The 143,010-nt window shown below is 46.2% G+C and overlaps 4 protein-coding genes and 3 pseudogenes across 7 annotated transcripts; 3 read left to right on the top strand and 4 right to left on the bottom strand.

The window, feature by feature from the left end:
• Positions 1 to 15,035: 15,035 nt before the first annotated feature.
• Positions 15,036 to 21,036, top strand: LOC139362945 (nuclear protein 2-like). Its single transcript, XM_071095308.1, has 2 exons — positions 15,036 to 15,370; positions 18,120 to 21,036. The coding sequence occupies exons 1-2, from the start codon at positions 15,048 to 15,050 to the stop codon at positions 18,139 to 18,141; spliced, it is 345 nt and encodes a 114-aa protein (XP_070951409.1). The 5' UTR covers positions 15,036 to 15,047; the 3' UTR covers positions 18,142 to 21,036.
• A 2,305-nt stretch (positions 21,037 to 23,341) lies between these two features.
• LOC139362944 (guanine nucleotide-binding protein subunit alpha-11 pseudogene) lies at positions 23,342 to 24,375 on the bottom strand (annotated as a pseudogene).
• Positions 24,376 to 27,056: 2,681 nt separating this feature from the next.
• On the top strand, positions 27,057 to 44,759 carry LOC105466402 (general transcription factor II-I repeat domain-containing protein 1). Of its 2 annotated transcripts, none has more exons than XM_071095307.1 (6): positions 27,057 to 30,765; positions 31,696 to 31,761; positions 32,884 to 33,067; positions 42,147 to 42,196; positions 42,413 to 42,469; positions 44,524 to 44,759. In XM_071095307.1, exons 1-6 carry the CDS (start codon positions 30,759 to 30,761, stop codon positions 44,589 to 44,591), a joined length of 432 nt encoding a protein of 143 aa, XP_070951408.1. In that variant the 5' UTR covers positions 27,057 to 30,758; the 3' UTR covers positions 44,592 to 44,759. The 2 variants fall into 2 exon arrangements, with proteins under 2 accessions (XP_070951408.1, XP_070951407.1); XM_071095306.1 differs by having other exon boundaries at positions 42,368 to 42,469; positions 44,524 to 44,758.
• Positions 44,760 to 46,826: 2,067 nt separating this feature from the next.
• Positions 46,827 to 129,120, bottom strand: LOC105466392 (RAB guanine nucleotide exchange factor 1). Of its 3 annotated transcripts, none has more exons than XM_071095303.1 (9): positions 129,005 to 129,120; positions 97,446 to 97,631; positions 94,166 to 94,332; positions 83,825 to 83,994; positions 64,375 to 64,456; positions 61,735 to 61,867; positions 59,805 to 59,896; positions 53,203 to 53,459; positions 46,827 to 49,703 (listed from the first exon to the last, which is right to left on the bottom strand). In XM_071095303.1, the coding sequence occupies exons 2-9, from the start codon at positions 97,622 to 97,624 to the stop codon at positions 49,305 to 49,307; spliced, it is 1,479 nt and encodes a 492-aa protein (XP_070951404.1). In that variant the 5' UTR covers positions 97,625 to 97,631; positions 129,005 to 129,120; the 3' UTR covers positions 46,827 to 49,304. The 3 variants fall into 3 exon arrangements, with proteins under 3 accessions (XP_070951404.1, XP_070951405.1, XP_070951403.1); XM_071095304.1 differs by having other exon boundaries at positions 97,446 to 97,634; positions 129,005 to 129,108; XM_071095302.1 differs by lacking the exon at positions 129,005 to 129,120 and having other exon boundaries at positions 83,825 to 83,991; positions 97,446 to 97,634.
• On the bottom strand, positions 64,474 to 76,086 carry LOC139362500 (adenylate kinase 4, mitochondrial pseudogene; annotated as a pseudogene).
• Positions 71,837 to 83,816, bottom strand: LOC139362946 (GrpE like 1, mitochondrial). The gene is given in 5 exon segments (XM_071095309.1): positions 71,837 to 76,825; positions 76,969 to 77,017; positions 77,019 to 77,353; positions 77,355 to 77,411; positions 77,413 to 83,816. Coding segments are annotated over 5 exon segments (639 nt in total). The 5' UTR covers positions 77,485 to 83,816; the 3' UTR covers positions 71,837 to 76,699.
• LOC112423970 (small nucleolar RNA U13) lies at positions 76,836 to 76,946 on the top strand (annotated as a pseudogene).
• Positions 129,121 to 143,010: the final 13,890 nt, after the last annotated feature.

The raw sequence follows: 143,010 nt of genomic DNA, 5'->3' as shown, positions 1-143,010 counted from the left end.
AATAGAGGAAAAGCATTTTAGGGATTTTCTTGAGTGCAGTTTGTGATGTGATCCATGTTATTTATTATCTGTTAATGATTTTCAAAATTTCAATTTAAAACATTCAGAAGTTTAGCTTTATCAAAGTTAGTTGTTCACATGTACAACGAGTTTGGTTACCTTAATCTGTATGAACACATAGCTAGTGAATTGACCTAACTATTAAACTGGAGAATCAACAGAAACATGCCAAGAACTGGCCCTTACCTTCCACAGTGACCTCAATGTCAGGAAGCCTTTCATTACTCTCAGGACTTCATGGTCTTTTTGGGGACTGCGAAGCTGTAAAATAAGCACAGAATTACTTTAGTCTGTAAAATAAGCACAGAATTACTTTAGTCTATTGGAGGAAAAAAATACAGAAGGAGACGCTTTATAAGAGCAGAGTATTAAAATTCATTCAGTTTGGCTCTTTTCCAAGAAACCTGTGGCTGGGCGTGGTGGCTCATGCCTGTAATCCCAGCACTTTGGGAGGCCGAGGCGGGTGGATCATAAGGTCAGGAGTTTTGATTTGAGACCAGCCTGGCCAACATGGTGAAACCTCGTCTCTACTAAAAAAAAAAAAAAAAAAAAAAAAAAAGATTTACTGGGCATGGTGGCACACACCTGTAGTCCCAGCTACTCAGGAGACTGATGCCGCAGAATTGCTTGAACCCGGGAGGCGGAGGTTGCAGTGAGCCAAGATTGCGATTGCGCCACTGCACTCCAGCCTGGTCGACAGAGCGAGACTCTGTCTCAAGAAAAAAAAAAAAGAAGGAAACCTGCAGAATTAAACTTATAGTGTTATCCTCCACAAGGGGCTCAACAAAGCCATGGAAACATGAAGTGATATTGCAAATGTGACACTTCCAATAAAATGTTTTTTTTTAAAGAAAAAGAGGTCCATTAAATAATATACCTTAAAAAGCCAGGAAACTAACTGCAAGTCCTACAAAGATAGTGGCCAATGATTCTGTGATTTAAGGAATGCTGATAAAGAATGTCTTAATGCAGCAAAATATAATATGAAGTACAGGTAATCTTCTACTTTTAGTGTTTATTTTATTAGCCATTACAGGAGGCAAGTAGAAAATAACTATTTCTGGTCTAGAAAACCAAGAAATGGTACAGTAGCCAGTACAATGGTAGCCTCACAGCTAGTAAAACGGTTGTGATATGACCAGGGTTTTTTCCTAAAGGTGTTCACAGAGTCATCCTGTAATGTCACAATAATTCCTATCACTGTGGATGAAAATCCTGACTTTTCCTTCCCATGACTGGCAAGTAAGTGTATGAAGAGTAAATTACTTCTATCATGAAAAAGAAAGTTAACACTAGTGTACTTTCTTCAGCCACTAAAATTCTGCAGAAACACAGATATAATAAAAAAATCATCAGGCCGGGCACAGTGACTCACACCTGTAGTCCCAACAGTTTGGGAGGCTAAGGCGGGTGGGTCGTCTGAGATCAGAAGTTTGAGACCAGCCTGACCAACTTGGTGAAACCCCATCTCTACGAAAAATACAAAAATTAGCCAGGCATGGTGGCACATGCCTGTAATCCCAGCTACTCGGGAGGCTGAGGCAGGAGAATCACTTGAACCTGGGAGGCGGAGGTTGCAGTGAGTCAAGATCGCGCCATTGCACTCCAGCCTGGGCAACAAGAGTGAAACTTTGTCTCAAAAAGAAAAAAAAGGAAAGAAACTCAATTGTCAATATTTAGTCCCTAACAAGACTGACCCAGGAATAACAGAGCAGATAAAACCCAGCAGATTAAACTTCATTCAAGTACTAAGGCATACTGTGAGCCACCACAGTGCCTCTGAACACCGTGGAGGCAGTGGTCACTATTCTTGTACTGATGAAGACGACTGGGTATGGGATGCAGGGTCCATGGAGAGTGCCAGGACCGCAGCTCAGAGCCAGGCTTTCCATCAAGGACTTACAGCCACACTTGTCACCTCTAGCTGGAAAAACATTTTAGTAGAAATGTCATTTTATTGTTTTAATCCCAGAAATGACCACAGTGGCAAATAGAACTTACTTTTTTATTGTTGTTGTTGTTGAGGCAGAGTCTCACTCTGTCACCCAGGCTGGAGTGCAGTGGTGTGATCTTGGCTCACTGCATCCTCTGCCTCCCAGGTTCAAGTGATTCACCTGCTTCAGCCTCCCAAGTAGCCAGGTTTACAAGCACCCGCCACCACGCCTGGCTAATTCTTTGTATTTTTAGCAGATACGGGATTTCGCCATGTTTGCCAGGCTGGTGTCAAACTTCTGACCTCAGGTGATCTGCCCGCCTCGGCCTCCCAAAGTGCTGGGATTACAGATGTGAGCCACCATGTCCCGCCTAGAACTTACTTTTTAACAACAAACTTGATTTTATTACTCTCACGAAGGATCCTTTCCAGTCATGGAATTCCAAACGAGAAGGGGTTCGAAAGGGGATCCCCTCTGGCAAGGCTTCTACATACAGGAACTCGGGATTTGATTCAAACAGGATATGGTACTTTTACTGCCTCAGTGAGTCCAAGAGCTTGAGCTGAAAGTTCAAGAGAACATAATTTGTGGAAAATAAAATTTGATATAGACCTTCTTTTATTTGTATCTGCATTCTCAGTACATTACGGACAAGTTCCCTACAATCGAGCAATATTCACTTCATATTGAAGGCATTTTGCTTAGGATATTGGGCAAATCTGAAGAACAAGCCTAAAAAATAAGTACTTTTAGGAGGAACATTTGGGGAATGTTCCTGCGAGCACTCCCCATTCGTTACTTCCTTCTCCATGACAGATACACCCAATCAACTTAAACACACTTTCTTGCTAAGCTTGCTCAGAATTGTTCAAGACAGCACTCCAGGAAACCACTGTCAACAAATCTAAGTATTTGCCTCACGTGTGTCAGCCAGATTCGAAGTACAGATAGCGGAATGACATTTAGCCCAATGCCTCTCTTCCTCTCCCATCCTGACACATGAGAAAGCTGAATCCAAGAGAAATGAAGTTGTCTGCTTGGTTTCAATAGCAAGTATAGTAGCAGAAATAAACCAAAGCCCGGTTTCTGGGACCTTCCTCTTTTAGTTCCTGAACTTCCATAATTCATTCAGACATGATCCTTCATTGATATGTTATTAAACACCAACAGTAGGGGAAGGACTATGAGTCCCTTCATGTCCATATGAAAGGGTGAGACTCTTGTCTCCAAAAAATAAAAAATACCAAAATGTTTCAATTAAAAAAAAAAGGGGTGATGGTCTTTGGTAATGTTTAAATAGAAAATAAGAGTATCACTTTCAAATAAGCTGACACTTTCTGAACGTGTAATAACCAGGGTCACAGAATCACAGAGGCCAGTGAGAAGATTAAAAAGCACCCCTGTGAGCCCCAGTGACACAAACACCGCCAGGAACATTTCCTGTTCCTGTCCCTCCAACTCATCCACAGCAATATAATGTCGGCAAGTGGCACGATCTGCCTCCCCTACCTCCAGGCAGCCACAGGGAAAGTAGAGAGCAAAGGGACCATTCCCTGTGTCACTGATTAGTGAGGCTCAATGGGAAACACGAAGCATGAGGGGCACCCAAAGGTAGGTGACAAGTTCAGTGTCTCCCCTTTGTCTTCCTGCTTCACGTATTATCTGCATCTTCTGCTCTTCTCATGATAAGGAAAGCAGCAGCAATAGCGTGTCTACTGTGGAAATGTGAGACTACTCATCGGGCATCATGGAACTTAATGTAGAAGTTTATACAGCCCTGGGAGCTTTCAGAACCTAGTGTCCTAACACGTACATCCAAGTTTTCTAAGGCTCTTGACCAGGCAGTAGACTGTGAGCCCCCAGGAGTTTACACAGGTTTTCTAGGGTCTTCATACAGCTAACCACAGTCATGGCAACTCCTTAATCTCCTTTTTAAACAAGTGTTTTCCCAATTGTTCCCTTAAAATTGGGCAGTTTAGGTTGGGCACAGTGGCTCATGCCTGTAATCTCAGCACTTTGGGAGGCAGAGGTGGGCAGATTACTTGAGGTCAGGAGTTTGAGACCAGTCTGGCCAACATGGTAAAACCTTGTCTCTACTAAAAAAATACAAAAATTAGGTGGGCATGGTGGTGGATACCTGTAATCCCAGCTGCTTGGGAGGCTGAGGCATGAGAATCCCTTTAACCCAGAAGGCAGATGTTGCAGTGAGCCAAGACTGTGCCACTGTACTCCAGCCTGGGCGACAGAACAAGACTCCATCTCAGAAAAAAAAAAAAAAAAAAAATTGGGCAGTTTAGAGCCTCTGATATAGGAAGTGAGTGTGCACAATGATTGGCGGCGATGAGCTAATAAGCATCATTAACTAGGCCATGGTGGTTTTTTAAAATTGTGATTTGCCTGGCGAAGTGGCTCACGCCTGTAATCTTAGCACTTTGGGAGGCCAAGGCGGGCAGATCACCTGAGGTCAGGAGTTTGAGAACAGCCTGACCAACATGGAGAAAGCCTGTCTCTAGTAAAAATACAAAATTAGTCAGGTGTGGTGGTGCATGCCTGTAATTCCAGTTACTCGGAAGGCTGAGGCAGGAGAATCGTTTGAACCCAGGAGGAGGTTGCAGTGAGCCAAGATTACACCTCAGCCCGGGCAACAAGAGTGAAACTCCATCTCAAAAGAAAAAAAAAATCGATACCCATCAGATGGTGAGGCATCCATAATGTGACAAGGTGCCAAGGAATATCCCTAAGGGTGGAACTACAGCAAAGTCTCCTGGATTTCCTTCCTTGGGTCCCTTCCCTGGGCCCACTCCCCACCCATATAACCACATCCTCACTCTTCTCCCCTAAACACAAATTGAGGGACACTCAAAGCAAGCATGGTACTCACTTCTTAACCGATCCATCCCCTCCTCCGTCCCCAACACATGGGGAGAACTTATGTTAGCCTTGAAAATAAGAAACACTTACCAGCCTACAGTTATTTTTCCAGGCTGCCTTTTTTTACCCTCTCACCTGGCAGAAATTTATTCTCCTGGCCAGTAGCTATTTGTAAAACTGGTGTGCCTCCCTATTTTCACACCAAGATACTAATTATTTAGTAGAAAAGGGAGTATTCTAAATCAGACAATTAGCAAATCGCCTAGAATTTCCACCCCCTCCACAGAGGCACACAAACAAGAGAATTAACCCAATTTGTTGTCTGTAATAAACAGGATGTTCTACCCACCACTGAGCCCCAGAGCTTGTTACTAGATGACTAATCCCCAGCAGTAATGGCTACAATGGCCCAGTTCCCTATTTTATTACTGTGTGCAGAAATTTGAAAGGCACCCCTCTCCCACCCCCATCTTCTCTTACATACTTTTGTACATCAATCCATTAAGAATCTGAAGTGTAATATATCTTACTCACTATTACCCTGTTAAATTGCTCTACAGCTGCCATGGGAGTAATTGCAGTGATCAGTGATTCAGACATCTTGAGCAAAGGGCTTTAAGTAGGTTTCATTATTAAACCTTCCAAAGGTCTTATTATTGAAATGAATCTGAGAGAGAGCAGTATGCCTCCTTGAGGCAGTCATACTAATGATTCTTAAGTTATGAAAAGATGTCAGACTCATCATCAATGTTGCGCTTGTGAGTACGAGTAACTGGGAATTTATCAACCAATAAAACCAACTGGCATTCTAAGAATGAAGAACAATAATCTCATTTTAAGTAGCATATGCAGTGCTGTGCAACCCTTTAAAAAGCTGCCTTTGGCCAGGCGTGGTGGCTCACACCTATAATCCCAATACTTTGGGAGGACAAGGCAGGCAGATCACCTGAGGTGAGGAGATCAAGATCATCCTGGCTAACATGGTGAAACCCCGTCTCTACTAAAAATACAAAAACTTAGCTGGGTGTGATGACACATGACTGTAATCCCAGCTACTCAGAAGGCCGAGGCAGGAGAATCACTTGAACCCAGGAGGCAGAGGTTGCGGTGAGCCGAGATTGCACCACTGCACTCCAGCCTGGGCAACAAGAGCCAAATTTTGTCTCAAAAGTAAATGAATAAATAAATAAATAAGCTGCCTTTGACCGGGCACAATGGCTTAGGCCTATAATCCCCACCATTTTGGGAGGCCAAGAGGGTGGATCACCTGAGGTCAGAAGTTCGAGACCATCCTGATCAACACGGCAAAATCTTATCTCTACCAAAAATACAAAAATTAGCCGGGCATGCTGGTGCATGGCTGTAATCCCAGCTACTCAGGAGGCTGAAGCAGGAGAATCGCTTGAACCCGGGAGGTGAAGGTTGCAGTGAGCTGAGATCTCACCACTGCACTCTGGCATGGGTGACAAAGCAAGACTCCATCTCAAAAAAAAAAAAAGAGCTGCCTTTGCTCACTGAAGTATTGCTTATAAGAGCAAATACTGGAAACAACTCAAGTGCACACGTATAAGGAACTGATTCAATAAAGTAGGAGGCAGCCATCCACCCAATGGAATACTATGCAGCTCTGATTTAAGAATGAGAAAGCTTTCTCTGTACTAACAAGGAAAGATCCCCAAGACACACTGTTAAGGGCAAAACAGTACAGAACAGGTTACTATGAGCTACCTTTCATGTAAAAGAGTATGAGGGGGGTAAGAACAAATGTTCATATTTGCTTTTATTTATGTAAACACTCGATGGATATATAAGGAGCTATTAAGAGTGACATATAAGGTGGAGGAGTTCTACAGGGTGCACCAGACAGGGCTGGAAATAATATTAAAGATCTCAACATATGCCTTTCAAAATAACTTTTCATATTTTTAACTTACCTTTACTACCTATTTGTTTGGGTCAGGGCTCCATTTCCTCCACTTTGGGACCAGGTAATCAGGCTTCAGACTACGTACCTCTGCCTGTCAGAAGTCACTAACCTCATGAAAGGAGTAATTTAGGTTAAAGGAGGAGCAAAGCTATTACTCAACTGTTTCCTTAGAAAAGGAAAAACTGGGCTGGGCGTGGTGGTTCACGCCTGTAATCCCAGCATTTGGGAGGACAAGGCGGGCAGATCACAAGGTCAAGAGATCGAGACCAGCCTGGCCAACATAATGAAACCTCATCTGTACTAGAAATACAAAATTAGGGCCAGGCATGGTGGCTAACGCCTGTAATCCCAGCACTTTGGGAGGTTGGGGGGGGGCGCCGATCACGAGTTCAGGAGATCGAGACCATCCTAGCTAACACAGTGAAACTCTGTCTCTACTAAAAATACAAAAAATATTAGCTAGGCGTGGTGATGGGGACCTGTAGTCCCAGCTACTCGGGAGGCTGAGGCAGGAGAATGGCGTGAACCCAGGAGGTGGAGCTTGCAGTGAGCCGAGGTAGTGCCACTGCACTCCAGCCTGGGCAACAGAGCGAGACTCCATCAAAAAGAAAAGAGAGGAGAAGAGAAGAGAGGAAGACAAAAATTAGCTGGGCATGGTGGCACGGGACTGTAATCCCAGCTACCCAGTAGTCTGAGGCAGGAGAATGGCTGGAATCCACGTGGCAGAGGTTGCAGAGAGCTGAGATCGTGTCACTGCACTTCGGCCTGGGCAAGAGCGAGACTCTGTCTCCAAAAAAAAAAAAAAAAAACCTGATAAAACATATGGGCCCCTAAAATTTGAACATTTAGATGCAAGACTGAGTTAAAATATCTTTAAAACAATAAAAAATGTACAAACAGCAGAGGTGTGACAATATGCTAAAAAATATATAAGGAGAGTGAAAGAGCAGGTTAGTGGTCCTCCTTCCCTGCTCCCTTTACAGTTTGATTTCATCCTTGGCTTTTCATAATGTACTTTTGTAAAGAGGGCAGATACGCATCCAGGTCTAGGATTACAACTACAGGTGTCTGTCTGTTTATTTGTTGAGACAGAGTCCCACTGTGTCACCCAGGCTGGAATGCAGTGGTGCAATCTCGGCTCACTCCAACCTCCACCTCCCGGGCTTAAACGATTCTCCTGCCACAGCTTCCCAAGTATTACAGGCACCCGCCAACACGCCAAGCTAATTTCTGTATTTTTTGTAGGGACGGGGTTTCACCATGTTGGCCAGGCTAGTCTCAAACTCCTAACCTCAAGTGATCCACCTGCCTCGGCCTCCCAAAGTGCTGGGATTACAAGCATGAACCACTGTGCCCGGCCTGGATTGCAACTATTTTAAGACCACGTTCTGCACAATGCCTTTTTTTAAAAAAAATTTTTGAGACGAAGTCTCACTCTGTAGCGCAGGCTGAGTGCAGTGGCATGATCTCAGCTCAACGCAACCTCCACCCCCCGGTTCAAGCGATTCTCCTGCCTCAGCCTCCCAAGTAGTTGCAACTACAGGACCCGCCACAATCCCTGGCTAATTTTCTGTGTTTTTAGTAGAGATGGGGTTTCACCATGTTGGCCAGGTTTGTCTCAAACTCCTGACCTCAGGTGATACGCCCACCTCAGCCTCCCAAAGTGCTGGAATTACAGGCATGAGCCACCGCACCCAGTCACAAGTGCTATTTTATTAAATACTTCTGTGGTCCCCCTTCCCCAGACAAAAAGAAAAAAGGAAAAAGGAAAGGGGAAGTCATTGTTCAGGGCCGGTAAAGGGTTTATCTAGCTTTGTGGTATAAACGAACTCATAACACTTAATAAATTTAATAATATTTAATAATATTTAATAAATTTAATAAATGTATTAATATTTAACAATATTTAATGGATTTAATAAATTTATTAATATTTAGCAATATTTAATAAATTTAATCCATTGCCTAGTCCTTACATCAAAACACCAAGGACAACTAGGCCCTCCTACCTCCTCGTAGCTTCAACTAGATAAATGCAAACATGTTGGCTCACGCCTGTAATCCCAGAACTTTGTTTTTTCTTTTTCTTTTTTTTTTTTGAGCCTGAGTCTCATTCTGTTACCCAAGCTGGAGTGCAGTGGTATAATCCCAAATCACTGCAACCTCTGCCTCCAGGTTCAAGAGATTCTCCTGCCTCAGTCTCCTGAGTAGCTGGGACTACAGGTGCCTGCCACCACGCCCGACTAATTTTTTGTATTTTTTTTTTTTTATTAGAGACGGGGTTTCACTGTGTCAGCCAGGATGGTCTCGAGCTCCTGACCTCGTGATCCAACCGCCTCGGCCTCCCAAAGTGCTGGGATTACAGGCGTGAGCCGTCTCTTATCATTCATTCCCTAAACAACACCCAGAGCGTCTCCTGAAAACTTAAATTAGGCCAGGCGCGGTGGCTCAAGCCTGTAATCCCAGCACTTTGGGAGGCCAAGATGGGCGGATCACGAGGTCAGGAGATCGAGACCATCCTGGCTAATACGGTGAAACCCCGTCTCTAATAAAAAGTACAAAAAACTAGCTGGGCGAGGTGGTGGGCGCCTGTAGTCCCAGCTACTCAGGAGCCTGAGGCAGGAGAATGGCATAAACCTGGGAAGCAGAGCTTGCAGTGAGCTGAGATCCGGCCACTGCACTCCAGCCTGGGTGACAGAGCGAGACTCCGTCTCAAAAAAAAAAAGAAAAAAAACTTAAATTAGATCATTTAATTCAGGGGTCAGTAAACTTTTTCTACACAAACCAGATAGTAAACATTTTAGGCTTCTGGGCCATATGTGCTCTGTTGAAACTACTCAACTGTGCTCTTGTAACATTAAAACAGCCATGGACAATATGTAAATCCATGGGTGACACTGTGTTCCAATATGGTTTATTCATAAAAATAGGCACCAGGCCAGATTTGACCCATGGGCTGCAGTTTGCCGACCCCTGATGTAATTGCAGTGCTTCCTACTCCATTGGAATTAATCCAGATTCCTTTCCATGGCCTAGAAGGTGCTCCATCCTCATCTGAGTATTACTGGCTCCTTCAGGCTCCACTATGCTCCAGCCACCCTGACCATCTTTGTGATGCTTAAACACTATGCCAAGTCCGTTCACATCTCAGGTCCCTGCACTCGATGTCCTACCCATCAGGACCACTCTTGCCCAGATCTTCTTTGAGCTGCCTCAGCTCAAATGTCACCTCCTCAGAGAGGTCTTCACTGCCCACCCCAATAGGTCAGTGCCCATCCCAATGCTCAAATATTCTAACTCCCACAGCTCCATTTATTTTCTTCAAATTACTTATCACCATCTGAAAACATATCATTTGTTGCATGTACATAGCCTGCTTTCCCACCACCACATCACCACTAGAATGGAAGCTCCCTGGGAACAGAGACTGTCTTACTCATTCTCCCTAAGTTCCCAGCACCTAGATCTGTGCCTGGCACTTAGCAGGGGCTCAAAAAATATCTGTTCTCTAAACTGTTATTGCCTCTAGTCTCACTCCTTCCAACTCACTGGTATCCTCACTACCACTAGTGATCTTTGGAAAACACAAATGGGGCCAAATATGGTGGCTCATGCCTGTAATCGCAGCATCTTGGAAGACTGAAGTGAGAGGATCCCGTGAACCCAGGAGGGTCAGGCTGCAGTGAGCCATGATCATGCCACTGCACTCCAGCCTGGGATACAGAGGGAGACCCTGTCTCAAAAAAAAAAAAAAAAAAAAAAAAATTAGCACTGTATGGTGGTGCACACCTGTAGTTCCTACTACTTGAGCGGCTGACGCAAGAGAATCCCTGGGCCCAGGAGTCTGAGGTTACAGTGAGCTATGATTGTGCCACTGCATTCAAGCCTGGGCAACAGAACAAGACTCTGTCTCAAAAAAAAAAAAAGAAAGAAAAAGTGGGCTGGTAACAGTGACTCACGCCTGTAATCCCAGAGTTTAGTACCTCTTTTTAGCCTTTTAATTTCTGAAAAGCAGGAGGGCAGAAAAGATTAATCAAATTAAACACAACAGCAGGGAGGCCACAATGAGGAGGTCTCCAGGGGTCTTTTAGCAAACTTCCTAAAACATGTCTCAGCTGTGTAGAAATAAGATTTTACTGGCCGGGCGGGGTGGCTCAAGCCTGTAATCCCAGCACTTTGAGAGGCCGAGACGGGCGGATCACGAGGTCAGGAGATTGAGACCATCCTGGCTAACACAATGAAACCCCGTCTCTACTAAAAATACAAAAAAGGCCGGGCGCGGTGGCTCACGCCTGTAATCCCAGCGCTTTGGGAGGCCGAGGCGGGCGGATCACAAGGTCAGGAGATCGAGACCACGGTGAAACCCCGTCTCTACTAAAAATACAAAAAATTAGCCAGGCGCGGTCGTGGGCGCCTGTAGTCCCAGCTACTCGGGAGGCTGAGGCAGGAGAATGGCGTGAACCCGGTAGGCGGAGCTTGCAGTGAGCCGAGATCGCGCCACTGCACTCCAGCCTGGGCGACAGAGCGAGACTCCGCCTCAAAAAAAAAAAAAAAAAAAAAAAAAAAAGATTTTACAGTTGCGGTGGTGTGGGCCCGTAATCCTAGCACTTCGGGAGCAGAAGCGGGGCAGATCACTTTGAGCTAAGGGCAACACAGAGGAAACCCCCGTCCCCTCCCCCACCCCCCAGTCCCACCCCGGTCTCTACCAAAAACACAAAACTTAGCCAGGCCTGGTGGCAGGCGCCTGTAGTCCCAGCTACTCAGGAGGCTAAGGCAGGAGAATTGCTTGAACCCAGGAGGCAGATGTTGCCGTGGGCTGAGACCGCACCACTGCCAGCCTGGGTGACAGAACAAGACTCCGTCTCAAAAAAGAAAAAAAGAAAAACAAAACACAAGGTTAAGAGAGACCTCAAACCTTACAGATACAAGTTTAACAGGGACCCCAAAGCAAAAAATCCCAGTCTTTTTTCTCCCAATCATTGAAACACTAGGGGGGTGTAATAGTTTTGCAGCCTAGCTGTAGCAGGCTGATGCCCACAAGATGCCCATATCCTAATTCCGGGAACCGGTGAACATGACCTTACACAGCAAAAGGGGCTTTGCAAGTATAATGAAATTAAGGGTCTTTGGCCAGCTTGTCCCCGCAGGGTTTATGTACTCACCTGGATCCTTATAAGAGCAGAGCAAGTGATGGAGAGCAGAGGGAGATGTAGCGATGAAAGCAGGAAACTCGCGTCACTGGAGAAGGGCAGCACAAGCTGAGGAGAGTAGGCCGCCTCCAGGGCCAGGAAATGGAATCTCCCGCAGAGCCTGGGAAGGCACCAACCCTGCTCCCACCTTGACTCTGTGGGACGGACTGTAGAATTCTGTGCTGTTTTAAGCCACTAAGTGTGTGGTAATTTGTTGCAGCAGCAACAGGGAACTAGTATTGTAGTGAAGCCTCAAAACCCACCTGAAGGGGCCAGGCGCAGTGGCTCGTGTCTGTAATCCCAGCACTTTGGGAAGCCGAGGTGGGCAGATCACTTGAGGTCAGGAATTCCAGACCAGCCTGGCCAACACGGTGAAACCCCATCTCTATAAAAAATACAAAAATTAGCCAGGTGTGGTGGTGCATGCCTGTAACCTCAGCCACTCAGGAGGCTGAGACATGGGAATTGCTTGAACCCGGGTGGTGGAGGCGAAGGTTGCAGTGAGCCGAGATTGCGCCACTGCACTGCAGCCTGGTGACAGAATGAGACTCTGTCTCAAAAAAACAAAAAAAACCCCACCTGAAGAAGGTTTCCAGTACTGCCAGCAGTCCCCCGTGCAACACCCAGAAGCAGACATTCCTTTGCTGCGGGCCATGGACAGGCAGAAGGAAGCGCCTCCTCATGGCAGAGGCCTACCCAGGAGAAACCCAAGGGAAGGCACTGCCAGGCCAGCCCCTCTGCCAAGGCCATTTTCTTTTCTTTTTTTTTTTTTGAGACAGTTTCACTCTGTCTCCCAGACTGGAGTGCAGTGGCACGATCTCGGCTCACTTCAACCTCCACCTCCCCAGTTCAAATGATTCTCCTGCATCAGCCTCCTGAGTAGCTGGTATTACAGGAGCACAGCATACCTAGCTAATTTTTGTATTTTTAGTAGAGATACGGTTTTGTCATGTTGTCCAGGCTGGACTCGAACTCCTGGCCTCAAGTGATCCACCTGTCTCAGCCTCCCAAAGTGCTGGGATTACAGGCGTGAGCCACCACACCCAGCACTCATCAAGGTCTTTGATGGCAGGTTTTTCTAGGTGATCAGTCCTTGTCTGGTCTGGCTGTGTCCCACTTTCCCTCTCACCAAGTTGGAACCCCTAGCTAGTTACCAGAGGAGGAGAGTGTGTACCCGAATCCCAGCTTGGTATTAAGGAAGGAGACCACTACTACTCCTGCTGCCCTCCTCCCCGCACCTTGTCTAGTTCACAAGACAGGAGGAAAGAGAGAAAGAAACCAAAGTAAGATAAATAGCCAGACAACCTTGGCACTACCACCCGGCCCTAGGAATTTAAAAAAAAGTAGTAATAATAACATCAACCCCTGACCTAAACTACTTGTGTTATCTGTAAATTCCAGACACTGTATGAGAAAAAGCATTGTAAAACTTTTTGTTCTGTTAGCTGATGCATGTAGGCCCCAGTCACATTTCCCATGCTTGCTCGATTTATCACAACCCTTTCACATGGACCCCTTAAAGTTGTAAGCCTTTAAAAAGGCCAAGGATTTCTTTTTCCGGGAGCTCGGCTCTTAAGATACGAGTCTGCCAATGCTCCCCGCCTAATAAAAAACCTCTTCCTTCTTTAATCCGGTGTCTGAGGAGGTTTGTCTGCGGCTGGTCCTCCTACAGTATGGTTCAGATCTGCATTTAACTCATGAAGCCTGGTTGCTCCCCATGCCCTGGAGGAAAAAAGGGTCTCACTGCAGGTATGATACAGGACGGGCCTGTCCCCAGAACCCTGTGAGAGGGAAGCCCAATGTTCCACCAGGTTGGCAGGGCTGGGGAAGGGAGAGTTATGGTAGCCCCAAGACTAAAAAGACGCAGCAGAGGAGCAGGACAGCGCTCCCGTGGAACTCATACCGCTGCCTGAGGGGGATGAGGGAGGAGTGCACCAGCGCGGCTTTTCCCCTCCCTCCCTGCCATGTTACTCTGATCCCCTCCAGGTGAGCTGCCCACTTTGGGCCCAGGGTTGCCGCTGGGGCCTGTACCCAAATGCAGCCCCCCATGGCCATGGCCCCAGGAGTGGGGCAGAGCAGGGAGGAGTCCTGGACACAGGAGACACAGGGGCAGGAGGGAATGGGCCTCAAACTCCAGGAGGGGACCCTTCTCATGGGTCCTGCTTTCTGGCCTCTCCTCGCTTACTCCTGGGCTGATCACCCTGGGAAGAACGGAGCCAACGTTTCTCACCCTCAGGTCCGAGAGGTTCAATTACCGTGCCCTTAGAGAGGTGCAAGCCCCTGAAACGATGCAAGGTGCCCGGCCTAATCTTTATATTATTAGTAGAGATGGGGTTTCACCATGTTGGCCAGGTTGGTCTCGAGTTCCTGACTTCAAGTGATCCGCCTGCCTCGGGCACCCAAAATGTTGGAATTATAGGCGTGAGCCAAAGCGCCCAGCGAGCCCTATTTATTTAAGCCTGTACATTTTGCCCTTGTTAAAGTATTTGAACATTCAATTATCATGTTTTCTTTCAGCAGTCCCTCCCGGTTGCACACTTGGATAGTTTTTTTATTTTCTTAGACAGGGTTTACCTCAGTCTCGCAGGATGGAGTGCTGTGATGGGATCACAGCTCATTGCAGCCTTGAACCTTGGGGTTCAAGTATCTGGGAAGCTGAGGTGGGATTTGACAGATGGGGTCGTGCCATGTTGCCCAGGCTGCTCTTTAACTCCTGGCCTGAACGGTTCCTTCCGCCTCGGCGGCGCGCGGACATAGTTTTCTAGTTTTGACCCACAGAAACACTGTGCTGGGTCAGAGTTTGTCAACTGCCCTTCTCCAGCCAGCAACACACAGAACATGCTGGGGAAATCGCGGTTACCAGGCTCTACCCTGAGGAGAAAACACCCCAGCTCCAGGCACGGTAACGTCACTGTGACGTCGCCGAAGGCTTTGCAGTATTATGTAGCCAAAGACCCGCTCTTGTGACGTCAGCGAGGTCACGCGCCTGTGACATCACAGAGACCCGGCCCTCACGTGGAGCCAATCGGAACTCGAGGAGCGGCCGCTGGGTTTCCAGGAGCGCGCATGCGCAGACGCGTGGCCCCGACTGCCAGTCAATGTCCGCAGGCTGCGGGTTATTATCCGCAGGCTCCCACCCGGCCCCCGCCACCGATAAGCTACAAGGAGGAGCTTTACCACTGGCTCTACTACTACTACTTGCGCGACTTCTCAGCCTGCGGCATAGGGCGCAGCAAGGGCCTGACGCTGAAAGAGCAGGCGCTGCGCGCCAAGCGGCTGTCGCCTGGCGGGCACAAGCACAAGGTCGGACAGAAGCTCCTCAGTGGCCACCGCAAGCCCGCTAGCTCCGGCTGCAGCCCTTGCCGCACACTCGCCTCACCTGAGCCTGGGTACGTCGCTCCCCAACACCTCCCCCAGCCACGTCCCGGGGACCCCGGCTGCGTCCCCCGCCGCCCGGCGCCGCTCATCCTGTGCAGGGTCGGCCCCCTCTGAGGCTGCCCCGCATTAGGGAGCTGCACCCCCGGCTTGACCTCTGATGGCCGTTGCAACAACATCAAACTTTGGAACTTTGTAGGGGGGTACAAGGGGCTAGGAAACGAAGAAAACATCTTTTTAAAAATATAAGCGATCGGGCCGGACGCAGTGGCTCACGCCTGTAATCTCAGCACTTTGGGAGGCCGAGGCGAGTGGATCTTGTGGTCAGGAATTCAAGACTATCCTGGCCAGCATGGTGAAACCCCGTCTCTACTAAAAATACAAAAATTAGCCGGGCGTGTTGGCGGCCACCTGTAATACCAGCTACTCGGGAGACTGAGGCAGAGGCGGAGGCAGAGAATTGCTTGAACCCGGGAGGCGGAGGCTGCAGTGAGCCGAGATCGCGCCACTGCACTCCAGCCTGGGCGACAGAGCGAGACTCCGTCTAAAAAGTGCTCTTGCTCAGACTGAAGAAAGTAATTGGGCCGGCCCGGTGCCTCACGCCCTTAATCCCAGCACTTTGGGAGGCCGAGGCAGGCGGATTTCTTGAGCTCAGGAGTTCCAGACTAGCTTGGGCAACTTGGTGAAATTCTGTCTCTACAAAAATACAACAAATTAGCTGGGCATGGTGGCGCGCGCTTGTAGTCCCCGCTACTTGCGGGGCTGAGGCTGGAGGATTGCTTGAGCCCAGGAGGTGGAGGCTGCAGTGAGCGTGATCTCGCCACTGCACTCCAGCCTGGTCGACAGAGTGGGACACTGTCAAAAAAAGAAAAAAGAAAAAGAAAGTAACTGATCTGTGTTTTTGTCTGATATCCTACAGGATACTGAAGGACCTGTTCAAAGTATTTTCTGTAACTCCAACTGTAACTTGGTTCTAGGAAGACAGAATCCATATTTGGTCAACCGACCTTTTCGCCCTCACTTAAGTTTACTGCTTCGATATCTTTTCCTTACTAATTGATTGTTAATTAAGTAGTGTCCAAGTGAGTTAGCCTTTTTTAGGGTTTATTAATTAAAAGAGAGCATCAAGAGTAACAGTTTAACTTCCAGGTTTTTTTTTTTTTTTTCCAGTTACTGTGGTAACTCTTTTCAAGTCCACAAATGATTTTGTTCTTAACTGTAAAGAAGAAGTTAGAAATATAAGTGGGGAGAGAACAAAGTTAGGAATATGTGTAAGATTTCTACCTAAATATCAGCTGGGCGCAGTAGCTTACACCTGTAATCCCAGCACTTTGGGAGACCAAGGTGGTCAATCGCCTGAAGTCAGGAGTTCGAGACCAGCCTGGCAAACATGGCAAAAGCCCATCTCTACTAAAAATGCAAAAATTAGATGGGAGTGGTGGTGGGCGCCTTTAGTCCCAGCTACTTGGGAGGCTGAAACAGGAGAATTGCTTGAACCTGGGAGGCCAAGGTTGCAGTGAACCGACATCATGCCACTGCACTACAGCCTGGGCGACAGAGCAAGACTCCATCTAAAAAAAAAAAAAAGAAAGAAAGAAAGAAAGATTTCTACCTAAATGTCACATACTGTTCTGAAGGTTAATATTTGGTATTCTGATGTATATTGCACAGTGTGTCAACCTCAAATAATCAAAAGGGTCAGAATCTAAAGGGAGTTTATTCATGCAGAGAGTTTAAGGAGGGTCACCTGGGAAGCACAGATACCCAAGAATGGAAGACAGTGTTCCAAGGCTTAGAAGTTTGGGATCACTTGCATAGACAAAGTTTAGGGAAGCTTAGCAGAATTTCAGCATCTCTCCGTGTAAGGCTTAATACATACTTAAAACATATCTGATTGGTCCGGGTGGTCTTTCTTTCACTTTGTCACCCACGCGGGAGTGCAGTGGTGCAGTTGCAACTCAATTACAGCCTCAGCCTCCCTGGCTCAAGCGATCCTCCCACCTCGGCATCCCTAGTAGCTGGGACTAGAGGCATGCACCAACACACCTGACTAATTTTTGTATTTTTTGTAGAGACAGGGTTTCACCACGTTGCCCAGGCCAGTCTGAAATCCCTGGGCTTAAGCAGTCCGCTCACCTCAGCCTCCCAAAGTACTCGGATTGAATGCATGAACGGCTGCACCCAGACAAGGTGGTCTTTTTTTTTTCAGGAAAGGTGTATTTAACCTTCTACACTGAAGATGTAAGTCATGGGGTCTTTTGTGCCATCTGGTGTGAGTTAGGTACAGAACAATAAAGGAGGCAGTTAATCTGTAACAAAGTTGAGTGATTGGAAGGAGAGGAGGACTAGTCTCTGGTCTCTCATAGTCATTTACCGACTGAAAATAATAAGGAAGGAATAAATTATAATTTAAGAAGCAGAAGTTACGAACATGCTATGTGACTCTGTCAGGGTGTAACTTCCTTCGAGGCATAGTAAATCTTATAGGGGGTCCTGAAACTTTTTTCTTTTTTAGTTACTAGGATCTCTGCACTGTTGATCCCACAACAATTCTTCGAGGTAGATGCTGCTATCCACTTTTTCGTTGTTTGTTTTTGAGACAGAGTCTTGCTCTGTCATCCACGCTGGAGTGCAGTGGCGTGATCTCGGCTCACGGCAACCTCTGCCTCCTGGGTTCAAGCAATTCTCCAACCTCGGCCCCGCCAGTAGCTGGGATTGGAGGTGCCCACCAGCACACGCAGCTAATTTTTGTGTTTTTAATAGAGACGAGGTTTCACCTTGTTGACCAGGCTGGTCTCGAACTCCTGACCTCAGAAGATCCACCCGCCTCAGCCTCCCAAAGTGCTGGGACTGCAAGCATGAGCCACCATACCCCGTCCGGGAGGGAGAGGTTACAGTGAGCCAAGATCACACTACCACACTCCAGCCTGGTTGACAGAGTGAGACTCTGTCTCAAAAATAAATAAATAAATAAATAAAATACTTAGGATCTCCATTTCTGTGGGTCAGGAATTCAGGAGTGACAGAGCTGGGTCATTTGGGCTCAAGGTGTCTCATGACATTGCAGTCAAGCTGTCCACTGAGACTGCAGTCACCTAAAGCCTGTTTCCAAGATGGCTCGCTCATGTGACTGCTGACCGGAGGCCTCAGTTTCTGTCACATGAGCCTCTCTACAGGCTACTTAGGTGTCATGGTGTGACAGCTGGCTCTCCCAAGTGAGTAATCAAAGAGTGAGCAAGAGGAAGCCACAGAACCTTTTATGATGTAGTTTACAAAGTTGCAAGCCATCACTTTTGCTTTTTCCCATCTGTCAGAAGGGAATCATGTAACCCAGCCCACACGGATAGGAACTGTGCTCCGCCTTTTGAAGAGAGTATCAAAGAATTTGTGGACGTATTTTAAATGACCATACTATGTTTAATTATTGCAAGTACGGTCACTGTAGAAAAATTGGAAAATAGGGACAAGCAAAAAAAAAATCACTTGTAATTTCACGACTCAATGGATAGCATTACTAGTTGGGTGTATATAATTCCAATATTCAAAATATATATTTTCTCAAAATATAAACACACTAGATGTACTGTGGTGTAATCTGCTCTTTCACTTAATGTATTTATGTATTATAAAAAATACCTTTCATGTCAAATATTCTTTCCTTTTTTTTTTTTTTTTCATTGAGATGGAGTTTTGTTCTTGTCACCCAGGCTAGAGTGCAATGGTGCAATGTCCGCTCATTGCAACCTCTGCCTCATGGGTTGAAGCGATTCTCCTGCCTCAGCCTCCCAAGTAGCTGGGATTACAAGCATGCGCCACCACGTCGAGCTAATTTTTTGTGTTTTTAGTAGACACAAGGTTTCACCATGTTGGCTAGGCTAGTCTCAGACTCTTGACCTCAAGTGATCACCCACCTCGGCCTCCCAAAGCGCTGGGATTACAGGCATGAGCCACCGCACTTAGCCCCTCATAACATTTTTTAATGGCTGCACACATTTCATCATATGTATGTATCATAACTTATTTAATGAATTCTGTTATAGGACACTTAGTTTGTTTACAGGTTTTCCCTGTTTTACACATTTTGTTAAATGAACATCCCTACAGCACATTTATTTGTGCAATCATGACTGTTTCTTAAATCCCTAGAAGCAAAATTTTTGCAACACAGTTTGCATAATTTTAAACTTCAAATGCCTGTTACCTAATTTGAGCAGAATTTTTACTGCAATAATCAAGAGTCCATTTGGCCAAATTCCTTATCTATGACAACACCTGTGAAAGTTCAAATATTGATAACTGTAAGTGAATTTGTTGAGAGTGACTGAAATCACTATGGAATGAGAAGTTGCTATAAAAATTTTACTAAAGAGTGAACTGGCCAGGCGCAGTGGCTCATGCCTATAATCCTAGCACTTTGGGAGGCCAAAGTGAGCAGATTGCCTGAGCTCAGGAGTTTGAGACCGGCCTGGACAACACAGTGACATCCCATCTGTGCTAAAAATACAAAATTGGCCAGGCGTGGTGGTGGGCACTTTAATCCCAGCTACTCGAGAGGCTGAGGCAGGAGAATCACTTGAGCCCAGGAAGCGGAGGTTGCAGTGAGCCGAGATCGCACCACTACACTCCAGCCTGGGCTACAGAGTGAGACTCTGTCTCAAAAAGATAAAATAGGGAAATGCGAGTGTGTTAGCACCAGCACCAACACACTACCAAACAGTTTTCCAAAGTGGGGGCACCAGTGTAAACTCCCATTAGAGCTGTATGGATTTCTCTTACAGCACGTCCTCTAAATCTTCGGCACTGTTAGTGTTTCCAGCTTTAGGATTTTTGGTGACTCTATAGAGGGATCTCATAGTGGGTATTTTGTTCGTTTTGTTTTTGGGTTTTGGGTTTTTTTTTTTTTTAACAAAATATATTCCAATTTAAAACAGAGTTCATTTCAGGAGAAAGATATGAAAAGTCAACTTCCATCGGTGTCTGGATTAAGGGCCAGGGCCAGTGGCCACGGAAGGTGACACTGAGCCGCTCCTCAGCCCCTCCTCCTGTCCCCCAACGTGCATGACACATGCATTTCAAACAATAAAAGCTTTGAAAACAGCATCGTAGAGCCAGGCACGGTGGCTCACGCCTGTAATCCCAGCACTTTGGGAGGCCGAGGCGGGCGGATCACGAGGTCAGGAGATCGAGACCATTCTGGCTAACACGGTGAAACCCCGTCTCTACTAAAAAATACAAAAAACTAGCCGGGCGAGGTGGCGAGCGCCTGTAGTCCCAGCTACTCTGGAGGCTGAGGCAGGAGAATGGTGTGAACCCGGGAGGTAGAGCTTGCAGTGAGCTGAGATCCGGCCACTGCACTCCAGCCTGGGTGACAGAGTGAGACTCCGTCTCAAAAATTAAAAAAAAAAAAAAAAGATGAAACAGCATTGTATAGAATATTCTTTTTTAAATAAGGTTGAAATTGTCTGAAATCAGGACAGTGTAATATACAAGTATCACGGGGTCTTGTCCACTAGGCCAGCCGCAGGATCTGCTGTCACCACTGGGGACATTGGCAAGGGAATGACCCTCTAGGGGAGCCAGGGGACCCAGGACGTGGGTCTTGCAGTGGCCAGGGCCTGCTGCTGCCTGGGCATGACATGGTCAGAGAAGGTGGTCGGCACTCACGAGAAAGCATTGGCAGGTGAGATTTCACCAAGGTGAAAACGCACACCCCACACGTGGTCCCACACATGACACGGGTGGGGGTCGGCTGCCCCTTCCCTGACCTGAGGGTGTCACTGATGTGAGAACCACTGCCTGGGACTCTACTGGGGCAGGCACCCCTACCCCAGGCCTGCAACACCAACCTCTGCTTTTTTGAGGGGTCGGGGGATCAGGCACTCGGATCCAGAGGACCCAGGCCAAGACGGTTTGGTGGCCTCAACCTGGCTCTGGGATGCTTGGCACAGCCCCCTCCCCTGGAAGGGCTAATACTAAGCACCCCAGTCTGCACGCTGGGCGATTCCACCCTTGTGCCAGGTCCAGGTCCCCTTGTGCGATCTGGGCCCTCAGAGATGCCACAAGTCCAGGCCCCCTAGAGGGGTCCGCTGCCGGCAGTGGATACACTGGCCCCGCCAGGGGTGGCACCATCTGCTCCCCCAGGGCACGGCCGGGCCCCAGCACTCACCATGGGGGTTTCTGGCGCCAACCCTCTTAAGTAGACATTTGGCACAAAAAAAAGGACGCTTCTGGGAGAGACAAAAGCGGAAAAGTGGCGAGGGGAGCGGGGGCGCTGCCCGGTTTCCCAGTGGGGCTGATCACCAGAAATGTACCTGTCTCCTCCACAGGGCTCCCCCTCTTCTCCCGCCAGAAGCCAGCAGATAGCCCTGTGCAGAAGAAGACCCGGGCAGGCCTGACAGTGGCAGGCGGGAACTGCTGGTCGGGGTGGTCTTATTTGGGGGCTGTTTCTTTTATAATCTGTCAAGGCCAGAAGCAGCCGTCCAGGGTCCCAGAATCGCAGTGGGCGAGGGCAGCACGGGCGATCCATCCTGGGACAGCTGTGCGAAGCCCAGACCCACAGAGTGCTGCAGTGGTCAGTTAGCAGCAGGCGAAAGAGCCACCTCCCCAAGAACAGTCCCCTCGTTCCCCACCTTCCGAGTCTCTGGGGGAGAACCAGTCTGGGTGCCTCAGTGCCTAAAGGGGCCCCGGGAGGCGGTCCCTCGGGCTGTGGCTCAGTGTGCAGCCGTGGCCTGGCGGGCTCCCCATCAGACCGTGGCTGTGGCCAGTCAGGCCTGGAAGCTGCCAGGGCCGGCGCCTGCTGCCAACCTTCCACGTGGCCCTGGCCAAAGTGCAAGTGCTGGCTTCCCGCTCCTTGGAGGCGGACACAAGTGCCTGGGACAAGGCCACGCATGGAGATGCTGGCCACATCCCTCTCTCTACGTCTCCGGTACACACCTGGGAATATTCTGTAAAAGTCCCCACTCTACCCCCACTGTTTCCAAATTGGGGACAGCAACAAAGCAGAACAAAACGAAAAGAAATGGCCCCATCCAAGTGGCCTTTGGGTGTTACCGGGGACATCCCTGCAGCCTCCCAGTCCACCTGGGCTCCAGTGGGGTGCACTCCAGCTGGGGCAGGGTGGCCGTGCAGCCCTCTGGAGCCCCTGGGCAGCCCCAAGCAGCCAATGTCGCCCCTAGAGGCACAACCCAGAGGAGCCCCGAGCCTCCATGACTCCAGCCCAGGGACCCTTCCCATCCTCTGCAGAGGGATGGGGTACCTGGCCATATTAGAGGACCCTGGGCGTTTCTTCAACCTGTGAGGTCAGGCGGTTCTTTTTACAAAAAAAAAAAAAAAAAAAAAAAAAGTTTAGACACTTCCCAGGGTGGGCGACTGAGGGAGTCCCCCAGCCCCTCTTCAGGAGACCAGTGGGCAAAACACAGCATTGAGTTGTCGAGAGGCCAGGCGCACTGGGCGTCAATAACTTAAAAAAGGGGAAAAATGTCAGTCCCCGAGTCTCCACGCCTTTCCTGATGAAGAAGAAAAGAAGCGGGAAAGAGAAAGAAAAAGCACATGGGGTTGGAAGGACAGCCGCGGGAGGCTGCTGGTGTGGGGACCCCCATGCTGGCTGGCAAGGGGCTCCGTGAGGCCCAGAGTCGCTGGGGACACGGGGCACTCGTGTGTTTTATGTTTCGTTGGGTGTTTTCTTTTTTTCTTTTTTCTTTTTTTTAGAAAAAAGCCAGTCATAAGTCAAAGCCGGAAAAAGGCTGCCTTTGCCCGTTGACAAAAGGTGAGAAGGCGCGCGAAGTGTTCGGAGAGATATACATCCTCTGATAACTGTGAAATAAAAACCATTTCTTAAAAATATTAAAAAACAAACAAAACAAAGACAACTCCTCCGCAGGCAGAGGCCCCGGCCCGGGCTCAGCAGCGCCACCCGGCGGCAGCCGCGGGCTCGGTGTGAAGAAAAGTTTGTCCCGGCCCTTGTCTCCGTCCGGTCTCCCTGGGCCTGGGCGCTTTCAGACCGGGTTGTGCTCCTTGAGGTTGAGCTGCAGGATGGTGCCCTTCACGGCCGCGAGCACGAAGCGGATGTTCTTCGTGTAGATGATCTTGTCGCCGTCGGGGTTCGTGTCCACGAACATCTTCAGGATGAACTCCCGCGCCGCTGGGCGTCCCGCTGGGGCCCGTCCAGCTCGGGGACGGAGCCCACCAGGTGCGAGTACAGGATACTGTCCTCCAGCAGGTCCTTCTTGTTGAGGAAGAGGATGACGGAGTTCTGGAACCAGGGATAGTTGACGATGGTCCGGAACAGGGCTTTGCTCTCCTCCACCCGGTTCTCCTTGTCCGACTCCGCCAGGACTTGGTCGTATTCACTGAGGGTGACGAGAAACAGGATGGACGTCAGGTTCCCAAAGCAGTGGATCCGCTTCCTGGAGCCGACCGCTGTCTCCGCACATCCACCATCCTGAAGATGATGCTCTCCAGGTCGAAAGATGCCGGTGGTGGGCACGCGGCCCCGCAGCGCGTCCTGCGGGGTGGGCAGGTGGCCCGAGGCGGCCCTGCGGGCAGCGTCCGTCAGGCAGTACTTGGCCGGGTCCGAGAGCTGGCACTGGCGCCTGCGGTCGCAGCACTCCTGGATGCCAGGGTCGTCCCACAGGGTCCTGATGGCGCTGACGTACCAATGCTCGAAGGTGGTCACCTTCTCTGCGTCCACCTCTCGGATCAGGAGCCACTGGCCTTGTTCTGCTCCTCCTTGTGGAGGATGTTCAGCATCTCCACGGCCCGGATCGTGGCCTGGGTGGCGGTGAAGATGTGGTAGACGAGCTTGGTGAAGCCGCGCTTGGCCTCCTCCCAGTAGCAGGCGCCCTGGACGATTCGCGTCTGATGAAGATGCTCTTCCCGCTCTCGCCCCTGCCGAGCAGCAGCAGCTTGAGCTGGCGCCGGGCGTCGCGCTTGTCCCCTGCAGCTGCTTCTGGATCTCGGCGTTGATCCGCTCCTTCACCTCATCGCTCAGGCAACGCGCCATCACGGACTCCAGAGTCATCGTACCGGCCCGGCCGCCGCCCACCGGCCCCCGCCCTCCCTGCCCCGCCTCGGCCGCTGCCTGCGAGCCGCCGGGTCCCCGCTGGGGCAGCGCCAACCGCGGACTCCGGCGCTGCCGCTTAGCCTGCGCTGCCGCCGCAGCCACCGCCAACCGCAGCCTCTGCAGCCGAGCGACAGCGCCCGAGTTGGGTTTTTTTTTGTTTTTTGTTTTTTGTTTTTTTTTTTGAGACGGAGTCTCACTCACTCTGTTGCCCAGGCTGGAGTGCAGTGGCGCGATCTCGGCTCACTGTAACCTCTGCCTCCTGGGTTCCAGCGATTCTCCTGCCTCAGCCTCCCAAGTAACTGGGATTACAGACGCCCGCCACCACACCTGGCTAATTTTTTTTTTTTTTTTTTGAGACGGAGTCTCACGCTGTTGCCCAGGCTGGAGTGCAGTGGCGCGATCTCGGCTCACTGCAAGCTCCGCCTCCCGGGTTCCCGCCATTCTCCTGCCTCAGCCTCCTGAGTAGCTGGGACTACAGGCGCCCGCCACCGCGCCCGGCTAATTTTTTGTATTTTTAGTAGAGACGGGGTTTCACTGTGGTCTCGATCTCCTGACCTTGTGATCCGCCCGCCTCGGCCTCCCAAAGTGCTGGGATTACAGGCTTGAGCCACCGCGCCTGGCCCTGGCTAATTTTTTTTTGTATGTTTAGGAGAGATAGCTTTTCACCGTGTTAGCCAGGGTGGTCTCCATCTCCTGACCTCGTGATCCGCGCCTCGGCCTCCCAAAGTGCTGGGGTTACAGGCATGAGCCACTGCACCTGGCCTAATTTTTATTAGAAACTGTGTTTCACCACGTTGGCCAGGCTGGTCTGGAAGTCCTAACCTCAAGTGATCTGCCAGCCTCAGCCTCCCAAAATGCTGTGATTACAGGCATGAGCCACCATGCCCTGCCAAAAGTTGCAATTTTTTCCCCCCCCGGGAGGTGGAGTCTCACTCTGTCTTCCAGGCTGGAGTGCACTAGTGTGATCTCGACTCACTGCAACGTCTCCCTCCCGGGCTCAAGCTATTCTTCTGTCTCAGTCTCTGGAGTAGCTGGGATTACAGGCACATGCCACCATGCCATGCTAATTTTTTTCTATTTTTAGTAGAGATGGGGTTTCACCATGTTGGCCAGGCTGGTCTTGAACTCTTGACCTCAGGTGATCTGCCCACCTCAGCCTCCCAAAGTGCTAGGATTACAGGTATGAGCTACCACACCTGGCCCTTTTTCTATTTTTTTAAGAGAGGGAGTCTCACTATGTTGCCCAGGCTGGATTCAAACTCTCAGGCTCAAGCCATCCTCCTGTGTCAGCCCCCTCAGGAGCTGCGATGACATGCACATGCCACTGTGCTTGGCATCTTTTCATGTTTTTCCATTTCCACTGGATTGTAAATAAACTGAAGACAAGGTCCAGAACCTGTGTGTGCTTGCAGGCCCATCAGCACTACAGATATGTAGCCTGAGCTGGACAGAGATTTAGGGCATAGAACTTTATTTTCATTTTATTTTTTGTAGAGGTGGGATCTCACTATGTTGCCCAGTCTGGTCTCAAACTCCTGAGCTTCCAGTGATCCTTCTGCCTCAGCCTCCTGAAGTGCTGGGATTACAGGTGTGAGGCACTGTGCCTGGCCTTAGGGCACAGAATTAACGCAGTGTGAAAGGAAGTGCATCTAGCCCAGCCCCCCATTGATGGATTCATCTACATTCACCAGACAAGGTAGGGAGTTCAGGATGAGTTGCTATTATTTACAAAGTGATAACGTTTCCACTTGAAATCATGGTCCTGTGCATTCATTCACCCTTCTAACTTTTCAAATCAGGAGACAGTGACTAAAGGCCCTGCCCACCATCCCCACAGCAAATGTCATGAGAATTTCAGGTCCATCCTGACAACCGTCCCCTCTCAGTGCCTTGGTGAGTTTCCTCGGTATTTAAAAATGCTTACCAGTCTTCGGGCTTCCACCCCAAATCCAAGAAGTAGATTTCTTTCAGCTTCATTGACTTTTTATTAAGGGAGCAAGCAATTTTCTCTGGCAGTGAAAGCATTCTGCAGATGCGCAGTTCTATAGAGGAAATGTAAACCAGATACCTACCCCGCAAACAACTCACTTTTTTTTTTTTTTTTTTTTTTTTGAGATGGAGTCTCGCTCTGTCACCCAGACTGCAGTGCAGTGGTGTGATCTCGGCTCACTGCAACCTCCACCTCTCGGATTTCAGCCATTCTCCTGCCTCAGCCTCCTGAGTAGCTGGGATGACAGGCACATGCCACCATGCCTGGCTAATTTTTTTGTATTTTTAATAGAGATGGGGTTTCATCATGTTAGCCAGGAGAGTTTCAATCTCCTGACCTTGTGATCCACCTACCTCAGCCTCCCAAAGTTCTAGAATTACAGGCGTGAGCCACTGCATCAGGCTCAACTCATTATTCCAGTAAGGACAGACAAGTCTCAGAACCTGCCAGAAGGGGATGATTCTACCCCTATAGCAAATTTAGAGAATATTAAAAAGGAAAATTAAAAGCACCTCTATCCCTCAAACCCAATGGTAACTACTGCTAAGATTTTGCTTTTTTTTCCCATTTTCTCTTTTCTTTCCTTCCTTCCTCCCTCCCTCCTTCACTACCTTCCTATTTCTTTTTTTTTTTTTTTTTTTTGAGACGGAGTCTCGCTCTGTCACCCAGGCTGGAGTGCAGTGGCGCTATCTCGGCTCACTGCAAGCTCCGCCTCCCGGGTTTACGCCATTCTCCTGCCTCAGCCTCCCGAGTAGCTGGGACTACAGGCGCCCGCCACCTCGCCCGGCTAATTTTTTTGTATTTTTAGTAGAGACGGGGTTTCATTGTGTTAGCCAGGATGGTCTCGATCTCCTGACCTCGTGATCCGCCCGTCTCGGCCTCCCAAAGTGCTGGGATTACAGGCTTGAGCCACCGCGCCCGGCCTACCTTCCTATTTCTTTCCTTTCTCTCCTTCCTACTTTCTTTGCTTCTTTTCTTTCATTTTTCTTTCTTTTTCCTTTCCTTTTTCCTTCCTTTCTTCTTTTTCTTTCTTCCCTCCCTTCCTCTCTTCCTCCCTTCATTCCTTCCTTCCTCTTCCCTCCCTATCTTCCTTCCTTCCTCTTCCCTCCCTATGTTCCTTCCTTCCTTTCTCTTTCTCTTTCTTTTCTTTCCTTCTTCTTTCTTTCTTTCTTCCTTCCTTTTTCTTCTTTTCATTGTTCCTTTCTTTCTTTCCCCCATCCTTCCTTCCCACCTGCCTGCCTTCTGTGTGCTTTGCATCAGATTTTGAAACACATTTGGAACCATGCTTAACATTATGCTAGGACAGTTTTCTACATAGTTATACTTCAAAATTTTTAAAAATAAATAACACCAATGGGTGTACCATAATTTAAACATTCACCTGTACAATGTAAACAATGAAATCTTTTATTCCTATAGTCAATATTTGTATGTGCATTTTTTATATGTTTTTGATTATTATCTTAGGATAGATGTCTAGAAATGGAGTTAGTGTGCCAAAAAGTAAAATTTTTTTTTTTTTTTTTTTTTGAGGCAGAGTCACTCTGTCACTCAGACTGGAGTGCAGTGCTGTGACCACAGCTCACTGTAGCTTCAACCTTCTGGGCTGTGCAAGCAATCCTCCAACCTCAGCCTTCTGAGTAGCTAGAACTACAGGTGTGTACCACCAAGCCCAAATAATATTTTTAAAAATTTTTTGTAGAGATGCGGTCTCACTGTATTGCCCAGGCTGGTCTTAAACTCCTGAGCTCAAGTGGTCCTCCTGCCTCAGCCTCCCAAAGTGCTGGGATTACAGGTATGAGCCACCACCACTCCCAGCCTAAAAAGATTTTTAAGGCTCACGACATACTGTGCTGAATTGCACTCTGGAAATGTTACAATTTTTGCTTATCAGGAAGGTACATTTTTCTGTACACTCTACCTTGGGAGGCGGAGTTTGCAGCCGAGATCGCGCCACTGCACTCCAGCCAGGTCAACAGAGTGAAACTCTATCTCAGAAACAAACAAACAAACAAACAAAAATAGGCAACAAGGAAGGATGCTTAGGATGTAACACTAAGCAAAAGAAGAAAATTTGATTGTGCTTTGCTTACAACTGTGTTTCAAATGTAATCACTGGGGAAAAACAAGGGTATGGCAAAACAGTAGCAGTGCTAGGCAAACTGATTTGCGTTTATTTTCTAAATCAGTTATGATGCACTTCTAATACTTTGGTAATGAAGGAAAAAAACTATGCTTTGTCCAGCACGAACTGGGCATGACTAGACTTGACAGCAGTCTGTGGTGTAGCTATCCAGAGAGTTTGGTTGACGCCAAGCTCAGGCTGAGATGACAGCATGGCGTGGCAGCTAAGGAATTGACATGGCACCCAGCTGGGTTTCGCAGTGGCATTAGAAAACACCATAGAAGCCTCCACGCAGCACTCACAGCCAGAGGCTGGGTGGCACTGCAGGGGCTGGGGACCTTGGATGAGCATAGCACCATTGCTGTTTGTTTCACAGAGCAGAACACAAGCTCAGTCAGGCTCAGCCACCTCCCCACACAGGTCACACAGCCTTGGGCTGGAACACGTTTCCCATGCAGGGCTCCTTCCCAGGCACCCCAGTCAAACTCGATGAATTAAGAAAATTATGGCTGGGTGTGGTAGCTCACGCCTATAACCCCAGCACTTTGGGAGGCCAAGGCGGGTGGATCACCTGACGTCAGGAGTTCGAGACCAGCCTGGCCAACATGGTGAAACCCCGTCTCCACTAAAAATACAAAATTAGCTGGGCATAATGGCATGCACCTCTAATCCCTGCTATTTGGGAGGCTGAGGCAGGAGAATCACTTGAACCCAGGGGGCGGAGGTTACAGTGAGCCAAGATCGCACCACTGTACTCCAGCCTGGGTGACAAGAGCGAAACTCTGTCTAGAAAAAAGAAAAAGAAAATTCTGATGGTGATGCATGCCTATAATCCCAGCTACTCGGGAGGCTGAGGCAGAAGAATCGCTTGAACCCAGGAGGCGCAGGTAGCAGTGAGCTGAGACTGTACCACTGTGCTCCAGCCTGGGTGACAGAGCGAGACTCTGTCTCAAAAAAAACAAAACAACAACAAAAAAAGAAAATTCTGAGATGTCCAGGACCACCATGGATTAGAGGATTTTGCATGTGTGTGCTTTTTCTGTTTACACATGTATGATATGAAACAGTTAAATGATACAGAACTGTGTAATACATTGAGCAGGTACAGTGGCTCATGTCTGTAATCCTAGCACTTTGGGAGGCCAACGTGGGAGGATCACTTGAGCCCAGGAGTTCGAGACCAGCTTGGGCAACATGGTGAAACCCTTTCTCTGCAAAAAAATTTTAAAAGTAGCCAGCTGTGGTGACGCACGCCTCTAGTTTCAGCTACTGAGGAGACTGAGGCAGGTGGATCACTTGATCCTAGGAGTTTACAACCAGCCTGGGCAGCATAGCAAGATCCCATCTCTACAAAAAAATAAAACAATTAACTGGATGTGGTGGTACATACCTGTAGTCCCAACTATTCGGGAGGCTGAGGTGGGAGATTTGCTTGAGCCCAAGAGGTTAAGGCTGCAGTGGGCTGTGATTGCACCACTGTACTCCAGCCTGGGCAACAGAGCAAGACCCTGTCTCTTAAAACAAAGCAAAACAAAACAAAAAATATGTAACATGTGAAGGAAAAAGCTCTGGTCACATCCTCCTCAGGCAACCACTAGTATTCCTAGTATCTACCCTTTTGTATGTTTTTTTTTCTATGTGCTAACTCATGTGATGACAATTTTAAACAAATTGTCCCGTGTTCTCACCTGGAATTTTTTTTTTTTAGACGGGACCTCCCAGGTTCAGGTGATTCTCCTGTCTCAGCCTCCCAAGTAGCTGGGATTACAGGTGCCTACCACCAGGCCCGGCCAATTTTTGTATTTTTAGTAGACACGGTGTTTCCCGATGTTGGCCAGGCTAGTCTCGAACTCCTGGCCTCCCACCTCGGCCTCCCAAAGTGCTGGGATGACAAGCGTGAGCCACCATGCCTGGCCAAGGACTTTGTCTTGTTCCCACGTGTCCTCGGTGTCTAAAACAGACTAGCTTGGGAGGTGCATGCAAAATGTTCTCAGCCTGCTTCTGTGTGAAGGCCAGGGTGGGCACCTGTACGGAATTGGGGTCCCTGAGCCCATTGGAGTGGGTGCCATGCTTCAGAGTTGGGGCCCCCTGGCCTGCCATTCCCCAGCTCTCTGGTCTGACGTCAGCAGTGCGTGGCTTAGGAGATGATGAACGTGGCTTCCCGGCGTCCTCTGTTCTCTTTTAGACAAAGGTCCAAGTGAGGACCCTTAGCCCGAGGAGTGGCCCATGGAGGGTGAGGCCCTGTCTACCCCCCACATTTTATGCCCACCCCCACCCCATCTCTTCTCCCCTGCCCTCCACCTCCCCTTGGCCTCGGGGTCTCTTCCTTCTCTCCATCCCATCTCTCTCCAGCACCCTGGTTTGGGGATGGGAGTCCTGTGGGCTGCCTGAGGTGGGAGGAGATTTAAAGACCCGTCTTCCAGAAGGTCTTTAGGAGGTACCTGGTCAGAGCTGCGAGCGGTTCCCACTGCTAAGGGAAATTACAAGGCTTTGTTTTCATTACACACCCTGCTGCCTTCCGCAAAGGTTTTAAGACTGGGAACTGAGCCTCCTCTATCTGAACAAGTAGAATAGAGGCCTGAAAGCACAAAATTGGCTGTGTCCAGCAGACACGCCCATTCTGAGGAACATGAGAATTCCCACCCTGCTGAGAATGGAAGTAGGACAGAGAGAGAGGGAGGCCAAGGTGAGGGTGGGTCTGTTTCACCTCTGGAGTACCCTGGAATGGAATGAGTGAGTGTCAAAGGAGAGAACCCAGCCTGGCTGGAGGAACCAGGAAGTCTTAACACAGTTCCACTGCCACCTGGTGGCGGCGTGCTCAATTCACAGGCTTAGTGTGTACCCACTAGTTCTCAGTCACGTACTATACTCAGTCACATACCTAGAAAGACCCATGGTCACTGCTAGTACACAGAACCTTCCAAATCTTCATTTAGACCGGTGGTGCCCTAGATTTGATTTCACAAACAAGATTGTGAGCCCAGGAATTGTGGATCTGTCTGCGTGTGACATTTCTGAAGAAATAAGTTATCCACCGCCACTGCCCCAGCCTTCCCCCATTCCAAGATCCCACCACAGGGCCAATCTTGGTACCAGCAGAGCAGGAACATCAGCCAAGAAGCTGCCACCAAAAAGCCTCAACAGACTGCCTTTTGCCTTCCAGACAGCCACAGTGACGTGATCCAGCCCCTGTGGAAGCAGGTGGAGCTGCTCGTCAACACACATTACAGTGAGCAACAAGTGGGACAGGGTCTGGGGGCATCCCGGCCCCCTCCAGCTGCCCTGTTTGCAGAAGGACTTTGGACCCATCCCCTTGCCTGCTCCCATCTGAGCTGCTCTCTGGGCAGGGACAAGGGAGGGAGAGAAGGGAGGAGCTGGGACCCTCCTTAAAAAGAAAAGAATAAGATAAGATTAACCTCAGTGGTGTGCCAGGCATGAGGCTAGGTGCTTCCCCATGTTTTTTTGTTTTGTTTTGTTTTTTTGTTTTGAGACAGAGTCTCACTCTGTCATCCAGGCTGGAGTGCAGTGGCACAATGTCGGCTCACTGAAACCTCTGCCTCCCAGGTTCAAGCGATTCTCCTGCCTCACTCTCCCGAGTAGCTGGGATTATAGGTGGCCGCCACCACGCCCAGCTAATTTTTGTATTTTTGATAGAGACAGGGCTTCACTGTGTTGGCCAGGCTGGTCTTGAACGCCTGACCTCAAGCAATCCGCCCGCCTCTGCCTCCCAAAGTGCAGGGATGATAGGCATGAGCCACCGTGCCCAGCCCCCCATGTTGTTGTATCCCATCTCACAAAATCCCCATGTCTTAAGACCCACTTTACAGATGAAGAGAACTGAGGCCTGGTAAAGGGGTGTGGCTCATCCAAGGCCCCACACTACTCAGTGGCAGAGATCAGGCTCATTCCACGGCGTGGTGTTGGGCCACACCAGCGTGTGGGGTTGCCTGTGGTGGCAGGAGGGACACTGGAGGGGCCTTACTGGAAGGGTGAGGTCAAGTGGACTTAGGGGGAGATAATGCCGAATCTCAGCAGCCATTAGTGGTGACTTCTGTGCTGCCTGGGCATGAGGGCATGGACCCAGCATGGGCCTTGGGGTAAGCATGGGTTGAGTTCTTATCCCCTGGCTCTGCTGTTCAGTGGCTCTGTGACCTGAGACAAGTCACGTGCCCTGTGAGCTCCAGGGTCCTTTCCTGCAAGCTGGGAGGCCACTCTGCCCACCTCCCAGGAAGGCTGGCAGGCCTTCAAAAGGGTTCTGGCAGCTTTGCCCCCTACATAGGCACAGGACACAGGGGTTGAGGCTTCTGGCCCCATGGCACCGGGTGGCCTTACAGCAGCCATGTCTCTGCAGCCAAGGCCATTGGCATCTCGGAGCCTGTCAAGGTGCCGTACTCCAAGTTTCTGATGCACCCGGAGGAGCTGTTGGTGGTGGAGCTGCGTGAAGGCATCTCCCTCCGCAGGTCCAACTGCTTTGGGGTCGCCAAGTTCCAGAAGGTTCTGAAGGCCAGCAATAGCATCCAGTTTGTCTTCAAGAGGTAAGGCCCGACCAGGTCCACAGGAGACAGCGCCAGGCCTGCTCAGCACCCAGGGGCAGGAGCAGCACCGAACTGCCATCAAGCGACTATTGTGCCTCAGCCACACCAATAGCTGGGACCACAGGTGTGTGTCACCATGCCCAGCTAAATTATTTATTTATTTATTTTTATATATTTTTTGAGACGGAGTCTCACTCTGTCGCCCAGGCTGGAGTGCAGTGGCCGGATCTCAGCTCACTGCAACCTCCATCTCCCGGGTTTACACCATTCTCCTGCCTCAGCCTCCCGAGTAGCTGGGACTACAGGCGCCCGCCACCTGGCCCGGCTAGTTTTTTGTATTTTTTTTTAGTAGAGACGGGGTTTCACTGTGTTAGCCAGGATGGTCTCAATCTCCTGACCTCGTGATCTGCCCGTCTCGGCCTCCCAAAGTGCTGGGATTACAGGCTTGAGCCACCGCGCCCGGCCCATGCCCAGCTAATTTATTTATTTATTTATTTATTTATTTATTTATTTATTTATTTATTTAATTTTTTTAGAGAGAGGGTCTGGCCACATTGCCCAGACTGTTCTCAAACTCCTGGACTCAAGCCATCTCCTGCCTGGTCCTCCCAAAGTGATTACAGGCGTGAGCCACCATGCCTGGCTACTATTTCTTTTCTTTTTTTTTTTCTTTAGACAGAGTCTCACCTCTGTCTCCCAGGCTGGAGTGCAGTGGTGCGATCTTGGCTCACTGCAACCACAGCCTCCTGGGTTCAAATGATTCTCCTGACTCAGCCTCTCGAGTAGCTGAGACTACAGGTGCCGGCCACCACGCCTGGCTAATTTTTGTATTTTTAGCAGAGATGGGGTTTCACCATGTTGGCCAGGCTGGTCTTGATCTACTGACCTCAAGTGATCCAGCCACCTTAGCCTTCCAAAGTGCTGGGATTATAGGCGTGAGCCACCGCACCAGGCCCCTTTTCTTTTCACCTTTTTTTTTTTTTTTTTTTTTTTTTGACAGCAAGGTGTTAGATGGGGTTTGGCTGCAGTTGGCAGACATGAGGCTCCCCAGGCCTGCCAGACCCAAAGTCACTGAGCTGACCCCTTTCACAGTCTCAGGAGAGCAGTGTTCAGTTTGTCCAGATGCAGAATGGGAACGTCCCATCAGCTCACGGGTTCTCCAGGCTGGCGTGTTGGTGTCCTGGGCCAGGGGCTGGGGGCAATGTCCCATCGTCCCAGGATGGGAAAGTCTGGCAGTAGCTTCTCCAGGCTCTTTCTGTTTCCTTGAGCATGTTGTGTTTTTGCCAGTGAGGGCCCAGGGCAGCATCCGTGGATACACCATGTGTGCCCAGCTAGGATAAAAAGTCCCTTTGGAGAAGGTGGTGGCAGTTATTGAGTAAAAATGTGGTGGGGGATTTCAGGAACAGTGGCTCATGCCTATAATCCTGGCACTTTGGGAAGCTGAGGTGGGAGGATTGCTTGAGTCCAGGAGTTCAAGACCAGCCTGGGCAACATAGCAAGACTGTGTCACTACAAATTTTTTTTTTTTTTTAAGCTCTGATGTGGCAGCACATGCCTGTAGTCTCAGCTACTCAGGAGGCTGAAGCAGAAGGGTCACTTGAGGCCAGGAGTTCAAGACTAGCATGGGCAACATAACGAGACCCCATCTCTAAAAAAAATTTAAATTAGCTGGGCATGGTGGTGCACACCTGTTACACCTGTAATCTCAGCTATTCAGGAGGCTGAGGTGGGAGGATCACTTAAGCCCAGGAGGGGTTTGAAAGCTCCAGTGAGCTATGATTGCACCATTGCACTCCAGCCTGGGTAGCAGAGCAAGACCCCTCCTCAAAAAAATGAAACAACAAAACAGGGAATGGGAGGATCATATTTCCATTCTGTGTTTGTTAATTCTGTGTTACTGTAATAGCATACATTTAGGCTTGGTTTACGGCTGGGCACGATGCCTCATGCCTGTAATCCCAGCACTTCGGGAGGCCAAGGCGGGCACTTGAGGTCAGGAGTTTGAGACCAGCCTGGCCAACATGGTGAGAGCCTGTCTCTACTAAAAATATACAAATTAGCCAGGCGTGGTGGCTCACGCCTGCATTCCCAGCTGTAATCTCCCTGTCGTCAGGAGACTGAGGCACAAGAATCACTAGAACCCAGGAGGCGGAGGTTGCATTGAGCTGAGATCACGCCACTACACTCCAGCCTGGGGAACAGAGTAAGACCCTGTCTCAAAAAAAAAAAAAAAAAAAAAAAAAACAGAAAAGAAAAAATTATGCTTGGTTTGCTTGAAAGTGGCAAGAAAGAAGAGACTCTTAAGGGTTTATTCCTCCAGGGGAATAGATGGTTCTCAAACTGGGAGACTCACAGTGTCATTTTAGCATACAGTGGCGAGGAGACCCGCTCGGACAGGGAGCTCTTCTGCAGGGCCTGCTCTATGCCAGGAGGGAGGCTGCTGCTCCATGACACACAAAGAGCAGATAGCGAAAAGCTACACAACAGGGCTGGAGAGCAAGAGTTGTGATTTGTGCAGTAGAATCAAAGGCTTCAGCAGACCAGGATGAAATGCAGCCACATACCTGGTGTGTCTGGGCATATTAAAAGGAAGATTGAACTGGGCACAGTGGCTCATGCCTGTAATCCCAGCACTTTGGGAGGCTGAGGTGGGCAGATAATTTGAGATCAGGACTACTAAAAATACAGAAATGAAGGCCAGGCGCGGTGGCTCACACCTGTAATCCCAGCACTTTGAAAGGCCAAGGTAGGCGGATCACCTGAGGTCAGGAGTTCGAAACCAGCCTGACCAATATGGAGAAACCCCATCTCTACTAAAAACTACAAAATTAGGCCAGGCGTGGTGGCTCACGCCTGCAATCCCAGCACTTTGGGAGGCCGAGGTGGGCAGATCACGAGGTCAGGAGATTGAGACCATCCTGGCTAACACGGTGAAACCCCGCCTCTGTTAAAAATACAAAAAGGTAGCCGGGTGTGGTAGTAGGCACCTGTAGTCCCAGCTATTTGGGAAGCTGAGGCAGGAGAATGGCGTGAACCTGGGAGGCGGGGCTTAGAGTGAGCCAAGATTGCGCCACTGCACTCCAGCCTGGGCAATAGAGCGAGACTCCATCTCAAAAATAAAAAACAAACAAACAAAAAAACAAAGTTAGCCGGGTGTGGTGGTGGGTGCCTGTAATCCCAGCTACTCGAGAGGCTGAGGCAGAAGAATTGCTTGAACCCAGGAGGCAGAAGTTGCAGTGAGCCAAGATCGCGCCACTGCACTCCAGCCTGGGCAACAAGAGCAAAACTCCATCTCAAAAAAAAAAAAATAAAATTAGCCAGGCATAGTGGCATGCACCTGTAATCCCAGCTACTCAAGAGGCGAAGACAGGAGAATCACTTGAACTCGAGAAGCGGAGGTTGCAGTGAGCCGAGATCGCACCCCCGCATTTCAGCCTGGGGGACAGAGTGACACTCTTGTCTCAAAAAATAACAAATAAATAAATAAAAAGGGAAGATTGCATTTCAGGCGGTTTAAGGATAAACTTGTGATAGACGTATAACCCATCAGATGTATGAAAATATAGGGAAATAAAGATTCACAAGAGAATATGTGTAATTATAGCACAGTAATTGGCTCTACTGTATACATGTATAGTACTGTACTGGTTGAAGGAGAGTTTCCTTCAACAGATTCCCAGCATGAGCAATGTGGTGAAACCACATCTCTAGGGGAAAAAAAAAAAAAAATAGGCTGGGCGCGGTGGCTCAAGCCTGTAATCCCAGCACTTTGGGAGGCCGAGACGGGCGGATCACGAGGTCAGGAGATCGAGACCATCCTGGCTAACACGGTGAAACACTGTCTCTACTAAAAAAATACAAAAAGCTAGCCGGGCGAGGTGGCGGGTGCCTGTAGTCCCAGCTGCTCGGGAGGCTGAGGCAGGAGAATGGCGGGAACCCGGGAGGCGGAGCTTGCAGTGAGCTGAGATCCGGCCACTGCACTCCAGCCTGGGCAACAGAGCGAGACTCTGTCTCAAAAAAAAAAAAAAAAAAAAAAAAAAAGCTAGGCTTGGTGGCATGCACCTGTAGTCCCAGCTACTCAGGAGGCTGAGGTGGGAGGATCACTTGAGCCAGGAGGTTGAGGCTGCAGTGAGCCATGATCGCACCACTGCACTCCAGTTTGGGTGACAGAGTAAGACCCTGTCTCAAAAAAAAAAAAAGTAATTACATTCTGGCTGGGCATGACGGCTCACGCCTGTAATAGGCCCAGACAGGAGGATCGCTTGAGCCCAGGAGTTTGAGACCAGCTTGGGCACTGTATCAAGACCCCATCTCCACAAAAAAATTAAAAAATTCTCACACCTGTAATCCCAGCACTTTGGGAGGACAAAACGGGAGGGTCACTTGAGGCCAGGAGTTCAAGACCAGCCTGGTCAACATAGTGACCCCGTCTCTATTTTATTTTTAAAATTAAAAAAATTAGCCAGGTGCAGTGGTATGTGCCTGTAGTCCCAGATACTTGGGAGGCTGAGGCGGAAGGTGGAAGAATCGCTTAGGCACAGAAGGTCCAGGCTGCTATGTGAAGGTCCAGTGAGCTATGATGGCACCACTGCACTCCAGCCTGGGGACAGAGCAAGACCTCATCCCTTTAAAAATACAAAGAGAGGCCGGGCGTGCTGGCTCACACATGTAATCCCAGCACTGTGGGAGGCCAAGGCAGATGGATCACTTGAGGTCAAGAGTTCGAAACCAGCCTGGCCAACATGGTGAAACCCTATCTCTACTAAAAATACCAAAAATTAGCTGGGGGTGGTGGTGCTCACCTGCAGTCCCAGCTCCTCAGGAGGCTGAGGCTCAAGAATCACTTGAATCTGGGAGGTGGAGCTTGCAGTGAGCTGAGATCACATTACTGCACTCCAGCCTGGGCGACAGAGCAAGACTCCTTCTCAAAATAAATAAATAAATATATATATATATATAAACAAATAAAATACAAAGAGACAAACAAACTAAAAAACCATCCTGGGCGCTTGCCGGGTCCCAGGCTTGCAGCCCAGTGGTAAATGCCACCAAGTCCTGCCCTGGAGTTGCTGATGTCACCCAGACAAAATCACAGTATCATGTCAGGTAGAGATAACTGCTGTGACAGGACGTAACTCAGAGTGAGGGGGAGAGAGGGACAGGAGGAACCTGGATAAGGAGGTGACACTGGAGCAGTGACCCAATGAAGGGAGAGGGCCAGCCAGGTGGTGCATAAAGAGTGTGGGAGCAGGCCAGGCGCAGTGGCTCACGCCTGTAATCCCAGCACGTTGGGAGGCTGAGGCAGGCAGATCATGAGGTCAAGAGTTTGAGACCTTGACCTGACCAACATGGTGAAACCCCGTCTCTACTAAAAATACAAAAATTAGCCTGGCGTGGTCGTGTGTGCCTGTAATCCCAGCTATTCAGGAGGCTGAAGCAGGAGAATCGCTTGAACCCAGGAGGTGGAGGTTGCAGTGAGCCGAGATCATGCCATTGCACTCCAGCCTGGGTGACAGAGGGAGACTCTGTCTCAAAAAAAAAAAAAAAGACTGTGGGGACAGAGAAAAAGTCATGCAAAGTCCCTAAGGCAAGAACGTGCTTGTGTGTTTGAAGGCTCGCAAGGTGCCCTTGTAGCTGCTGCAGGCTGAGTGAGGGAAGGATGGTGAGATTGAGGCCAAAGAGGTAGCAAGGGACCAGGCACGGTGGTCCACGCCTGTAATCCTACCACTTTGGGAGGCTGAGGTGGGAGGATTGCTTGAGCTCAGGAGTTTGAGAATAGCCTAGGCAGCATAGTGAGACCTTACCTCTATAAAAAAGAAAAACAGGTCAGGAGTAGTGGCTCACGCCTGTAATTCCAGCACTTTGGGAGGCTGAGGAAGGTGGATCACCTGAGGTCCGAAGTCCAAGACCAGCCTGGCCAACACGGTGCAACCCCGTCTCTAAAAATACAAAAATTGGCCAGGCATGGGGGGTGAGGGGGGCCTGTAATCTGTAATCCCAGCTACTCAGGAGACTGAGGCAGGAGAATTGCTTGAACCTGGGAGGCAGAGGTTGCAGAGAGCTGAGATTGTGCCACTGCACTCCAGCCTGGGTGACAAGAGCAAAAAAAAAAACTCTGTCTCAAAAATAAATAAATAAATTAATAAATTAATAAATTAATTAAAAGAAAAATAAAAAGGTGGGCAGGGGCCAGATCACATGGGTTTGGGGCCAGCTTAAAGAGTTTGAGGCCGGGCGCGGTGGCTCAAGCCTGTAATCCCAGCACTTTGGGAGGCCGAGACGGGCGGATCACGAGGTCAGGAGATCGAGACCATCCTGGCTAACACAGTGAAACCCCGTCTCTACTAAAAAATACAAAAAAAGTAGCCGGGTGAGGTGGCGGGCGCCTGTAGTCCCAGCTACTCGGGAGGCTGAGGCAGGAGAATGGCGTGAACCCGGGAGGCGGAGCTTGCAGTGAGCTGAGATCCGGCCACTGCACTCCAGCCTGGGCGACAGAGCGAGACTCCGTCTCAAAAAAAAAAAAAAAAAAAGAGTTTGAATGTTATTTTATTTTTTAAAAGTTCTTAGAGACAGGCTCTCATTCTGGTTTTTGTTTTGGTTTTTGCTTTCAACGCCCACTCCCTCAAAGCATAAACCAGGGGCACCCGGGCAGCTTGAGGTTAGGTGCCCATTCAACAGCAAGTCCTCATGAGTGACATTTTCTATGGTTCTGTGCAGAGACATCTCGTGCTCATGAGCGTTGGTTTTTTGTTTTTGTGGTTTTTTTCCCTAGTTTTTGAGAGAGTCTCACTCACTCTGTTGCCCAGGCTGGAGTACAGTGGCGTGATCTCGGCTCACTGCAACATCCGCCTCCCGGGTTCAAGCGATTCCCCTGCCTCAGCCTCCTGAGTAGCTGGGATAACAGGCTCATGTCACTACGCCTGGCTAAATTTTGTATTTTTAGTAGAGACGGGGTTTCACCATGTTGGCCAGGCTGGCCTCAAGTGATCTGTCCACCTTGGCCTCCCAAAGTGCTGGGATTAGAGGCGTGAACCACCATGCCCGGCCTTTTGTGGATTTTTTTGAGACAGAGTCTCGCTCTGTCACCCAGGCTGGAGTACAGTGGTACCATCTCGGCTCACTGCAGCCTTCACCTTCCAGGTTTAAGCAACTCTCCTGCCTCAGCCTCCCAAGTAGCTGGGATTACAGGTGTGAGCCACCATGCCTGGCCATAAGCATTTGTTTTAAGAGACGGGTCTTTCTGTAGCCCAAGCTGGAGTGTCACAGTCATAACTCACTGCAGCCTTAAACTCCGGGGCTCAAGCAATCCTGCCTCAGCCTCCTGAGTAGCTGGGACGGCAGGAGCACGCCACCACACCTGGCTAATTTTTACATTTTTTATAGAGAAGGGGAGTCTCGCTATGTTGCCCAAGCTGGTCTCAAACTCCTGGGCTCAAAGCGATCCCCTTGCCTCAGCCTCCCAAAGTGCTGGGATTACAGGTTGAGCCACCGCGCCCAGCCATGAGCAGTTTTTAAAGTCACGATGGCTTTCTCCACCTGTCATTTGGAAAGGGAGGCAGGTTAGCGCAGTGGCCGACGGGAGAGGCCGTCTGGTGGGTTTGAGGCCAGCTCCTCCTGTTACTCCCCGTGGCCTTGGCAGCCGGCTGTGCTATTTAAGCAGAACCACTGTCACTACTTGGACCTGGACTCAGGGGCTCTGCCCAGCTTCGGCCTCTCTGAGGTTACTGTTGGGAACTCGCTTCCCCTTTCGGAACCTGAGTTCTCCCATAAACAGGAGGGGCCTAAATGCAGTCCGAAGCCTTTTCTAGCTCCCGAGACTGTGGTTCAAGGCAGGGCTATGCTTCCCACTCCCAGCCCTGGCCCCGTGACCTCAGCTCTGTGCCTGGCACTGTACAGAAGCCCACCGCCAGAGTGGGCACCAAATCCTCATCTACTGGGGACCCAGGGGGTGCCCTCCCTAAGAGTTTGGCCCTTGGTCTCACTCCCAGGCAGAGACTCCTAGGTGCTGCTGCTTGATTACCCCTATGACAGAGAGCTCATTACCTCTCCAAGTCCATTACCTCTCCAGAGAGTTCATTACCTCTGCACTCCATGGCCCACCCTGCCATCCCCCGACAGCCCTGCTCTGGCCAGCATGATTTTCCCAGTGTCCTCTACCCACCACAAACCCCAGCCCCCCAACAGGCTTGCTCTAAGGGGACAAGTTGTGCTGAAGATGGGGCCTTAAGAAGCAGTGCTCTATGATAAAGAAGGTTGACTCATGTCCGGGCAAGGCTTTCTGGAGTCTGTGGAGCTAAAGACATTAGTATAATACGGAGCTGGGCTTGGTCACTGGTGCTCCCGACTGCAGTGACACAGCAGTCTCAGATGTGAGCCATAGATCTCAGACCTTTCCAGAAGCTTGGAGTTCTTGCTATGTAGTGGGCCCCCACTGTTTCTACACTTTATTTATTTATTTATTTATTTAGAGACAGAGTCTTGCTCTGTCACCCAGGTTGGAGTGCAGTGGCGCTATCTCAGTTCACTGCAACCTCCCCCTCCTGGGTTCAAGCGATTTCCCTCCCTCAGCCTCCCGACTTGCTGGGATTATAGGCGCCTGCCACCACACCCAGCTGATTTTTTGTATTTTCAGTAGAGATGGGTTTCACCATGTTGGCCAGGCTGGTCTCAGACTCCTGACCTCAAGTGATCCATCCTCCTCGGCCTCCCAAAATGCTGGGATTACAGGCATGAGCTGCTGCACCAGACCTCGTTTCTACACTTTAAACCAGCTCCACGGGAGGCCCCCTGAGGCCGCCTGCTCCAATCCCCGGCAGTGACAATCGTGCAATGTCCTGGGAGCAGGAGTGAGATATCAGACAGTTGTGTTCAGGACTGGGCGGGTCTCACTCCCAGCTGAACCCTTCAAGCCCAGCGCAGCCCCCCAGATTCCACACATGGGGCGACAGGGACTCCAGGCCTGAACTGTGCGGACCCAGGAGGGTCCATTACAGGGATATGCAGACCAAGGCCCAGAGGGGAGGGCTGGGCAGTCCCACAGATGCTTGGAGGGACCTCTAGCCCCACTTGTGTTTTCCAGGCCTGAGCTGCTCAGTGAGGGAGTCCAAGAGCCCATCATGGAGAGTCAAGGTACCCAGCGTGGGGTCGCAGGCTGTGGTGTGGGCGGGCAAGGGAGGGCCCCAAGGGCTTCTGCCACCAGCCCCTCCTCCTGCTGCCTCTGTCCTGCTCCCATCCTGGCCCTGGCATTCTCCCCACACCCCCGCACTGGGTTTCCCCTAACGATGCCATCTTGGGTCCCAGGAACTGCCTCCTCACTTGGCTTCTCTCCCCCTGCCCTGCCCCCAGAGAGGGACTCCGGGGACCCTCTGGTGGACGAGAACCTGAAGAGACAGGGCTTTCAAGGTAAGGTTGAGCTCAGGGGGAGGTCTGTTGTCCCAGCACCATGACCTTGACCTGGTTTGGGTTTGGAGGGCCAGGCTGGAAGTGGGGAGGAGCTGGCCCCCAACCTCAGGGCCTAAGGAACCAGGCAAGCCAGGTTGGCAGCCCAGGCCCGGCTGTACCCTGCCAGCTCTGTGTTAGAGACTCCAGGGGAGAGGGGGTGCCTACAGGTGGATGGTGGGGGGAACTGGGTGGTGGGAGAGTACAGGGCCCAGGAGCCTGTCTGCTCCCCACCGCCGGCCGTCCCCATTGAGGTAGCTGACACGCCCACTCCTTATTCAGCAATCAGCTGTGGTCTTAGTGCTTTGAAATCAGAATAGGAGGCAGGCGCAGCACCTCACGCCTGTAATTCCAGCACTTGGGGAGGTCAAGGAGGGAGGATGGTTTGAGGCCAAGAGTTCAAGACCAGCCTGGGCAACATAGAACCCGTCTCTATACCTATTTTTTAAATTATTATACTTTAAGTGTAATAATTAGGGTACATGTGCACAACATGCAGGTTCTAGGGTACATGTGCACAATGTGCAGGTTTGTTACATATGTATACATGTTCCATGTTGGTGTGCTGCACCCATTAACTCGTCATTTACATTAGGTATATCTCCTAATGCTATCCCTCCCCCTCTATGTCTATTTTTAAGAAAAGAAATCAGAGGCCGAGTGCAGTGGCTCACGCCTGTAATCCTAGCACTTTGGGAGGCCGAGGCAGATGGATCACTTAAGGCCAGGAGTTCAAGACCAGCCTGGCCAACATGGCAAAAACCCGTGTCTACCAAAAAAATACAATAATTAGTCGGGCGAGGTGGCGCGCACCTGTGATCCCGGCTACTTGGGAGGCTGAGGCGGGTGAATTGCTTGAACCTGTGAGGCGGAGGTTGCATTGAGCTGAGATCGTGCCACTGCACTCCAGCCTGGGCGACAGAGCAAGACACTGTCTCAAAAAACAAAAAAAAGAGAGCGAGATGGTGGTCTGGGATCCGTCTGGCACATGCTAGCACTTTTTTGTTTGTTTGTTGAGAAGGAGTTTTATTCTTGTTGTCCATGCTGGAATACAATGGCATGATCTCAGCCTACTGCAACCTCCGCCTCCCGGGTTCAAGCGATTCTCCTGCCTCAGCCTTCTGAGTAGCTAGGACTACAGGCTCCCACCACCACACCTGGCTAATTTTTGTACTTTTAGTAAAGACAGGGTTTTGTCATGTTGGCCAGGCTAGTCTGGAACTCCTGACCTCAGGTGATCTGCCCGCCTCAGCCTCCCAAAGTGCTAGGATTACAGGCATGAGGTACTGTGCCCGGCCTTTTTGTGTTTTTTTGTTTGTTGCGGTTTTTTTTTTTTTTTTTTTTGGCAGAGTCTCACTTTGTCTCCCAGACTGGAGTGCAGTGGCACGATCTCGATTCATTGCAACCTCCGCCTCCTGGGTTCAAGTGATTCTCCTGCCTTAGCCTCCTGAGTAGCTGGGATTACAGGCGCCCAACACCACGCCCAGCTAATTTTTGTATTTTTAGTAGAGATGAGGTTCGGCTATGTTGGCTAGGCTGGTCATGAACTCCTGACCTCAGGTGATCCGCCTACCTTGGCCTCCCAAGGTGGTGGGATTACAGGTGGGAGCCACTGCCCTCAGATGGTGAGTGATTTTTTTATTGTATCTTGAAAGTTTGGGGTGTTATATTAGGAGGCTCTCAATCTGATTTAAATATTCTTTAGCCAACATCACACTGGTGGGAAAAGGGAGTTGCGACCTCATTACCACGGGTGGAGGTAGAAATCCAGGCTCCCCTCTCAGCCCCGACCAATACCACGGAGAGGGTGGAGAGGACAGGAACAAACACTTCATTCTCACCAGGCAGGGCTGGAAGTTCAGTCTCCACACAACGTCTACTGACACTGTGGAGAAAGGGAAGTGCCCTACATTTCCAAGAGCAGGAAAGGAGGAATTTCAGGTTCCCCATTCAACCTTTTTTAACACACAGAGGAACCTGGGGGGAAAAAACTAAGTACAAATTTCTTTTTTTGGCAGAGCGGGGCATGGAGGCTCATGCCTGTAATCCCAGCACATTAGGAAGCCAAGGTGGGAGGATTGCTTGAACCCAAGACTTTAAGACCAGCCCGGACCGCCAGGCATGGTGGCTCACACCTTGTAATCCCAGCACTTCAGGAGGCCGAGGCAGGTGGATCACGAGTTCAGGAGATCAAGACCATCCTGGCTAACATGGTGAAACCCCATCTCTACTAAAAATACAAAAAATTAACTGGGCGTGGTGACACACACCTGTAGTCCCAGCTCCTTGGGAGGCTGAGGCAGGAAAATCACTTGAACCCAGGAGGCGAAGGTTGCAGTGAGCTGAGATTGGGCCACTGCACTATAGCCTGGGTGACAGAGTGAGACTCCATCTCAAAAAAAAAACCAAAAACCAAACAAACAAAAAAACCCAGCCAGGACAACATAGTGAGAGTCTGTCTCTATAAAAAATTTAAAAATTAGCTGGGTGCAGTGGCGTACACGTGTAGTCTCAGCTACTCAGGTGGCTGAGATGGGAGGCTAGCTTGAGCCCAGGAGGTCCAGGCCGCTGCGAGTTATGTTCGCACCACTGCACTCCACAGCCTGGGTGACAGAGCCAGACCCTATTCCCTCCCCACAAAAAAAAAAAAAACCCAAAACCAAAAAAGAATTTCACGATGGCAGCTACAAAGCCCTAAAGTTCAAGCATGGGACCCTGTGCAGACACACCTTTGTGCTTCTCAATTTTCTGTTTTTCATATTGATCCTGAAAGCTCTTGTTCTCCATAGGTGATTTATATGTTTCTATTGCAAATTGATTTTTTCTCCATAATGTTTGCTAAGTGGTTAGTAATGGTATATAGGAAAGTCATTTTGTACAGTTAGCTTTTTTTTTTTTTTTTTTTTTTTTTGAGACGGAGTCTCACGCTGTTGCCCAGGCTGGAGTGCAGTGGCGCGATCTCGGCTCACTGCAAGCTCCGCCTCCCGGGTTCCCGCCATTCTCCTGCCTCAGCCTCCTGAGTAGCTGGGACTACAGGCGCCCGCCACCGCGCCCGGCTAATTTTTTGTATTTTTAGTAGAGACGGGGTTTCACTGTGGTCTCGATCTCCTGACCTTGTGATCCGCCCGCCTCGGCCTCCCAAAGTGCTGGGATTACAGGCTTGAGCCACTGCACCCGGCCTAGCTTTTATGGCTATTTTTGAATTTCATCTCTCACTAATATAGAGATGAAATTCTATAGTTTCAATATAAATTCTCTTGGGTTTTTTTTTGTTTGTTTGTTTTTTGAGACTGAGTCTGGCTCTGTTGCCCAGGCTGGAGTGCAGTGGCCGAATCTCAGCTCACTGCAAGCTCCGCCTCCCGGGTTCCCGCCATTCTCCTGCCTCAGCCTCCCGAGTAGCTGGGACTACAGGCGCCCCCCACCTCGCCCGGCTAGTTTTTTTGTATTTTTTTAGTAGAGACGGGGTTTCACCGTGTTAGCCAGGATGGTCTCGATCTCCTGACCTCGTGATCCACCCGTCTCGGCCTCCCAAAGTGCTGGGATTACAGGCTTGAGCCACCGCGCCCGGCCCTTTTTTTTTTTTTTTACTTTTTATTTTTTCGAGACAGGATCTCAGGCTGGCATGCAGTGGTGAGATCACAGCTCACTGCCACCTCAAATTCCTGGGCTTAGGTGATCTTCCCACCTTAGCCTCTGCAATAGCTGGGACTACAGGTACACACTACCACACCCAGCTAGTAGTTTTTGTAGAGAGGGGGGTCTCTACAAAATGTTGCTGACATTGCTCTCAAACTACTGGCCTCAAGCAGTCCTCCTGCCTTGCCTCCAAAAGCGATTACAGGCGTGAGCCACCACACCCAGCCTTCTCTTGAGTTTTCTACATAAAATAACCATCTACAAATAATAGCTATCATTTTTTCTAAGTTCAGACAACAACCCCATGAAGCAGTAATATTATTAACCCCATTTCACAGCTGACGGATCTCAAACAAGAGATTTGTTTAGGGCCAATGAGCTAATAACTAGCAGAATAAAATTCAAAACCAAATCCAAGTCTTCCAGCTCCAGAGTTCATGTCCTCACCACCAGACAGTAACAGCTCTATACTGATTATGTTAACTCCTTTTTCCTCTACTTTTATGTCTGTTTGAAGACTGCCAGAACAAGGTTGATTGTGGTGACAGCAAATATTCTTGTCTTCTTAATTTTAACTGGCAAATGTCTTTCATGTTTCATTTTTAGGTATAGCTTAACCAGAAAACCTCTGTAGCATGAGAATATTAATAATAATGTATATTTTCCTAAGAAAGAACCAAATCAATTTTTGAAAGAGGGATGGATTATGAAACTTTATTGATAATGACTTCAGTTCCAAAGGTGTATTCCATTCACATTTACCCTACATAAAATACCAACACCTTCTTGTTGCAAAAACAGAAACTCCGGCCATTGTATTGATGCTGACTTAAGAAAAATGGAAACCTCTATATAAGGCAAGAGTCCATACCAGAAGAATTTAACCAATATGAGATACTTCCAAAAAAAATCAATTCAATGACCTACTTTATGGTATGTAAGAGACCCAAAAAAGTCAGCTTTTGAGGGAAGTTGATATGCAGTTTATTGAACAAACAGAGTGTACAGTAACTAAAAGAACTGTGTATTTCCAGGGGGAATTAAGACCACATATCTGGATTCGCACCTAAAAGCACATAGAAAATTAAACCAAAGAAAGGGAAGTTTTTTACTGAAATCACTTGGGCCCAGGTTATTCTATACGAAGATTCTCACTGGCATTTGATAGTAACTCATCACCTTCTGTGCGAGCTTGGGAACCAGCTGACTGAGTGAACTGCTTCCTGTCTTCAGTGCATGATGACACAGATGTGTCAAGCTTGATAGACCTTACATGTAAATTTTTTTTTTTTTTTTGAGACAGATGATACGGAGCCTTGCTCTGTCACCCAGGCTGGAGTGCAGCGGCGCGATCTCAGCTCACTGCAAGCTCCGCCTCCCGGGTTTACGCCATTCTCCTACCTCAGCCTCCTGAGTAGCTGGGACTACAGGGGCCTGCCACCTCGCCCGGCTAGTTTTTTGTATTTTTAGTAGAGATGGGGTTTCACCATGTTAGCCAGGATGGTCTTGATCTCCTGACCTGGTGATCCACCCATCTTGGCCTCCCAAAGTGCTGGGATTACAGGCTTGAGCCACCATGCCCAGCCCTTACATGTAAATTTAAGAATAAGAAGTTTTATACCCACCCTGGTTTTATTCCAAAATTACTGCTCTGCAATTTTGGGCTCCATCCTTAGGAAGATACTGGAAAAGCAAGGGAACCTTTCTCAGCTGCCTGTGTGAAGTGACGCTGTTCCAGAACGGTGCCCTGGGGCCTCATGCACTATTTCACAAGTATAGCTGCATAATCTATGGAAGTCACTGAATGGAAGAATCATCATTAATGGTATATTTAGGTTATGGAAGGTTCTTCTGAGATAAGAAAAGGTTCTACAATGCAGGTAGCTGTTGAGCCTCCTAAATATTTTACTCATTTAGTTAACATCACACTGTGCATTGAGTGCAAGATTCTTTGGTTACACCATATTAACCACCAGGAGCATAACTCCTGGTTTGTAAAAGAGATCAGTGGTTCTTAATGGAGGGTGATATGGCCCCAGGAGACATCTGACTATGTCTGGAGAGACCTGTTCACAGCTCTGGGGGGTGCTACTGGCATCTAGTGGGTATGGATGGCAGGAATGTTGCTGAATATTCCCCCAGGCACGGGGTGGCCCCATGGCAAACACCTCTCAGGCCACTAATGTGAACAGTCCCGAGGCTGAAATGTGCTGAAAGAGGTTCAGAAAATGTGTCTGGACTGCTGGAGAGTCAAATGTACATTATGGAGGCTGCAAGGCGCCCCCTGCATCTCACAGCTGAGGGACCCTGTCACCTCTCACCATGGGAGGCCAGTTCATTCCCGCCTTCCATTCCAGGCCCAGTGCCTGCTCCTTCTCACTGAAGAACCCAACAGAGATTTGCTGAATGAATGAGGGAAAAATAAGCTAGAAGCATGGTTTAAAGTCTTCCATTGACTACATTAAACAGCAACTTTATGTGGCCTAAAATTTATTCTGAACCTTAGTGGTGTCATAGTCTCTGACTATAAAGAACCTCAAAGTTAGGGCTAATACGTTCTTAAAGATGGAGTGCACATCTTAAGGGGAGTTTGTCTAAACACTTCTCGAGTCATTTTAGTAGGACAAACCAAATAAAATGGTGCTAAAGGCAAACATTCAATATACTTCATTTTAAACTAAAAAATTAACATATAAAATGCCATGCACAGCAGACACCATTCTTTTTTTTACATATTTACAATTTTACATATTTACTTATCAATATAATTTCTATCTTTACAATTATAAAATTATTTCGAACTGTGGACATACACTTTGTAGCATTCATTTGTTTTGTCCTTTAAAAGGCAATTATTTACCAAACCACAGTGAATGCCAGAGGAAGCACATAGGAGAATCATGGAGGGAAAAAAGATTGAGACAAAATTTGCACACAAGCCTTAAATGAATCTGTATCAGTAACTCAAATAAATAGTATTTTATTATTAACTAAGCTTCCCCTGCTAGGAAAAACAAAACAAAACAATCCCCATATACTGTACCTTTAAAAATGCTCTGACATTTATAAGCAATTTAGTTACATTCTAGATCCCAATCAGTTGAGTGTAGTAAGGGCTACCTACAATTTAGGCTCAAATAAATACTCTCCATGTAAACTGTGATCATCCTGCATAAACTTGAGGTTGCAGTGGTGGAGGAAGTTTATCATTTTCAATGTTTTCAGAGTCAATAGCTGCTAACGGTTGATTTGGAGGCTTAATTTCCAGCGGGTATTTCTCAACAATGTCTTGAACTTCTCTTGTAATTCCATCTGTCCAATCTATGAGGTCTTTTTCCAGTTTCTTGGCTTCATTCATGATCCTTTCTTGTCGTTCATTCAACTGAGACAGGAGATCCAAGTTCTTATACATTTGCTTGACGCCTAAGCAAGCATCAGGAGACCAACTCTCAGCTTCTTGCTTCCTGGGAGAGGTCTGGCCAGACATGTAGCGATCAAAATCCTCCTGACTTAAATTCAAAGACTGGGCGTCTAACTTCTCAATGAAAGCCACGGCACAGCACTACAGGAAGAGGACGTTAATACAGTCATATTAGGAAAGCTACGCATACTCCAATCGATTTGTAAAAATCTTTTGATCACAGAGAATTTAAAATAGAAGCAAAAGTAAACAAAACAAACTCATGAACTTCCGTGTAACTCAGCCTGGAAAATTACCTACTCCTATCCCTGGTCATGCTTCCTGTACACTCCCAGGAGCTCTGGGGCCAATGTCTGGGTGCAGCCTCCCCAGGTGCACCATGAAGCCATTCTGTCTGAGTCTTCCCAGACCTGCTATCCCCACCCAGGATACAGTGGGTGTAGGTCCTCAAGACACTGGTGTGGCACACGGACCTCTGATCCTCAAATAAATATTTTAACACCAAGTGGTTAAAAGAACAGCTCCAGGCCGAGCCCGGTGGCTCAAGCCTGTAATCTCAACACTTTGGGAGGCTGGGACGGGTGGATCATGAGGTGAGGAGTTTGAGACTAGCCTGGCCAATATGGTGAAACCCCGTCTTTACTAAAAATACAAAAATTAGCTGGGTGCAGTTATGGTGCCTGTCATCCCAGCTACCTGGGAGGCTGAGGCAGGAGAATCGCTTGAACCTGGGAGGCGGAGGTTGCAGTGAGCCAAAATCATGCCACTGCACTCCAGCCTGGATGACAGAGCAAGACTCTTTCTCAGGAGGAAAAAAAAATAAAAAAAAGAACAGCTCTGAAGCGACAGTACCTGAGTTGACTGTCACCTCTTTCACTTAACAACAACAGTGAGTGACCCTGGGAAAGTTACTTAAGCTCTCTGAGGTTTCTGTACCTGTAAATGGGGGGAAATACCATCCAGATTTATTGTGAGAATTAACAACACAGCACATGTCACGGGCTTCCAAGAGGCCTGCCGTGAGCAATGAATACATGGTAGCAATTACTAGTACAGAAATACCACTGCAAATGCCCAATTCAACAGACATCTGAGCTGGGTGTGTTGGCTCATGCTTATAATCCCAGCACTTTGGGAGGCCTGAGACCCGGAGTTCGAGACCAGCCTGGGAAACAGTTGGGGTGGAAACCTCACTTCTAGAGAAAAGGAATAAAGAAAAAGAAAAACGTGATTCATCTGAGGAGAACGGAAGCGCACGCCCATCTGGCTCATGGTGTGTGTGGAGCTGCTGTGGCCCCTGTGACTGGAGAGAGGAGGTGATTCTAACTCCTCACTTAGGTGAATGGAGACATGGCATGGCCACTAACAGAAATAAAGAATACTGGAAAAGAAACAAACATCTGAAGGGGACGTAGCTCTGAACAAATTATATCTGAGGTGCGATACAAGTGTGAGGTCAAGACAGGTGACACAGAGCTGTGGGTCATCACTGCACAGGTGAGTGACAGCTCTTTGACAGAGGAGATGGTGCAGGAAGAGATGCAGAGACGATGGAGTCCAGGGAATGACACAGTTCAAGGTGGAAGCAGAAGACACAGACTTTACAAAGAGACAAGGAAGTAGTGGGATTGTGGAAGCCAAGGAACAAGTTGCAGAACCAAGGACTCATGGAGAGTGCTACGAGAAGCGAAGGAAGATGAAGGCTGCGAGTGCCCGCGGGGTTTGTCAGCTGGAAACTTTTTACTTTTGCCAGAGCAGTTTCATTGGAGCAGTGGGTGCAGGGGACGAGACAGACTCTGAGTCAGGCCAGAAGAAGATGAAGAGGGAAGGCACAAAAGTACTTAAGGCTGCAGGCCAAAGGCCCTAGAAGCTGCTGAGTGTGTGCAAGCCAGCCACCTCTACTGTCAGTGACTGTGGCTACACTTGAATGTGTCCTGGTCCTCCTTCACTTCTCTCACTACCTGCCATGTCCACACTTCTCAGGGACTTCCAGGTTGTCTGACCTACTCTGGATAAAGAGCTGAATCCAAAAGGCTCTTCCCTCACAGGCAAGTGTATGTTTCATTTATATTAAGAAATATGAGGCCAGGTGCGGTGGCTCATGCCTGTAATCCCAGCACTTTGGGAGACTGAGGTGGGTGGACTGCGTGAGGCCAGGAGTTCGAGACCAGCCTGGCTAACAAGGTGAAACCCCGTCTTTACTAAAAATACAAACATTAGCCGGGCATGGTGACACACGTCTGTAATCCCAGCTACTTGGGAGGCTGGGGCATGAGAATCGCTTGAACCCAGGAGATGGAGGTTGCAGTGAGCTGAGATCACACCACTGCATTCCAGCCTGGGTGACACAGCAAGACTCCATCTCAAAAAATAAAAATTAAAAAAAAAAAAGATATATGAGTACTTCTAATCTCATTCTATATGGGCCACTTAAATTTTAATACTATGGATTAAACCACCAGGTGCCTGGGAGGATGGAAAACAGCGTGAATAAAGGTGAAAACATCTGATCAAGAGCATTCCCAAGTCCCTCCACCTGCAAATCACTCCCGAGATGCTGGTGACTAGAGTAACACGTAGCTGAACACAATGGTGGAGGGTGATGAGTGATGGGGCAGGTCCAGGTATGAAAGGAACCTGAGGCTTATACAATTTTTGGAATCTACTTACAGGAAAAGGAAAAAAAGTGACAAATACAAAAGTAAGTATAAATGTGAATATATACTTAGAATCTAGAAATAAATCATGACATATTTTTAGAGTCTCAGAGATTCAAGTACCTGTCTTAAGACATTTTTTGGCAATTTATCAGAAATGCCCCCTATGCATCCTGGCTTCCCCTCCCCACCTCTTAGTTCCCAGGCTCTCAACACAAAAAACCAAGTCCATAAGCTGCCCCAAGGCTCCAAATTCATTAGCTTCATAGTACATTCCCTTGAAAGCAAATAAGCAGAGTTTAGTAGGAAGAAAAAGGAAGAATTCAGGTCAGGAGTGGCGGCTCATGCCTGCAGTTCCAACTCTTAGGGAGGTCGAGGTGCGAGGATTGCTTGAGTCCAGCAGTATGAGACCAGCCTGGGCAACATAGCGAGACCCCATCTCTTTAAAAAAAAAAAAAAAGAACGAAAAAATTGGCCCAGTGTAATGGTGCATGCCTGTGGTATCAGCTACACAGCAGGCTGAGGTGAGAGGACTTCTTGAGCCCGGGAGGTCAAGGCTGCAGTGAGCTACGATTGTACCACAGCACTCCAGTCTTGGTGACAGAGTGAGACTCTGTAGTAGAATGAATGAATGAATGAATGAGGGAAATATTCAGCCTTATTAATTTAAATATAATTTGCCTTCTTCATGGTTGAAAAGGCCCAGCCAAGTGAAGGACTCTTCTACCCAGGACCGTGGGGAGTGATGCCCAACACATGTCATCTGTTTCCGTAGGACAAACACAAGCTCTGATCAAGTGCTGGGAGGCAGAGTGTCTGTATGGCCTGGTCCTTGTGCTCCCTGATGCAAAGTGAGCTTCCTCAGTCATGCTGCCTTCTCAAACAGGAGCATTCACCTGTCATGGGCCTGAGTCACCTGTCACATCCCCAAAACCACCACCTTCCTAGTCCTTCTCTACAACACCAAGAACTCACTTACTCACCAGATTGGTGAAATAGTAGCCATCCTCTCCAGTCATCAGTCGGCTTGGATTGCAGAAGCGCGTGATATACTGGATATTAGACTGAAGGCGTGGGGGGTTGCCCTTCAAAACGATGTAGATGAGGGTGGGGAGGAAGTCATCCGCTGATGCCGGCTCGTTCTTGGTGATCTTGATGGCATTGAAGATGTGCTTGCTGCACTTGGTGATGCAGGCCAACTTGTCTCGAGGCACACGCTTGGAATCCATTTCAATGATATCTACAAAGCAGAAAAGACAGTATTTCCCATGAGAAAAGAATCACAAAAAAGAAGCAATAGGAAAATCATGTTTTATCTCTAAAGTTATGAAGGAATCCTCACTAACCCCCTTTCCAGCAGTTAACTTAGTGTATACATGACTTACTAAATATGATCTCACACTCACATAAAACAGAACCAAGAGCTAGGTACTACACAGTGTGCCCTACAAGCACATTTCTCTAATCCTCAGATTATGCAATGGATACTCTTATTAATATTATCCATTTTAGTGATGAGGGGGCTGAGGTTCAGAGAGGTTAAATGATTTGCCCAAGATCATACAGACAGTAGGGAGCAGGGTGGGAATTTGAAACCATGTCTACCTGACTGTAAAGCCCACACTCCTTTTTTTTTTTTTTTTTTTGAGAGGGAGTTTCACTCTTTGTTGCCCAGGCTGGAGTGCAGTGGCCTGATCTCTGCTCACTGCAACCTCTGCCTCCTGGGTACAAGCGATTCTCCCGCCTCAGCCTTTAAAGTAGCTGAGATTACAGACGCCCGCCATCATGCCCAGCTACTTTTTGTATTTTTAGTAGAGACGGGGTTTTGCCATGTTGGCCAGGCTGGTCTCAAACTCTTGACCTTAGGTGATCCGCCCACCTTGGCCTCCCAGAGTGCTGGGATTACAGGTGTGAGCCACCATGCCTGGCCAAGCCCACACTTCTAATCACAATGTAAGCTGCTTCTGAGCTCCATGGAGAAGGAAGAAGTTGTCTGATGAAGAATCTTTTTACTGCTTCTGTGCCTCTGTTACATTTTAGAATGTTTTCGACAGTCCCAGTTTGCATACTGCTATTTAGAAATGTGGTTACTACACAAAGCATCTTTGTATTGGATGTGAGAATACAAAAATTAGCCGGGTGTGGTGGTGTGTGCCTATAGTCCCAACTACTCGAAAGGCTGAGGCAGAAAGATGGCTTGAGCCCGAGAGGTTGAAGCTGCAGTGATCACACCACAGCACTCCAGCCTGGGCAAGAGAGCAAAATCCTGTTTTTCTTTTTTTCTTTTAAAAAAAAAACAGCTACTGGAATCCAACACACTTAGGTCTACAGTGACCAACTCTCCAGCATGTGGATCTCCCCTAGCTACAGAAATCATGACATTCACACCTGCTGATTGGCAGAGGGGATCAAGCAAGGGAATACATTTAATCTCAAAATAACATTTTACCTCTCCCAGGGAAAAATTTCACTACCCACGACTACCACTAAGTCCAAGCAGTGGGCTCTCATGAACGCCCACTCTTTTCCAACGAGCCTGGGGGACAGCGAAGGGTGCTGAAACACACGCTGACAGCACTGCTGGAGAGGGAGCATGCCTCTGGGGGTGCACATCTGCCGGCAACTTGGAACATCATAAAATAGCCAAGGCAGCTTAATTTTACACCAAATTCTTGCCACTAGCAGGAATAAAAGTTTCAGACTCGGGCCAGGCAGTGGGGTCTACCAAAGGGTTCTTTCTGTTCTTAGATCATCCCTGAGGTCGCCTCCTAGGCCCATCTGCTATGAAAGACAACGTGTAGGGGACAGATGTGCTAGGTAGTGCACAGGCCTTACTTTAACTTATGAGTGCTTTTACTCCCTTACTTATGAGGCTACTGTGTGAATTATATAATTTTTGCTTATTTTATTGTTTGCTTCCTTTAATCCTTTAATTCTGGGTTATAATTATTTATTTATTTTTTTTTAATTTTTTTTTTTGAGACGGAGTCTCGCTCTGTCGCCCAGGCTGGAGTGCAGTGGCGCGATCTCGGCTCACTGCAAGATCCGCCTCCCGGGTTCACGCCATTCTCCTGCCTCAGCCTCCCGAGTAGCTGGGACTACAGGCACCCACAACCGCGCCCGGCTAATTTTTTGTATTTTTAGTAGAGACGGGGTTTCACCGTGGTCTCGATCTCCTGACCTTGTGATCCGCCCGCCTCGGCCTCCCAAAGTGCTGGGATTACAGGCGTGAGCCACCGCGCCCGGCCAATTCTGGGTTATAATTATTGTTATACTGATCTATTTATTTTTCTTTTTATATGGAACTTATTATACATAAGAATTGGGTAAGATTGGGTAAGATTTTTTTTTTTTTTTTTTTTGAGACGGAGTCTCGCTGTGTCTCCCAGGCTGGAGTGCAGTGGCGTGATCTCGGCTCACTGCAAGCTCCGCCTCCCGGGTTCACGCCATTCTCCTGCCTCAGCCTCCCAAGTAGCTGAGACTACAGGCGCCCGCCACCACGCCCGGCTAGTTTTTTGTATTTTTAGTAGAGACGGGGTTTCACCATGTTAGCCAGGATAGTCTCGATCTCCTGACCTCGTGATCCACCCGCCTCGGCCTCCCAAAGTGCTGGGATTACAGGCTTGAGCCACCGCGCCCGGCCGGGTAAGATTTTTTAAAGCCATTTTTACTACCTTGATTTATCTTTAGCTTTCTACCTTTTATTGATTTTTTCTTTCTCTTTTAAAGTTTAAACCACTTTCTTGTTAATCTTTATTTATCAGTGTTCTTTCATCTGGCATCCTATTCATCTTTATTGTTGACATTTTGAAAGCGAGTAAAAAGTGAATTATGTTTTATCTGGATGTGTGTGTGGCTGCTATTGCCATGAGGCAGGGCTGGGGTGGAAAAAGGGAGAGAAGGGAAGGAAAAGGAGAATAAAGGAAGATAAACACCCCCAGGGACTTCTTCCACATGCTTCATCCTGCAGATACCCCTTCCTAGCATCCTCCAGCCTGAAGGAAGTCTTCATGGAACTCTTTGGATTCCCATCCTGGTGTGCGATTCCACGATTTGCATTGCTTCAAAGTCTCAACTAGGAGATATGCGAGTAGAAAGCAACACCCAGGAAACTCACTGCTGTCTAATAATTTCCCTCCCCAGCCTGCCTGCTATGATTTACTCTTCAGAGCCCTGCATAATTGCTCTATGTCTTCTCCCAGGGCTCTGCCTTGTCGTGAATAGGAAGCACAGGGCTGAGTGTGCGCTCCATCTCTGCTGGGTCCAGGTGTCCAGGCTTATCTTTAATGGAGTTGTGAAATCAAAGGCTATACCTCCAGGTCATGGTTTCTCTACATGGACACTCCTGACATTTGGGGCTGAATAATTCTTTGTTGTAGGGAACTATCTTGTGCATTGTAGAATGTTTAATAGCATCCTTGGCTTCTACCCACTAGATATTAGGAGTACCCCCACAGCTGGACATTTTAAAATGTCTCCAGGCCTGGCTCAGTGGCTCACACCTGTAATCCTAGTAAGTTAGGGAGGTAAAGGTGGGAGGATCACTTGAGTCTAGGAGTTCGAGAACAGCCAAGGCAACATGATGAAACTCTGTCTCTACAGAATGTGAACAAAAATTAGCTGGGTGTGGTGGCACGTGCCTGTGGTCCCAGCTACTCGGGAGGCTGAGGAGGGAGGATCGCTTGAGCCTGTGAGGTCAAGGCTGCAGTGAGCCACGATCGTGCCACTGCACTCCAGCCTGGGTGACACAGAGATCCTGTCTCAAAAATAAATAAATAAGTAAGTAAGTCTCCAGATGCTATCCAATGTCTCTGGGGGACCACTGGTGCCTGGCTAAGAACCACTGCCCCCATAGCCACACAGAAGTCATGCAGGCGAAGCCAAATGGGAAAGGGTGTCTGTCAACAGATGAATGGATAAAGAAAATGTGGCGCACACACACAGTGGAGTACTATTCAGCCATATCAAAGAATGGGATCCAGTCATTTGCAATAACATGGATGAAACTCCGGGAGGATATTATGAAGTGAAATAAGCCAGGCACAGAAAGACAACCATCACATGTTCTCACTCATTGGCGGGAGCTAAAAACTTAAAACAATTCAAGCATGTTTTACCAGAAAGATGGTTACCAGAGGCTGGGAAGGGTAGTGCGGGGCATGGGGGATAGTGGGGTATAGCGGCCAAGGGGTAACCAGATAACCAGAAAAGTTAGAAAGAATGAATAAGACCTAGTATTTGCTAGCACTACAGGGGAACTATAGTCAAAAGTAATTTAATTGTACCTTAAAAATTAATTAAGAGAATATAACTGGATTGTCTGTAACACAACAACTAAATGCTTCAGAGGATGGACCCCATTTCCCCTAAGGCAATTACCACTCATTACCTGCCTGGATCAAAATAGCTCATGGAACTCATAAATCTATACACCTATTATGTACACATAAAAATTAAAAATTAAACAAAACAGAGAGAGAAAGGGAAACTTCCACCATCAGCCACAGGCCCTGACACTCTCCTTGTCCTAAACTCTTGGAGCTAAGAGGAGCTGATGATGGACTCTCTGGTCCCCTTCCTGGGGTGACACACTCTTCCTTTCAGAAGTCCTGAAGAGTGTTCGACCTCAGGGCAGAGGCCTTGAAGACTCTCAAAATTTTATGCAGTTCTCTTCAACAGACCTCGTATTTGTTACTTGTCAGCCTAGAACATGAGTCTCCTGCCCTAGAAGAATGTGACCCACACTGCGTAACTTGATGGGCAGCCTCTCGTAGCGAGTCCCACTATTCGGGGAACACAGATACACTTCCCTGATCCCTCAGGCCACCCACCTCTACTTTCACCACTGATGCGTCACACAAACACTTGCTACCAGCTGATGCCCCAGTGAACCATGCCCTACCTGGGAGAAAGAGGTCAGGAAGCCTGGGGACTTCCCTGTTAGCAACAGGCCGTAAAGGCTACGTTGGCTTGGACAAAACTCCCATGGAATACTCTAAATATAAACCAGTTGATCTTGAACTTTCTAGTAAGAGTCAGAAAAAACACAAGTCCCAGGTCCGTATTCAGGCTTTTAGAAGGCCTCCACCTTCAACCTCTTACGGGGTTCCCGGAGCAAACGGTGCAGGAGGCAGAGTAGTCATGACCTATGCCATAGCCTAGCAGAAAAGCTTGCAAGAAAAAAACACAATAGTATTGACCTGGGCCACTTGGATTCTACCTCCAGAACTTGCACAGGAAATTATAGAAACCAGTAATTTACTTAATAACAGGAGTTGACATGTGAAGATACACAAAGAGAAGCAGAACCCGAGAAAGTGGAAGAATCACATCAGCAGAGAATGCCTGGAGCAGACCTTCTTGCCGTTGTAAAGGCAGTAAGATAGCCCACTCCCTGGAGGAACCTGGGGGGTAGGGTCCTGAGAGACTTCGCCTCCTTTATAATCCTGATAATACCCTCAGCAAACCTCCATCTCTTCCTGTGGCTTGAGTGAGTCTCTGGTTCCTATAACAAAAGGAGCCTACTCGATGGCCAGCCTCCAACACTACTAATCAACTGACCCGCTTCCTTTCCAGTAGAATTTCATTAACAATGTCTACATGAACAAGCCTTTCTAAGTCTTCTTTCTAATAAAGGAGACACTGGCCAAAGTTGAACATCCCTTCATTAAGATTTTTTTTTTAAATTGAAACGTTTGTGTTGCAGTCTTGCTGGGTCATTCCCATGAATGACAAACAAACCTTATAAGGAGGCTGCACCTGTCTAGAACGGCAGTGCCACTTCATTTATTTAGCGATCAAACCAGAAAAATAACTCTCAGGGCTTCTCTAATTAACAACCAGTCAGAGGCATCATTTTAATATGTTCCTCCAGCATGGGGATTACCTTGCCTTACCAGTTCCCTTCCTCTCTCCAAAATTATTTTGAATATATAAATGCAACTGAAACTTAAGAAATTTGTAGGCCGGGCGCGGGGGCTCAAGCCTGTAATCCCAGCATGTTGGGAGGCCGAGACGGGCGGATCACGAGTTCAGGAGATCGAGACCATCCTGGCTAACACAGTGAAACCCCGTCTCTACTAAAAAATACAAAAAAACTAGCCGGGCGAGGTGGGGGGCGCCTGTAGTCCCAGCTACTCGGGAGGCTGAGGCAGGAGAATGGCGTGAACCCGGGAGGCAGAGCTTGCAGTGAGCCGAGATCGCGCCACTGCACTCCAGCCTGGGCAACAGCGCGAGACTCCATCTCCAAAAAAAAAAAAAAAAAAAAAAGGAACAAATTTGTTCTATCATGGGAACAGTCAGCTGAATAAAAAGAGAAAAAAATATTTATTCTGTATTTGACCTTAGTTGAGTTCAATGCCCAAGAAACGGGACCATAATCCCTGAAAATAAAGGGGGAAAAGAGTTAACCTGCTCTTCTGAATGCCATCAAATTCATAAAACTAACAATCTCACAAATCACTTTTACTACATTCCAATGTACCTTCGACAATCTGCATTTTACAAATGTATAGACTAATATTACAGCAACATGTTACCCTTAAGGGGAGAACATCCCAATAAAAAGGCTCTTGGTTTCACTGACCTGTGATCGCCTTCACCACCATGTCAGACACTTCTGGGATGTCTTCATTAACAGGGACACACAGCATCTGAGGCGTAACCCAGCGCAGGGCTCTAAAGAGAGAGAGACAGTAAACAAGGGCTCCAAGGATGAACCGTGGCCATTCGTCTTGTCACCTCCTTCAGTTTAGGGAAAGCCTGAGGCATCATTGATCACTCAGACAATCCCAGGCCCACACACATCAACCCTCCAAGTACTAGGAGGTCAAATGACATGACAAAGCAGCTAGGATCCTAAAATGAGACTTGTACACTTATCACAAGAATGGAAGGCCATCTTGCTGACTGAAATGACATTACACAGTACTACCAACACTGAAATGCACTCGGTATTTGAAAGTCACCATTTGAGAATTGGCTGCTGCCTGTCCTCACTGTCTACAGCATTAATGTTCTTTTACACTCAGTCCTCAACCTTTTTTTTTTTTTTTTTTTTTAGATGGAGTAACTCTGTTGCCCAGCTGAAGAGCCGATCTTGGCTCACTGCAGCCTCTGCATCCTGGGTTCAAGCAATTCTCCTGCCTCAGCCTCCCAAGCAGCTGGGACTACAGACGCCCACCACCATGCCCAGCTAATTTTTGTACTTTTACTAGAGACGGGGTTTCACCCTGTTGGCCAGGCTGGTCTCAAACTCCTCACCTCAGGTGATTTGCCTACCTTGGCCTTCCAAAGTACTGGGATTACAGGTGTGACCCACTGCACCTGGCCTCAGCCCTCAATTTCTGAGGCACACTGGAGTTCGTGTAGGAGGCCACGGGCAGGATCACCATGCCTGAATCACTCACTGTGTGTTTCCTGGTCCCACCCTAACTGCACTCCAACTACCCTGCTGCGGGCCTCCTCTTGCTTGGTTACTGCTTCCATTCTGTATCCTGGTCCAGGGCCCCTCTGGTTACTTCTGACTCCTGACCTTGGGCTCCGTATCTTCAACCTGCCCAGTATCAACTCCTCACTTCAGCTGTGAAACTTCCAATATAGATCTGGCAAGTACCAGCCCCTGTCTGGAACCTGGGACTCCAAGGCCCCTCTCCCCTTAAAACACCTCATCAGCTCAGCCTTGGCCCTGTTCCCACACTTAGGTGGTCTTTTCCTCACTGTCCACCGCAACTGGAGTGCAGAGTGCTGGGGCGAGCCCCAGTGAGCCTGGAAGACTGGGTGCTGTGGGCAATGTCATCAATCCAATGCTAGTGAAAGATGTGACTGGGGAATGGTGAAAAATGTGCACCCCTGGGAGGAATGAGGAAAGATGACATCCACTGACTTGTTATTTTTTTGAGAAGCAGTCCTGCTCTGTTGCCCAGGCTGGAGTGTGGTGACACGATCTCGGCTCACTGCAACCTCTGCCACCTGGATTCAAGTTATTCTCGTGCCTTAGCCTCCCAAGTAGCTGGGATCATAGACGTGCGCCACTATGCCTGGCTAATTTTTGTATTTTTAGTAGAGACGGGGTTTTACCATGCTGCCCAGGCTGGTCTTGAACTCCTGGCCTCAAGTGATCCACCCACCTCAGCCTCCCAAAGTGCTAGAACTAAGGTATGAGCCACTGGGCCCAGCCAACATCCCCTGCGTTGATACGGATATTCACAGCTTCCTGCTTGAGGAAATGGTAATGGACCAAGAACACAGTCCCCCAATTCCTTGGCGATTTCAGGGATTGAAAACAATCTCAAACGCCAAACACAACTCTTACCAAAAGCTGCTTTGACAGAGATGGATAGGTAAAGTCACATTCCTTGTCTTTCTGACACAACAGAGCAGCTTCCACTCTAAGGAAGCAGGAACGTGAACTGTTGCTTTCCCTTAAGGTTTGAAAGGCAGGTGCCTTATTTTCCCCCAGTGTGTTCTTCCATTAGTAAATAGTAAGTATAAAGCAAAACAAAATAAGCAACTACCTGATCCTCTTTTGAATGGCAAGATCTTTCTTCTCATCATCAGTAGTTTCTGGACAGAACACGTGTTTATAGAGACGAGTCATGATGTACTTTTCAATCTGATCCATTATCTTCTCGACTCTTTCTGGAGGCACTGAAATAACCAGACAGAGAAAAGATCAAGATATATATATGTGTGTGTGTGTGTGTGTGTGTGTGTGTGTGTGTGTGTGTATATATATATGTGTGCATATATATGTGTGTATATGTGTGTGTGTGTGTGTGTGTGTGTGTATATATTTTTGGAAACAGAGTCTGGCTCTGTCACCCAGGTTGGAGTGCAGCGGCATGAACTTGGCTCGCTGCAACCTCCACCTTCTGGGCTCGAGCCATTCTCCTACCTCAGCCTCCCAAGTAGCTAGGACCACGGGCACACACCACCATACCTGAATAATTTTTGTAGGTTTTTTTCTTTGTAGAGATGGGGTTTTACCATGTTGCCCAGGCTGGTCTCAAAATCCTGGGCTCAAGCAATCTACCTGCCTCAGCCGCCCAAAGTACTAGGTTTATAGGCATGAGATAGCATGCCCGGCCAAGAGTATGTTTTCTTTTTTTTTTTTTTTTTTTTTTTTTTGAGACGGAGTCTCACGCTGTTGCCCAGGCTGGAGTGCAGTGGCGCGATCTCGGCTCACTGCAAGCTCCGCCTCCCGGGTTCCCGCCATTCTCCTGCCTCAGCCTCCTGAGTAGCTGGGACTACAGGCGCCCGCCACCGCGCCCGGCTAATTTTTTGTATTTTTAGTAGAGACGGGGTTTCACTGTGGTCTCGATCTCCTGACCTTGTGATCCGCCCACCTCGGCCTCCCAAAGTGCTGGGATTACAGGCTTGAGCCACCGCGCCCGGCCCAAGAGTATGTTTTCATAGTACGTTCTACACAGCAAAAAACTAATTTACTAGAAATACATTAAATACACTCAGAACAAAAGTATAAGAATGTTATATTTAAAAATATGCTTACAGGCCGGGCGCGGTGGCTCACGCCTATAATCCCAGCACTTTGGGAGGCCGAGGCGGGCGGATCACGAGGTCAGGAGATTGAGACCATCCTGGCTAACATAGTGAAACCCCATCTCTACTAAAAATACAAAAAAATTAGCCAGGCGTGGTGGCGGGCGCCTGTAGTCCCAGCTACTCAGAAGGCTGAGGCAGGAGAATCGTGTGAACCCAGGAGGTGGAGCTTGCAGCGAGCCGAGATCGCGCCACTGCACTCCAGCCTGGGCGACAGAGCGAGACTCCACCTCAAAATAAATAAATAAATAAATAAATAAAAATATGCTTACAAAATAACTTACTGGCCAGGCGCGGTGGCTCACTCCTGTAATCCCAGCACTTTGGGAGGCTGAGGCAAGTGGATCACCTGAGGTCAGGAGTTCAAGACCAGCCTGGCCAACATGGTGATATCTCCTCTCTACTAAAAATACAAAAATTAGCTGGGTGTGGTGGCACGCACCTGTAGTCCCAGCCACTCGGGGGCTGAGACAGGAGAATCACTTGAACCTGGGAGGCAGAGTTGCAGTGAGCCGAGGTCACACCACTATACTCCAGCTTGGGCGACAGAGTGATATTCTGTCTCAACAAAAACAAACAAACAAAAAAACTTCTTGCAAATGTTGGGCTGCCTTCCACAGCATCCTCAGTTCTAACTGAAGTTGTCTGGCAGGACCTAACAGTGTACACCCTGCCAAATGGGGAGACCTCAGCAAGGTCACTCCCTGTCCTACATTGAAAAGGCATTTGCAACTCCCAAGACTGATGAAAGGATGAAATTTATCCTTTCATTTTTCTGAGGTTTACCATAACACCTTAGAGCTCTCGGAGGTATACAAATGGAGCAGATTTCTCAGATACACACATGTCCTGAGTACATCCTAAAGTCTAACATCACTGGAGGTTGAATCCATAAAGAATCCCTAAAAACCTGAAGTGCCCCCCCCCCACTTTTTTTTTTAACTATTAATACAATGACTCACCAAAATGGTGATTCCAAGATGGGAAATTCATTTAGCAAAGCCTTCCAAGAAGTTTTTTTCTTTCCCTCTCTCTCTCTCTCTGTTTTGGAGACAGAGTCTCGATTTGTCACCCAGGCTGGAGTGCAGTGGTGCAATCTCAGCTCACTGCAACCTCCACCTTCCAGGTTCAAACAATTCTTGTTCCTCGGTCTCCCAGGTAGCTGGGATTACAGACATGCACCACGACACCCGGCTACTTTTTGTATTTTTAATAGAGGTGGGGTTTCACCATGTTGGCCAGGCTGGTCTTGAACTCCCGGCCTAAAGTGATCCGCCCACTTTAGCCTCCCAAAGTGCTGGGATTACAGGCATGAGTCACTGCACCAGGCCCTAAGAGGTTTTCGTCTGCTCCACCCCTGCCCCTAATGGAGTTATTAAACATTACTCAATAAATTATCCAATTGCTCCTGGAAAGATACACATGGCACAGTTAAAGGCACTGCTAAGTGTAAGACCAGTTCCCAGAATGTCAGTGAGGTTACAGGATGAAGTCTACAAAACAGCCAGACCATCAGGGAAAGAAAGAAATTGCTAAGAGACTGAGCAGTCGACCCTCTGCAATACCCGCAATCTCTCAATGGCTAACAGTGTTACCTTTCCCGCGAGTCTGCATCCTTTCGGCCACATTGTGGTAGAAATCCTGAGCACACTCTGACTGTTCTTCAATGCTCAGATCCTGAAACAGAGAGACAAAGAGGCCACTTGTAGCTGAACAAAGTGCAGAAGCACAGCTCTACATTCTAAGAACTTTCCAGAAGCCACTCCTTGTACTGGTAGTAAGCCTAAAAGTACTCACAGGTTATATTAATCCTGCAGGAGAGTAAATCCTATCCATTAATATTATTTCCAATATCCACTGTTGCCAGACTTTTCCTTAGTTCAGCTAAAGATGGGGTCCTTGTCTGTCTCACGGCCACAAAAATTTAGGCTCACAGACAGTTTGAATGGTGAGTAAGACAGGGTTTTATTAGATGAAAAGGAAGAAAAGGGGGAATCAGAGACTCTCACAAGGCCAGAATCCCTGCTAGAGTGCTTCCTGCCAGCAGCTAAAATCCCAGGCTCCACACAGAAAGAAGAGGCGCCAGGCTCCTCCCCGCTACAAATGGTGCAAACTTCCCAAAGCTCCACCCCGGGGGGCAGGCCGGCTGGAGTTTTTCCGGGGACCCCTTCCCACCTAGCAGTCTCACCATGACCATCTCATTCTTTTTTCTTTTTCTTTTTTTTTTTTTTGAGACGGAGTCTTGCTCTGTCACCCAGGCTGGAGTGCAGTGGCCGGATCTCAGCTCACTGCAAGCTCCTCCTCTCGGGTTCACGCCATTCTCCTGCCTCAGCCTCCCGAGTAGCTGGGACTACAGGCGCCCGCCACCTCGCCCGGCTAGTTTTTTGTATTTTTTAGTAGAGACGGGGTTTCACCGTGTTAACCAGGATGGTCTCGATCTCCTGACCTCGTGATCCGCCCGTCTCGGCCTCCCAAAGTGCTGGGATTACAGGCTTGAGCCACCGCGCCTGGCCTTCTTTTTTCTATATCTACATAGTCTTAAATAGATTTAATGCATGTTTTGATAATTTACATATTTTATGGACATTTCTCTTTAACCCACTGAATCATTTTTGGTGGCTTTATAACATTCCATCATATTAACTGACTTATTTGACTCTTCTCTACCACTGTGCATTTGAGTTGCTTCCCCTCTTTCACTGTTGTGCATCGTAGCTATAAATAATTTTGTAAGGACTATCTTCTTTTGGGTTACTTCTCTGTGATACATTTCCAAAAGTGGCATTAACCACTTAATAAGAATAAATAACGTTATAACTCTAAGCATCTATTGCTACTCATACTCCTCAGAAACTCAGTGCACACTGTCATTAACCACGTGTATGTGCTTATTTCCCTATGGCCCTTACAACATTGGGTCTGATAATTTTCATTTGGTTTTACTGATTTTATAGGTGTAATATATGTATGTTTCTCACTTTCTACCAAAGAGAATTTAAAGTCTATTTAAAAGATATATGCAGTTCAGCACAAGAGACTAGAAAATAAAAAGAATAACAAATAACTGTAATCCCAGTGCTCTGGGAGGCTGAGGCTAGAGATCGATTGAGCCTACAAGCTCGAGACCAGCCTGGGCAACATAGTGAGACCCCATCTCAGAAAAGAAAAGAAAAGTTAAAAATTTTTAACAACAACAAGTTAAAAAAAAAAAAAAAGCAAATTAAACACGGAGAGAGACGGAAAGCAGAGCCACAGATGACAAGACAGAAATGTTTTCCTGGAAGATGTCTAAATTAGTCAAGAGTCAGCCCATACACATCTGTTTCTAACTAAACTTTTTAGCAGTCATCATTAAGGTGAAAACAGTTACATAATTCAGGGTTCAAAAGACGAAAGCAAACCAATCCTTCAGGTGAAATTCTGACATCAAAATCAAAAATTTCTCCCAAGGGTTCTCACAAGGATGTCACGGTAGAAGAGCATGAATAAGGCCAAGAACAAACCCCCTGGACCGGCTGTCACAGACTTCATCTACATAGGCCATTGACATCACACGCCAAGGGCCGATACATCCTGTGGAAGCCTGCAACAGTCTGACGGTCTGGCTTAAGTCTAAAAGAATGGCAGGATTCTCAGGGTCACGGGCAGTCACCTCGTTCCCTCAGTGAAAAAGGCCAAAAGCACTCACGGCACTTTGTGATCACCGTGACTGCAGCCCTCGTTACTGTCAACTGCTTACCCATATCCATGCCATTTGTTGAATTAAAACTGATCCCTCATCTATAAAAGCCTAGGAACTACCTTTAGTAAAGTTCAGATATTTCACTATATTAAGCTCTTATTTATATTCATGACTTCCCACTGTTTTATTTTTTATTGCACAGATTTTTTTTTAAAGTTAATACTATTAAGCCTTTTATCTGGTCATTAAAAACAATTCTTTTGGCCAGGCGCAGTGGCTCACGCCTGTAATCCCAGCACTTTGGGAGGCCGAGGCGGGTGGATCACCTGAGGTCAGGAGTTCGAGACCAGCCTGGCCAAAATGGCAAAACCCCGTCTCTACTAATAATACAAAAATTAGCTGGACATGCTAGTACACACCTGTAATCCCAGCTACTCAGAAGGCTAAGGCAGGAGAATTGCTTGAACCCTGGAAGCGGAGGCTGCAATGAGCCGAGATCACACCATTGCACTCCAGCCTGGGTGACAGAGTGAGATTCTGACTCAAGACAAACAAAGAAATTCTTTTTTTTTTTTTTTTAAGTTTTAAATTTTATTCCTCTTTTTACTTAATTTTTTAACACATATAGAGACAAGGTCTCACTGTGTTGCCCAGGCTGGTCTTAAACTCCTGGGTTCAAGTGATCCTCTGGCCTTGACCTCCCAAAGTGCTGGGATTACAGGTGTGAGCCACTGCGCCCGGGGAAAACAATTTTTTGATAGTTCAATTTTAGCTCCTCTTTACAGCTGAAATACATATCCTATCTACTTTCTTTTTTTTTTTTTTCCGAGATGGAGTCTTGCTCTCTTGCCCAGGCTGGAATGCAGTGGCGTGATCTCACTGCAACCTCTGTGTCCTGGGTTCAAGCGATTCTCCTGCCTCAGCCTCCGAAGTAGCTGGGATTACGGGCATGCACCGCCACACCCAGCTAATTTTTGTTGTTGTTTTTTTCTTTTTTTTTGAGACGGAGTCTCGCTCTGTCACCCAGGCTGGAGTGCAGTGGCCGGATCTCAGCTCACTGCAAGCTCCGCCTCCCGGGTTCATGCCATTCTCCGGCCTCAGCCTCCTGAGTAGCTGGGACTACAGGCGCCCACCACCTCGCCCGGCTAGTTTTTTGCATTTTAGTAGAGACAGGGTTTCACCGTGTTAGCCAGGATGGTCTCGATCTCCTGACCTCGTGATCCACCCGTCTCGGCCTCCCAAAGTGCTGGGATTACAGGCTTGAGCCACCGCGCCCGGCCTTCTTTTTTTTTTTTTTTGAGACAGTCTCACTCTGTCACCCAGGCTGGAGTGCAATGGTGGGAACTCCGCTCACTGCAATCTCCGCCTCCTGGTTCAAGTGATTTTCCTGCCTCAGCCTCCCGAGTAGCTAGGATTACTGGCACCGGCCACCATGCCCAGCTAATTTTTGTATTTTTAGTAGAGACAGAGTTTCACCATGTTGGCTAGGCTGGTCTTGAACTCCTGGTCTCAAGTGATCCAGCTGCCTCGGCCTCCCAAAGTGCTGGTATTATAGGCATGAGCTACCATATCAAGCTCATATCCCAATTTACTTTCTTCTCAATACTTTCACGGTTAGCTCTTTGATTTGGCTGAAATGTAAGGTGCATGGTATGAAACACAGAACTAAAATAAACTTTATACAAGCCTATCTGTCATCAGCAGCAGTTAGTAAAGCATGACCTTATTCCCTCTTGTCCTCCCAGTTGTCATATAACTTGCTCCTGAGAAATGAAATCTATTTTTGAAATCTCTGGTTTATTTCACTGTTCTATATTTTCATTTTTTACCTAAATCTTATCTAGGTGTGACGACTTTCATTTTAGAACATATTTAAAAGTCTGCTGGATTTAGAAGCCTCCCTGCTTCACAAATTCCTACTTTTTACCCACACACAAAAAAATCATATGGTATATGTGTTTTCCTGTTTTTCTAGAATAATGAAACATTGTAATTTAAATGATATTTTAAGTGTTTATACTGACCTGCAAAGTTTGTCCTTTTTTTTTTTTTTTTTTTTTTGAGACGGAGTCCCGATCTGTCACCCAGGCTGGAGTGCAGTGGCGTGATCTTGACCCACTGAAATCTCCGCCTCCCAGGTTCAAGCAATTCTCCTGTCTCAGCCTCCTCAGTAGCTGGGACTACAGGTGTGCGCCACCATACCCGGCTAATTTTTTTATTTTTAGTAGACATGGGGTTTCGCAAAGTTGTCTAGGCTGGTCTTGAACTCCTGACCTCAAGTGATCCACCCGCCTTGGCCTCCCAAAGCGCTGGGATCACAGGCGTAAGCCACCACACCCGGCCACCATCAAACTGTCTTTTAATTCTTTGAATGAACTTCTAAGTTGCCACATTAAATTCTCAATATTTAACATTCTTTATTGCTGTTGTCTTTTAAAATTACTTTTTTTTTGAGATGGAGTCTCACTCAGTCACCCGGGCTGGAGTGCAGGGGCGCCATCTCGGCTCACTGCAACCTCCACCTCCCAGGTTCAAGCAATTCTCCCGCCTTAGCCTCCTGTGTGGCTGGGATTACAGTCGCCTGTCACTACGTCCAGCTAATTTTTTGTATTTTTCATAGTAGATAAGGGGTTTCACCATGTTGGACAGGCCGGTCTTGAACTCCTGACCTTGTGATTTGCCTGCCCTGGCCTCCCAAAGTGCTGGGATTACTGGCGTTAAGTCACAGCACCCAGCCTAAAATTACTATTTAAAAAAAAATGCTAGGCTGTTTTTTTAATCACTAGTATGTACACTGTAAGTAAATTCTGTGGACTTATCTTGCCATGTTGCTGTATCTGTGCTTCTATTACTGTTCTATTTTCCCTTGAATTTTCTTTTTTTTCTTTTTTCTTTTTTTAAATCTTTTAACAAATGGTTTATTGATACTGTTATAATGCATGACAAAATATTAGTATCTAATTCTAGACTTCATGGCCACCCCACAGGATGAATCTTTTTTTTTTTTTTTTTTGAGACGGAGTCTCGCTCTGTGGCCCAGGCTGGAGTGCAGTGGCCGGATCTCAGCTCACTGCAAGCTCCACCTCCCGGGTTTACGCCATTCTCCTGCCTCAGCCTCCGGAGTAGCTGGGACTACAGGCGCCCGCCACCTCGCCTGGCTAGTTTTTTGTATTTTTTAGTAAAGACGGGGTTTCACCATGTTAGCCACGATGGTCTCGATCTCCTGACCTCGTGATCCGCCCGTCTTGGCCTCCCAAAGTGCTGGGATTACAGGCTTGAGCCACCGTGCCCGGCCCACAGGATGAATCTTTGGAACAGAAAAAAAAAAATAAAGATTTTGTTTTCCCATAATCATAAAGTTATTATACTCAGTCCAGGCACAGCTAGTACAACATTCTGCTCAACCCCACAGGCTCCACTCCCTTTACCACCTATTTATAATGTGTTTGGGTCACTCATAGGAGTGAAACACTGTCAGCATCAATAGTTAGTAGCACTTTCAAAATACATTTTGTTGTACTGAATAGAAACCGTAAGTATTCAATTAGTCCAGTAATTCCAAATGGTCTTATTACTTCTATACATAAGATATGATCTTACAACATTTATGTAGCTAAATACTTATACTTCCCATGCTTTTTGAGGATTCCCAAAAGACTTTAGGGGGTTCCCAAGACTTTTAGGGGGTTAAATTTTTTTCACAATAAAAGAAAGGAACAGTGTCAATCCATGAGAGTCAGACCAGCAGTTTAATAAGATCCTCTTCATAGCTCAGTTCCCGGTGCATACAGAAATTCAATACAGCCCCATCACTCTCAGTTCTTAGAAGAATTTGAGAAGGATAAGAGCAGTAACTATCAGTTTTGTTTAACAGCCTAAAAGTGAAAACAGATGTCAAAAAAAAAAAAAAAAAAAAAAAAACAGCCAAATTCTTTCATCCCAGGATGTCTGAAGAGGAGAGACTCTATGGAGTGTGGATACAGAAAAGGAGTTATTCCCACCAGAAAAAATTGAACTGTGGACACAGTCACTCAAGACCAGAGAAACCACCACTGTGAGTAAGTAGCTTCAATTTCACTGTTACCGGGGGGGACACACCAGAAAGCCTGGGACAAAGCCTGGGCTAGAGCCCTTAGGATTCATTCTCAGGCTTCCTGGTGCTGTGGTTCAACAGCCTTTGTGGGGATGGAAAGAACCAGATACTATCACCATCACGTGTAAAAAAGAATACCACAGCAATAGCTGTCAAAAACCAGCTGGAGCTGAAGTTACACACCATTTGAAATCCACACTGTACTTGCTTTCTTGTTGAAGGGCTTGAGACGTGTGCAGAGACACCTTAAACATGTGTAGGTGACCTTCCTTTTGAAAGGCAGAGGAGGGCCTCTTGTGAACTCTTTCTACTCATTTGTTTTCCTATCAGTTCACCATTTCAACTAGAAAAGATGCTGTAAGCTACCTCAGCTGGCTTCTAATTTGGACACAGCACCAATACTACACACACAACTGAATGAATGACCACATCTTCCTGGTTCTTCCATTGGGCAGGGTCAATATGCTTCTTTTGGACTGAAAAGGTGTGATCTTGTTCGAGAAAAGTGTGTAAATGTAGGGCCAGATTTTGTTTGTCTCCGTTCCGGAAAATTGGTGGAGCACTCCTCGGCTCTTGTATAATTCCATGACTGGCTTTGCCACGACTTTGTACTGTCTTAGCTTGGCAGCAACTGCTTCGGGTTTATCATCCTCCTGCTGGACTAATGGCTCACCAGTGACATCATCAATACCATGTACATGAGGTGGATTGAAGTCCAGGTTATATACCCTTCCGCTAGGAGGGTGAATTCAATGGCGGCTGAGACGATCTTTAAGTGTTTCAAATGGAATGTTCAAACTGATCACTAGATCCACTTCACAGATTTTGTCCAGGGCTTCGGCTTGTCCTAATGTCCTAGGAAAACCATCAAGGAGCCAGTGCTGGCCACGCCTGTTCTCCAACTCAGACATCATTAGGCGTGTGATCACATGGTCTGGAACCAAAAGACTTCTCTCTATATACTGCTATGCCGTCTCACCAACTTCGGTGTTGGCCTTGATGTTCTCCCCCAAGAAGTGGCTGCTGGAGAGATGCTGGAGGCCAAAGTTCTGGGCGATCCTCTGGCACACGGTGCCCTTGCCCGAGCCGGGTGGCCCGAGGATGACCGCGCGCAGGAGTTTGGAAGCCACTGTCTTCGCGAGGACGGGGGCAGCCAAACGCGCAGCCCTGACCACGGCCCTGGAGGGGGCCCTGGGAATTTTGTTTCTCGGCCCCCTACCTCTGGCACCCTCCACTCGCACTGGGACTCGCCGGCTCCCCTTGGATATTCTTAGTAAGATGTTTTCCTGAACTTCCTAAAAATTACATTTGTATTCATTCTAAAAGCACTCATTACTCATTACACGATGAGTAGAACTCAAGTCACTGTACCAATTCTATAAAAAAGTCAAGAAAATGCTCAGATGGCTTTCAATTTACATGGGAAGACTGAATGCAATAATTATAATATTCTGTAATTACAAACAAGAAGGACAAAGTACCGTGCGGCACACTGTAAGTGTCACTTTTTCTTACTGGAGCTGTCTCCTTCTCTAGATTGGTACGGTGGTAGCAGCAGTAAGTGTGCTTATTTTATACTAACGCCTGTGGTGAGATGGTGGTGACCAGATCTTTCTAGCGATGCTCGCGAGAAAAGTTGTTACCTTCCTGCTCTGAGGTGTGAACCCAAGTAGATCCAGTACTGCTCTATGAGAAAAGTCCTGATGCTACCCACCCTACCCCAGAGTTGACTGTGAAAGCAGGATGGGCCTCGATCTGAGCATGCTCCGTAGGTCAAATGCGTGGGTTTTTATTACCACCACCCCACACCTCTATTTCCAGTTCTCCAAGGAGACTTCCATCTAGCCCTCACCTATGAATTGATGAAATATATTTACATGATACATTCTCTAAGTTATATCTCTGTACTAAATTAGATCACCAGACAAATATATCCATGGACTATACTTTAGGTTTGCTGGAGATATTCTTTCAGAGAACTAGTTTTAGTTTTCAGCCTGGACTTTCTGTTTTTTTGAATCTTTTTAGACAAAAGTCTTGCTGTGTTGCCCAAGCTGGAGTGCAGAGGTGCCATCTCGGCTCACTGCAACCTCTGCTTCCCAGGTTCAAGTGCTTCAGCCTCCCTTGTAGCTGGGATTAAAAGCAAGTGCCATCACACCAGATAATTTTTCTATTTTTAGTAGAGACAGGGTTTTGCCATGTTGAACAGGCTGGTCTCAAACTCCTGGCCTCAAGTCACCTGCCTGCCTTAGCCTCCCAAAGTGCTGGGATTATAGGCATAAGCCACTGCACCCAGCCTATGCCTGGACTTCTATGTAGGTAATCGCAGTAGTAGCTACGTGAAGAATATGCCCATAAGAACATGTTTTTAACTCCAAGTACCATCAAATTATGACCCTATTCTCTCACTGTTATTTTAAATTAATTTTGTAAACCTCAAATCCTTTCAATAAGCAGAACGGGTCTATATAACAAAACGACTACCATTATGGAATGTAAGATTTTTTTTTTTCTTGAGATGGAGTTTCACTCTTGTCACCCAGGTGAAATCACCCATCTTGTCACCACCCATCACGCAATGGCGCGATCTTGGCTCAATGCAATCTCTACCTCCTGGGTTCAAGCAATTCTCCTGTCTTGGCCTCCCAAGTAGCTGGGATTACGCCCAGCTTGTTTTTGTATTTTTGGTAGAGACAGGGTTTCATCGTATTGGCCAGGCTGGTCTCGAACTCCTGACCTCAGGTGATCTGCCCACCTCGGCCTCCCAAAGTGCTGAGATTATAAATGTGAGATACCGCGACCAGCCAAGATGAGTTTTGTTTTTTTTTTTTAAACTATTAAACCCTCAAGTCTAACTTTATTATGGGGGACAACATTTTAACTGATATTTGAATTTTCCTTTATGGCGCTATAATTTAACTTGTTATTGTTTTATTATTTTTTCAGAAATTGCATTTGACTACATTGCCTAGGATGGAGTGTAGTAGCTATTCACAGATGTAATTGTAGCTCACTGCAGCCTCACATTCCTAGGCTCAAGCAATCCTCCTGTCTCCCTCCTGAGTAGGGGGGACAGCAGGTACACACTGCGGTGCCCAAATCTATCCTTCTAGTTCATGTATTTTCTGCAAAAGCTTATCCATTCATTTAATCTTCTTAGGTAGTTTACACATGGTTTTACACCTTTCATTTGCACCAAATTTTAGCACTTAGAACAAACCATATTCATTCTTGTGATTATTATTACAGGTCTGAGCATTCCTAACCCAAAAATCAAAAATCTGAAATGCTCTAAAATCCCAAATTTTTCAGTGGCGACATGACACCACAAGTGGGAAATTCCACATCTGGCCTCATGTGACGGGCCGCAGTCAAAAAGCAGCCAAAACTGTTTCATGCACAAAACTGCTTAAAATGTGGTATATAATATTACCTTCAGGCTACGTATGTAAGGTATATACACAACAAATGAATTCTGTCTTTGGACTTGGGTCCCAGTCCCAAGTTATCTTATATAGGTGTAAATATTCCAAAATCTGGGAAAACCCCAAATCTGAAACACTTCTGGTCCCAAGGCTTTCGGATAAGGGATGCTCAGCCTGTAGTGCTCACTTCCAACTAGAAACTCTCTGAGTTCCTTTTAGAGACCCGAGCGGCCTGTCTTACTGGTGTCAAGGGATCATGTTCTCCTCAGTTCCACACAACCCCTACAATTTTACAGTACAATGCAGAAAACTCCTTTTCTATTTCCACTGCAGTTTATGCTCCAGTAGAGTATTTATTTCATAATGTAAAAGAACTCCCCTGCCACTCTGTCTCTCGTCCCGCTTTCCATTCTTGTAGGACTTACACTATGTTACAGATCTGCTTATTGTCCATTTCCCCCACTAAACTCCACAAGGGCACCGTCACCACCATATCCTCACGCCTAGAACAGGGCCAGGCACATGGTTAGTGTTCAGTATGGGTTGACTGAATGAATGTGGCCATTTATTACCATTCCTCCCTTTATAAGATGGTGAAGACAATTCTCCATAGATCTCTTTCTACCCATCTGTGAGCAAAGACAATGATTGCCTTTGTTTTGCAACATCTTTTCAAGGATTTCTGTATAGCAAACAGCTTTAGGAGACAGAGATAGTACCTCCTTCAAGAGAAAAGGCTAGACTGCTTACTGTCTAATAAGGATCCCTAAGTCCAAGGTTCCTCTCCTCTAATACAACTCACTGCATGCACAGGCTTTCCCTGGTCTTCTCTGCATTATCCCATAGCAACAGATACTCAGGGGTAAGCACAAATGCAAATACTCTGGCTACTGCTGCTTCTGTAAGAAACTGGCCTTGTCTCTGACCCAGGAGACTCGTGTCTTCGGCCAGTATCTGTGAAACCATGGGAGGTTAATTTGTTAGCCTGCAAATAAGGTAACTCTCAGGCCCCTCACAGTGTTTGCCAAAGGGGCAAAATGAGAGGTTTGTGCTGGTAAGTCCTTTTAGGCTCAACAGAACTCCAAAAGGTTTGTCATAGTCTTCCAAGAAAAAAAGATAGTAGAGCAGTGAGCAAATCCTTTTCCTCAAGTACTCTCTAATCATTGTATGGGATCATCTTTTCTATAACAGCTTTTTTTTTTGTTTTTGAGATGGAGTCTCACTCTGTCGCCAGGCTGCAGTGCAGTGGCGCGATCTCAACTCACTGCAACCTATACTTCCCAGGTTCAAGCAATTCTCCTGCCTCAGCCTCCCGAGTAGCTGGGACTACAAGCATGTGCCACCACGCCAATTTTTGTATTTCTAATAGAGATGGGGTTTCACCATCTTGGCCAGGTTGGTCTTGAACTCCTGACCTCGTGATCCATCCGCCTCGGCCTCCTAAAAGTGCTGGGATTACAGGCGTGAGCCACCGCACCTGGCATCTTTTCTACAACATCTGAGTAAAGTTGTCATTTTATTTTATTTTTCTAAAATAAAGTTTTACTTTGTGATTAAGACATTGACAAGTGGGTGTCTATCTTTGAATATTATGCTGAGAGGCACTCTATACACTTTCTTAACGGTCTGGCTGAGATCTTTGTTTCCACTTCCAGTTTTGAAAACCTTTGACTACTTTCCTTGACCATGTTTTCTGTGTATTTCATCTGGAACTTCTGTCATTACAATGTGAATCGTCACAGTCTATTTTCTGGGTTCATTAAGTTTTGTCTGTACTGCTGTTAACTGCTTAACCTATTTAGGTTTTAGCTTTGATGTCCATATTTTTTTGTATTATCAATTTGTGCTACCTTCAATAATTTTTTAAAGGAAAAGAAACATGAGGGCTTTAATCCTCTTTAAAAATGAAACACACATTTAAAGAGTGCCAAGGATGCAGCCCTCATATTCTGAGAAAGTCCATCTCACCAGGGAATATATCTTGAGGTCATTAGTAACTAGTAGAACACAGATTTAAACATTTCCACATTTAGATGAAGAAAACAGGGCAAAACTAACTGATTTTCTCAAATTCAATTACTGGCAAAATAAAGGTGGTGGGAACCATTAAGGTACATATGCTCATTTTGCACCTCCAAAAACAAACAAAAAAGCCAGAAATCTGTCATTTTTAGCAGCTAGACAGTGTCTAAGGAACTCACATGTTCTTCATAAAGGTCATCATAAAATTATTTTTAGCACAAGAAATGTTTCGACCCTAGCCTTCCCTTTATTGAATGAAATGTTTAGTGGGCTAAGAAATCCAGTAACTCCCATGCTACGAGCTGCACAAGAGAGACACAGTGCAGACGGGAGTGTCCAGATTGCCAAAAAGTAGAATTCCCAGACATTTTGTTCATTTAAAATACTTTGATGTCACTAGAGTCTGAGCAGATACAGTGTGATTAATGAAACTCTAGATAACCTGTAGTGTCCTATTGGCCTTTTTTTACTAAGTGGAATGATTAAACATGTGGTACTAAAAATCAAAGGACACTCCTGAATACGAGTTCATTAATGTAACTGTGAGATCAGCTTACTGGGCTGTTTACCCACTGGTTACTTCTGCTTTCCAAGAGCCTTGGGGAAAGTAAAAAGTATTCATAGATGAGAAAAGATGAACCAGCTTTTCATGAATTATGGAAAGAGATTTAAGGAAAAAAAAATCTTGTAAGAGGCAGCTAAGCCTTCTTCACCACACCAACAAGGGCGGGTCTCAGGAGCTGCCCATGCAGCTTGAACCTCACTTTACTAACCAGAACCACTGGGCTCAGCTCTTTCCCCTAAACCAGCATGTGGAACAAGACCTCATGCTAGATCTTCCTGTGATTCGTAAGTGTGACGGTTGGGTTTTCACGCTGGGTTTTCATGTGTGAGATATGCCTCCCTCAAACCTTGTTACAACACCGGCACATTGCCTGTCGGATGTGAACAAAGATGAAAAAAAGACCGCATGCTCATAAGGGTGGAACTTGGCACTGACAGGGTTCGGCTTGGCAGTGCTTGCTGAACACTTCCAGAATCTGGACTTCACTCATTGTGAGAGTCTCACAGAGGTTCTTCAGGTGAGGGTTATTGTCTTTAATTTCTTCTTCTGGAACACACAGTGTTGCCTTCTCCAAAACTTCTGCCACCTCTAACGAGTCCTTGCAGAAGCCCTGAATGCTATACATATTTGCCGCCTCCACCAATTTTTGGCTGCTCTGCTGCGAGCCCTCAGTATCTGCCAATGCTTGCTTATCTTCTTCCACAGCCTCCTTCAGCTGCTCTTCCAACTTGACTTCTTCCATGAGTATCTTGTCTGTAGAGGGAGTATCTGTCCCCCATTTGGTTTGGATCCACGTCCTCTTCCAAGTGCTGGCAACTGTTCTTTTGTTTTGTAGTTGTGTGCAGAACTGAGAAGGTCTGGAGACACTGCCAACACCGGGAGACTGCGTGGCACCAGCCTCACGCATGGAGCCACCATGGCTGCCCCGGGATGATGATATAAGTTTCCCCTTGCCTATCAGTACGTGCTTCTATGAAACATTTTAAATTATTTTTATTAATTCAACACAATTATCAAATACATCTTGTATCTACTTTTGTTCCTCATGACATAGATTCAGAGAGCTCAGAGCTATTTCCACTGCCTCACTTCTCATCCTCGGTGCTTCTAATTTTAAAATTGGGTCCTGGGTTGCTACCCCTACTGAAGTTCTCACAATAATTAAAGCCTATTTGCTGGCTAAAGGTTCTTTATTTTGGGTACATACTTCTGTTCTTCTAACAGTAATTACATGGCAGGGCAAACTACTCCTTGATTAAACTTATACTTTAGAATAGCAGAGTCATTTTAAGGTATAGGAGGACACTTATCTTTCTACCTATTCTGGAAAAGAACATGGGAATTAAGATATAGCCATGTCTTAAACTGTGTATTTTTTTGTCCTCATTCAGGTACAAAGCTTTAAGTCCATATAATATAATTAGTATCAGAATTTTTTTTTTTTTTTTTTTTTTTTTTTGAGACAGAGTGTTTTGCTCCTGTTGCCCAGGCTGGAGTGCAATGGCGCGACCTTGGCTAAGTGCAACCTTCACCTCCCAGGTTCAAGTGATTCTCCTGCCTCAGCCACCCTAGCAGCTGGGATTACAGGCACCCACCACCACGCCCAGCTAATTTTTGTATTTTTAGGAGAGACGGGGTTTCACTATGCTGGCGAAGCTGGTCTCGAACTCCTGAGCTCAGGCGATCCACCCAGCTTGGCCTCCCAAAGTGCTAGGATTACAGGCGTGAGCCACTGTGCCCGGCTCAGTATCAGATTTTTATAGAAGGACTGGCTAGAAGAATAACAGTGAAACAAGCAAAAGGTGTTATGTTGTGCTTAACTGCTTCCTTAGAAAAAACAGCTTATCGGCCAGGCGCGGTGGCTCACGCCTGTAATCCCAGCACTTTGGGAGCCCAAGGCGGGAGGATCACGAGGTCAGGAGATAGGGACCATCCTGGCTAACACAGTGAAAGCCGTCTCCACTAAAAATACAAAAAACTAGCTGTGCGTGGTGGTGGGCACCTGTAGTCCCAGCTACTCAGGAGTCTAAGGCAGGAGAATGGCGTGAACCCAGGAGGCGGAGTTTGCAGTGAGCTAAGATTGCGCCACTGCACTCCAGCCTGGGTGACAGAGTGAAACTCTGTCTCAAAAAAAAAAAAAAAAAAAAAAAAAAGAGCTTATCAGAATGACTATTAAGAAGTCTTATTGTAGAAACTGAATTGATTGCCATGAATGGAGTATTAAGGGATTAATACAAATTAAAAAAATAAAAATAACTGAATTGAGAAACCCAAAAAATGAGGGGTGTTTTTTGTTTGTTTGTTTTTGAGATGGAGTCTTGTTCTGTTGCCCAGGCTGGAGTGCAGTTGCATGATCGGCTCACTGCAACCTCCACTTTTCGGGATCCAGTGATTCTTCTGCCTCAGCCTCCTGAGTAGCTGGAACTACAGGTGAGCACCACCCTGCCCAGCTAATTTTTGTATTTTTAGTAGAGACAGGGTTTTACCACATTGGCCAGGCTGGTCTTGAAATCCTGACCTCATGATCCACCCACCTCGGCCTCCCAAAGTGCTGAGATTACAGGTGTGAGCAACCGCGTCTGGCCCCGAGTTTATTAAAAAGCATTAATGCAATATCCAACAAATTAAAGGGTAGGTACTTTGAGGAAGTAGAGCCTGCCCCCTTTAAAAGTAGGACAAGCTACACTTTCAGAATAGGGAAAAAATGTATCTGAGGGATTTACTAACACTTAGCAAGGGCAGGATTTAAATAGGTTGAGCAGCAAAAGAGTTTTTCTAGAAGTTTTATTTACTTTTATTTAATTGCTGTCTAAAGATATCTTAAAGTGAGCGTTTTCATATAAATAATTTACAGAAAAAAGTTCGTTACAAAGCCACAGATCTCATTCAGTTAGGTAATATGGTTTTCTAGTTATTATGGGAAAGGTTAACACTTAACTGGGTCTCTATAATGCTATAAAATTACCCTCACCAAATGAAGCTCTGTACAGATGACAAAGAGAATGTATACCTCTTCATAAGTGACCATATATACTCCTGAATCCTCCTGAATCCATAATCATTCTCAGACCTGTGTGAAGCTTGGTTCTTAAGGTGAGATTCTTAAATTCAAGTTAGGCCAGGCATTGTGGCTCAATCCTGTAATCCCAACATGCTGGCAGGCCAAGGTGAGGCTAGGAGATTATGTGAGGCTACAAGTTCATGACCAGCCTGGCCAACAGAGTAACACCCCGTATCTACTAAACATACAAAAAATTAGCTGGGCATGATGGTGCACACCTGTAACCCCAGTTATTCAGGAGGCTGAGGCATAAAAATTGCTTGAACCTGGGAGGCAGAGGCTGCGGTGAGCCGAGATCATGCCACTGCATTACAGCATATGCAACAGAGCAAGACTCCATTAAAAAAAACAAAAAAACAATCAGGTCAGGCATGGTGGCTCATTTCTGTAATCCCAGGATTTTGGGAGGCTGAGGCGGGCAGACCACTTGAGGTCAGGAGTTCAACACTAGCTTGGCTAACATGGTGAAATCCTGTCTCTACAAAAAAAAAAAAAAAAAAATTATCTAGGCATGGTGGCACATGCATGCATAATCCCAGCTACTTGGGAGGCTGAGGGAGGACAATCACTGGAACCTGGAAGGTAAAGGTTGCAGTGAGTAGAGATCACACCACTGCACTCCAGCCTTGCCAACAGAGCAAGACTCCTATCTCAAAAAGAAATAATAATAATTCAAGTTATGTTGTACAGATTAGGTTTTAAAAATTAAGCTTTATTAATTTGGCTCAGCAATTTAAATTCTTGCTCTGATGACTTGTAAGAACAGAAAAGTAGCTGATGACAACTGCATTTTCAACATAAAAGGATTCCGTGTTAATGACATAGCTGCCTGTCTAATTTGCAATGGAAATATCTTGTTTTAAAGAATGTATAGAGGTACTATAAAAGTATACATGTTTTAACATTAAGTAGCTAGTAAGACTAACAAGAAAGAAAAAAGAGCAAAATAAACAAGCTTCAGAAAAGTATTAGCAAACAACAGTATTTGCTGAATAGCACTGGGCACCGTGGCTCATACCTGTAATCCCAGCTCTTTGGGAGGACAAGTTGGGAGGGTCACCTAAGGTCAGGAGTTCAACACCAACCTGGGCAACATAGGGAAACCCCGTCTCTACAAAAAATAAAAAACTCAGCCAGACATGGTGGTGTTCGCCGACAGTCCCAGGGAGACTAAGGCAGGATGATCACTTCAGTCTGGGAGGTCAAGTCTGCAGTGAGCAGTGACTGCACCATTGGGCTCCACTCTAGGTGCAAATACAAAATAAATACAAACCTCCACGCTGCTTCAAAAAAAGAAAGGAAGGAAGGAAAGGAAAGAAAGAAAGAGAGATGTGTTGCATAGTAAAGCATTACACGTCAATACTGCAGTGGGTATGAAAATTATGTAGGTGCTGAAATTTAAATTCTAAAAACAAAAAAAATCTAAGTGTAGACAGATAAAGTGTTTGATAAAGATAAAATGGCTTAAAAATTTTAATGCAGTTCAGAAAAGATGTAATTTTCTAGACTTGACCCATATGCTGAAAAGACTGCTCACTGCTGGCATATACTGGGATTGGAGAAAACAGAAATGATGTGGGAAAAGATGTGGGCAACAGCAGATCACTCTTCTGGATCTCAGAAATTTTAGAAAGAATAATACCGTGGGATGCAGTAGGAACAATTATCCGTTTATGGCAAGGCCGCCAGGGCAGTTTTTAAACAGGTAAGAATGAATTCTCATATTGCATAGGCCCTTAGGATACCATCTGGAAAGTTTAGTTGGTGGTAATAACATTAATTTAAAGATTTTGAGCAGTTTTGATAAATTGAGTACAAAGGCTATTTTATACTACCACATTCTTCACAATGTCAGAGGAACTGTCCCAAGAAATTTATATGATTACTGATCTGAAGTTAGTTAGGTTAGTTCAGGTGTAAAGAATGTTTATTTACTTATTTGTTTTTTTTTTTTTTTGAGATGGAGTCTTGCTCAGTTGCCCAGGCTGGAGTGCAGTGGCCGGATCTCAGCTCGCTGCAAGCTCCGCCTCCCGGGTTTACGTCATTCTCCTGCCTTAGCCTCCCGAGTAGCTGGGACTACAGGGGCCCGCCACCTCGCCCGGCTAGTTTTTTTATATTTTTTAGTAGAGATGGGGTTTCACCATGTTAGCCAGGATGGTCTCGATCTCCCGACCTCGTGATCCGCCCGTCTCGGCCTCCCAAAGTGCTGGGATTACAGGCTTGAGCCACCATGCCCCGCCTTATTTACTTATTTGAAAGGACATTAACTTGTGGCCAAAGGCCAAAAGGGCTTCTCTAGGGACATTCAGTTTAAAAAACATCTCTTTCATATGCAGTATGTGCAGACTTCACACTAAAGATACCTGAGATACATGCATAGGACTTGGCCACCTAACCATGAAACACATAGTATAGAAATGGAAAATAGGTGGCTTAGTGGCTCTTAAAACAGGAGGAATCTGAGGCCATATCCAGGTCTCTGATATAAACTAGTGATGCCTTACAAATAAATATGGTGATATTTGTACCAGTTAATTACCTCTTTACTTTAGTATACTCATTTAGAAGTCTACTAAATTATCATAGAATAAGAACATATCACACTTCTAAGGAAAAGAGAAACAACAAATCTGAGTTGTGCAATTTTCTAAAACATATTATGATACAGCATATATGCTATAAGTACTACAGTATACATATGCTAATTTAATATAGCTATCTCATCAACATTTCATGTGGGCTCAAGAAAAAAATAAATACAAAACCTCAGTTTTTAGTTCTGATAAAAATGAAAGATAGTGTCACATGAACTCTGAATTTTTCCATATTAAGGATATCTATCTGGCCGGGCGCGGTGGCTCACACCTGTAATCCCAGCACTTTGGGAGGCCAAGGCAGGCGGATCATAAGGTCAGGAGATCAAGACCATCCTGGCTAACACGGCGAAACCCTGTCTCTACTAAAAGTACAAAAAATTAGCCAGGCGTGGTGGCGGGCGCCTGTAGTCCCAGCTACTTGGGAGGCTGAGGCAGGAGAATGGCGTGAACCCAGAGGCACAGCTTGCAGTGAGCCGAGATCGCGCCATTGCTCTAGCCTGGGCAACAGAGCGAGACTCCGTCTCAAAAAAAAAAAAAAAAAAAAAGGATCTCTATCATGGTTCCTAACTTAAGAAAAAAAAAAAAGATCAATGAAAGCTTACTTGTTTTAACTCTAAATGTTTTACTCTAGAGAGAAAAAATACCTAAAGAAAGAGAGCTACTTACTTACACAGTCTAATTACATTTCTGAAGGGTGAGAAAGCCAGATTTTCTCCTTTACAAGCTGAATTCAATATCTAAAAACTATTTTGACACAGGTCTACTGCTTATTAGCCTAGTGATTGCTGACCCCAGCTAGAATATAGCTGAACAGTTAAACACTCTGCTGCTTTTCTAATTTCCTTTTTCTAAGACTTCCTTAGAAAGAACTTTTGGAGCTAATTCTGAGCTTAATGGTTATAGAATGTTACAACAGAATTAATCCCTATTTACAAAATGAATTCCTTTACAGGCAGTCTTATGAATTACTGCCACTGAAATTATGGGTAAAAGTAACAGGTGTGAAAGTCACAAGTTCTGCTTGACATTGGCAAAATCTAGCTGTGTAACCTGGACAGGTCACTTATCCTCTTTGGCTCTCAACTTCCTCATCTATAAAACAAAGGGACTGAAACTCCATAGCTGCTAAAGTTCCTTTCATTGTCTAAATTCTATCTGTCCTTTCTCTAACTGAATGAGAAAAATTCTAAATCAAAATACAAAAAACAAAACAGAATTCAACAACAACCACCACCCTTAAAATTACTGCAACAACCGTTAAACTGACGATGGTTGCACAGAGTTAAAGGTCGTCTATGGCGGTTTATACCGTTTACAAGGTTACAAGTCAAAAAGGCCTGTTACTAAAGCACATCATTCAAGTGGCTTCAAGGTCAGATTTCCACACAAAGATGATCCAAACACCACTGAGTTGCAGTGGAAAAGTACTAGCCTGAGAGTCGGGTTTTGGCTTGATTCAGAGGCTTTTCTTAGGTAAGTAATTTAACATCTCTTGGTCTTGATTTTCTCAGGTATAAAATGACAACGTTACACTATATTATCTCTAAGACCTTTCCTCAAACCAAAACTCTGTGTTTCTACGTGGTTATTCCCAACCTACCCTTTTGTAATGCATTCCTTCCAAAAACAGCTTGGTCTGTTTATAGATTTCTTGGCCTGTCTTGTGGAAGGTCTTGAGAAATTCTATGAACTCCTTAGACACTCTATCCGTTTCAATGCTGGTTTGCCGGTTTATGGAAGGACTGGGAGCTTTTGCTTCCTGAATTTCTGCTGGGAAAATTAAACATAGTAAGTTTCATGACATAAAAGATCCATGCATGGAATTACTTTAAGTATGTAACTTAAGGTTATTTAAATTATGTTTCATCAAAGTTAAACTTGAATTTAAATCATTTTATGTTTGAATGGTTGGACAACTTTCCTTAAAGTAAACTAAATCTGTTTTACAAGTAGGAAGTATGAGTAGACAAAACTACATTATCTAAAAGATATTCCTACTGAAATAAAAGTTGTTCTATTAGCATTTTCTTTGCCAAAATATATCATGCTTTGATCTATATATTCAATCATGAACACTGAAATGGCACCACTAGGCTTCTCAAAGACTGCTTGAGTTTATAAAACTAGTCAACAAATAGAAAACAATCAATAGAAGCACTGAAATGTCAGATGACTTATAAATGTTAGACAACCTTTCCAAATCCCATTTTACTTGACAAAAAGCAAAGGTTAATGTGTTTATGTGGAGACTCACAATAATTTACCCACCATTTCATTGGTGAGTCATACTGATCAAAGTGAAAGAATGCATCCAAAGTGTTAATAGCATGATGAACACGACAAAACACACGATGAAGAGACAAGGGAAACATGCACCACACTATCTGATCAGCTGGGCAGACAACTCTTTCCCCTCTTCAAATAAACACACTGAAAGGAAAATGGGACATTTACACAAGAGAGATAAGGATGTTGTAACAGGCAGTATGTGCTTTTAGAAAGTATGAACTACCACTTGGTCTCTGATCACATTCTAAACCTCCTGATTTTGAACTATGCTCTCTAATGTTTATAAGGAATTTAAGTTTCCCATATCCCAATGATTTCCTAAAAAGAAAAATAATTTTTTTAAATAGTACGTTTTATTTTGAGACAAAGTCTTGCTTTGCCACCCAGGCTGGAGTGCAGTGGCATGATCTCAGCTCACTGCAACCTCCACCTCCCAGGTTCAAGCGATTCTCCTACCGAGCTACTCAGTCTCCGAGTAGCTGCTCTCTCTACAAAAAGTAAGAACATTAGCCAGGCATGGTAGTGCATACCTATAGTGCCAGCTATTTGGGGGGGCTGAAGCAGGAGGATCGCTCGAGCCCAGGAGTTTGACACTGCAGTGAGTTATGAGATCGCCCTACTGCACTCCAGCCTGGGCGACAGAATGAGACCTTGTCTTTTCAAAAAAAAAAAAAAAAAAAAGTAAGGTATGTACACTGTGCTATGTTTTATGTAAAATGGGGTAGTGGGATAAGAATATATGTGTTTATAACTCAGAATAAAAGCACAAAAGGATACACAAGAAAGTAATAACAAAAGTTGTCTGAAAGTGGGAGAAACAAAGCAGTGTTGCTTAGGAACTAGATGGGCAAGAGACAAACTAGAAACAAAACTTCTGACCATACCTGTTAGCGCCATTTGGATATACTACCTATTTTTTAAGCACATAAATAAATCATGTACAATCTAATTCAAAACAAAAAAGGGAACATCTTTTCTAAAGTATTGTTTATCTCAATTGAAAACCAAAGATTGTGCTGACATCGGTATGATTAGAAAAAAATTCTTTAGTGTTTGGAAGTGAATCCTTCTCTGATAATTCCGCTTCTAGTCATGATGGAAAACTCTGATTGCATCAGGTTTACCCTACTATCTTAACAATTGGAAGGTCAGACAAATATATGAACAAAAGGTTTTCAGACACTAGATGACAGGCAAACAGCAGATTAACTCCTGAAAGAAGGAAAACAAACATAGTCTGTCCTAGAGTGTCCCAGCTCACTGCTGGGAGAGTTTTAAAGTCTTGGCACAGGGAGAGGCCACTCAAACAGAGCATAGCTGACTTGCTGAATTGAGGAGACAGCATTTGGAGTTCTGGGAGGCCAATGTGACCAGAATTTGCAAGGCAAAATATCATGCAAATGCTATGGAGGGGAGAGGACTACACAGAAAAAGCTCCAGGTAACTGCAGAGGGTTCCCTTGAGTGTGGCTGAGTACTGCACATGCGTATGAGGAAATTACCCAAGATGAGAGAAAGAACCACCAAGTAACATGTAGAACCACAGCACAAAGGACGGGAGGAAGAAATATAAGAATCCTGTTTCGGCCGGGCGCGGTGGCTCAAGCCTGTAATCCCAGCACTTTGGGAGGCCGAGACGGGTGGATCACGAGGTCAGGAGATCGAGACCATCCTGGTGAACATGGTGAAACCCCGTCTCTACTAAAAAATACAAAAAACTAGCCGGGCTAGGTGGCGGCGCCTGTAGTCCCAGCTACTCGGGAGGCTGAGGCAGGAGAATGGCGGGAACCCGGGAGGCAGAGCTTGCAGTGAGCTGAGATCCGGCCACTGCAACTCCAGCCCGGGAGACAGAGCGAGACTCCGTCTCAAAAAAAAAAAAAAAAAAAAAGAATCCTGTTTAGGGAGGGGAACATCATACACTGGGGCCTGCTGGGTGGTGGGGGACAAGCGGAGGGATAACATTAGGAGAAATACCTAATGTAGGTGACAGGTTGATGGGTGCAGCAAACCACCAGGGCATGCATATACCTATGTAACAAAACTACACATTCTGCACGTGTAACCCAGAACTTAAAAGTATAATAAAAATAAATAATAAATTACATGTAAAAAATTCCATTTAAGATTCTTTTCTGTAAAGTGGTATAATACTATTGTTTTAAATTTTTTTCTTTTTTCTGTAAAGTGGTATAATATTACTTGAAGGTAGATGATAAGTTAAAGATGTATTCTGTAAACCCCAGAACAACCAGTAACAAAAACAAAACAAAGAGGTATAGCTAACAAGCTGATAGTGGAGATAAAGGTGTGGTCATAAAGAAGGCAAGAAAAGAGGAGAAAAGGAACTAAGACAAGATGAGATAAACACAAAGAGCAAGATGGCAGGGGTAAACTTTCCCTTATCGAAAATCACATTAAATGTATGTGCTATAAACAGTCTGATTAAATGTCAGAGATTATCAGATTAGATTAAAAAACAAGACCCCACTTCATGTTGTCTGTAAGAAATTAACTTTAAATATAAAGATACAAACATGTTAAAAACTAATGAAAGGAAAAGGATACTCTGAAACAATGAAAAAGAGCTTAAGTGGTTACACCAATGTTAGACAAAGTAAACTTAAGAACATGGACCATATTGGCCGGGCACAGTGGCTCAAGCCTGTAATCCCAGCACTTTGGGAGGCCAAGGCAGGCAGATCACAAGGTCAGGAGATCGAGACCATCCTGGCTAACATGGTGAAACCCCGTCTCTACTAAAAATACAAAAAATTAGCCGGGCATGGTGGCGGGCGCCTTCAGTCCCAGCTACTCGGGAGGCTGAGGCAGGAGAATGGCATGAACCCGCGAGGCGGAGCTTGCAGTGAGCTGAGATCTTGCCACTGCACTCCAGCCTCGGCAACAAAGCAAGACTCCGTCTCAAAAAAAAAAAAGAACATGGACCATATTACCAAGAACAAAAGGGCATCTCATCATAAAAAAGGGGTTCATTTTTCCAGAAGACACAGCAATCCTAAATATGTATATACTAATAACACTGCTTCAAAACACAAAAAACAAAATCTGACAGAACTGAAAGGAGAAACAAATTTGGACATTTCAATATTCCTCACTTAGTAATTGACAGAAAGGTGATTTTTAAAAAGTCACTAAAGACAGAAGACTTGAGAAATGCAATGCTATCAACCAATTTGACCTATCTGACTCTGACAGAACACTCAACCCAATAAAAACATAATACATATTCCATCTGACAAAATAATAATGGTAGTAACTTACATATAGATAATGTCTATTAAGCACTAAGTACTTTTACAATGCTATTTTGTATAATCCTCACAAGTCTATCGGGTTATACACTTATGATATTTACAAATGAGGAAGCTGAGGCTTGAATATGTTAAGTAACTTGAGTAACATTGCAGTCACTTATACAGTAAAGACTGGAATTTGAACCCAGCTCTGTGCGCTTAAATCCAAGGCCTGAGCTGTTGACTATGCTACAACTACCTCAGTAAGCCAAAGAGAGGACTGAAGACTCTTCAGAAGAACACCAATCCCTCTGACTTTGGAGGTCTGTAGGCCAGTCAAAGACAAGAAAACCCTACTCATTTCCTTTATTGCTTTGCTTACAATATGCTTCCCTCCCACATATACTTATCCAAAGAGACACTTCTACTTTAAAAAAAAAAAAATCCCCTTTTAAAATGTAAATGAGGATTAATTCTATTAGCTAGTTACGATCATACAAGTTACTAAAATCAACACTTGGTTGTTTTTCTCTAAGCTTCCTAAAAATTAACCCCTACTAAGAGGCTAGAAGTTTGGATTAGAGAGGGGAAAGTGAGAGACGGTTCAGGTGTTCGGTACACAGGGAGGACGTGAGTTATGTCTGAATAGCCAAACAGGGATTCAATGTGTAAGGTGAAAGAAGTGAAGAAGAAGAAAATATGGAAAAGAACAATGTCACCCACATTACAGTTTATAGTTCTGGCTAGGGCTCAAATGGCAAGTGCTTGCTCTTCAACTTAAAGTCACCTTGTGTTTTTGGTTTTTTTTTTAAATCAGGGTCTCACTTTGTCACCCAGGCTGGAGTACAGTTGCATGAACACAGCATACTGCAGCCTCAACCTCCCAGGCTCAAACGATCCTCTCACCTCAGCCTCCTAAGCAGTTGGGGCTACAGGCACTAGCCCAGCTATTTTTAAATTTTTTTTTTTTTTAAAGAGATGAGGATCTCACATTGTTGCTCAGGCTGTGGTGCAGTGGTACGATCTTGGCTCACTGCACTCTCCACCTCCGGGTTCAAACAATTTTCCTGCCTCAGCCTCCCAAGTAGCTGGGATTGCAGGCACACGCCACCACCCCCGGCTAATTTTTGTATTTTTAGTAGAGACAGGGTTTCACCATGTTGGCCAGGCTGGTCTCGAACTCCCGACCTTAGATGATCCACCCGCCCCGGCCTCCCAAAGTGCTGGGATTACAGGCATGAGCCCCTGCACCAGCCATATTTCTCTATTTTACTAAATTAACACAAGGATTATGATTTTTGTTCAATCAGTTTTACTTCATTTATTGTTCTTATTTATTGATTTCTTCATTTTATTTTATTTTATTTTATTTATTTATTTATTTATTTATTTATTTATTTATTTATTTATTTTTTGGAGACGGAGTCTCGCTTTGTTGCCCAGGCTGGAGTGGCACGATCTCAGCTCACTGCAACCTCTACCTCCCAGGTTGAAGCGATTCTCTTTCTTCTTGTTGTTGTTGAGACGGAGTCTCACTCTGTCGCCCAGGCTGGAGTGCAGTGGCAAGATCTCAGCTCACTGCAAGCTCCACCTCCCAGGTTCACGCCATTCTCCTGCCTCAGCCTCCCGAGTAGCTGGGACTACAGTCGCCGGCCACCACGCCCAGCTAATTTTTTGTGTTTTTAGTAGAGATGGGGTTTCACCATGTTAGCCAGAATGGTCTCGATCTCCTGACCTCGTGATCCGCCTGCCTCGGCCTCGGAAAGTGCTGGGATTACAGGCGTGAGCCACCGCGCCAGGCCTCAAGCGATTCTCTTGACTTTGCATCCCAAGTAGCTGGGATTACAGGTGCTCACCTCCACACCTGCCTAATTTTGGTATTTTTAGTCGAGATGGGGTTGCGCCATGTTGGCCAGGCTGGTCTCAAACTCCCGACCTTAGGTGATCTGCCCACCTCGGACTCTCAAAGTGCTGGGATTACAGGCGTGAGCCACCGTGCCCGGCCTTATTGTCCTTATTTATTTGGACACTCAAATTATCCCAGACTTGGTCAGTGGAAATCCCTCCAAGCTGGCTTCTGGATCTTCTGAACTGTCCCCAAAATATTGAAGGGGCCTTTTTTCCCTGCCCCAGTCCCAGAATCAGTCATTTCTCCAAGAAGCCCTGGTTCACTTTAAAGAATAATAGTATTTAGAGTCTAAGGTCTGGGTGGTATTGGTATTTTTTTTTTTTTTTTTTGAGACAGAGTCTGGCTCTGTTGCCCAGGCTGGAGTGCAGTGGCGTGATCTCGGCTCACTGCAAGCTCCGCCTCCCGGGTTCACGCCATTCTCCTGCCTCAGCCTCCCGAGTAGCCAGGACTGCAGGCGCCCGCCACCACGCCTGGCTAATTTTTTGTAATTTTAGTAGAGACGGGGTTTCACCATATTAGCCAGGATGGTCTCGATCTCCTGACCTTGTGATCCACCTGCCTCGGCCTCCCAAAGTGCTGGGATTACAGGTGTGAGCCACCGCACCCAGCCGGTATTGGTATTTTAACTCTAAAAAAGAAAAGATATGCTTTGTAGGACCACTGTCTTCAGATCCGTTCGTGAAAGAGGTACATAAGATGATACTTGGGATGACAAGATTACAGGAGTTCTGAAAGAAAAGGGCACTTTGAAATGTATAAGCAAGTATCTCAGCTTGGCCAACCACTATGACTTCCTCTATACAGCTCACTCACCCTGACTGTGGAGACTAAAACACTTTAACTGAGTCTTTACAGTCAAGATATTCCATGTGCTTTCTCTGAAGGCGTATCCAACTCTACAAGAATGTGAAAATATCTTCAAATTCCTTAGAAGGTTATTTGTATTTTGTCTGCTACCAAGCTCTTATGTATGGCATAAAAACTTTCCTTTATGCTACTAACAGAAACAAATAAAATACCAAGAGCAAGGGCATCACAGACTAAAGAAGATCAAGAATACGGAATACAAAAAATCTGTTTCTAGTCTAGACCCAATACATTAAAACTGCACTCAGGCTAACCTTATCCACACACAATGGCCAAAGAAGTAATCAGTGTGAAATGCAAAATTTACCTGGCTAAGTTCTATTAAGTGGTCTGTGAAACAAAGACATAATGGAATCTTCTTTTCTAACATGAATTTTTAAAATACTTTAAGGTCTTTATCCCCAAAAGCTTTCTACAGACAAAAAGCAACTAAAGAACAAAATATCTAAAGTACAAATCTAACATTCAAAAAGATGGGGGGCAGTGGGGAGACAAGAACAAAAGTAAAAACCATTCTGCATACATATTTTTTAAAACAAAATTCACTTGGATTCTTTCTTTTTAATTAATTACTTTTTTTAATGTTGGTGTCTCACTCTGATGTCCAGGCTGGAATACAGTGGCACAATCACAGCTCACTGAAGCCACTAACTCCAGAGCTCATGTAATCCTCCTACCTTAGTCTTGCAAGTAGCTGGGATTATAGGTAGGTACAAGCCATGGCACCCAGCTCCAGAATTGTTTCTTTTTAAAGTACAGCCTCTGCACTAAATTGTAAATCTCCTTTCCATAGTATAATGCACACTGTACAGAGGCTTTTGGGACACAGGTTTTTAAAACCACCAAGGAGAGTCAGCGAATATAAATGATGATTATGTACTTAAGTAACAGAAATTTCATATATATATTATTTAATATATATATTAAATAACCTGAGTTTCTGAAGTATACACATTGGATAAAGGAATATAATGGAAAAATATAGACCCAGGAGTTAGGAGACCCAAGATCTCATACACAAACTCATTGTGCAACCTTGGGTAAATTAGTTAACCTTTATGGACTTTCATACTGTCACCTGCAAAATGAGGCTATTAGAGCTGATAATTTTATAATTTTTTTTTTGTTGCTGTTGAGACGGAGTCTCACTCTGTCGCCCAGGCTGGAGTGCAGTGGCCGGATCTCAGCTCACTGCAAGCTCCGCCTCCCGGGTTCGGGCCATTCTCCTGTCTCAGCCTCCTGAGTAGCTGGGACTACAGGCGCCCGCCACCTCGCCCGGCTAGTTTTTTGTATTTTTTTTAGTAGAGACGGAGTTTCACTGTGTTCGCCAGGATGGTCTCGATCTCCTGACCTTGTGATCCGCCCGTCTCGGCCTCCCAAAGTGCTGGGATTACAGGCTTGAGCCACCGCGCCCAGCCAATTTTATAATTTTTTTTTTTTTTTTTTTTTTTTTTTGAGACGGAGTCTCACTCTGTCACCCAGGCTGGAGTGCAGTGGCCGGATCTCAGCTCACTGCAAGCTCCGCCTCCCGGGTTCGGGCCATTCTCCTGTCTCAGCCTCCTGAGTAGCTGGGACTACAGGCGCCCACCACCTCGCCCGGCTAGTTTTTTGTATTTTTTAGTAGAGACGGGGTTTCACCGTGTTAGCCAGGATGGTCTCGATCTCCTGACCTCGTGATCCACCCGTCTCGGCCTCCCAAAGTGCTGGGATTACAGGCTTGAGCCACCGCGCCCGGCCATTTATAATTTTTAAAATTATTTTATCTGCTATAAATACTTATTTCACTACATATCATCAAGAAACAGACCTTAAGCTAAATAGGAATGAGTAGTCTTAATAGTAAATGTCTTTGCGCTCCCTGCAAGATTATTCTATCAGAAGAACAACTTCCATTTTAAAATAGCTAACATTTACTGGAAATCTACTGTGTGTGTCGGGCACTGTGCTAAGCTCTTAACGCGCATTAACTCACTGAACCCTCATCACATGCCTCTGGTAGGTATTACTGTCCCTCACTGTTGACAGGACTCGGAGTCGTTAGTCCACCCAGGGTCACAAAGCTGGTAAATGACAAAGTTAGGACTCAAACCAGGGGTGATTCCAAAGTCACCTTACTAACCATCTGTCTATTCTACCTCCTAATAAATAAATCATGAGCCCAATACATTCTTATTTAATCTCTGGCAGGAACTAATTTTTTTCCTCGTTTTTCGTAGAGACAAAATTGCTACAACTGGCAGCCAACCAAGAAACAACTTCAAATTCATCATATAATCCATCTTTTTTCTTTTCTTTCCTTTTTTTAGACAGGATCTTGCTCTGTCACCCAGGCTGGAGTGCAATGGCACCATTTTGGCTCACTGCAACCTCCACCTCCTGGGTTCAAATGATTCTCCTGCCTTAGCCTCCTGGCCTCAGCTGGGACTACAGGCATATGCCACTGTGCCTGGATGATTTTTCTATTTTTTGTAGAGACGGGGTTTTCTATTTTTTGTAGAGACGGGGTTTTATGTTGCCCAGGCTGGTCTCAAAAACTCCTGAGCTCAGGAAATCCATCTGTCCTGGCCTCCCAAAGTGCTGAGATTATAGGCTTGAGCTACCGCACCAGGCCTGGTATCCATGTCTTAAAGAAAAGCGTGTTTTTGGTTATAAGCAATATTTCCTTTTAATAAAACAAAAGCAAACAGCAAAAGTCACAAAACCTAGAAGACCGGCAAGGATCTTAAGGGGTAACACTGTCTTATTTTTCATTCCGTTGCCTCCAGGAGAGAAGACCTCATTACAATTACCCCAGGGCAGGAACCGGGGAGCAAGTGAGGGGGCTCCCAGAGAACAGGTCTTCTGACAGCATCAGTGGTGGTTCCCAGTCTCCCTCATTATTTCACGTTGACTGCATAACTCTGAGTAACAACATACATTTTCAGAGACCGAGGCCTGACAACAAAGATTCTTTCCTGCTTCATGTTGGGCCACTTCAACTGGCTAGGCTGCTCAATCGTAGAACAACTGTGACTTAAGTGACAATCCTCTTGCTGGTTACATGGCATTTTAAGAAGCAGGGTGAATATGATCACCTACATACAAACCCATGCACTGGAAAATAGCTACTACGGCTCACTCTCATCCCCCCAGGAGCCCAACGTGGGCCTTTTCCTATATTTTCTCAATACACTTTCTCAAGACACAAGTTGTCTCTCAAATAAGCTCTCGAGCAGAAAATCTCTCTCAGATGACTTTCAAGCCTAGAAATCACCCTTTCTGACAAGCTGTGAACAGTGAGGGTATTACACCACAGAACAAACCAGGATCCACAAATAAAGACACAAAAAAACAAAACATCCAAAGAGATAAAGTCATTTGGATGGGGATGACTTTCATAAACAAAACTACCTATTTCAATTCTCTTTATTCCTCCTATAAACAAATTTCTCTAAAACACAATGTCTTTCAACCAAAGAGAGTATTGGTTTCATATATTGTCTGACCCTCAAACCCACTTTCAGTCTCAAATCTGAGCTGATGTTCTCAAAAAGTTGACAGAAATTACAACCTGAGCCTGTGAGCATTGTGGATCTACTCTGTGTCTCACTCAGGCAGAGAAGAAAAAAAGAGTATCAGAACATTACCCTTCTTTGATCCGACCCTGGAAGACGCACTGAAGAATTTCTTCACTGTGGTAACCTTGCGGGTCTTCTCGTTGGTTTTCTTTTCTTCAAACTTGGAGAATGTGAGGGATTGGGCCCCTTGGCTGCTCTGACTGCTGGCAAAGGCCTCTTCTTCCTCCCGCTGGAGTCTGCAATTCAAGAAAGGATTAGAATGATCTAGATATTCTCCAAGGTTCTCTGTATCTGAAGGTTATTACTTCACTAATTCAGGAGGATCTCAAGATTTTAGAACTAGAGACTAAATATACCAAATCAGCCTGAGGTCTCACATAGCTACAGGATGGACTGCTCTTCATACACTACAGATTTCAAATGGGATCTTCTCATGCTCATTCAGCAACTGCTCTAGGGCTACATGAAAGAAATCAAGTCTAGTCCTTTTCCCTAACAAGCTCAAGGCTGGAACAGAGAAAAAGGTAAGTAAACAACTGCTACATAATGGGACAGCTGCTACATTAGAGAGTAAAAATTGAGTGCTGTGAGAACACAGGAAAGAACAACTCAATCTGCTGGGGGAGTCTGTTGGGGCCTTACAACACTGATGTTTGGGCTGGGTCTTAAAGGATAAATAGGATCCTTTTTTTTGGGTTGTTTTTGAGACACAGTGTCACTCCATCGCCCAGGCAGGGGTGAGATGGTACGATCTCGGCTCATTACAACCTCTGCCTCCTGAGTTCAAGCGATTCTCACGCCTCAGCCTTCCAAGTTATTGAGACTACAGGCGCACACCACAACGCCTGACTAATAAGGCCGAATAGTATTCTAAGTGAAAGGATATTCCAAGAAGGAGGAACTACAAATGTGCAAACCTGTGGTTTGCTTCACAACAAGCTGAATGTAGCCAGAGCACTGGGTGTGTAATGAATGGTGATGCTGGATACACAGGAAGGCACCAGAGGGTAAGGAATCTTGATTGCTAAGCCCACATTCTGGATTTCATCATGTGGTGGGGAAGCAAGAAAAACTGTAAATCCAAGAAGTTATCGTTGTCAGATCTGTGCTTTAGAAAGATCATGCAGGTAGCTGTGTGAACAACTTGAAGGGTAGAGAAACTAGAGACAGGGACAAGAAGTAAGAGTATATTACAAAGGTTTAAGTAAAAGAAAATAAGTACCTGGAAAATAGGAGTAGAAAAGGTAAAATTCAAAAGACTTTTCTGAATTGGAAGAAACAAAACTTGGTCAAGTTGTAGGTAGCAAGGGAGATGAAGGAGAAATTAAGAATGAAACCAAGATTTTTTAGCTAACTTGGTAAATAGTGATGCCATTAATTGAATCAGAAGGGTTAGGAGGAAAATGTTCAGAATGGGGAGAATAATAAATAAAAGCAATAAATTTGGCTTTGGATTAGCTGCATGTGAACCACCTGTATTAATTCCCAAACACAGGTCAGGTGCGGTAGCTCACGCCTGTAATCCCAGCGCGGGGAGGCTAAGGTGGCCAGATCACTTGAGCTCAGGAGTTTGAGACTAGCCTGGGCAACATGGTGAAACCCTGTCTGTACATAAAATATAAAAATTAGCTGGGTGTGGTGGCATACTTCTGTAGTCCTAGCTACTTGGGAGGCTGAAGCAGGAGGATCACTTGAGCCCAGGAAGCTGAGGTTGCAGTGAGTCAAGACTACACCACTGCACTCCAGCCAGGGTGACAGAGCAAGACCCTGTCTCAAAACAAATAAACAAACAAACAAAAACAACACAAGCACTATCTAAAAGACAATGATTTTCCAAGTGTGATTCCCCAGACAGCAGCAGCAGCATCACTAGGCAACTTGTTAGAAATGGAAATTATCTGGTCTTACTCCCAAGCTACTAAAATCAGAGACTCTGAGGGTAAGGTCCAGCAGTCACTGCTTTTACAAACTTTCCAAGTGATTTAGCAGGGTTACAATTAAAAGCAGCAAGAAATAGAACAAAAGTCACAGGTGGAGGTGCTAAGCCTGAGGATGGAATCAGGACACCTCTTTCTTTGGGACAGACAAGAAGTTAATATAAAGGTATTAGTACATTTTTATGTGGCGAGGGGATGAAGCTGACGGAGTTTGTGCCTAGTGGCCTCTACTCTGTTTTTGAAACAGGATCTGCTACTGACAGCATCAGGCATGCAGGGGAAACCTTGAGGAGATCATTCATGTTCTGGGCTAAAATTTTCTCTCTTTGATTGACCACAGTCACTGAAAGCAACGTGTGATTTCTAATTCTCTGCGTTCACCACAGATGTCAGCAAAGTAGTCACTCAACAAATATTGGCTGACTGGATGAAAAAACAAAAAACTAGCTAGAGGAGTTGGAAGAATTCCATTTGACTCTCTTCTGTTGAAGCAGTTTTAGAATTTCTAGAATGCTCTGGCAAAGAGCATTTTATTAGTTACTATGCTCACTAGCCTTCCCATCATTTATTTATTTATTTATTTATTTATTTATCTGTCTCCCAGGCTGGAGTGCAGTGGCACAATCTCAGCTCACTGCAACCTCCAACACCTGGGTTCAAGCAATTCTCCTGCCTCAGCCTCCTGAGTAGCTGGGATAACAAATGTGCACCACCACACCCAACTAACTTTTTAAATATTTTTAGTAGAGACTAGGTTTCACCATGTTGGTCAGGCTGGTCTCGAACTCCTAACCTCAGGTGATCCTCCTGCCTCAGCCTCCCAAAGTGCTAGGATTAGAGGCGTGAGTCACTGCGCCCGGCCCATCGTTTAATTTTTAATTTTTAACATCATTATTCTTCTGGATAATATCAACTGCATTTGACCTAATTTTTAAAGAAAAGTTAAATTTCTACAATGCAATGACTATATACAAGTCAACAGATTTCTACTACTGTGTTTTATCACTGAGCTAGATGCAATGCTGAATATAAAAGAATGAGGGAAATAATGCTTGATGAGTGCCATTTGCAAGCCCTGCACTGGGTACATATTTATTAGCTCATTTAATCTTCACTAGGAAATATGTCTATCTCCATTCTTCCACTCCAAGGAGCTTATTATCTAAATTTGAGAACTAAAACTAACACAACCCAAAGAAAATAATCAGAAGTTAAGACAAACACAAAATGAAGAAACTACTGAAAGCTGTTCATTAAAAGTTAACTGAGAAGAGGGCAAAACATCCTTTTCCTTAATATTAAACTGACGTGCTGATAGCTTAAAACAGAAGTGAAAAAATGTATTTGGAAGGTGACAGAACTACGTATCCAGTCGCATCACTGTTCAATCACCCCTAGTTAAGTCCTTTTACCGCTCCGCCAGCTCCCAATCCTCCTGAATCTGCTTCTGCCTGGCCTTGTGGTACTCTTCCCTCCAGCACTTGGAGCAGAAACCCTGCCAGGCTGGGTTGCCGTAGTAACCACATCCTTTCTTGCACAGGAGGTCCGACTGATCCACATGAATTCCTCGGCGTTCAGACTTCAGGCTCATCTTCTTCCTGCTAACCAATGAACAAACAAGAAAGTGCTGTTGAAAATGGATTATCATTCTACTAACTAAAATCTTACCAATTATGAACAAAAAGTGAGTCATTCCATTATCTTCAAGCTGTAAGAGAGGGAAGGAGGAAATGAAGGAGGGAGGGAGGGAGGGGAGGAAGAAAGAAAAAAGAAATATTAAATATAGTAAATTTCATGACACAGCCATATGAAAGAAAGACTTATTCCCCACCCAAAATACCAAAAAAAAAAAAAAAAAAAAAAAAAAAATTAAGAAAGGGCTAACATTAGATTAAAGACCTAAATGTAAAGGCTGGAAACTAGAAAACTCCTAGAAGAAAACTTAGGGGAAAAGCTTCCCGACACTGGATTTTGCAACAACTTCTAGGATATGACACCAAAACCACAGGCAACAAAAGCAAAGTCAGACAAATACATTCCATCAAACTTGAAAATGTCTGCACAGGCTGGACGAGCTGGCTCACGCCCGTAATCCCAGCCCTTTGGGAGGCCGAGGGGGGCTGATAATAAGGTCAGGAGATCGAGACCATCCTGGCTAACATGGTGAAACCCCGTCTCTACTAAAAATACAAAAAAATTAGCCGGGCGTTGGCGGTGGCTCATGCCTGTAATCCCAGCACTTTGGGAGGCCGAGGCAGGCAGATTATGAGGTCAGGAGTTGGAGACCATCCTGGCTAACATGGTAAAACCCCGTCTCTACTAAAAATACAAAAAAATTAGCCGGGCATGGTGGCGGGTGCCTGTAGTCCCAGCTACTCGGCAGGCTGAGGCAGAAGAATGGTGTGAACCCAGGAGGCGGAGCTTGCAGTGAGCCATTCTGTGAACAACACACAGAATGAGAGAACATATCTGCAAACCACATATCTAATAAGGGGTTAATATCCAGAATATAAAGGAACTCTGACCACTCAATAACAAAAAAACCAAGATAATCTGGTTAACAAATGGGAAAAGGACTTCAATAGACAATTCTCCAAAGATATACCAACAGCCAACAAACAAGTGAAAAAATGCTCAGCATCACTAATCATCACAGAAATGCAAATCAAAACCACAATGAGATATCATTTCATACCCATTAGGATGCCTACTGTAAAAAAACAAACCCAGGATGCGCACAGTGGCTCATACCACTTTGGGAGGCCAAGGTGGGAGGATCACTTGAGGCTAGGAGTTCAGGACCAGCCTTGGCAACACAGCAAGACCCCATCTCATCTCTACCAAAAAATGCAAAAACGAGCTGGGTGTGATGGTGTACGCCTATAGTCCCAGCTACTCGGGAGGCTGAGATAGGAGGACTGCCTCAGCCCAGGAGTTGGAGGCTGCAATGAGCCATGATTACACCACTTCACTCCAGCCTGGGTGACAGAGCAAGGCCTTGTCTAGAAAGAAGAGGAGAGAAAAAAAATTGAAATAATATCATAATTTCCAAAGTCAGTTTTCTTTTCTACTGTGTAATATTTAAACTCATTTGTTCATAGTCTCACAGCTGTATGGTAAATCGCTATGCAACAATTTCCTTTCAAACTGAAACCACATGGTCTTCATTCTTCTCCACAATAACAAACTGCCAAACAAGCACAGAAAAAAAGCAGCACTCCTCACCATTCATTCAAGAGACACACATGTGCAGATAAAATTAAGCCCTATATCTTGGGGATCTTATTAATTTAACTCAAACATTTACTAAGTGCCAACTGTGTGCAGAGAATTGAGCTAGATGGCACTGGTGATGCAACTGATAGAACACGTCCCTTGCCCTCATGAAGCTCATAATCAAAAGTACAGGCAGACTGAAAAATGCAGAAAAAGAGGGTGTTAGGAAACTGTTGGGGAGCAACAGACATAGGACTTCTGACATAGGGAGTACAGAGACCACTTGGGGATCCTGGTGACAGACCTTAAAGAGCCTTGTGTTGAAAGGGTCTCGGAAAGATGACAGAAAGAGGAAGGACATTCTGGACAGGAAGGATGCCTTTCACAAAAAGCTCAGAAGCAGGAAGGCAAATTTAAAATATGAATGATTTGAATAGACAGAAGGTAAACTAAACAAGTTAGGTGGGAAGTCAAATCATGATGGCTTTTTAAAACTCTAAGCTACAGAGTCTGGACTGAAAGTCGACACTGAAAGCTCCTGAAAAGGGGAAAGCATGGTAAGATCTCTATCTTAAGACATAAAACTTGAGATGTAGAGTTCTGTCTTCTAGCATGACCAAGTGAGAAGGAAAATAAATCCCCTCCTGCAAAAGCAACTGTAAAGATGGACAAAACTTCCACTTTCTGCAATGTATCTACGTCCAGATCAAGGAATGAACTCAAATTTCAAGCCCTCCCCTCTAACTTCGCTCTTATTTTTGCAGGTTTCTCCTGTGTCTCCTCTGTGCATGCACAGGCTCTGCTGATCAGAGTGGAAGCCTAACTAAAAACTGAGATGTTTGGGCGCAATCTCAATCTTTGTCTGAACCAACAACAATCTTTGGCTGAATATTAAGGTGTGTAGACACGGGGGTGACAGCTAGAAGGAAGTCAGGCATAAATGAAAACAAGGAAGAAAAATTGAGCACAGCGACTGCAGTTGCTGGGGAGAGAGGCCTCACAGATTTCACCCAGCTATCAAACCTGGTCAGTATGCACTGTGCACTACTTTTGAGGATTCTGAAAAGCAAAATGGAGAAGTGGGGAAGACCAGAATTGGAAGTACTACCCAGCCGTCTAAGAGATTACCTCCTTCTCCCATCCAATACCACCAGCCAACCTGGAAATGGGCCCCACAGCACACAGAAAGCTCCTCTAGATCGGGCTCTAGGCATGTGAAAGGGAACTCATAACAGCCAGAGAGAATATGGGGATCTCTCCACTTACCATCCCCACTTTCTCTTGAGCCACAGTGCCCAGCAATTGTATGCTTTGTTTGCAGCTATGGCTGAAATGAGAGAGTACAGCAGCCAAACTCTGAGGCAGGAGAACTATCGATTTTTCCCAATCTCTATCCTTGGTCTCAAACGTATAGGCAGTGGTGGAAGGACATGACAGAGTGGGATAACTAAATCCACAGTTTTCTGGACAAAGAAAGGAAATATGAGCTCCTGGGTAACAAAAAGTATGGGAAAAACTGCTGAGGAGAACTCAAGAAAGCAATTTCTAGGCTTACCCTTAGGCTGCATATGCATGGATCTGATGCTATTCAGTACCAAAGGTTTCTAAATTGGGACTAACAGAGAGACCACTATGCAGATCTCAGATCAGCACATGCATGAAACAGATGGAAACAGCACTACAAAACTCTGAACAATGAACTGACATTAAAGCCACAGCCCACAGAATCTACATCCCAAACTTGGCAACAAAACATTTTGCTCTGGGAATAACTGTTTTTTGTTTTTTGTTTTGTTTTGTTTTTTTTAGTAGAGACGGGGTTTCACCATGTTAGCCAGGATGGTCTCGATCTCCTGACCTCGTGATCCGCCCGTCTCGGCCTCCCAAAGTGCTGGGATTACAGGCTTGAGCCACCGCGCCCGGCCAGAATAACTGTTTAGAAAATAAAAAGACAAGCTACAAGTACAGGAATGGGAGAACATACTTGCAGCAAATCACCAATTTGGCAAAGAACTTACATACCCAGAATGTATAAAGAACTCTCAAAACTCAGTTGTCAGAAAACAAAACACCCAACTTAAAAATGAGCAAAAAACCTCAACAGACACTTTACCAAAGAAGACAGACACACTGGTGTCGCACATTTCCGTGAGAGGCCTTTGCTACATACTGTCCAGTCAACAATGTTTGTATATTGAACATCCTTACAAGAGAAAGATGACAGTTCCTTCCACAGCAGAAGACAATTTGTTAACTGTCCAGTACAGTAAATATAATGTCTCCCTTCACATCAAAGGTTTGAAACGTTTGTTTGCCATCCCTTATGGAGAGCTGAGTTCCCTGAGCTTGGATTTCCTACTTGTGTCATTGCCCACAGGGAACTTACAGGACAAAGGTAGTCAGTACATGTGGACATGAAGCTGGTTCTGCTGATGTCCTGTGACCTGTGTCCTCCTCTTTTGCCTCCAACCAAGAAGTTTCTCGTCTAGGGACAATATTCATGCAACTATGGAGACTAACTTGCTACTTTTAAGTAGGGAGGATTTAAAACTCAGGTCCCTTGCAGTTATTGATGTGGTGGCAAAGCAGCACATGAATAGTTGTTCAACATTGTTCAGTCATTAGAGAAATGCAAACTAAAACCACCATGAGATATCACTCAAATCTATTAGAATGGTTAAAATAAAAAATACTGACAGAGCCTGGGCAACATGGCAAAATCCACTCTCTACCAAAAAATACAAAAAAAAAAAAAAAAAAATTAGGCAGGGATGGTGGTGCATGGATATGGTTCCAGCTACTCAGTAGGCTGAGGTGGGAGGATCACTTGAGCCCGGGAGGTGGAAGCTGCAGCAAGCCAGTATCATCACACCACTGCACTTCAGCCTGGGTGACAGATAAGACCCCACCTCAGAAAAAAAATAAATACTGACAATACCAAGTGGTGGCAGGGATGCAGAGTAACTACAACCCTCATACATTCCTAGTGGAATGCAAAATAGTACAGACACTAGAGAAAACACTTTTATAGTTTCTCAAAAATGTATACATACAATGACCATCCAACCATACAATCCCTCTCCTGGGTATTTCCTCTAGAGAAATAAAAACTGCTATTTGCAAAATTCTATATACAAACAGTTATAGTAGCATTATCTGTGATGACAAAAAAATGACAACTAAAATATCCTTCAATGGGAGAATGAATAAACAAACTATGGTACATCCACACAACAGAATGCTACTCAGGAAAACAACAGGTATCAGTACACCCAACAACTTCGATGAATCTCAAAGGCTTTATGCTGACAGAAGCCAGCATCTTAGTTCCTTCTGGCTGCAGGAACAAAATACCATAAACTGGGTAGGTCACAAAAAACAGAAATTTATTTCTCACAGTTCAGGAAGCTGACAAGTTCAAGATCAAGAAGTCAACAGATGTTGGTGTCTCGTGGTTCAATGAAGGTACCTTCTCCCTATGTCCTCACATGGTGGGAGGGGAAGACAGGCTAGGCTCTCTGCAGTCTCTTATAAGGGCACTTATAAGCCCCAGTCATGGGGGCTCCACTTTCATGAACTACTCACCTCCCAAAGGCTCCACCTCCTAGTAGCATCACCTTGTGGTTTAGAATTTCAACATATGGATTTGGGGGACACACAAAGATTCAGACCATAGCAGCCATCTTAAAACTTAACACACTGTATAATTCCATTTAGGAACCAGGGGTAGGAAAGGATGTGACTATAAAGGATGAGCACAAGAAAGTTTTTAGGTGATGAAACTTCTGTATTCTGATTGTGGAGGTGCTTACATAAATCTATTAAAATTTAAAAATTCCCAGAACATTATACTCCTCCCAAATCAATTTTACTCTATGATAAAAAAACAACACCAACCACCACCACCACCTCGGCTGGGCACGGTGGCTCACGCCTATAATCTCAGCACTTTGGGAGGCCGAGGCGGGTGGATCACCTGAGGGCAGGAGTTTTAGACCAGCCTGGCCAACATGGCAAAGCCATGGCAAAGTCTCTATTAAATATACAAAAATTAGCTGGAAATGGTGGCAGACGCCTGTAATCCCAGCTACTCAGGAGGCTGAGACACAAGAATCATGTGAACCTGGGAGACGGAGGTTGCAGTGAGCCAAGATCACGCCATTGTACTCCAGCCTGGGCAACAGAGGGAGACGCTGTCTAAAAAAACAAACAAACAAACAAAAACTTGAGAGGCAATTTCTAGGTTAGATTAGGTAGAAGTACAGAACAGGAGACACAGCTACTGACCAAGAGACAACTACAATTAGAGGACTAGAGGTAACACAGTGGGTAGCCAGGCGTGGTAGCGCTTGCCTGTAATCCCAGGTACTCAGGAGGCCGAGGCACGAGAATCGCTTGGACCTGGGAGGCAGAGGCTGCAGTAAGCCGAGATCGCACCAGGGCACTCCAGCCTGGGCAACAGAGTGAAACCCTGTCTCAAAAATAAATAAATAAATAAATAATAAGAGGTAACACAGTGGGAATGGAAAGAAGACAATGGTAATCTACCTTAGAGGTCAGATCTGTAAGAGTTATTTAATGCGAATTGGCAGGGAGAGGGAAATCTAATTAGAAAGAACTCTCAAGTTTACTGTTTACTTCCTCTGCAAGGTTAAAGCCCTCCAAGGTCAGGATTTAGATCTAAGACATCAGCCATTTATAAATAGTAGATAAGGCTGAGGGAGAAAAGAAAATAAGAAGTAGAAAAAAAGAAAAGAATAGAGGCCTAGAATGTTTTTAAAGACCATCTACGACGTCCTATGGTAAGAGATAAAGATACTAACATTAAGAAATCATGACTTATTCCATCAAAAAGGTGGTAAGTGGCAGAGACATCACTAAGCATTAAGCTTCCTTTTTTTTTTTTTTTTTTTCAGAAGAGGGTCTGTCATTCAGGCTGGAGTGCAGTGGTGTGATCACAGCTCACTGCAGCCTTGACTTCCCGAGCTCAAGCAATACTCCCACCACGCCTGGCTAACTGTTGTATTTTTTTGTAGAGGCGATGTTTTGCCACGTTACCCAGGTGGTCTTGAACTCCTGGGCTGAAGTAAGCCTACACTTAGTATGCCAAGTTCTGGGTTTCAAATTATTTTGAAAGTCTAAGTTAATCTTGCCATTATCATCCTGATGTTCCTTTTCTTCCCTTCCAAGAGAAATAGGCAAAAGGAAATATCTATTTTTTTGCACAGATCAATTAAGTGTTTTAAATTTTGTGCTATAAGTATGATGTTGTACTATATGTATGAAGTACACTATACGTATGAAGTATACTATATGCATGATGTTACTAAAATGGACATAGTTTGGGGAGTCTGCCTAGCACATAACCTCCCGTGTTATCAGGAAACTGTCCTCTCAATCCGCAAAGATAAGCTGGCAGCAGCTATGTTTGTATAAGGTGAATGGTCCCCCAATTCAGGGTCACAGCTGATTCTCTCCAACTGTGTTAGAGTCTTTTGCTTGGAGTTTTGGAAATGGGACTAAGTCGGGGCTGTTATCTTGAATGATGGAACTGTGTAACATGATCATCTTCCATCAAGTGGTCTGAGTATCAGGATAGTCTACACAGTGAAATAGACATACCCGAAGAAGCAGAGAAAAGTAGAAGGCCCTGTAGGTCCTGAGTGATCACAGACATTAGTCGTATGTGCACTCGAACCCCAGCTCTGCCACGTACTGGAAATGTGATTTTAGGCAAACTATAATTATTCTGAAACTCCCTTTCCGATGTCCCTCTCCAACCTCCCTGCTCCTATCATTCTCCACCTTTTCACCAAACTAAGCCTCACAGGACCTGTGTACCCATGACCTTCACTCTCTGGTGCTACACCTGTGATTAAGTCACCTTACACTGCAAAAAGACTTTGCAGATATAATTAAGTTGACTAATCATGGAAATAAGGAGATTATCCTGGATTATCTAGATGGGCCCAATGAAAGCACACGAACCCTAAAATGCAGAAGAGAACAAGGACCCAGAATGGCCAAAACAATCTTGAAAAAGAATGTAAGAAAACTTACATTTCCTGATTTCAAACCTTACTACAAAGCCATGGGAATTACTACAGTGTGGTACTGGCACAAGGACAGTCATAGAAATCAACAGAATAAATTGAGATTTCAGAAATAAACCCACACGTCTTCTGTCAACTGATTTTCCACAAAAGTACCAAGACTATTCAATGGAGGAAAAAAGAGTCTTTTCACCAAATTGTGCTGGGAAAACTGGACAGCCACATGCAAAAGAACGATGTTAGATGTTAGATGCTTATTTCATACCACATACAAAAATTAACTCAGAATCAATCAAAGACTTAAATGTAAAAGCTAAAACTAAAGCTCTCAGAAGAAAATACAGAGGTAAAATTTTCATGATATTGGATTTGACAAAGGATGTTTAGATATGGCACCAAAAGCAGGAGCAACAAAAGACAGATAAATTGTACTCCAACAAAATTTTAATGTTTGTGCTTCAGAGGACCTTATCAAATGAAAATAGAACCCACAGAATGAGAGAAAACATTTGCAAGTCATTTATGTAATAAGGAACTTCCATCCAGAATATATAAAAAATTCTTATAACTCAATAATAAAAACTAAGTAACAATTTTTTCAACGGGTAAAAGATCTGAATGGACATTTCACCAGAAAGACAGTCAGTCATGAGTATGTGAAAAGATGTTCCACATCATCTGTCATCAAGGAAATGCAGAACGAAACCAAAATGAGATGCCACTTCACATCCAGTAGGATGACTAGAACCAAAAAGTCAGAAATAACAAGTGTTGCCAAGGATGTGGGGAAACTGGAACCCTCATACACTGTTTGTAGGAATGGGAAATGGTACAGCCATTGTGGAGAAGCCCTGCAGTTTCTCAAATGATTAAACAATATTACCATAGAAACCAGCAATTTCACTCCTAGACTAAGAGAAACAAAAACATATGTTCACAGAGAAACTTGTACATGAACGTTTGTATCAGCATCATCCATAATAATCCAAGAGCAGAAACAACCCAAATGTACATCAAGTGATGAATTAATAAACAAAATGTGGTATATCCATAAAATGGAGTATTATTTGGTCATAAAAAGGAATGAAGTACTGATATATGCTACAACATGGTGAACCCTGAAAACATGCTAAGTGAGAGATGCCAGTTATAAAACACCACACATTATACGATTCCATTCATCCGAACATCCATACCAGGGAAATCTAGAGAGACAGAAAATAGACTGGTGGTCACTTAGTACTGAGAGGGAACAGGATGGAAATAAAGGGGATAGAGAAAGGGCATGAGTTTCTTTGTGAGATGATGAAAATATTCTAAATTTGGCTGTGGTAATGGTTGTAATTGTGCACTTGAAAAGGGAGAATTGTATGGTATGTGAATTATACCTCAATAAAGCTGTCTTTTTCAAAAACAGAAGAGACAAAATGTGCAGTTAGGGAGCGTCAAATCACTACTGATGGTTTTGAAGCTGGAGGAGACTAAAAGCCAAGAAATTTGAGTGGCTTCTAGAGGCCGAGAATGACTTCTGGCTGACAGCCAGCAAAGAAATAAGGACCTCACACCTTCACCACATGAAAATGAATTCTGCCAACATGAGTGTGTGTGGAAGGAGACTCTCCCTATCACCTCCAAATAAAAACCCAGGATGAGCGATGCTTAATTCTGACCTCCTGAGGTCCTCAGCAGAATACCCAGTGGAGCCTGCTTGAACCTCTAATCTACAGAACTTTGAGATAATAAATGAGTACTGTGGACACGGGCAATGACTCACACCTCTACTCCCAGCACTTAGGAAGGCTGAAGTAGGACAACTGGTTGAGAATGGGAATTTGAGGCTGCAGCCAGCTATGATGGCACCACTGAACTCCAGCATGGGCAACAGAGACCTTCTCTTTTAAAAAAATAAAAACAAAAAATAAATGAGTGTTTCAAACTGCTATCCTTTCCACTTCCCCCTTTGTTGGGAGAGGCTTTGCAAGCGCTGTTCCAATGTCAGGAATGCTGTGGCCCTTGCTGTCCAGGAGGTGGTTTCTTTCTCATCGTTTAGGTTTAAGCTTTCACATCAGACTGTGAGAAGCCTTCCCCAGCCTCTGTGAAATACTACCCACCCAACCTACCCCACCCTCACCTCTGTCGTGGACCCAATGCCATTTCTCCACATCCTATTTCTTATTATTCTTGGGGCAGGTGGAGGGGCGCAAGGTGGGTTAGAGGCAGGTCTTACCACGTAGCCCAGGCTTGAACAGATGTGACCTACCATGCCCAGCCTTCATGTCCTATTCCTTTTTCTTTTTATTTTTGGTTTCTTTTCCTTGAGACTGGGTGTCACCTTGTCACCTAGGCTAGAGTGCAGTGGTGCAATCATGACTCACTACACTCGACCTCCCCAGGCTCAAGCGATCCTCTTGCCTCAGCCTCTTGAGTAGCTGGGACCACAGGCATGTGGCACCACACCTGGCTAAGTTTTGTATTTCTTGTAGAGACAGGGTTTTGTCATATTGACCAGGCTGATCTCGAATTCCTGGCCTCAAGTGATCCACCCAACTTGGCCTCCCAAAGTGCTGGGATTATGGGCGTGAGCCACTGCACCCAGCCTCCATGTCCTATTTCTAATAAGTATTTTTTATTTACTTCTTTACCTGTTGATCTGTCTCCCTCACTGCCAGAATGCAATTTGCTGAGGACAGAGACCTTATTTTCCTTCTCCACTGTTACACTTCTATTGACTCAAATAGTACCAGTGTGATGTTATATATTGGTTTTCATCCACGGTCCCTGGCTGGTAACTACCATAGTCCTCCTCCTAGGTTTTGTTTTGTTTTGAGACAGGATCTCGCTCTGTTGCCCAAGCTGGAGCACAGTGGTGAAGTCTCAGCTCACTGCAACCTCCGCCACCTCCCAGGTTCAAGCAATTCTGCCTCAGCCTCCTGAGTAACTGGTACTACAGGTGCCTGCCACCATGCCCATGGCGTATTTTAGGTAGAGACGGGGTTTCACCATGTTGGCCAGGCTGGTCTCGAACTCCTGACATCAAGTGATCTGCCCACCTCAGATTCCCAAAGTGCTGGGATTACAGGCATGAGCCACCATGGCCAGCCCCAGGCTTTTGTGTTATAAGGCTGGGTGTGTTAGGCCTCATGGGCAGCCTCTCTGACTTTTCTCTACCCTCCTTTTACCTGCCCCAAGGCAGGACTCTACTCTGGATTGGTCTTAAACCCTCCCCAGAGAGGGTCCAGCTCTATACTCTGAGGGACGAATGCTGATGTCAGGAAGCCTCCACAAAAACCCAAGAGAACTGGGCCCAGGAAGCTTTCAGGTAGCTGAACACAGTGGAGGTTCCTGGAGGGCTTACACTCAGGGAGGGCATGGAAGTTCTGCACCTTCCCCTAGTCCTCGCCCCCAGCATCTCCTTCACCTGGATCCTTTGCAATATCCGTTGTAATAAACCGGTAAACATAAGCATCTCCCTGAGTTCGGCAAATCACCTTGGCAAATTAATCGAACCTAAAAAGGGAGCCATGGGAACCCGAACTTGGAGCTGGTCAGTTAGAAGTTCTGGAGGCCCGGAGTTGCAACCGATGGGGGTTAGGAGGGGCAGTCATGGGGACTGAGTCCTCACCCTGGGCAATCTGACACTATCTCCTGGTAGATAGTGCAGGAAGTGAACTAGAAGACACCCAGTCGGTGTGGTGTGTAGGGGAAGAATCCGCACACATATGGTCATGGAAGTCTTCTGTGTTGATGACTGCTTGGCATGAGCAGAGGAAAAACACAGTTTGAGGAGGTTTTTCCCTGCACAACTGGGCATATCATAGGTTCTCAAATCTTTGTTGAAAGAACAATAACTGAATGAATAAGGTTATTGTAGAGACCATAGAATAACATGGCTATAAAGCAATGATACATACTAAATGCTTAATAAATACAAAAATCCCTTCCCCGGGGCCAGGTGCAATGGTTCATGCCTATAACCCCAGCACTTTAGGAGGCGAAGGTGGGAGGATGGCTTGAGGTCAAGCATTCAAGACCAGCCTGGGCAACACAGCAGACCCTGTCTCTCTATTAATTAAAAATGTTCAAAAATCTCTTCCCCTCATGAGTGATTAGCCATTATGTTAAAATTATACATGCTGGCTGGACATGGTGGCTCATATCTGTAATCCCAGCACTTGGGGAGGCTGAGGCAGGCAGATCACACGGTCAAGAGTTTGAGACCAGGCTGGCCAACAGAGTGAAACTCCGTCCTATTAAAAATACAAAAGTTAGCCGGGCGTGGTGGCATGCGCCTGTAGTCCCAGTTACTCAGGAGGCTGAGGCAGGAGAATCACTTGAACCTAGGAGGCAGAGGTTGTGGTGAGCTGAGGTTGTGCCACTGCACTCCAGTCTGGGCAACAGAGTGAGACTCTGTCTTAAAAAAAAAAAAAAAAAAATTATACATGCTAATCAACTTTACAAGGGATTAACACATGTAAACCATTAACACATGTAAAAACCTGGAGGCTCAAGGGCAACATGTTGAGTTTTTGAAAAACTCCATCTTAAAAGTTCACACACTCTAGGATTCATACAACCTTTCCAAATGACAAAACTACAGATATGGAGAACAAATTAGTGCTTTTTCCAGGTTAAGAGTGGTGAAAGCAAGGGAGAGGAGGGGAAGGAAAATGGTATAAACAGTTAACCCAGCAAGCCTGACTTGCTCAAATGATGCACATTCTCAGACGGGCCTGCAGGTGAGACTGGCCCTTGGTCAGCTCCTAGAAACTGAGGTCTTTTACTAGCCCTATGCCCTAAGTGATAAGGGTGTTTTGTATGGTTATGGTACTGAACCACACTGTTCCAGCTTGTCTAGATATTTTGTGCAAACTGTATGATTTATGGTAAACACCTGCTTTCCTTCTGGAGTCAGTCGCAAAGCCTATGTGATATGTGATATAAAGTCTATGTGATATAAAGTCGCATATGCCTATGTGATATGGTTTGGATCTGTGTCCCCACTCAAATGTCACGTTGAATTGTAATCCCCAGTGTTGGAAATGGGGCCTGTGAAAGGTGATCTGATCATGGGGCAGTTACTTATGAATGGTTTTGCACCATCCCCTGTGGTTCTGTGCTTGTGAGATCTGGTTGTTTAAAAGTGTGTAGCACCTTCTCTCTTGCTCCTGCTCCCACCAGGGGAGACACTTTGCTCCCCCTTTGCTTTCCACTGTGATTGGAAGCTTCCTGAGGCCTCCCTAGAAGCAGAAGCTGCAATGCTTCCTGTACAGCCTGTAGAACTGTGAGCTAATCAAACCTCCTTTCTTTATAAATGACTCAGTGTCAGGTATTTCTTCATAGCAATGTGAGAATGAACGAACGAATACACTATGTGACCAGCCTCCAGTAAAAGCCCTGGATTCTGAGGCGTACCTGAGCTTCCACAATAAAAAACACTTCACATGTGTTGCTAGAGTTTATGGCTGGGGAAGTAAGCACATCCTGGGCAACTCTGCTGGGAGAAGACTCTTCGAATCTTAACAGTGCTGGTGTCCTGTAGAATCTGCTCAATGCACAACTACCCTTTATTAATCCTGCTTTGTATCCCCTCACTGCAACAAACCATAGCAAGGAGTAAGTATGACCTGTGAGAGCCCCAAGCGAATTACGAAACCTGGGGGCAGCCCTGGGGACTGCTGACACAGGATGTGACTAAAAAGGCAGGAGGGAAGTCTTTGGGGTAATGGAATAGTTCTGTATCTTGACTATGGCGGTGGCTACAGGAATCTACGTATGAGATAAAATGTGCATGACACTATACACATACGTTGTACAAATATGAATTTCCTGGTTTTGACATCGTATTACAGTTATGTAAGATTAAGCAAACTAGAAGAGTACACAGGACCTGTCTATACTATCTTCACAGCTTCGTATGGATTTGAAGTCATTAATTGTTCCAAATTTTAAAGTTTTGCTAAAATTCACACATGAACGTTTTTTAATAAAAATAAACAACTATCACAGGACCAATGTGTATCAGTTAAACACACCACTCATTCTGCTGCTTCTAAGTATAAAAAGAGAGCAAGGGTACCACCAAAAGAGAGTGCCATCATTTGAAAGGCTATGTAGTGGTGGTGACAGTGTCTGTTATGGTAGAAGGCAGGAGAGTCGGCACACCCAGACTGGACATCAGAGTTACAGACAGCATATCCTGTAAACACAGGAAGAAACATGGAGGATCAACTGCGTGAAACTCAACTCTTCCTCTCCTGGGTAGACAGACCTTTCCCTAGACAGGTAACTACCACCAGCACTGCTTCCAGAGGGAGCTCTGAGGGGCCACACGCAGCTCCTATGGGAGCACTGCATTACAATAAAGAGGAGCTTGATTGAGCAACCTGGACATAAAGAATGCACAATTCAATTGGTCCCACTGATGTCAGACAAGACAGAGTAAAAATGATCTCTGCTGCTGGGACAGTTAGGATTCTACAAATCATGCCCCAGGGCTAGGATTTATTCCGGGTCCAGGTACCCTAAAAAGGACAGAGAGGTACAAAGCTTACTTACAAAGCTCCCAGAACTATTAGTACTCTTTCTTAAGGCTCTGGATGCAAGCCAGTTTCGTCTCAGAAAAGCAAAACAAAAACACTTTGCAGATGTGAGTAGTTTCCCGCTATCCTTCTTGAGGGTCCGCTTCCTATTCCTGGGTTCAATGTCATGCCCTCAGAAGTCACTCCTCTCCTCCAGGCAACTCATCTGGGACTTACAGGAAACATCCAATCAATTCTAGCAAAACAATAAGCTATCCTTTGACCTCAGTTAAGAAATAAAACTTATGGGTGATTGTTTTCCCTTAATTTTTTTTCCAGTTAGAAAATAATACTCACTATTTACAAAACCTGATATATATAGACAAGCAGAAAAAAATGTTTTAGTCATCATCCAGAGACAGTTACTGTATATGGTACATATTCCTATAGTGTTCCCTCGGCATTCATTCAAATATTTATATACTGATTGATTACTGTACGACAGGCACTTGGGATACAAATGTTAAGTAAAAATAAACCGTTTCAGTCATTGTGGAGCTTACTGTGTAATATGAGAGTATGACTATATATTTGGAAGGCCTAAAAAGGAAGAAAATAAAACACTATTAATGCTGAGAAATTAACTTTAAAATGGCTAACTTTAAAAAAGAATTCATATTTATGTGAAATAAGCTAAACAGGTACATGAAATCTGTGGAACTCTTGTAACAGACAATAACAAGTTAGAAAGTATAAAAAAGATCTCAGTCATAATAGCATCAATATGTAAAGTCTTGTAGAAAACATTTTAATGAGAAAATATAATCCACATAAAAATACAGAAATATACTTAACACAATGTGCGAAAATAAATGTTATAACCATGTCAAACATTCCGAAATGTGTAAGTTTACTACAAATGGCCATAAAAATCCCACAAGACTTTTTGGAACTCAACAAAATGATTCTGTCAGCAAAAATAAACAGACTCAATTATTTTTTGATTTTCTAAATTAATTTTCTGAATTTATTTGCAAACTAGTTAGAAGACTGTGAACTCACAGACCTGTCAAACAAACCATTACAGTATACACTGACTCAAAAATGAATCTAATATAATATATAAGGTAATTTAATGTTAGAAGAAGGAGGGGAAGGAGAAATTTTCAATAAATAGTGTTGCAATAACTGGTCAGCAATCTGATACCCCCTACATTAATTACAGGTATCTTTAAAAAGTTAAAGTTTCTAGAGACAAACAGAAAATGGAAAGAACTGAAATTAAGTATTCATGAAAGTCCTAAAGAGGTGAGGATCTAAGGTTACAAACTGCAGGAAAAGTCAAAATGGAAACAAGACTTAAAACACATAAACTGAAACGTCTAGCTAGTTTTTAATAGGCTATCTGTAGCCAAAACATAAAAGCAAATAAGAGACTAGAAAAAAAATCTGAAGTAAACAGGACAATGAAGTATTTTATTACATTCAGAAATAGTACTAACAAAATTTATAAATCTGTGAAAGACAAGCAGGAAAAGGTTATGGGCAGACCATGACCTTGAACAGACCACAAAATGTGAACAGTGTGCTAGAAACAGAAACGGAATGCCAAAGGTATGCGCCTTTAAAATTCTGACATATACCAAACTGGTCTGACAAAATATACTATTTACATTCCCACCTACAGTGTATGAGAGAATCTGGTCTCCCATAACCTCATAAGCATAGCATTATTGAACTTCAATTTTTTGTCACTCTGACAGGCAAACAAAAAAAATCATTTAATGTGCATTTCCCTAAGGTTAGCCACCTTTACAGATATTTATTAGCACTTGCATATTTTCTTTAACTGATTTTGCTCATTTTTCATATCATTACTATTTTCTTTCGATTTACAGATACTCTTCTTATATATCTTTTTTTTTTTTTTTGAGACGGAGTCTCGCTCTGTCACCCAGGCTGGAGTGCAGTGGCCGGATCTCAGCTCACTGCAAGCTCCGCCTCCCGGGTTCACGCCATTCTCCTGCCTCAGCCTCCCGAGTAGCTGGGACTACAGGCGCCCGCCACCTCGCCCGGCTAGTTTTTTGTATTTTTTAGTAGAGACGGGGTTTCACCGTGTTAACCAGGATGGTCTCGATCTCTCGACCTCGTGATCCGCCCGTCTCGGCCTCCCAAAGTGCTGGGATTACAGGCTTGAGCCACCGCGCCCGGCTTTTTTTTTTTTTTTTTTTGAGACAGAGTCTCGCTCTGTCGCCCAAGCTGGAGTGCAGTGGCCGGATCTCAGCTCACTGCAAGCTCCGCCGCCCGAGTTTACGCCATTCTCCTGCCTCAGCCTCCCAAGTAGCTGGGACTACAGGTGCCTGCCACCTCGCCCGGCTAGTTTTTTGTATTTTTTAGTAGAGACGGGGTTTCACCGTGTTAACCAGGATGGTCTCGATCTCCCGACCTCGTGATCCGCCCGTCTCGGCCTCCCAAAGTGCTGGGATTACAGGCTTGAGCCACCGCGCCCGGCTTTTTTTTTTTTTTTTTTTTGAGACAGAGTCTCGCTCTGTCGCCCAAGCTGGAGTGCAGTGGCCGGATCTCAGCTCACTGCAAGTTCCGCCGCCCGAGTTTACGCCATTCTCCTGCCTCAGCCTCCCAAGTAGCTGGGACTACAGGTGCCTGCCACCTCGCCCGGCTAGTTTTTTGTATTTTTTAGTAGAGACGGGGTTTCACCGTGTTAGCCAGGATGGTCTTGATCTCCTGACCTCGTGATCCGCCCGTCTCGGCCTCCCAAAGTGCTGGGATTACAGGCTTGAGCCACCGCGCCCGGCCTCTTATATATCTTTCAGTCCTCACCTTCATGGTATGAAGACACCATCATTCTAATAAAAGGCTTATTAGTATTTCCAATCTGTAATCCAAGGTTCACCAACTTTCATATGATTAAATATGCTTCCAAAATGAATGTGAATGTCAATGTCAGAGTTTTAATGTTAAATATAACAAAACAATATTTGTCCAAACGTTAGCCTGGACAAATAATTCCAAATGATAATCAACTCCCTGGAACATAATGTAGAGTTGATTGCTGCTGGAATGAGCAGAGCAAGCAGGGCAGCATTCTTAAGGAATGAGTTCCAGACAACAGTCTTCTATTGTACTAGATCAAGCCCTCCTTGGTTAAGCAAAATTGTAACTCTAATCTGAGCATGCCATTCTCTGGACTAACAGCTCAAAATTACATACAAGATAATCTGGCTACTGTAGCCTACTTTGTACCATTTCTCTATGCTCTCACCCAGGGAAGCAGCACAAATGGTCCATTTATTCACTAAGTTACTGACCAAAAATTATTTCTCCTAACTCCACCTAAAGGAACAACAACCTGCAATACATGAGGTGGTCTCTGTTAAAGGCATTTCTTTTCTTTATGTTTTTTTTCTTCTTTTCTTTTATTTGACATACGGTCTTGCTGTATAACCCAGGCTAGAGTGCAGCGGCATGATCACAGCTCACTGTAGCCATGACTGCCTGGGCTCAAGTGATCCTCTCCACTTTAGCTTCCCATGTAGCTGGGACTACAGGTGTGCACCACCATCCCTGGCTAAATTTTTTTTTTTGGGGGGACGGAGTCTCACTGTCGCTCAGGCTTGAGTGCAGTGACGCAATCTCCACCTGCTGGGTTCACACCATTCTCCTGTCTCAGCCTCCAGAGTAGCTGGGACTACACGCACCTGCCACCATGCCCAGTTAATTTTTTGTATTTTTAGTAGACACAGTTACCGTGTTAGCCAGGATGGGCTCGATATCCTGACCTTGTGATCCACCCGCCTTGGCCTCCCAAAGTGCTGGGATTATAGGTGTGAGCCACTGCACCCGGGCAACAGAAACAGGATCTCACTATATTTCCCAGGCTGGTCTCGAATTTCTGGCCTCAAGCAATCCTCCCATCTTGGCCACCCAAAGTGCTGCTATTACAGGCATGAGCCAATGCACTCAGCTCAGAATTTTTTTCTCAAAGGCATATCATAGTTTTAGTTTTGCTGCAGCCATTTCATCCGTAATCACTTGCTGTGGCTGGGTAAAGTGATATACACACACGCGCGCACACTGGTTTAGAGAAATACAAAACGCAATGCCTAGACCTGAAATGCATTTATTCAGATTTGTTAGATACGCACAATCAAATATTCGTGCTATGCTCTAAGCTTTTAAGAAGTCTCTTGTATCTAAAGTATAAAACACATATGTAAATGACATCTAACTGAGCTGGACAGGCCAATGTACTGGAAAAGAGCTACCACGTTGCCACAGGGCCTCGCCCTATTGGCCAGGCTGCTCTCCAACTTTTGGGCTCATGTGATCTGCCCACTGTGGCCTTCCAAAGTGCTGGGATTACAGGTGTGAGCCCCCACGCCCGAGCTAAATTCTCAACAGAAATAATAGAAGCCAGAAGATAACCTGACAATGCTGAAAGATTCTAAAGTATGAATGGCTTAAAAAAAAAAAAAAAAAAAAAAAAGGCTGAAAGATAAAACCTGCCCACCTAGCATTCAGTGCTCAGTGACTATTTCCTTTAAAAACTGATGGCAAAGGCCTGGCACAGTGGCTCACACCTGTAATCCCAGCACTTTGGGAGGCTGAGGTGGGCAAATCATGAGGTCAGGAGATTGAGACTGTCCTGGCTAACATAGTGAAACCCTGTCTCTACTAAAAATACAAAAAATTAGCCAGGGGTGTTGGTGGGCGCCTGTAGTCCCAGCTACGCAGGAGGCTGAGGCAGGAGAATCGCTTGAACCCAGGAGGCAGATGTTGCAGTGAGCCAAGATTGCACCACTGCACTCCAGCCTGGGCAACAGAGCAATACTCCGTCTCAAAAAAAAAAAAAGATGGCAAAAAACAGACATTTTCAGAGGAGAAAAAAAAAATTGTTATGCAAAGACATCCACTGGAAGAAATACCAGGGAGAGCTCTTCAAACTGAAAGGAAAATTACCCCACCCCAACTAGAACACAGAGATGCAGAAGGAGCCTGGCCCAAAATACAACTTTTCTATCCACTGGGTAACCCCAAAATTTGTGTGAATCACTTTATTACAGTGGTGTGGAACCAAACCCGTAATATCTCTAAAGTATGCCTGTTATATTTTACAGTAGCCCTGGGGAAAAAAATATACCATCCAATAAGAATTGTTATAAACTCTACAAATAATTAGAAGAAATGAGTTTTCCACAAATTTACATCAAACTCTGGGTTCACAGCATCACTTGTTCTTTACAAATAGGGCAGTCATACACCCCAGTTAGCAAGCAACAGTCCTGGCCTAAAAGCACCCGCTTTGATTCTCAAAAGTGACCTCCTGTGGATAGTAAGTTACATGGTCATCCTATTTATGAACTCACTTAGAATACCCTTGTGTCTGTTCACCTTCAAATCCTACCTTGTTCAAGGATCAAGGGACATCTGACTCCATCTTCCCCACTGACAGGATAATTCTCTCTCCAGTTCCTGTAGCTTTTTATAAATACAGCCATTATAATACTCATGTCCTATTACAATTACTTGCTTACATGTCCACCCCATGCTCTTAGCCACTTAGCAGAGTGCCAGGAACTGAGCAGGTGCTCAACAGATGTTTTCTAAGCTTCTCAAACAATTCACCAGAAGACTGGCAAAGCACATGCAGAGACAGTGTTCTCTCACTTTTGTCCCTTACACACTCTCCAGGGCTCAGTAAAGGTGGGAGTAAAAAATTAAACAGCAGGCCGGGCACGGTGGCTCATGCCTGTAATCTCAGCACTTTCAGAGGTCGAGGCGGGCAGATCACGAGGTCAGGAGATCGAGGCCATCCTGGCTAACACGGTGAAACCCCGTCTCTGCTAAAAAACATACAAAAAATTAGCTGGGCGTGGTGGCGGGCGCCTGTAGTCCCAGCTACTCAGAAGGCTGAGGCAGGAGAATGGCGTGAACCCAGAAGGCGGAGCTTGCAGTGAGCCGAGATTGTGCCACTACACTCCAGCCTGGGCGACAAAGTGAGACTCCATCTCAAAAAAAAAAAAAAAAAAAAAAAAAATTAAACAGCAAACAACTAACCTGACAAGCAGTGGTTCTCAGACTTCAACGCACATTAAAATCACTTGGAAGACTAGTTAAAACACAGAGTACTGGGTCCTACCCCAGAGTTTCTGATTCAGCTGGCTTGGGATAGGGCCTGATAATTTGAATTTAACAAGTTTCCAGGTGATACTGCTAGGAACTACCTTTGAGATAAAGAAAACACCACAATTACGAAAATGTCCATTTATTCTCATGACTTCATTCCCAGTGGGAGACTCCCTTTTCTGAATATGAGGAACCATGAGAGAGCTTTTGGAAGAGACAAAAATCAAGACTTTTTTTTTTTTTTTTTTTTTTTTTTTGAGACGGAGTTTCACTCTTGTTCCCCAGGCTGGAGTGCAGTGGTGTGATCTCGGCTCACTGCACCCTCTACCTTCGAGTTTCAAGTGATTCTCCTGCCTCAGCCTCCCAGTAGCTGGGATTACAGGTGCCCACCACCACACCCAGCTAATTTTTGTATTTTTAGTAGAGACAGGGTTTCACTATGTTAGCCAGGCTGGGCTCGAACTCCTGACCTTGTTGTGACCCGTCCACCTCGGACTCCCAAAGTACTGGGATTACAGGCGTGAGCCACCACGCCCAGCCAAGACTTTTTAAAATTGGGACAGAGTCTCCCTGTCACCCAGGCTGGAATGCAGTGGCACAATCATGGCTCACTGCAGCCTCGAATGCCTGGGCTCAAGCAATCTTGAGCCTCAGCCTCCTGAGTAGCTGGTACCATTAGTTCAAGCCACCACACCTGGCTAGTTTTTTTTTTTTTTTTTTTTTTTGTTTATATAGATGAGGTCTTTGTTGCCCAGGCTGGTCTTGAACTCCTGGGCTCAGGTGAGCCTCCCACCTTGGCCTCCCAAAGTGCTGGGATTACAGATGTAAGTCAATGCGCCCAGCCTAAGATTATGACTTCTGGGGCTCAAGAGCCCAGTGAAATAGGAGTCAAAGGTCTGGGGAGGAGGCTGGTTTTCCCCTGAAGATATAATCCAAATTCTACAGCCACACAGGGAAGGTTTCAAAACAAAACTGAAAGCCTCTGAAAATCAAGAGTGAAATTTTCAGCAATCTCACTGTTCTCAAAAGACAAGTATGACAGTATAAAACCACTGTTGGGGAGGGACTCCTATAAACTCACCAGACTATCAACTGAAAGGCTTAGGTGGGTACCTGCTAGGAATAAGGGCAAATCAGAGTGAAATGCAGCCTTATCCAACCTGCAACACAACCTCAACCCTCAGCTCAGTCTCTAGCAGTATTAGGTGATCAGCCCCACTCTACCTGCCTAGCAAAAGGAACAGTGATTTCTTCTCTGAAAAACAGCATCATCCAGACCCTTACTGTATTCACAATGCCTCACATTCAGAAAACTAAAAACCAACAGAAAAAGCAGATAATAGAAATAGATGCTCAGATGATTTATACTTGATTTTACCAGAAAGACTTACTTAATGGTATGTTTTTAAAAACAGAAAAAAAGAGGGAAGGCCGGGCGCGGTGGCTCACACCTGTAATTCCAACACTTTGGGAGGCTGAGGCGGGTGGATCACCTGAGGTCAGGAGTTTGAGATCAGCCTGGCCAACATGGTGAAATCCCGTCTCTACTAAAAAATACAAAAATTAGCCAGGTGTGGTGGCACACGTCTGTAATTTCAGCTACTCAGGAGGCTGAGGCAGAAGAACTGCTTGAACCTAGGAGGTAGAGGCTGCAGTGAACCAAGATCACACCACTGCACTACCGCTTAAGCAACAATGTGAGAGACTCCGTCTCAAAAAATAAGAAAAAGAAAAGAGGGAAAACTTATAAAAAGATTAAGAATTTCAACTGCAAACTGGAATTTGTTAAGTGTCAAACTGAAATTCTAGATCTGAAAAGTAAAACTTCTAAAATTAAGAATTCAAACCGTATATTTAACAGCAGAACAAACACAGAAGAAAAGTATTTTCTAGTACTCAGATTCTTCTCCAAACACACGTAAAGCATTTGCTGAAGAATGAAACTGAAATCTTTGCATTTCACTGACCTAAATGGCAGAATCACTATCATAATCACTATTGCTTATGTTTGGGGCTGAACTGGTTGGACCTGTAGTCCAACTGGCTGACCAGTTTTTCTGTCAGAATCTAAGAACCTTAACCTTAAAATAATCTCAACTTATTTCTCAAGCACCATTATATGTGTGTATATTTAAATGTACCAATGTATTTACAGCACTAGAAAAATATGTATCTTTTAATGCACTGAGTTACTAGATGGAAGTATTGAAAAGGCAAAAATTCCTCTTTAAGGAAATAGCTTACATCCTATAAGTGCTCTTACAGGTAATGAAAAAACTGTGTCTGCAATTTGTTCCCTAATATGTCACAAGCCAAAAATAGGCTCTTGGGAGAAAGCAGTGTCTACTCAATATAGCTGATATTTAAAGAACTTAAATACTGAATTTCAGTACTGTCTCTGTCATAAAACACTGTATTTCCTGGGGCAAGTAACACCTTAACAATGTTTTATAAAAGCATCAGCAGTTAGCATATGGGTATGAAAGCACTTTGCCATTGAATTTCTCATACATGGTATTAAAAAGTGTCCATTCATGACTATACAACATTTATTTATTTTTATTTATTTTTTATTTTTTGAGACAGAATCTCGCTCTGTCGCCCAGGCCGGAGTGCAGTGGCGTGATCTCTGCTCACTGCAAACTCCGCCTCCCGGGTTCACGCCATTCTCCTGCCTCAGCCTCCCGAGTAGCTGGGACTACAGGTGCCCGCCACCACGCCCAGCTAATTTTTTGTATTTTTAGTAGAGATGGGGTTTCACCGTGTTAACCAAGATGGTGTCGATCTCCTGACCTCACGATCCACCCACCTCGGCCCCCTAAAGTGCTGGGATTACAGGCATGAGCCACCGCGCCCGGCCGACTATACAACATTTAAAACCCTAGACAAATAAAATCCACATGCACTCATTACAAATAAAATCTACACTCTCACTAGACAAAATCTACATTCTCAATACAACCCCAACTGCAATGGCCAATAAATTTACACAAATAAAAGTATAATCCAACTTGCTAAACAGGACCCAAGCATATTATCTCCTGAGACACCAGTTATGATAAGTTTTAGACATTCTATTTCATTAGTCTATGGTTTTGTTTGTTTGTTTGTTTGTTTGTTTTTAGAGATGGAGTCTTGCTTTGTTGCTGAGGCTAGAGTGTAGTGGCTATTTACAGATACAATTATAGTGCACTGCAGCCTCTAACACCTGACCTCCAGCAATCCTCCTGCCTCAGCCTCCCAAGTAGCTGGGACTACAGGTGAACAATACCTCGCCAGGTGTTTTTTGTTTTTACACTTTGTATTTGCTTTCTTACAATATTCTATTCAAAGCTTTGGTCACCAGCCCAACTCCTTTTTGAGGAACACATTTAGAAAACAATGTCAAAAGCTTTACAGATATACAATTAAGGAAAGATAGCATTACATAACTATATTTAGGCAAAGGCAGTTTCACCCAGTTTACTGAGTAGGAGTGAATAAGGATGGTCTCTCTCCATTAGCACAATGCCTGGCTCCTGTTAGCATTTGATAAATCTGAACTATTATTACTTGAAAGTGCAACTCTTCAGCTGGAGCAAAATACAGACAACACAACTTACTGGATATTTCATCTAAGATGAGTGGATCTGCTCCCATTTTAAAAATAAATCATATGCCTGGGCTTTCAAGCCAATGCTCTCTGTGCTGGCGCTCGCATCGCAAAACCTACTTCCAGAAATGAATCTTCAGTCTGTTTGGTATTCCCTCAGCCCATCTCTGTATGGAGGTGAAATGGCTTTCATTCAAATATGTGCCCCTGTCGGACACACACTGGGTCATGCCACCACTGAGGCTTTGGTGGAGGAAGTCATGGTGAGCCTCAAGGCCTGATATCACCTACCACGAGCCTCAGGGAACCCAGCTGGCATGGCAGCAGCGGTCTTGCTCCTATGACATAAAACAGTTTTTGGAGTGTGCCCAGAACCAAGGTGACAGGAAACTCTGTGAGGGTTTCAATAAGGTGCTGAAACAGTACAGACTTGCAAACAGATTGGTCTAATCAGAAAGTCTGAATTGGAGAAATGGAAAATCAGCTCTCATAACCAAGTTATTTAGCCCACAAATACAATTGATAGTGAAGGTATAAAGTATAATCGTCAGGTAAACCTCTCCTCTCTCATAGCTTCCCTGCTTCAGGACTGCAATGGAAAAGGGTGTTCTTACTGTGCAGAATTTCATTAAGATGGCTGGGTAGATGTTTGTGTGGCACCCTTAAACTAGCTGTTATGATTTTATTCTTTGTTGAGTTAATCAGAATAAAGTGATTTTCTTCCAAAAAACAAACAAATATGTGCCCGTGTCAGACTGTTCCATTGTGATACCCCCATGATAAAGCATGCCTGTTAAAACATATGGCTCCGTGATTCACCAACAACAGAAAACAGATGCACTCAAGGAACTTGTCAGGAAGCACAAACTCAAACCCCACTGCTGATAAATTCATTACAAAAGATCCACTGAGAAAGTATGGAAGGTAGCTGAAGAATGTGCAATTTACCTACTTATCTAGATAATCTAAAACAGATCCTTAAATCAGTCTAGAGATCTAAGTACTCGGATCACATTATTTTGCAAGCAAGAGAAATGTTTTTATGGAATGTTTTGATGCTGTATCACCGTCTTACACAAAAAGCCAATAAGGAGTCTTACTAACACATAAAGTAAAACTCGACAACTAGGCCTTTGAAACGCATGCTGTAAAGAGTCTTTGGGAATCCAAACCAGAAATGATCTCTTTTGTCTTATGGTCACTGACCCATGTAACTGATTATATTTCTCTGAACTGGCTACTCAAAAGCAAAGCCAAATGTGTGGCCTTCTAACACGTAAGACTTCAGTCCAAGTGCTCTGTGTACACAGTTCATTCCTGTTTCCATCTTAATTTCCCCTCAGTCCTGAATTCCTCACCCACTTATCTCTGTATGTTACCAACAGCATGTCGCACGTATCTTTGTAAGTCATTACAAATCCTTTCTGGAACAAGATGTGGAACAAGTAAATGATATATTCCACTGAAAAAAATTATAGCTCAATAAGAAAACATTTTCTTTGATTAATAAACATTTTCTATGTTCAATTTCTAAAGGCATTTTCTTTTATGTGCTCCAAAGTACCTTCTAAAGGAAAAATGAAAGTGCTTAAAATTAGAAAATTCTAACAGAGGAACTACAAAAATAAAACACTTTCATTATGTATTTTTAACTGCAAAGCACACAGAAAATTATAAATATACCCCTATGTGAAAATCCCCCAAAAGCGATTTTTAATTTTAGAATACCATAAATTCAATTACAGTTGTGTATTTATTTTGAATGGGAACTGAATAGACTAGATTCAAATGTGGTTCAGAAGGTCTTTGTACAATTCCTCCTGAGTTGTTCTGTGCCTAGCATAGAGGATGCTGCCAAACCATTCCTTAGTGTCAAACAGCAGAGAATTTAGAGCCCTCAAAATTCTTGCTACATTCCTGCTTCAGAGATTTCAGCAATCTCCTCACTGTTACCAGGGGAAAATAAAAAGCTTAATACTCTCTCAGTGTGTAATATTTTACGCATTCATGAACACATACTTACTCTAACTTCTGACTTTTAACCACATTTAATTAATTGATCATAATCATGGTTTTTGGTCATCTTAGTGTCCATTGCCAAGAGAGCTATGCTACCAAAAACAAAATGTTCCACTAGGGCCAGGCTCGGTGGCTCACACCTGTAATCCCAGCACTTTGGGAGGCCGAGACAGGTGGATCACCCGAGGTCAGAAATTCGAGACCAGCCCGGCCAACATGGTGAAACCCCGTCTCTAGCTCGGCATGGTGGTGCGTGCCTGTTAACACCAGCTACTTGGGAAGCTGAGGCCAGAGAATCACTTGAACCCAGGAGGCAGAGGATGTAAGCCAAGATCGCACCATTGCACTCCAGCCTGGGCAAAAAGAGTGAAACTCAGTCTCACCACACCCCCTCACCAAAAAAAAATTAGCTGGGCATGGTGGCGGGAGCCCAAGATGGTGGGTTGGGATGAGGCACAAGAATCACTTGAACTGGGGAGGCGGAAGTTGCAGTAAGTAGAGATCGCGCCACCACACTCCAGCCTGGGTGACAGAGCAAGACTCCGTCTCAAAAAAAGAAAAAAAAAGGTCTACTATAAATTACACTTTGTATCCCACTGACAGTAACTTCACTGAAAACAGGAATTTCACAGGAAACTTGAAAACAGCACCATAAAAGTATAATGTTTTCCTAAAGCATTTTAGGACCTTTATCCAAACATCAAACAGATAAACATAAGTTAAATAGTATTAAGTGGGATAACTGTAATTTCACATGTTTACATATTGTAACAATAGTCCAGATTATTTAAACTCACTTCAGCCATGTGAAGTAACACACATGATGTTTCTACAGTGCTTTACGATAGAAGTGTGCATTTAATAAGACTTTCAAGATGTTTGGTCTGTACTATGAAACTTCTTTTTATAGAGACAGGGTATCACTCTGCCAACACAGGCTGTAGTGCAGTGTGGCTTGATCACAGCTCACTGCAGCCTGGAACTCCTAGGCTCAAGCGATCCTCCCACTTCGGCCTCCCATAGCACTGGTATCATAGGCATGAGACACTGCACCAGCCTGAAACTCTTGGTTTTAGTGTGATCACTTTTTTTTGTTTGTTTGTTTTTGAGACAGAGTTTCACTCTGTTGACCAGGATGGAGTGCAGTAGTATGATCTTGGCTCATTGCAACCACCGCCTCCAGGGATCAAGAAATTCTTGTGCCAAAGATTCCTGAATAGCTGAGATCACAGGTGCACACCACCATGCCTAAGTTTTTTGTATTTTAGTAGAGACAGAGTTTCACCATCTTGATCCAGGCTGGTCTCAGACTCCTAGCCTTAAGTGATCTGCCCACCTCAGCCTCTCAAAGTGTTGGGATTACAGGCATGAGTCACTGCACCCGGCCTACGGTGTGATACCTTTACTGATGGGCTAAGAAGCCACTCACTTGGTACCATTTCTATCTCAGTCACAGGTGTTAGGTTTACACAGGTATTTCCTACATTTGAGGGATATCTCTGCTAGAGATGTTTGCTCTGCAGCCAATAAAACCACAAGTGCCAGAAATTAAACTCACAGTCAAGATAGAAATTCTATGTCTCTAGCCAAAGACTCACATAAGTAAACAGAATCTTAGTTCTATATGTAGACATCACAATGAGTAAGTACTGATAACATTTTTTTCATTGAAAACCAGCAACAAAATTCAAAGAAATCAATGAATTATTCTTATAAAATCAGTTAAGTACTCATTAAACACTTGTGTGCCCAACTGGTGTTGAGAATGTAGAGATAAATGAATGCAGAATTCCTGTTTACAAATTAGCTGGGTCAGACATCCTTACAGAAAGAAACAACTAGAAAATGAGTATACATTCACTTCAAGCATCTTTTTTTTTTTTGTAGAGATGCAGTCTTGCTATTTTGCCCTGGCTGGTCTCCAACTCCTAGCCTCAAGCGATCCTCCCACTTTGGCCTCCCAAAGTGCTGGGATTACAGGCGTGAGCCACCATGCCTGGCATCACTTCAAACATCTAATAAGCAGAGAAAATTAAAATACAAGACAGCAGTAATTAGCTGGGCGTGGTGGCACATGCCTATAGTCAGTCCCAGCTACTCAGAAGGCTGAGGCAGGCAAATTGCTTGAACCCAGGAGGCAGAGGTTGCAGTGGCCAAGATTACGCCACTGCACTCTAGCCTGGTCACAGAGCAAGACTGTCTCAAAAAAAAAAAAAAAGCAAATAATCAAGCACTACACTGAAAACATTTATCCTTATCAGCTACATAGCAGCCTGTGTGTAAGAGCTACATAAAATTCCACGTTAGGGCCGGGTGCAGTGGCTCATGTTTGTAACCCTAACACTTTGGGAGGCTGAGGCTAGAGAATCACTTGAGGCCAGGGGTTGGAGACCACCCTGGGAAACATATAGGGATTCCATCTCTACAAAAAAATTTAGGCCAGGTGTGATGACTCACAGTTGTAATCCCAGCACTTTGGAATACCGAGGAGAGCGGATCACGAGGTCAGGAGATTGAGACCATCCTGGCTGACACAGTGAAACCACATCTCCACTAAAAATACAAAAAATTAGCTGGGCATGGTGGTGGGCACCTGTAGTCCCAGCTATTCAGGAGGCTGAGGCAGGAGAATGGTGTGAACCTGGGAGGCGGAGTTTGCAGTGAGCCAAGTTCGCACCACTGCACAACAGCCTGGGCGACAGAGCAAGACTCCGTATCAAAAAAAAAAAAAAAAGGAAAAACAAAATTTAGCTAGGCAAGCTAAATTAGTAGGTGGCAGGCCTGTGGTACCAGCTACTTGGGAGGCTGAGACAAGAGGATCGCTTAAGCCTGGGTGGTGGAGGTTGCAGTGAGCTGTGTTCCTGCCACTGCATTCCGCCTGAGTGACAGAGAGAGACGGACACATTTCTTTTCCTTTTTTTTTTTTTTGAGATGAAGTCTCACTCTGTTGCCCAGGCTTGAGTACACTGGTGCAATCTCAGCTCACCAAAACATTCGCCTCCTGGGTTCAAGCAATTCTCCTGCCTCAGCCTCCTGAGTAGCTAGGATTACAGGGAGGTGCCATCACGCCCAGCTAATTTTAGTGTTTTTAGTAGAGACGGGGTTTCACCATGTTGCTCAGGCTGGTCTCGAACTCCTGACCTCATGATCCGCCTGCCTCGGCCTCCCAAAGTGCAGGGATTACAGGCATGAGCCACAGCGCCCGGCCAGAGAAACCCATTTTAACCACACAAGGACCCAGCTAAAAACCCTTCCCTGGTTCTGTTACCATCAGATAAATCCTAAGCTCCTGTATCTCTGTCCTGCACTTTTTCTCTTTAATAACCACCCTCCAGGCTCTGTAGCTGATGCCTGTAATTTCAGCACTTTGGGACACTTGAAGCAGGAGGATTACTTGAGTCCAGGAGTTTGAGACCAGCCTGGGCAACACAGCAAGACCCCATCTTTACAAAATATTTAAAAATCAGCTGGGTGTGACAGTACCCATCTGCAGTTTCAGCTACTCGGAAGGCTGAGGTGGGAAGATCACTTGAGCCCAGGCAGTTGAGACTTCAGTGACTCATGATCGTGTCACTGTACTCCAGCCTGGGTGACAAAGTGAGACCCTGTCTCTAAATAAATAAGCACCTCCTTATAGTTACTGGTCTCCTCTCCTTTGGTTCGCCCATCTCCCTCACTCCACCCTGTTAGTCTAAATGTTACTCATTCTTCAGGACACCTGCAGAAAGTATTCCCTGATCCCTTCCAGGCTCCACACCCAACAGCATGGCCTAAATGCCCGGCTCCTTCCTCGGTGCTCCATCTTAGCTCACACTGCTTACCACACTGTTTTCAAAGTATCTTGACTGTCCCTTCTCCTCAACTGGGCAACTTCTAGACAGCAAAAACATGACTGCTTAGAAGGTCATTAAAAATTCAAATCCTGAACATTTCTTAATCCTGCAGATATGAATCAGTAACTCTTAAAAGCAAAATGTTATTTATCATTAAATATTAATAATATAATCACATTTTCTTGCATCTCTGGCAAGTATCTTGGTACAACAATTTTAAGGAACAGACTTTTTTTTTTTTCTGAGATGGAGTCTGGCTCTGTCGCCTAGGCTGGAGTGCAGTGGCGCGATCTCAGCTCACTACAACCTCCGCCTCTCGGGTTCATGCCATTCTCCTGCCTCAGCCTCCCGAGCAGCTGGGACTACAGGTGCCCGCCACCACGCCTGGCTAATTTTTTTTTTTTTTTGTATTTTTAGTAGAGACGGGGTTTTACCGTGTGAGGCAGGATAGTCTCGATCTCCTGACCTCATGATCCGCCCGCCTCGGCCTTTCAAAGTGCCGGGATTACAGAAGCGACCCACCGCACCCGGCCAGAACAGACTCTTTAACAGCAGTTAAAGAGTCTGGCTCACGCCTATAATCCCAGTACTCTGGGAGGCCGAGGCGGGAGGATCGCTTAAGACCAGGAGTTTGCCACCAGCCTGGGCAACACTGTGAGATCCTACCTCGAAAAAAATAATAAAGAAAAACAAAGCAGTTTTAGGTTTAGAGGGGGGAAAGTAGCTCTCCAAGCCAAAAACCAACTCCCAAGGTGCTCCTGTGAACTCGTCCTGGGAAAATTTCCTATCTAATCTCAAAGGCAAAACGAGCCCACGGGCGCCCACGACACATTTCCCAACCACAAGGATTGGTCACCCGCGCTGAGACACCGCCAGCTGCCTATGACCTAGCCTCCAAAGCGGCAGAGTACCTCCCTCTCTCTCCCTAAACTTCCGTGATGGGCATCCCTCGGCTCTCCTCCCAGACGGTTCGGAAGTAGGGACTTCTGCTCCTAACCCCAGCCCCGCAGCCTCGCCCTCAGCCACGGGGTGGAAGTCAACACCACAGGCTTCAAATCCCCTCCCAATTCCGGGACGCTTCTGTCCCCCCAGGGTGACGCGGGATCAAGTACCAGCGCCCCTGCCGCAGCCGGGGGCTGTGGTCTGGGTCCGAGTGTCCCATCCCGGCGCGTTCCGGGGAGGTCGTGGGAGGGGCCCCGCGCGACCACAGACGTTGCTTCGGAGCTAGCGGCCTGGACGGAAGGTGGGAGCCAGGCCGAGGGGAGCCGCCGGAGAGGGAGGTGGCCAGGAAATGCTCCGCGTCAGGCCGTCGGGGCTCGGCCGGCGCTGGAGATTCCGGCAACGAGCGCCTGGGACGTAGAGGCCGCGCACTGTGAGGATTAAGGGAGCCGAGGGCGGCCTGGAACGGGGAGGGCGGCAGTGACGGGGGACGGAATGTGGGACTAAGGACAGCGGGAGGCACCGACGCGCAACTGCCCCGGCCCCGCGGACGGCACGGACCGATCGCCCCGCCGCCCCCAGCCCGAGACGCCCCGCCGCCCCGCTCCCGTAGCTGAGAGCTGGGCAGCTTTTAGCTCCAGTCCGTCCGCTCCGTACCTCGCCCGCGTCTCCGCCGGCGTCCAAACCGCCGCTCTCCCGCTTCGCTCGGGTAAGTCGGGGCACCCAGGTTCGCTCCCGCCTCACACCCACCCTCCTGCTCGCCCCGCCCCCGGCACCGCCAGCGAGCGCACGTCACGCACGGCGCGTAAACGTCACTTCCGGGGCCTTTGGTTCTTGACGGGAGGAAGTGCGAGTGGATCCAAAGCGTCGAGCGAAGTGGGGTAACGCCCTGACGCCGAAGAGCAAATGGAAGAGGGCGGCCTCCGGGCTAAAGCTGGGGCGCTGGGGAGCCCTGGAGAAACCGGCGTTTCCTAATCTGTGGCTCAGTCCCTGCTTCCGGCTTCCGACGCGCAGCAGCCGGAGGGCGACGCTGCGGCCGCGGTGGTAGCGCGAATGGCAGGTGGAGCGGAGCCACTGCGCCGAGGGACGCTTCAAAAACTGAGTTTCAGCCCTTCGCGGATCCTAGGATGTGACAGGTGTTCGAGTTAAAAGGTCTTAAGGCGATCGGTTGATTCAAAAGCAGCTGAATCTTTAGGAGGCCCAGGCAGGAGGATCGCTTGAGACCAGGGCCACAGAGCAAGATCCTCGTCTCTACAAAAGAAATTTTACAAATCAGCCGGGCATGATGGCGGGCACCTGTGGTCCCAACTACTGGGGAGGCTGAGGTGGGAGGATCGTTTGATAGCCCAGGAAGTTGAGGGTGCAGAGATGCCCTCTCTGAACTCCAGGCCAGGTAACAGCAGAGCGAGATCCTGTCTCAAAAACAACATACTCGACACCCAGAAGTGAAATAAATTAGCCAGTGTCACAAAGTATTAATGGTTGAGTCACAAATTGAATCCTGCTTACGTGATTCTTTACGTGATTCCCATGTAAGGAATGTTAAAACAGTAAATACTAATTGCTGTGCGTCCTGGATGCCATCAATGGCGTAACGTGCAGTCACAGCAAGAAAAAAAAGAAAATACTGTGCTGTGGCTGTGAGATAGACCTGGGTTGAAATCCCAGCTTTGCTAATTGTCGCTGCGGTGTTCTTGGACAGGTTGCCTAATTTTTCCGTCTTTTTTTTTTTTTTTTTTTTTTTGAGAGTCTCACTCTGAACTGGAGTTCAGTCGTGGGAGCTCAGCTCACTGCAACCTCCGCCTCCTGGGTTCAAGCGATTTTCTCACCTCAGACTCCTGAGTAGCTGGAATTACAGGCACCTGTCACCACGCCCAGTTCTTTTTTTTTTTTTTTTTTTGTATTTTTAGTTGATACAGGGTTGCACCATGTTGGCCAGGCTGGTTTTGAATCCTGACCTCAAGTGATCTGCCCACCTTGGCCTCCCAAAGTGCTAGGATTACAGGCGTGAGCCACCGCGCCCTGCTAATGTTTGTATTTTTACTAGAGACAGGGTTTCACCATATTGACCAGGCTAGTCTTGAACTCCTGACCACAAGTGATCCACCAGCCTTTGTCTCCAAAAGTGCTGGGATTACAGGCATGAACCACCGCCCCCGGCCCGAATTTCTAGTCATTATTCGTTATTGTTAAAGTGGGGATTAATTGATTCGTTTCTCAGATTCTTCCTAAGTGCCTAATGTGTGCTGTGCTGAGGGTACAACAGAGTATAAAACAAAAGTAAGGCCAGGTGCAGTGGCTCACGCCTGTAATCCTAGCACTTTGGGAAGCCGAGGCGGGCAGATCACCTGAGGTCGGGAGTTCAAGACTAGCCTGACCAACATGGAGAAACCCCCATCTCTACTGAAAATACAAAATTAGCCAGGCGTGGTGGTACATACCTGCAATCCCAGCAACTTGGGAGGCTGAGGCAGGAGAACCACTTGAACCTGGGAAGTGAGGGTTGCAGTGAGCCAAGATTGCGCCATTGCACTCCAGCTTGGGCAACAAGAGTGAAACTACGTCTCAAAACCAAACAAACAAAACACAAAGTTCCTGTGCTGAGGAGGTGGAGGAAGGAATAAACAATAAATTTACAGTAGTACATTAGATGGTGGTAATTGCTATTACCAAAAGACAGAATAACATTTACTTTAAAGATCTTAACAGACTCTTGTGATTACAGAATCAGGCAACACACCATTCTATAAACCATTCTGTAAAACAGAATGAGTGGTTTTTTTTTTTTTTTTTTTTTTGAGACAGCATCTCACTCAGTCGCCCAGGCTGGAGCACAGTGGTGCAATCTCGGTGCACTCCAGCCCCCAACTCCCTGGCTCAAGTGATCCTCCTGCCTCCGCCTCCCCAGTACTGGGATGATAGGTGTGTGCCACCACACCCAGCTAGTTTTTGGTGTTTTTTTGTAGAGACAAGGTTTTTCCATGTCGCCCTGGCTGGTCTCGAACTCCTGGACTCAAGCAATCTGACCATCCCGGCCTCCCAAAGTGCTGGGATTACAGGCATGAGCCTAGGCCCCTGGGCCCAGAATGGGTGTTCAGTGGGCTGAGCAGAAGAGGTTGGTTTTAAAGATAGAAAAGGCCTGAGGAAAGCAGTAACAAAAAGTGGATATCAATTCAAAGTTTCCTGTGAAGGTTAAGACAGAGAGGACTGGCCGGGCGCGGTGGCTCATGCCTGTAATCCCAGCACTTTGGGAGGCCACAGCGGGCTGATCACCTGAGGTCAGGAGTTTGAGACCAGCCTGGCCAACATAGTAAAACCACATCTCTACTAAAAATACAAAAATTAGCCAGGCATGGTGGCCTGTACCTATAGTCCCAGCTACTCTGGAGGCTGAGGCGGTAGGATCACATGAGCCTGGGAGGTTGAGGCTGCAGTAAGCAGTGATCTTGCCACTGCACTCCAGCCTGGGTGACAGAGCAAGACCCTGTCTCAAAAAGAAAAAAAAAAAACTGCAACCAAGAAGCTTGCAGCTTCAAAATAGACAGGAGTGGCCTCGTGAGGTGACCTGAATAAAAGATGAGGGAGCCAGCTGTGGTGCTATGCAAATATCTGGGCAAGAATGTTCTAGACACCGAGCAGCAAGAGGGAAGACCCTCCTGACACCGCTAACCTGTTTAGCAGTAGCAGGGTGGAGCACAGTGGTAGGATCATGGCTCACTGCAGACTCCAAATCCTGGGCTCAACCAGTCTCCCACCTAAGCTTCACAAGTATCTGTGACTACAGGCGAGTGCCACCACGCCTGGCTGCTATTTTGCTGTTGTTGAGATTGTGTTTTGCCACGTTTTAGTGTTAAATGACAGGAACAACACAGGTTTTTTTTGGGTTTTTTGTTTTTTTTTTAAAGACTTTCCTTGGCAAAATTAAAAGAGAACAACACTATATCAGTCTTTCTTTTTTTTTTTTTTTTTTTTTTTTTAAACTACTGAAGAAGTCTGGTAACCATTGCTACACACGTTTCCTTCCCATGGCAAGGCTGAGCCCCAAAATCCAGATCTAAAGATACTCTCCAAGTTGTTTTAGACTACCCCCCGACATGGGATTACACTTATTCCTCTCCACACAGATGACAACTTCCTGGTCTCATATTGCGTAGGATAGCCACGTGTGGTGGCGCATGCCTGTAGTCCCAGCTATTCAGGAGGCTGAGGTGAGAAGACTGCTTGAGCCAGGAGTTTAAGGATGCAGTGAGCTATGATGGCACTGGTGAACAGCCACTACATTCCACCCTGGGCAATATAGCAAGACCCTATCTCAAAAAAGTCCCCCAAGAAACAAAAACCACCTAAAAATAAAATAAATAATGTAATACCAGCATTTTGGGAGTCCAAGGTGGGAGGATTGCCTAAGGCCAGGAGCTTGAAACCAGTCCAGGCAACAGCAAAATTCTCTCTCTCTCTCTTTCTGCATCAGAGCACATGTATATTTGTGTGTGTGTATGTATGTGTCTGTGTGTATGTGTATGTATGTGTCTGTGTGTGTGTGTATAAATAAAAATAAAATTTTGTTTTGTTTTTTGAGATGGAGTCTCCCTCTGTTGCCCAGGCTGGAGTGCAGTGGCGCGATCTTGGCTCACTGCAACTTCTGCCTCCCGGGTTAAAGCGATTCTCCTACCTCAGCTTCCTGAGTAGCTGGGATTACAGGTGCCCACCATCACACCCGGCTAATTTTTGTATTTTTAGTAGAGATGGGGTTTCACCATGTTGTAGTGAGCTGGTCTCAAACTCCTGGCCTTAAGTGATCCACCTGCCTCACCTTCATCACTTGCCAAGTCCTACCCATTCTAACCCTGATAGCTCTTAAATCAGGTCTCTCCACCTCAACCCCATTATCGCTGCTCTAGAGCGCAAGCCTTCAGTGTCCTTTCACTTCCTGAATTTACCATCTTTATGCCCTTGCTCACATTGTGTTCTTTGCCCAAAATGCTCTTACCACTCTCCTTCTTCTTCTGTCTATATGGCAAGTTAAATGGCCCCCTATAGTGGTATAGGTTGTTCACTGCACTGAGTCCTGGCTTCAGGTCAATCGTGTCCTCTGAACAAGGCCCACGATGACTTGTGGCCCAGGTCCCAGTTGGTTTTGGGCTTCACTCTGTTTGAGCTCTTGCACAGCAATCCTTTCCCCCTTCACTGTCTGAGAACTTTTTTTTTGAGACAGAGTCTCACTCTGTCACCCAGGCTGGAGTGCAATGGTGCGAACTCGGCTTACTGCAAGCTCCACCACCTCAGTCTACTGAGTAGCAGGGATTACAAGCGTGCACCACGACGCCCGGCTAATATTTTTTGCATTTTTAGTAGAGATGGGGTTTCACCATGTTAGCCAGGCTGGTCTCGAGCTTCTGACCTCAAGTGACGCACCCTCCTCAGCCTCCCAAAGTGCTGGGATTACAGGCGTGAGCCACCACACCCGTCGCTGTCTGAGAGCTGATCCTTCGTCCTCAGCCTGAGGCTAGCTCTAGGGGACTGTCCTTGCCCTTGTGTCTCCAAATGTCCAAGCCTGTGGCCACCTCCCTGTTGACAAGAGACCACTTCTACCCCACCCATCTCTGGTTCCCCTTCCCTCCCCTCTACCTGCTTAGATGTCTCAGCCCATGCACCACCTTTAGGGTTCCAGCCACGCCAGCTTTTCTCAGCACCTTCTCGTTGGCATTTAAGCATTCCATGAGCAAAATAAAAGAAACCTCTCCTTGAACCCTATGCCTGCCTCTGGCTGCCCCCATCTCTCACCTCTCTGTCACAGCCAAACTGCAAAGAGCTGTCTGCACACGTGTTTCCATTTCTCACCTGCTGCTCACTCCTTGGCCGGCTCCTGCCTGACTGTGGCCCTCACCCACCACCCAAACACTCTCACCCAGGTCAACAGTGACCTCCAGGAAAAGGAAGAGTGGGTTGGGGGTGCCAGGGATACCCCACTAGCAGGGAAGACATTCACAGCATCATGGCACAGAGAGGTGCCTTTCCTTTGACAAAGAGAATCTGAGGCCCAGAGAGGGTTGGCAGCTTGCCCAGACACACACAGTGGCCGGGGTTAGAGCTGGACACTGGAACCAGGACCCCAACCTTGGGACATGGGCTCAGCATCACCAGGAGACTATGCCACTCTTGGCACTAAAACGACCTCCAGACAGATTATAAAGTTAAAACTTACATAAATAATGAAATTCTAGACTAGCTAGTAGGAAATAAATCTAATTCTTCTTAGCCTCTGGAAAAGCATTTATAACTTTTCCTTAACTTCCTTAATGTTCCTGAAACTTCCTAAGGAGTTTTATAAATGTTCTAGCAAAAGAAGAAATCACACGGAAAAAGACGAACCTGTTTGGCCATGTGGTGAGTGGTGTTGTGGGGTGGTGAGGGGGGTCCCCGGGAACACCACTACAGCGGACATGTGCAGGAGTGACCGACCATGCAGGAGGAAGCCACAGCAGCCAGCAGTGTCCATCATTTTTGAAGACTGAGAAGTGACACCAATATCATGCACCCATTGGTCTCCCACAAAAGTGCTCCTTTGGGGCCGGGCATGGTGGCTCACGCCTGTAAACTCAGCACTTTGGGAGGCCGAGGTGGATGGATCACTTGAGGTCAGGAGTTCGAGACCAACCTGGCCAACATGGTGAAACCCCATCTCTACTAAAAAAATTACAAAAATTAGCCAGGCATGGTGGCTCATGCCTGTAATCTCAGCACTTGGGGAGGCCGACATGGGCAGATCACTTGAGGTCAGGCATTCAAGACCAGCCTAGCCAACATAGCAAAACCCCGTCTCTACTAAAAAAAAAAAATACAAAAATCAGCCAGGCATGGTGGGACATGCTTGTAATCCTAGCTACTTGGGGGACTGAGGCAGGAGAATCGCTTGAACCTGGGGAGCAGAGGTTGCAGTGAGCTGGGATCGCATCACTACACTCCAGTCTGGGCCACAGAGCTGAAAAAAAAAAAGAAAAAAAAGTCATTGATTGTAAGGTGCATCAGTTGCAAGGTTTCCCATCCCTCTGCAGAGGCCCACACTGCAGCCACGCCAAGTACCTGCCCTTCTCCCTTGGCCCTTGCATCTCTTTGCCTGACCTGTAACCTGCACACGACACCCTGTCCAGCCACACACCCACAACAAGGCAGAGACCTCTGAAGAGTGGCCAGTGTTGGGAGACGATTCTACCTGATGCTGGTGCCCCTGATACCCGACTGGGCTGCGTGTCCCCAAACCAGATGGCTAGGCTGCTCCCTCACCCAGGGTCCCCTGTGACCAGGGACAAAGCTTCAAGCCAGGTTCAGGCCTTTTCTGGGCTTCAAATGCACTGGCCCTTCCAGGGACTTCCCCTGCAAGACTCTGATTTCGTGGGCCCTTTCCCCAGCTGGGACTGGACAAGGAGCCAGCCCTCAGGCACCGGCCTCGTTGCCGCCCACCTCTAAGTCTTCGTGGAGGGCAGAACATGTTTTTTAAAACACAAAAAACCCATCCTGTCTGAACCGAACATGTTTCCCTGCTTGTTGAACAACCCCATTTACATTCCTAGGCCGGTCAGCGGCCAAGATATTTATAGCCCCGCCCTGGCACTGCCTAATTGGTGTGGCCTGATGGGGCCCCTATCCGTCATGGTAAGTGGGCCTCTCACCAGCCTCCAGTGGGCCCTCTGCCAGCCCAGACGTTTCCAGGCCTGGGTGGGGTAGGTGGCCCTCACTCCATCTGAGGCCCAGGCCTCTCTCCAGAGGGTTTGGTCATGCCAGGGAAGCATCCAAGAACAAACAACTGGCCCAGGCCACCTGGACCGTCCAGCCCAAGGGTGGACAGGGATCACTGACAGCATCTGCCCAGACATTCCCAGGCATCCATGCTGCCCTCAGCCTCCCTGTCACCCTCACTCCATCCCCCGAGCTTACAGAGGAAGCCCTGTCACTCTGCTGCCTGATGTCCTCACAATCCCCTGTCCTGCAGGATGCAGCCTCAGCTCCTTTGTGGGCTCTGGAAGGACCATCACTGTCAGTCTAGTGACAGCCCTGCCACTTCTCGCTCTCTGTCCCAACCACAAGGAGGGACATGATGTTTCCTAGCAAAGGAAGATGGGCTCCAGGCTTTTTTTTTTTTTTTTTTTTGAGACAGAATCTCACTCTGTGGCCCAGGCTGGAGTACAATGGCATGATCTCGACTCACTGCAATCTCTGCCTCCCGGATTCAAGAGACTCTCCTGCCCCAGCCTCCTGAGTAGCTGGGATTACAGGTGCATGCCACTACACCGGGCTAATTTTTGTACTTTTAGTAGAGATGAGGTTTCACCATGTTGGCCAGGCTGGTCTCGAACTCCTGACCTCAAGTGATCCCGCCGCCCCCCACCCCGTCTTGGCCTCCCAAAGTGCTGGGAATATAGGTGTGAGCCACCACACCCGACCAGCCAACCCATCTTCTGAGGCTCAGTTTCCACATCTGAAAAATGGGAAGCACCAATACTCCCTGCCTCATAGGGTGGTTGAGTTAGATCCAGTAGGAGAAGCACTACATAAGTGCTAGCTGCTTGCAAAAATGTTTTTCATTTAGAGACACGGTCTAATGCTGTTATTATTATATTACCTCATTACGCTTTCACACTGTTATTTCAGTTGCAAACTCATTTAGCAGATGTGAGTGCCTCCCGGGGGCACAGCAGTGCATGAGACACATAAGGCTCCTGCCCTCATGGCTCTTACAGTTTGGTGGCAGAGACAAAAGGTGAACATGACATTATAAATTAAGGTAAATTCCCATGAAGACACACAAGGGGCTCTTAGGGAAAAGACTGAGGGAAACCTAGTTTGGGTTGCTGAAGAAAGTAAGCTCTGGCTAGGTGTGGTGGCTCATGCCCATAATCCCAGCACTTTGAGAGGCTGAGATGGGCAGATCACTTGAGGTCAGGAGTTCGAGACCAGCCTGACCAACATGGTGAAACCCCATCTCTGCTAAAAGTACAAAAATTAGCCGGATGTGGTGGCAGGCGACTGTAATCCCAGCTACTCGGGAGTCTGAGGCAAGAGAATCGCTTGAACCCGGGAGGCAGAGGTTGCAGTGAGGCAAGGTCATGCCACTGCACTCCAGCCTGGGTGACAGAGCGAGACTCCGTCTCAAAAAAAAAAAAAAAAGTAAGCTCCCAGCTGAGACCTAAAGTATGAGAAGGGACCAGTGGGGAAAGAATTGCAGGGAAGAGCATCCAGGCAGAGGGAACAGCATATGCAAACACACAGATTCCAGGGGAAAAGAATTGGGGGAAGTGAAATTGGGAGAGGTGAGGCAGCATCAGGTCATGGTGAATCTGAGAGCCATTTGGGGTAGGGGGGTGTCAATTTTGGTACAAATGCAATAGGAAGCCCTTGGGGAATGGGGCCGTTTAAGCAGGAGAATGAGATAGGGCCTGATTTACATTTTCCACAGGTTGTTCTGGCTGGAGGGGGTGGAGAGGAGGCAGGGAGGCGGGGAGGAGGCTGTGCTGGCCTCCAGGGCCAAGATGGTGGTGCCTTAACACAGGGGTGTCAGCGAGAACAGAGGGAAGTGGATGTGGGATTTATTTTGGAGGTAGAATTAATGAGCCTTGGCGGTGGCCAGGGTGTGGGTGGTGAGGGTGGGACGATCCAAAGATGCCTCCCAGTTTTCTGGCCGAAGCCACCAGGCAGATGATGACGGTGCCATTTCCCGAGATGGGGAAGTCACAGGGAGGGGCAGGCTGGGGAAGGAACCAAGAGTTGACTTTTGGACGCATTATGTTCTAGCTGTTATTTGTCCTGCCTGGCTAATGACTGACAGAGCTCTGTGGGCCTCAGAGTTACAGAAGTCGCCCCTGTTCCCCTGTGTTCCTGCTCATGTGTGGCCCCATGAGGTGTTTCAAGGCTCTGCAATTATTCGAGCATCCTCTAGCCCCACTTCTTGGGGCCACCACCACCTTCCCAGTGGCAGAAGACCTGAGTTGCCCCAACCTTTTCCTTCTCTTTTTTTTTTTTTTTTGAGACAGAGTTTCACTCTTGTTGCCCAGGTTAGAGTGCGATGGCGCGATCTCGGCTCACCACAACTTCTGCCTCCTGGGTTTAAGCGATTCTCCTGCCTCAGCCTCCTGAGTAGCTGGAATTACAGGCATGCACCACCACCACACCTGGCTAATTTTGCATTTTTAGTAGAGACGGGGTTTCTCCATGTTGGTCAGGCTGGTCTCAAACTCCCGACCTCAGGTGATCTGCCTGCCTCAGCCTCCCAAAGTGCTGGGATTACAGGTGAGAGCTACTGCGCCTGGCCCCAATCACTTCATTCTGAAGCAATGAAAGACCTCAGCCTTGTCCCACGGGCTCAGTGGGAAGGTGTCCATGTCTCTGTTGGGATCCCCTGACTGCTGTGAGCTCCAGGCCTTGGGCCTGCCCCCTTCCGTGTCCCCTTAGTTCAGCCCCCACCCCTTGGATCCACTCTGCAAAACTCTTCATTAGTTTTTTAGAGACAGGGTCTCTGTCACCCGGGCTGGAGTGCAGTGGTGGGATCACAGCTCCTGGCATCCTCGAACTTCTGGGCTCAAGCCATCCTCCAACTTCAGTCTTCTAAGTAGCTGGGATCACAGGCATACGCCACCATGCCTGGCTATTACATTTTTATAGACACAGGATCTTGCTATGTTGCCCAGGCTGGTCGTGAACTGGCCTCAAGCAGTCCTCCCACCTCAGCCTCCCAAAGCTGGGATTACAGGCACATATTACCATGTCCAGCTAAGTTTTAAATTTGTATAGAGACGGGGTCTTGCTATGTTGCCTAGGCTGGTCTCCAACTCCTGGCCTCCAGTGATCCTCCAGCCCCAGTCTCCCAAAGTGTTGGGATTACAGGCATGAGCCACCGCACCTAGCCCTGCAGAACTCTTTAGAACCACATAGACTCCAGTTTGAACCCCGCTTCTGCCATCCATATCTACTAGTTATGTGAGTTTCTGCATCTGTGGAATGGGGTATCAAACAACGTTCCCTTAGGGGTGTGGTGGGTATTCATTGAGATAATGCTTATAAAGGTTTCATGCCAAAGCTACTGAAAAGCAAGTGTGAAATTTGTTGGTTTTATTATTTAGTATTGCCTGATCTCCCACCCAAGCCCACCATAAAGGTCTGATTATAAAATCCCCAAGCCAGAGGCCCCCACCACCTTCTTGTCTTTTTCTGCCTCACCCCCACCCATCCCACAGCAACCTTACAAGGCTCTGATGGTGGGATTCCAGGCATCATCAACCAATGGGAAGCGGGGGAGCACTGAGTCACCCCATATTGGCACGTGGCAGCCCCTGGCAGCTGTGGGCAGGGCTGGCCTCGTCTGGTGACTGGGGAGGGAGCTGGCAGAAGGCCGGGGAAGGGGGACAATGGGCCTTTGTCTTTGCCAAGGTTTCTCCGTCCAAGATGCTCCAGCCCCTAGACAAACATGACCTCATTCCTCCTCCAGGCTCCAGGACCCAGGGCAGAGGCAGGCTTGGAGTTGGACGCACCCACCCCATTTCATAGACTGGAAAACCAAGTCGCACAAGGAAAGAAGACAAGAGGACACCGAGGCTCCAGCCCTAGAACCCAGCCAGAAGTCATGCCCTCCTGGGTTGCTGAGCTCAGGGAGGGGACTCACAAGAGGGCCTTCTAGGCAGCAAAGGTCTAGCTATTCCGCAAGCTCCTGGGACAGACAGGTTGCGCTTGGATCTGCTACTCACAGCTATGTGGCTGTAAGCAGCTTACTCACCTTCTCTGGGCCCTGGTTTCTGCATTTGATGCAGGCCTGGCAGCCTCTTTCTTGCAAGGTTACGGTGCCCTTGGAGATCACTGCTAAGAATTCAGACAGGCCTGCTTTAAGCCGTAGCACCTGCGCCCACTGCACTGCCTTTAAAGGGGTGATCTTCCAGGGAAGACAGTGGGGATTAAGGCCCATCCCATGCAAGCCTCCAGGGTCCACAAATGTCCCTCTCTTGCCAGGGGCTCTGCAGTGACAAGGCCTGGTAGGAGTCTGGCATATCTTTCTGGTAGCTTCCTAAGTGACATTCTCCCACACTGGCCCTGCTGGGCTTTCACCCCCTGCCCACAGCAGCCCTCACTTCCTATGCTGATCCCCCTTCCCCAGAGGGTCTTCTCCAACCTGGTGTCCATCCCCACAGCCATCTGGGGACACCCCTGCACCTGAAACCTCAGCAATTCAAGTTGCAAGATGCCAGCTAAAGGGACTCCCAGCCATTCTCTCAGTCTCATGTCTAAAATGGGATAGTGGGGCTGGGCATGGTGGCTCATGGCTGTAATCCCAATGCTTTGGGAGGCTGAGGGAGGATGGCTGGAGGCCAGGAGTTTGAGATCAGACTGGGCAACATAGCCAGACCCCATCTCTACAAAAAAAATTTTTAAAATTAGCCAGGCATGGTGGTGTACGGTCCCAGCTACTCGGTTGGCTGAGGCAGGAGGATTGCTTAAGTCCAGGAGTTCAAGGCTGCAGTGAGTTATGTTTGCACCACTGTACTCCAGCCTGGGTGACAGAGCAAAACCCTGTCTCTAAAAATAGATAAGTAAAATGGGACCGGGTGCGGTGGCTCATGCCTGTAATCACAGCACTTTGGGAGGCCGAGGCGAGTGGAGAGGTTCGAGACCAGCCTGCCCAACATGGCAAAACCCCGTCTCTACTAAAAATACAAAAATTAGCCGGGCGTGGTGGCGGGTGCCTGTAATTCCAGCTACTAGGGAGGCTGAGGCAGGAGATCGCTTGAATCTGTTCTGTTGCCCAGGCTGGAATGCAGTGGCATAATCACGGCTCACTGCAGCCTCAACCTCCTGGCAAGGAGTTTGAGGAGTTTGAGGCTAATCCTCCCACCTCAGCCTCCAGAGTAGCTGGGACTACAGGCGCACTCCACTACCCCTGACTAATTAAAAAAAAAAAAAAAAGAAAGAAACTTTTGTAGAGATGAGGTATTTCTATATTGCCCAGACTGGTCTTGAACCCCTGACCTCAAGTAATCTGCCCGCCTCGGCCTCCCGAAGTGCTGGGATTACAGGTCACTGCACCCAGCCCAAAGTAATTTTAAGAGTTGCCTGTGTTCACTGTTTACACATTTCACTTACTACTTTCCTCCTTCATGCCCTCCAACCTGGTTTCTGTCACCCCTATTCCACCAAAACTCTTCAAGTTCACCAATGACCTTTCTGTGGATCAATCTTGTGAACTCTTTTCACTCCTTATTTTACTCAAAATTGCTGCAGCACTTCATCTTAGCTTTTTTTTTCTTTTTCTTTTTTCTTTTTGAGATGGAGTCTCACTCTGTTGCCCAGGCTCAAGTGCAGTAGCACAGTCTCGGCTCACTGCAACCTCCACCTCCCAGGTTCAGGCGATTCTCCCACCTCAGTCTCCTGAGTAGCTGGGACTACAGGTGTGCGCCACCACACCTGGCTAATTTTTGTAGTTTTAGTAGAGATGGGGTTTCACCATGTTGCCCAGGCTGGTTTTGAAGTCCTGCCCTTAGGTGATCCACTCGCCGTGGCCTCCCAAAGTGCTGGGATTACAGGCATGAGCCACCACGCCCAGCCATTCACACTAGTTTTATTTATTTCTTTTTTGTGAAACGGAGTTTCGCTCTGTCGCCAGGCTGGAGTGCAGTGGCACGATCTCGGCTCACTTCAACCTCCACCTCCCAGGTTCAAGTGATTCTCCTGCCTCAGCCTCCCTAGTGGCAGGGATTATAGGCATCCGCCACCACATCCAGCTAATTATTGTATTTTTAGTAGAGATGGGGTTTCACTGTGTTGGCCAGGCTGGTCTCGATCTCTTGACCGTGCATCCACACTAGTTTTCACTTCTCCCTTCGTGAATCCACTTTCTCTTTTCCTCTGTGACCTGCATTTTGATTTTCCTCCCCTCTTTTTCGGCTACTTCTTCCCCAGCTACTCCGATCTTTTGCTACTCTCCCTTTTCCAGCCCTTAAAGTTGGGGCTCTTCAAGGCTCAGTCCTGGGTCCTCCTCTCTTTTCACTCCCCACAGCCTTCTCAGGGGTGCGGTTCACCTTGTTCCCTTTCTTCAATTACCAGCTATGGTCAGTATCAATTAGGCTACAGGCTGGAATCTCCTGGGGGAGCATTGAGAAAAGTCCAGTGCCAAGCAGAATCCTCGGCCGTTCTATTGGTCTGGGGGTGGAGCCCAGGCATCATTATTTTTAAAACCTTTCCAGCTCTCATTCTAATCTCCAGCCAAAGTTGAGAACCACAAGAAGAGATGCTGCTAACTCCCAAATCCTTCACGCCTATCCCCAAAGGACCCCTGATGTGCTTTGCTGGCACTATAGATTAGCCTGCAATTTCCAGAATCTTACGTACTTTCTTATTGCCTGGCTTTTTTCATTCATGATGATGATTTTGAGATGCATCCATGTTGCAGCATGTATCAATAGTTTTTGTTTTGTGTTTTGTGTGTGTGTGTGTGTGTGTGTGTGTGTTTTGAGACGGAGTCTCGCGCTGTCTCCCAGTCTGGAGTACAGTGGCGCGATCTCGGCTCACTGCAAGCTCCACCTCCCAGGTTCATGCCATTCTCCTGCCTCAGCCTCCCGAATAGCTGGGACTACAGGCGCCCGCCACCATGCCTGGCTAATTTTTTGTATTTTTTAGTGGAGACG

Source organism: Macaca nemestrina, chromosome 4, assembly GCF_043159975.1.
Source record: "Macaca nemestrina isolate mMacNem1 chromosome 4, mMacNem.hap1, whole genome shotgun sequence".
NCBI lineage: Eukaryota > Metazoa > Chordata > Mammalia > Primates > Cercopithecidae > Macaca > Macaca nemestrina.
The sequence above is the reverse complement of the archived record's forward strand: the minus strand, read 5'-3'. Positions and strand labels throughout refer to the sequence as shown.

What these genes read in the sequence shown, in the direction of transcription:
- LOC139362945 (XM_071095308.1), top strand. Translation starts at nt 15,048, where the DNA reads ATGCGCAGACGCGTGGCCCCGACTGCCAGTCAATGTCCGCAGGCTGCG. An exon ending in CTCGCCTCACCTGAGCCTGG is followed by an intron (nt 15,371 to 18,119) that starts GTACGTCGCTCC and finishes TGTTTTTAATAG; the next exon opens with AGACGAGGTTTCACCTTGTT.
- LOC105466402 (XM_071095306.1), top strand. An exon ending in GCTCGTCAACACACATTACA is followed by an intron (nt 31,762 to 32,883) that starts GTGAGCAACAAG and finishes ATGTCTCTGCAG; the next exon opens with CCAAGGCCATTGGCATCTCG. An exon ending in ATCCAGTTTGTCTTCAAGAG is followed by an intron (nt 33,068 to 42,146) that starts GTAAGGCCCGAC and finishes TGTGTTTTCCAG; the next exon opens with GCCTGAGCTGCTCAGTGAGG.
- LOC105466392 (XM_071095303.1), bottom strand. Translation starts at nt 97,624, where the DNA reads ATGAGCCTGAAGTCTGAACGCCGAGGAATTCATGTGGATCAGTCGGAC. An exon ending in GATTGGGAGCTGGCGGAGCG is followed by an intron (nt 94,333 to 97,445) that starts GTAAAAGGACTT and finishes CTTGAATTGCAG; the next exon opens with ACTCCAGCGGGAGGAAGAAG. An exon ending in GCTACTATTTCACCAATCTG is followed by an intron (nt 49,704 to 53,202) that starts GTGAGTAAGTGA and finishes CTCTTCCTGTAG; the next exon opens with TGCTGTGCCGTGGCTTTCAT.